The sequence below is a fragment of the Peromyscus maniculatus genome, chromosome 22 (assembly GCF_049852395.1).
Source record: "Peromyscus maniculatus bairdii isolate BWxNUB_F1_BW_parent chromosome 22, HU_Pman_BW_mat_3.1, whole genome shotgun sequence".
Lineage (NCBI taxonomy): Eukaryota > Metazoa > Chordata > Mammalia > Rodentia > Cricetidae > Peromyscus > Peromyscus maniculatus.
Window position 1 is genome coordinate 5,801,036 of NC_134873.1, and position 119,515 is coordinate 5,920,550.

Sequence of the window (119,515 nt, forward strand, 5' to 3'; positions counted from 1 at the left end):
TTGCATCCTGCATGACCTCTAGGTTTTGGGGTGCATACATTGCTTGTGGCTGTTGGGTGGGTTTTTAGGAATATTAGCTGGTATGGGTGGTGTCTTACCTGGGATCCCTAGTGCCTGGATGGCATCTGGTAAAGCAGAAGTCTTCTGCCCAAGTTGTGACCCAGAATATGGAACCTAGGGGAATGGGGTTGTTGAGGGATGTTAGATGGGCTTTATGGAGTTTTGGTGGATGATGAGCTTACTTGGATTTCCTTTAATGGATGTGGCCTGTGGTAAAACAGAACCTTTCTTCCAGAGTTGTCAGCTGGAATATGGAGTCCAGTGGAAGGGGTGCAATTTTTTTATTAGTATACACTATTCCACTTTAAATTGTATAGAAGTAGGAACTCCCATAACAAAATTTTGTATAAAAGATGAGCATACTTCAGAAGCATTCTGTGAGGATTGACGTACAGGACCAAAAAATTAGAATATGTGTAAATGAACACATACAGATATGGTATCCAAGCTAAAAGAGCAAAGTGACTGACATCCATTGCCATAATTCATTATTTTTACCTCCGGGATTAACTCAAGCCAAATGACTGACAATGTAAAAGAATGTAAGTAGGACATATTTCACTTGCCTAAATCGGATGGGGCACTGTACATGAAGCATATTAGAAGTAGTATGTAGGGGTTGATGCTCTGTTCTAGAGAAGTAAAAAGCGGGGGGGCAGGTTCATGCATCAGCTTGTTTCCATCTGCAATAAAAACAGACAGGCCAAAGTATGCACAAGTATGAGTAATAGACAAAGGATATCTGAGGGTTTTAACCAGATGTTTTAGTTCCTGTAGAAATGGAAGAATAACAGGTAGTATAGATTAAAATAAAGCAGTTTCTACTGCTGGAAATATTCTACAGCATAAGCAGAATCTGAAACAATATTTAAAATGTTTATAAATTAACTGTAATCCATGAGTCTAAAAAGCCAGTTCTACTTATTGACCTCAGCAAAAAGAAGTATTAATAGATTGATGAATATCTGGACTATGAATCCTTCCTAATTGATTATATGAGCCATGAATAAAATAAGTTTCTGCCTGTAGGAGGTTGGACAATTTTTGTGATCACAAATTTAGGCCATATCTTGCCAGCAGGATAATGATGTCCTCTATTTCCATAGAAATCTGTAAATGATTTGAAAGTCCATATAGTTGTTTAACACATCAAAGCATTGATTGTTACTTATGGGTAATAAACACAGCAACAATCAAATCTATATAATTGTTGATATTAAGTCATGCCCTGATTTACTAATTGAGCAAAAAGAGGAAGGAAAGCTTGTTAGTGTTTTCTTCCCCTTATCATATAAATAAGTCCATTCCAAAGGTTTATTCTTTTGTGCTATAGTAAGTGTATGAGACAATTTAGTGGGGAAAATAAGTTTAAAGGGAGTGAAGGATCCACATGACACATGAATGCCATGCTACCTCTACTTCCATAGTTTTAAATAGAATGGTTAATGCATCATTAGGCACTCCTAACAGAGGACATAGCCAATTAATATCTCCTACAAATTTCTGAAAGTCATTAAATGTTTTTAAGTTGTCTTGTGTAATGAATATTTTTGGTTTTGTGTGGTTCAATAGTTGTTCTAGTAACTAATTTTCCTAAATATTGCAGTGTCTGCTATTTGCACCATTTCAGTACAATGTCCATTGTGGCATATCCTAAGTCATGTCATATATGAACTGCAGCTCTTCCTTTTGGGGGTAGGCAAAGAGGATATCATCTATAAATTGAATGATATAAGGCTAAGGGAATGTATGTCTCACAGGCTCTAACACCTTCCCTAAATAGTATTGACACATAGTAGGGCAGTTTGTCATGCATTGAGGCAATAAAGTCTATTGATATTGGAGCAGAGGTTCTTTATGACTGACAAAGGAAACAAAAAAGGAAAACACGTTATCAGGATGAATAAGTATACTTTAAAAGCAATCTTTTAAATCCAAAACTATTGAAGGCTAACCTTTAGGAATATCTGTGGGAGTAAACCTGGCTGCAAACCTGCTACTGGCTAGTATTTTCTGGCCTTTATAATGTAAATAAATCCATTCCAAAAGTTTATCTTCTTGTGCTATAATATCTGTAGGTGACAATTTAGTGGGGTAAATAAGTATGATTGAGGGCAACAAAGGATACACAAATGCATCTAGATTCTGATTCAAATATCTGTAGTTATTTTTTGCCTCTCAAGATGGTGAGGACAGTCAATGCCATCTCTCCTTCTAGAATTTAAATGGATTGGTTAGTGGAGCTAGAGTTTTCCTGCTTGGCCCACAGTCAGGACAAATCTCTGTCACCCACCAGTCCCACAGCCACTCAGTAAACACAGAGACTTATATTGCTTACAAACTGTATGGCTGTGGCAGGCTTCTTGATAACTGTTCTTATATCTTAAATTAATCCATTTCTATAAATCTATACCTTGCCACGGGCTCATGGCTTACTAGCGTCTTCACATGCTGCTTGTCATGGCAGCAGCTGGCAGTGTCTCCTCCCACCTTCCTGTTCTCTCAATTCTCCTGTTAGTCCCACCTATACTTCCTGCCTGGCCACTGGCCAATCAGTGTTTTATTTATTGACCAATCAGAGCATTTGCCATACAGACCATCCCACAGCACTTCCCCTTTTCTTTTCTTTTTTTTTAAAAAAGGAAGGTTTTAACTTTTACACATCTCCAAAACCAGCTTGGTATATTTGGGAATTTGAGCGTAGCTTCTCTTACTACTTCCTGCGGGAGGGGATGCTGTATCTTACGGGGACACAAAGAAAATTTTAGGACTATGGAGTAGTCCGTGAGGGTGTATCATCTGAGCCAGTTGCCTTGAATCTGATCTGGATGTTGAATTATCTGAGCCATGGTGTCACTGGAGACCTTTTAGGGGGTCTTGGCTGATCAAACTTGATGTATCTTAATCTGGTACAAATCCATAGCCTCTGGCTTTCTGTGGAAACAAAAGCAGAGCCTCCTTTCCAAAGCAACATATCCTTACATCCAAATTTTGAAGTCAAGGTACCTTTAAAATATACATTTTGGCATAACTCAACAGCTTTTGTAATCAAATGGTTTTTTTTCAGTTATGAATATCAAAGAGAACATAATCCAGATTCTCTGTGTGATAGCCATCTTTACGTGGCTTATTTTTTATATTACCTTGAGCCTATTGCTTTAAACTGTAGCATTCTAAGACTGAAACGGTGCTTTGGCTGCTGGCTCCGCCCACTTCAGCTTCCCAACATGGCAGTGGTACATTTTCTGCCAGCTCTAGGAGCCATCAACTCTCAGAAATAGTGGGTCTATGCTTCTATCAAAGCAGCATGTAGCCCAAAAACCTCTTTTTTTGTTTTGTACTAACAAAGGCTAAATCCACCACGCAGCTTAATGTGCCACTTGCAGAGGCCTCACTCCTGCCATATTGCAGATCAAGCACGCATGCCAGGAACCCATCATAGTAGATAGTAGCTCAAACACAAAGGCTGCCGCTAACTTAAAAGAGACAACTAGGAACTGTTTTTAGCTCCATTTTAGAATCTTTTTACTCAGGTTTTAGGTGGAAACTCTTGCCAACATGTTGGGCACCATTTGTAGCTAGAATTTTCCTGCTTGGCCCACAGTCAGGACAAATCTCTGTCTACCACCAGTCCCACAGCCACTCAGACCCAACCAAGCAAACACAGAGACTTATATTGCTTACAAAATGTATGGCCATGGCAGGCTTCCTGACTGTTCTTATATCTTAAATTAATTCATTTCTATAAATCTATACCTTGCCACGTGGCTCGTGGCTTACTAGCGTCTTCACATGCTGCTTGTCATGGCAGCAGCTGGCAGTGTCTCCTCCCACCTTCCTGTTCTCTCAATTCTCCTCTCTGTTAGTTCCACCTATACTTCCTGCCTGGCCACTGGCCAGTGTTTTATTTATTGACCCATCAGAGCATTTGCTATACAGACCATCCCACAGCAGGTTAGTGCATAATTAGGTGTTAAAGGCTTTGATTTTGCTGAAGTTGCACTGGAAATACCAATCAAACATCATGAGTACAGGAATGAATATATAAATGGAGTCAAATTTTTAAAAGGCTCTTCTAAGTCAAAATGCAGAGAATTCAAGATTAGATAGATCAGTAAATTACTCACATCATACTTCATATAATTTTCAGAAAATGGAGGATATGTATTTAAAGGAGGCTCTAGAGAGGGAGCTGAGGGAGCTGTCTGTCCTCAGCACACATACAGGTGACACTATTTTTACTCGTGATTTTATCTTAACAAGGAAAATCACCTTTTTGCCTTTTATCAATTTTAAAATTTGATCATAAAGTCTATATTCATTCATGATAGTGAAAGAATCACTTGAGAGACAGAGGCAGGCAATCTCTGTGAATTTGAGGCCAGCCTGGTCTACAAAGTGAGTTCCAGGACAGTTAGCACTGTTACACAGATAAACCCTCTAAAAAAAAGTCACAACCTTTCCTTTCTTATTCATTCACAAGCTCGCACATTAAAAACATAAATAACTTTAATAAATGTCCCACAATTTTTACAAATTCAAACATATTAAAAATTCTTTCAACTTGTAAAATGTCAAAATTAAATATCTTCTCCCTTCAAGAAAGAAGCATGGTAGTCACAACCTGAAAAAAACAAAACCAACCTCTGACAGTATAAATAACTCAACATCCAAGGACTGGGACACACTCACAATCCTCAGGGCTTCTCCAAAGGGCTTGGGTCACTTCTCTGGCTACACCCTCTACAGTACACAAAATTTCTCTTCTAGGCTCTGACTGGTTCCACTTTACCACTGCTGATGGTCGTGGTGGACACCCCATAGTACTGGCATCTCCAAAATGATGGAGTTTTTGCCTGGTGTGCAAAAGTTCACCTCTTTTATTAGGCTCCTGAAATTTCTCTCTAGTATGTATTCTTTCATGATTTTGAAGATGACTGCTATGTACAAAAGTTTTACCACACTGATTACATCTGTAGGGTCTCTCTCCAGTATGATTTTTTTCATGTTTCTGAAGATAACCTTTCTGTGCAAAGGCTTTCCCGCATTGATTACATTTATAGGGTTTCTCTCCAGTATGATTTCTTTCATGCATTTGAAGATAACTGCGAGTTGAAAAGGCTTTACCACATTGACAACATTTATATGGTTTCTCTCCAGTATGACTTCTTTCATGTCTTTGAAGATTGCCATTACTTGCAAAGGCTTTACCACATTGATTACATTCATAGGGTTTCTCTCCAGTATGACATCTTTCATGTTGTTTAAGACTACTAGGATCTATAAAGGCTTTACCACATTGATGACATTCATAGGGTTTCTCTCCAGTATGACTTCTTTCATGTTGTTTAAGACTACTTGAACATGTAAAGGCTTTATCACATTGATTACATCCATAGGGTTTCTCTCCAGTATGATTTCTTTCATGACTGTGAAGATGACTTTTTTGAGCAAAGGCTTTACCACACTGATTACATCCATAGGGTTTCTCTCCAGAATGACTTCTTTCATGCCTGTGAAGATGACTGTTATGTGCAAAGGCTTTACCACATTGACTACATTCATAAGGTTTTTCTCCAGCATGACTTCTTTCATGCCGGTGAAGATGACTTTTTCGTGCAAAGGCTTTACCACACTGATTACACCCATAGGGTTTCTCTCCAGAATGACTTCTTTCGTGCCTCTGAAGAAGACTGTTCTGTGAAAAGGCTTTGCCACATTGATTACATTCATAGGGTTTGTCTCCAGTATGAGTTCTTTCATGTATTTGACAATGACTAGGACGTGCAAAGGCTTTTCCACATTGATGACATTTATACTGTTTCTTTTTAGTATGAGTTCTGGGTACTTGAAGATGACTATAATATGCAAAGTCTTTATTGCCTTGATTATATTCATAAGGTTTTATTTTCAAAAGAGGTCTTTGGTGTAATTGTAAAGAGAAATCAGATCTAAATGATTTATCAAGTTGTTTACATTCATAGGTTTCTTCTTCATTATGTGATTTTTTGAGTGTTTGAAGATACTTATAATCATTAAAGACTTTAGTACATTGCTCACATTTATGGCATCCTTTTCCCGTATGAGTTTTTTCATCACTTTGAAGAGAGCTAGAAGAACTCAGAGCTTTAAGACATTGATTGCATTCATAAAATTTTCCTGTAGTATGAGTCACATTACATGTGCAACATGAACCAGGACGAACAGAAGAATTGCTGTATTCCTTGTACTCATGAGGCTTTTCTCCAGTGTAAGTATGTAGATGTATTCCCACTGCAGTTGGAAATCCAATTAATTGTACACTTGTATCACATTTACGAACTCTTCTCATAGTGGGAACTACTATATATCTTCTAATTTTTCTGGGAGAAAGAGAGGTACATTGCTTCTTTCCATATCCCTTAGGATCACATGGCTTGTATCCTGAGTGACAGATGATATACCTATTAAAGGAACAATAACAAACCAAAGGCTTTCAGATTGCATTTGCATAGTTTAACTTTCTGTTTCTCATAAAGATATGGTGTAGAGGTTAAGTTCTCTCCACCACAACAACTTTCTTGACTCTCATAAACTGCCCCTCTCAATAAACTATGGTAAGTCACTAGAAGTATATGAGCAACACTAGCTTTACTATGGGCTATTTGCATATAAAATATCTTGGACATACCCTAATCCCCTAATCAATGTGAATGCCTTTACAATTAGTGCATTGAATAAAAGTAAATGGATGGATCTACATGTATCTCAGGGAGCTTTGATTAATATGGTATAATAGTAATATGGCATAATATTAATATGAAATCTGTTAAGGCATTGTTTCCTTGTCTTATTTTTCCTTGTCCTGTTTCTTAAAAGAATGTCTTGCCAACACAGATCAGTTACCTGAATTTGAGGTACATAATGCTTTAAGAATTTTATAATCATCACAAAGCTGTAATTATTTACACTGTTGCTTTTCATTAAATATCAGAGCACATTAAAATTTCAGAGACAGAAATGTATACATGAAAATTACCTTCTTTGAATGTGACCGCTGGAGAACTGACAGTCTGGGGGGGGCACCCTCTGTGTCCAGGACCCACTGGCCCAACCCGGGCCTGAATTGGCAGTAGACACAGACTCTCAGGTCTGTGGGGGCCATATTCAATCAGGAGCCACTGACCCAACCCAGTGCTGAATCAGCAATGGACACAACACAGCTGAAGAAGGGCAGGGGATTCTAACCCTGGCCTGAAGTGGAAATCCAGCTAAGCACCCATCCCACACCATGTGGCCAGGATAGATAGAATACAACCACAGGCACTACCAGGAGCCTGCCCAATGCTGGTACCAGGCGGTTGGGCACTATAATGATCTCCTTGTGATGAAAAAGCATGGCCCAGCCCTGTGCCATGGTGACCTGAGTGAGACAGGGAGACCCACATGCAGGCCTAGTGCTGCCCACCCTGAGCTCTTAAGAGAAAACACTGGCCCACCTGGTACCTCACAGCACCAGCCAGAAGGCCACTATTAGAGTGAGCAGAGGTACAGTATGTTGTCTTATGGGAGAGAGATGGAGAAAGATGAAATGGTTCAAGTCCTGTAAATAGAAGCAAATCTGAAGATGAGAGAGGAGGAAAGCTGATCCCTTTATCAGCAGAAACACACAGGAAAGTGAGCCTTGTACTTTGGGCAGCACAGCAGAGATGACCCTGTTGATGAGACCACAGGTGAGCCAACCCTGAGGACAGGAGCATGGAAGATCTAGTTCCATCCCTCATCTACCACATACCAACATGGGCTGGGAATAGATGCACTTCCACACCCCCTCCCTATACTTCAATGCCTGGGGCAGATGGGCGAGCCGGCCCTATGGTCATAAGAGCAGGACAGCTGTCCCTGACCCCCACCAGCTGCAACACTCAGGAGTGCAGACTCTGTACATCACCAGGGCAGCAAAATTGAGCCAACACTGTTAGTGCATGTGTGGGAGAGCCAGCCCCCAAACTATTACCATGGGAGGGCTGTCGCCATTACTCATCTGTTTTGTGGTGACATTGGCAGTGGAGACATGCCCTCCGCCAAGCCCAGCAATGCCAGAGGCAAGTGGGAGAGATGACCCTGTGATCATAAGAGTGGGAGAACCATCCCTGACCCCCACCATCTGCAACATTATAGAGAGCAGGCCCTGTACCTTGCTGGGGCAGCACAATAGAGCCAAGCCTGTAAGCACAGTTTTGAGTGAGCAAGTCCCAAAATTGTGAGCAGGGGAGAGCTGTCCCCATTACCCATCTGTTCTATAGTAGCATGGATTGGGGAGAGCTACCCTTTCCTCCCTCCCCCCGCCCATCAACACCTGGGGCAGGTGGGAAAGCTGGCATTGTGGTCATAATAGCAGGAGAGCTGTCACGGACCCCCCACCAGCTTCAACATTTGAGAGAGCAGGCCCTAAACTTTCCCAGGGCAGCAAAATAGAGCCAATATGGTTAGGACAGGTGTAGGTGAGCCAGCCCCGAAACTGTAACCATGGGAGAGATGTTCCCATTTCCCATCTGGCAGACCAACCCCACAGCTGCCTGTTCCCAGACCCAGCATTATGACTTCATCTGCCCAAAACATCGACCCATTTATGATCTGCTGGAGTACATGAAGGGACTTGAACCACAAACCCAAAGCTGCAGGATATAATACAGGGTGTCAGTGGGATGTCCAGGAGGAGTCCTAGAGAGGGCTCAGCATGGGATGTGTAGTGGAGACCAAGGGCCTTGAACTAGACCAATGACTCTTTGCAATGAACACTTGCAAGCAGAGATGTATGGACAAAGGGGTATACAACGTGACTTACTGGGTCTCACTGCAGCGTCTATGATGAGATTTTTAATTTTTTCCCTTTTTTAAATTTTTCTCATATTTTCTTCCTTCTTTTTCTCTTCAAATTTTTTTAATTAGGGAGGCAAGCAGGGGTGAGGGTAGATTCAAAGGGATGGGGAATGAATGGGATCAAGATAAATGATGTGAAAAATACATAGAAGAAAGAAAGAAAGAAAGAAAGAAAGAAAGAAAGAAAGAAAGAAAGAAAGAAAGAAAGAAAGAAAGAAAGAAAATTACCTTCCATGTCTTCTAGAACTTTGACAATGTTCTTCAATATTCTGATCTTCCCATTTGTAGCCTAAAATATAGTACCAGAAATGTATGCTATATTATTATAAATTATGTAAAATTTAAGTTATTATCATCAATGAACCTTACAACCATGCCTGATTTATTCACCACACTGTTCCTCTTTTATAGCTGAAGTCACAATAGAACACAATAGAACTCCGAAAAAGACTTGTCTCAAGTAAAAAAGTAAAGGAAAACTCACATTCTTACCTATAGCAGTGAGGTTCTCACAGGTTTCCAGCATCACATCTTTGTAGAGACTCTTCTGGGAAGGATCCAGCAAAGCCCACTCTTCATGAGTAAAGTTCACATGCACATCCTTATAGGTAACTGCATCCTAAAATATACCATACACATAAGTAACAGAAACGGTGAGACTGAATGCATTGTAAATGTATACTTTATTGGGAATATATTTACATAATTCTTCACATTCAACAAATTTATTTCATATCATAGAATTTCAAATGCAATCACCAAGTCATTTTAAAGAAAACAGAAAAGGAGGACCATGACTCTCATTTCTAGGCCCTCTGAACAGTACATGGCATTACAAGAGAAATGTTGACTTACATATATAGAAAGATATGCAAACAGAGCAATAGTATTGAGAAAACATCAGCAAAATTGTATCCAAATTACTGACATCAAAAAAGGATGGACAAGATGGGCATGGTGGTGCACACCTTTAATCTCAAAACTCAGGAGGCAGAGACAAGTGAATCTCTGTTTTCCAGGCCAGCCTGATCTGTAGAGATTTCAATGTCATCCAAAGGTACATTTTGATACCCTATCTAAAACAAACAAAGAAAAAAAGAGAATACTCAGAGGCTCACACTAAATCCACCAATGACTCAAACATCCACTCCAGAAATGTGGAGTGTCTCATTTAAATTATAATGCTAATATGATATTCCTACAAAGAAATGCATGTTTAATAACCTACTCACTGACAGATTAAAAGGATTCTCAAAAATATTAGTGAAGTAATGGCTGATGCTAAAAAAAATGAAAGAAAACAAACAAAAAATGGTAGAGGATAAAAACGGATCAACAGTTAAGATCACCTGTTGTTTTTGCAGAGGACCTGCATCAATCTCCAGTACTCACGTGGAGGTCCCAACAATTTGTAACTCCAGTTCAAGAGAATCCAGTGTTTTCTTCTGACTTCAATGAACACCAGGCACACACATAGTACACATGCATATATATAGAGGTAAAAGACTCACGCACACATTTCAAAAATTAAAACATGCATAAAGATATGGAGAAAGTTACCAATCTGCAATGCAATGATTCATAAGATTGGTATTAATGTCATGAATGTATGGCATTCTGGTGGAAAAATGATACTTTCTACCAAAGTTTAAAAGTAAAGAAGTGGGTAAAGCTCAACACATGAGCAAATGTTTCACATGTACAAAAATCTCATTCTATCAGCCATAAATTTAAAAATAAAAATATCAGGGCAGAAAAGTAGTAAAGAAAAGCAATTGCTCCTATTTTACCTTATATTATTTAGGGATGGAGCCTGTTATGGTGGTAATGGCATAGCTGCATGAGAAAGAAAGGGGATGCGCAGTTTCAACCACAGAAAGAAGACAAGTGTGGTCAGGGTATAAACACTCAACACCCAGCCCCAGAGACTAACATACTCTAGAAAGGCCCCTCATCCTAAAGGTACCACATGCACCCTGGTAAAACCCATAAACCAGAGACAAAGTCTCAAATACATCTTCTTACCTGGGAGAATTTTCATTCACCTACCACATTTTGACACAGCTCATGATAGGTTCACACTCAACCCATAATGAAAAATGCATTTAGTCTAACCTCAAACATCCTCATATTCTGCACCAGTCCCAAAACTGTTAGAACGTACAAAGTTTATTCTGACACTCAAGGGAGTCTCTTAACTGTGATATCTTGTAAAAATTATATATATATATATATATATATATATATATATATATATATATATATATGTGTGTGTGTGTGTGTGTGTGTGTGTGTGTGTGTGTGTGTGACACACACACACACATACACAACACAAAGATACAGAATACACATTTCCTTTCCAAAGAAGGAAAGATTTGACCAATACAAGACTGAAACCCTGCAGAGCAAACACCAAACTCTGCAGGTCTGTGTCTGATACCTGAGGCTTCAGTTTCCATGGGCTTAGATGGCTCTTTCTCTTTGATACTTTTCACACATCTCTCTCTTGCTACTTTCACACCCTACATGCAGCTATTCATGGAAGGTGTCTCAAAGCTTGGGTATCTCAACATCTAGTGGACTCAAAATGTTACCCAGTCTTCATTTCCACACCTTCAAACAATAAACTATCACAGTCTCTTCATTGGGGCCTTGACTCTGCCAAACAAAAGGCTGCAACAGTGCTGAACTGAAAATTTTGCGTCTTTCTTCTTTCAAGAAAATGTGACATATAGATAATACAGTTAAATGGGGTTCTAGCTTTGGATTGACCCTGCCCCACTGAAACAGATCAACAGCAAGTTCTATATATAGTTATGGGGCTGGGGTTCTTGTTCCCTTTTCCTTCTCTATTTACTTGCTTTGCTGAGTGGTACAGTACTCTTGCAACACCTTTTCTATATTTCCAAAGTGGAGCAGGTACCTTCTCTTTAATGGTCCTGAGCTCCCTGACAATTACAGCCTGTTTCGGAACATGACTGCCATCTGAAACCATCTAGTGCTGTTTTTCTTGCCAAACTACACAGGTTTTTATTAATTTCTGCCCCTAATGTTGCTCTTTTCCTCTACGAATCTGCATGAGTCATCAGTAAAGACCAAGCTACAGACTAAATCTGTTGTCAAGACAGTCCATGACTGTTTAATTTAACCTTACTCATTTTCACAGAACACAGGAAGAATACATACACACAATATGCCAAAATATTACACAAAACATCTATCTTAGTTACTGCATTGTGACTCTGAAGAAACACTATGACCAAAGTGACTGTTATAAGGCAACACTTTTTATTTGGGGCTTGATAATACAGACAGAGGATTAGTCCATTATCATCATGAATGTCAGCATCAAAGTAGGCATGCATGGGGCTGAGAATAACTTCCTGATACAGACAGGTAAGCAGAAACACTTGGCTTTGGCTTTTGAAACCTTAAAGCCCACCCACAGTGACACCTTAACAAACCACACACCTACTCCCTCAAGGACATATCTCCTAATTTTACACAATTAGTTCCAGTAATTGGGGACCAAGCTTTTAAAGGTAGGAGCCTGAGGGTCTTGAGCAAATATAAACCATGAAAGAAATATAACCTAAGTAGAAAGAACAGTATAGGAAAAGAATGAAAGAAATTGAGGGAAAAAAGGGAGTAAGAACAAGGGAGAGGGAGAGGGAATGAGAGAGAGAGAGAGAGAGAGAGAGAGAGAGAGAGAGAGAGAGAGAGAGAGAGAGAGAGAGAGAGAAAGGGAAGAAAATATTTACCCAAACATGGGGGAGCCAATACTTCTTGCCATGTTATAGGCTTTCTCAATATAACCTTCCCAATTCCATCGAAGAAGAGGTTAAACAATTCGAGACCTCCACACTTAGGTTTAAGTCCCTATTTTTCTCTAAGTGCATAGCATTATCCTTTGTTTCCCTCCCTACCCAATTCCCTCAGAGAACCTGGCAAACCTTAGATAAGGCAGGGTAGAAGCAATGAAGGCAGTCTCTTGGTGTCTTAAGGGTTAATATTACAGATGGTGCCATCTGGAAGGCGCATTTCTAAATGGGTAGAAGTGCCTCACAAGGCTACTAAGTTTCTAAATTCAATTTCACTATTTTAGCAAGTTGATTTCTGAATGTCTTAAATTCCAGTCAACAGAGAGTCGCAGATCTGTCTGATCACATAATCAACTGGGATAAAATGGGATCAAGCAACATCTTGCATCTGGGGACCGAGGAGAAGGTAAAACATCTGGATGACAATGATTCATTTCCACAGTTACAACCCGTGTGGTAAGATAACACAGGTGAACTCAACTGTCTCAGCTTTAGGCCACAGAATTCTTTTCTCTATTCCTATTTGCTCTGCGGGGACTTCCTCCCTAGGCCATAGTTACTATCTACTGCTACATTCATGCTAACCTAATTAAAGAGTCTTTTAAAAGAAAAGAGTTTAACAGTGCACACTGAAACTTTGAGAAGTGTGGATCCAAGTGGGACTTGTGTCTGATGGAGATGGGCTAGTCTTTGCAGGGAGCTGAACCAACCTCAAGAAGGAAGCAACTCTGTGGTTTGCTGCCACCTTGGCTATAATGTTAATAGTATATTAAGAAAATTCAGAATTTGAGCAATACATTCAATGAAAGTCTAATAAAATGTCTAATAATTTATGCTATCAACAACAGAAAATTGATGGCAAAAGGTCATCATGAATGAAAAAAAAATGATCAACGTAAGATTGAATAAACAGCAAACATAGTGACATCATCTGAATTCAAACCTTCAAATACAACTACCATAAAGATTGTATTGTCTGGGAAAGAATAAAGAGATCAACTGAACATGAGAGCAAACTGACATATGAACACAACTGAAATATAGTCAGTGTTGAACAATGAGACCAGGGAACCCAACAAGTATGGCCTTACTAACACACATGACTGGAACACTGTGACATTTATATGTAAATATATTAATAACACAGATATTAAGATCTGTACAAAATTAACCCCAGAAGGATCTTACAGCTGCATGTTAAGTGGCAAGTACAGAACTTCAAGAAGATACTAGAGAAACAAGGATTCTGCAAGTTAGCAAATCTGCCTTCCATTGTGATGGTAAAAGTAGCTGACTGGTGCTCATTGCATGATGAAGCCAATAATAAGCATGTTCTCTCAGAAAGGCTGCTGATTCCTATGCTCAGGAAGGAAGGCATGATAGGAACTCAAACATGGCAGAAACCTGGAAACAGGACCTGACACACATGACATGGAAGGTGCTGCTTACTGGCTTGCTCACCATGGCTTGCTGCTCAACCTGCTTTCTTATAGAACCCAAGACCTCCAGCCCGGGGGGGGTGGGGTGGGGGGTGGGGGGTGGGGGGGGTGTCATTCACAATGGGCTGGATACCTCCCAAACCTACAGCTGGATCTTATGGAGGCATTTCCTCAATTGGACTCTCTCCTCTCACATGACTGTAACTTGTGTCAAGTTAACATAAAACTAACCAGCACACTGATGATTCACCTTAATTGGATTAAACAGAAACCTGAATGAGTGCCCTCTGAAGTGGGAGAGAACAAAAAGGAGCTTCAAGAGTCTATGTTATGCTGGATTGAACTCCTGGGGCAAGAGGAGTGTAAATGCATTCTGCTGTTAGGACTTCTGTTTGATTAGGAAGTCTTTACCCCAGCTCTTCAGGAGACTTTTAAACAATATATCAAGCCGACTAGTGACACATGCCTGTTATCTCAGCATCCAGACTAGCATGGCTGCACAGGGAGGTGCAGGAGATCAGGGACAGCAAAGCAGGATTCTGTCTCAAGCACGATGTTTTTCTGAGGTGCTAGAATGGGACCCAGAGCTTAGATATGCTAGGGCAACTATTCAACCTCTGATCCCCGCCCCCCTCCCAAAAAAAGCACACAGATATACCTTTCTTTAAGGATTGTTGAGATGGGCTCTCACTATATACCAGTAGCTGGCCTAAAACTTTCTATGTACTGTTTGGGAAAGAATAAGAAGATCAAGAAAACCTAGAGAAAACTTAAAAATAGAAATACAATTAATATAGAATCAATTTTGACACAGGAGGCCAGGAAACCCTACATGACTGGACCACCCTGTCATCCACATGCAAATGTGTTAATGACACAGACTTTACTCCCTGCACAGAATTAACTGCAGGCGGATCCTGAACCTGAATGTTCAGTGCCCAGTGCAGAACCTCTAGTAGACACCAGAGTGACCAGGGTTCTGAGTTACTGAATCTGCCTTCCAAGGCAAAGATGAAAGTGACGCATGCCCGAGCACTGCACAGTGACGTTAGCAATAAGAACAAATCCACACACAGTCCACCCATCCCCGCGTTCTCCAAAGGCCCAGCCTGCAGATGAAGTTTACTCAGATGCCGCATGACCCCGAGTTGACTGTGACCTCACGGAACGCGGCGTAAGCCGCCGGTTCCCACAGTCCCAAGAGGACCCTCACACCGGGCTCCGGGACCGCTCCCCACGTGGGGACGGCGGCCCCTCACTCACCATGGCATAGCACGAGCTCGCTGGGCTCTCCTCACAGCGGGCCCCAGCGCAGCACGGGAAACACGAAAGTCTCCCTTAGCTTAGCGCCGACGAACATACACCTTGACGGACCGGAAGCACCCGCCCCCATTCTGACTGGTAGTCCGTCTGGACGCCCTCATTGGCTCATGTGGTCTGAGTGACAGGAGGAGCTCTCTCAGGGATAGAGTCCGGTGAAGGGACACAGCTCTGTGGTTCCCAGCCCTGGCTTCCACCCCAGGCACAGAACTGTCCCAGATCTGCAGAAACTGGCATCTAAGCAGACCTTCAAAGATCTTCTTATTATGTAACGGTTCTAACACTCTTCCAATGTACAAAGTTTCTTCTGAAAATCAAGGCAGTGTCTTGAATGTGGCATCTTGTAAAATCAAAACACAAAGTATATATGCCCAACGCACAATGACCCAGAATACGCATTTCCCCTTTCAAAGAAATTTAAAAAAAAATATTGGAACAAGGCAATACTAAAACCCTGCAAGGCACACACCTGCAGCTCTGTGTCAGACATTTCAAAGGGCTTAGATGGCTCTTTCTCTCTACAACTTTTCAAACTTCTCTCTCTTTGTCTGTTTCCACTACCTTCATGCAGCTTTTCATGGTAGGTGTCTCAAAGCTTGAGTTTCTCACATGTTATGGCCACAAGATGCAACACAGGCTTCATTTTCACGGATTCATGCAATGAACACCCCAGGTCTCCTCACTAGGGATTGGACTTTGCAAAAGAGATGACTGAAACACTGCTGAGCTGAAGCACAGAGGAAGAAGCATAACCTTTAAATGCTGCATCATTCTTCTTTCAAGAAAAAGTAGCACAGACCTGGTAACACCACAGGGGTTCTAGCTTTGGATCTACCTGGCCCCAGTGGAACAGAGCAGCAGCAGCAGATTCTGTGTGACGTTGGTTTCTAGGACTAGGAATCACCTTGCCCTTTCCTTCCATAGTTAAATGCTTGGCTGGGTGGGCAGTGCCTTCTCTGTATTTCTAAGGAAGAGCAGGTGTCTTCTCTCTAAAGGCCCTATTCCCCCGATAATTACCGTCTCTGTTTCATCATCATATGACTGCCCTCTGACACTGCCTAGTGCTGTTTTTCTTTCCAAACCACATTAAATTTCATTAATTTGTGCCCCTATTGATGCCCTTTTACACTATGGGCCTGCATGAATAATCAAAAATAAATGTGCCATGACTATATGTTTTGTCAAGACAGGCCATTACTCTTTAATTCAGCCAACCATATTCAATATCACAGTACATGGCCACAATACAGAAAAATAATACACCAAAATATTACACAGACAACCTGTCTTTGTGACTGTTTTATTGCTATGAAGAACCATTATGAGCAAGGCAACTTTTATAATGATAGGGTGCTAATTTGGGCCTTGATTCCAGTTACAGGGGCCATGTAGTCAGACACCAAGTAAGAGTGAAAGTAAGATATACATAAGAAAAGGAAAAAGCCAAGAGGCAAAAGGTAGATGGGATAATTTAAAGTTAAGAAAAGCTGGCAAGAAACATACCAAGCTAAGGTTGGACATTTATAATTAATAATAAGCCTCCATGTGTGATTTATTTGAGAGCTGGGTGGCAGGGTCTCCAAAGAACAAGGAGCCAAAAGAGTGAAAAACAGCCAACAACAGGTCTTAAATTCCAGCCAGTAGGGATAATCATAAATCTGTTTGTCCCAAGCCCAGACCGTATCTGCTGGGACAAAATGGGGGCAAGAAAGATCTTGTGCCAGGATACTGAGAAGGTAAAACATGTGGATGACAACAGTCAGCTTCCACAGTTACAATCTGTGTGGCAAGATATGGATGAAATCAATTGTCTCTGGTTGAAGGCATGGAATTCTTTCTGATGTGGATTGGTCCTCAAGACGCACATGGTAGAAGAGGACTGGGTCCCACAGGCTGCCATCTGACTTTTGAATTGTGCCATGTGTGTGCACACATAATGAGGAGAATGATAAATTAAATCTTAAGAGAAATATTAAGGGCTAAAGGGATGGCTCAACAGTCCAAGCACTGGCTATACTTGCAGAGGTCTCAGGTTTGTTTTCCACCACTCACATATGGTTTATGTCTGTAACTCCAAGTTCCAGGGAACACAATGTCTTCTTCTTGCTTCTGGATCAATACTTGAGTATGAGTTCTGTCTTTCTATCATTTTGGGTAAGAACTCTGGTCAATAGGATTGGCAGCAAGCCACTGTGTCAACTTGTCCATCTCGTTGGTTCTAATTATACATTTTGAGAAATATGGGGGTGTATGTTCACAGGGTGTGTGACTGATAAATCTGCCTATGTGTGACTTCTAGATTTACATGGGAGGGACATGTGCAATGTGTGCCTCTGCGTGTTTGCCATCTTTGCATGTGGGTGTGTTTGTAGAATTCTGCATGGGTGTGTGGGGTTGTGGACTTTGGTGTGCTGTGTTGTGGGTGCACCATGATGCCTGTGTGAAGCTATTGAATGTCAATGTCCCCCTGGCACTGATGGTGACTCTGTCCCAATTAACAAGTCCCACAACCTCTCTCAGTTCCACTCACTCCCTTCCTGGTCTTTCCCATTGCTTTCTCTGGTCAAGTCATGCCTGCTTGCAGCTAGCTTTTTTTCTTTGCTGTGGCACTGCCCACAATTTCTCCCATCTTTTTGCCAACACTGGCACCACCCACTGTGAAGATGGCCCTGCCCTAACCCTGTCCCTGACCTACACTGGTTTTCCTCACACTTCTATCCCTACCCAAGTCTCAAACCCCACCAAGCCTCTGTCTCCTCCTCTGCAGCAGCACACTAACATCCTGGGCCCTTCTCCTGTGGTCCTGCCCCTGGACCTTCCCCACCATCAGGAGGCTTATAGTTGCATACGTTGCAACAGACAGCATTGTAGCAGGCATAGCAACCATAAACATCTGGGCAATTTGTTCATGTAACTTGGTTGTACCTTCAGGACTTGGTCCCGGCATGATGCTTTATTTGATAATAGATGTGTTAATAGCTGCAGTCTCATGATGGGCAGCTCAGCTTGCATGGTAATGACCAGGCCCATTTTCAAAGGTTCAGTTTCTACTAAAGCACAAGAGCAGGCTAAAAACTGACTCTCAAATGGAGAATAGTTATCTGCAGATAATGGTAGAGTCTTGCTCCAAAATCCCAAAAGTCTCTTCTGTGATTCAACTATAGGGGGCAACCATGGGCTTCAAACAGCATTCCAATCTGCTACTGACACCTCAAGTGCCATCGGGTTTTCTGGATCATATGGTTCAAGTGCTACAGCAGCTTGGACCTGTTGAAGACCTATTCCCTGTTCTAGGCCACACACAATTCCATGTCACTTGGTATATGAACCAGGGTAACAAACCCAAGTGAGGAATGTGCTGTCTCAAGAATCCAAAAAGACCCACTAAACACTGTGCTTCTTTCTTGCTTGGGGGAGGGGAAGATGCAATAACTTATCCTTCACCTTAGAAGGAATGTTTCTGCATACCACTGGACACCTATGAATTTCAGTGATGTAGAAGGCCCTTGAATTTTTGTTGAATTTATATCCCATCCTCTAATGTGAATATTTGTTACCAATAAGTTCAATGTGGTTGCTACTTCCTTCTAATTTTGTCCATTCAATATAATGTCATCCATATAGTGCAACAATGTGATATTTGTGGAAGAGACACATGATCAAAATCCATTCAAACTAAGTTATGACGCAGGGCTGGAGAGACAACATATAGTTGAAATAAACTTTAGAGCTGTCCTGCTGGCCTTACCAACTGAAAGCAAATTGCTTCTGGTGGTACTTTTGGACAGATACTGAGAAAAAAAGCATTTGTTAGATCAATAGCTGTATACTATGTGCCAGGAGATGTGTTCATGTGATCAAGTAAGGACATCACATCTGATACAACAGCTGCATTTGGAGTCACTACCTAATTGAGTTTTAATAGTCAACTATCATTCTTCATGATACATTGGTTTTCTGGGCTGGATAGGAGAGTTAAGGGGAGATGTGGTGGGAATCACCATCCTGCATCTTTCAAGTCCTTCATGGTGGCAATTATTTCTGCAATTCCTCTTTGGATGCAATATTAATTTTGATTTACTATTTTCCTTGTCAGAAGCAACTCTTAAGGCTTCCATTTAGCCTTCCCAACCATAATAGCCCTCACTCCACAGGTCAGGGAACCAATGTGAGAATGAATTCTGCCAACTTCTAAGTGTATGTATCTCATTTACACATTCTGGGAATGAGAAAATAATCACAGGATGAATTCAGGGACCCACTAGACCTACTGTAAGTTGGACTTCAGCCAAAACTTCATTAATTACCTTTGCTAAGCCCCTACTTTAACAGAAGGCCCATAACATTTCTTGAAATCTTTCAATAGCAGTGTCCAATAGACGGCAAGAAGTTTGATTGTTTCCTTTCCCCCAGTGTAGAATTATCCTGTAAAAGGCCATAGGTCCCTCCAGAAGTCCGGAGGAAGGCTAAGAGTAAAACTTTCAGACATTTTATCAAGGTCCTTCCTCAGGGGAACTTTACCATCCCTTCATTCAAGGGGTATTGGATCTTAAGTCTGTCTTAAGTCTGAAACAGTTTCCCAGGCTGAGATTCACATTTGCATGATCCAATACAGCTTTTCTTTCATTAGTGTGAGAATTTTTCTGCTTATTCAAATAAAACAAATTCAGTCAGTTTCTTATCTATTTCATACCTGGGAATACTATGATTTATTATCCAGTAACAAAAGGTCAATATGAGTCATGTCATCCTAAAATTCATTTCGCCTTGCTGACCATAATGATAACTACAATCACCTTGTCTTTGGCAATTCAGCACTGCTACCTGGCCCTGATACCTCAGGACCCAATTGCACCCATTGCATTTAATTCATTCAGTTGATCAGCAGTGTCTCCAACCCTAAGGTCTGGAACAGGAAAGGGGGCAAGTGAAGCTCTTCAAATGTTCTGATATCCCTCTCACCATTTTTGCATCATATAAGATTAGTAAAGGGGATGTCCTCTGGGGCTTCCCCTTGTGGAAGATTAGGTTTACCCACTCTAGCACTGCAGTTTCCTTGAGTCTTAAAATCAATTCACCAACACTAAGCCAATCATATCAAGCATCTCCAACTCCATTTGAGTACACCATCTTCTGACAAATGCTTCAACCAACCATTCAAACAAACTTTTGAAACCTGTTTTTAACTGTATGAGTTTCCATACTAAACCTAGACTCCCCACTCAGAGGTCCCATATCAATAAACTCAGCCTGATCTAGTTTTAGGTTCCTTCAACCATTGTCCCACATGCTTAAAATCCATTACCACACATATTTTCCAGACATCTGCCAACTTACTGAGCTCTTTCGTGGTGTAGTGCCCCTCCTTGTGGACTACAATTTGGCTACTTTTCTGGGAGCCTGGTTCCCTTATGTCCTTTTATAGGTGTAGAGGCAACTATTGTTGGACCCACAGGAGCATCAGTATTGTATTGCCTGGCAAATCCATCAGAGAAAGTCACCAATGTTTTAGCCAACAATGAAAGATTAATCTCCTCAGTCAAAAATGAAAGAGGCAGTATTTCAAGGGGCAGGGTCACTTGGTCATTTACTTGGACTGCTATCAAAATGATTAAGGAAGATAAGAAGTACATTAATCATGAAGGACTGATAGCAAATTTCTTGAATGAATATAAACTTTATGATCAAACCTTAGGAGTGGTAAAAGAAGCAACAAAACTGATTTTCCTTGCTCAGGGAAAACCAAAAGTAAAAATAGCATCACTAAAATTTATGCAAGTGACAGTCTCCTCAGCTCCCTTACTGAAGCCACCTTTAGAAACATGTCATTCATTTTCTTAAAATGATCCTGAAGCATGGGGTGAGTAATTTACTCAACCATCTAATCTTTAATTCTCCATTTTGATGAGGACTTAGGATACTCTGTCAGAAAGCTAACTTCATTTATCAATTCCTTTCTGGTCTTATGAGCTGTGGTTGGCATATCCATTGCAACTTCAGAAAAATCCAAATGTTTAACATCTAATTATGCATTCACCAGTATATTTAAAATTCTAGAAGGAGAGATGACATTGGAGAGTCCTTGAATATTATCTTGAATGCCAGAAAAGAACTATAGTCATTGAATCTAGACCAAAGAGGCATTTGCATATTATATGGATCCTTTGTTATGTTAAACATATTCATTTTTCCCATTAAATTGTTTCCTACAGTTATTATGGCATAAGATGATAAACCTTTGAAATGGATTGATTTATACCATAAGGCCAGAAAATACTAACTGGCCAATGGGAGGTTTATAACCATGTTTACTCATGCTCACAGATATTCCTAAATAATGGCCTTCAATAGTTTTAGATTTAAAAGATTGCTTTTATCCTATGTATATATTCATCCTGGTGATAAGGTGTATTTCACCTTTTCTGTTCTATAACTTATTCATAAAGAACCCCTGGACCAATTTCAGTGGATTACCTCAAAGCATGACAAACTCCCCTACTATATATCAATACTACTTAGGAAAGGTTTTAGAGCCTGTGAGAAAGGCCTTTCTTCAGGCTTATATTATCCTCATATACTTGATATCCTGTTAGCCACCTCCAATGAGGGAGAGCTACAATTCATATATGACATGACTTAGAACATGGTTTAAAATGTAGGTAGGTTATTACTGTACTGAAATGGTACAAAGATCAGATACTGTACAACGTTTGGGACAATTAGTTATTAGAAAAACTATTAAATCACAGAAAGGTCAATCAGACAAGACAATTTAAAAACACTTAATGATGCTCAGAAATTATTACAGTATATTATTTGGCTGTGTCATCCTTTAGAAATATCTAATTGCCAGTGGTCATGTCAGAGGAGCAGCTGGTGGCAATGGACTTCAGAGGATTGTCCTACCAGGAATCAAAGCTCTGATGGATGAATCTTGGATAAATAAGGCACCAAAAGCCTCATCCCCAGAATGTCTCTTGCTACTGTTGTGTCTTTACATGTTTGCTACAGCCATTGTTCTCTGGTATCTGGCATGGTGTGAATGGGTGTGGGAGGATCCTTACTGCCTTTAATATAGTATGATTATCTCATGGAAATATCTCATTCTGGGCATTTTTATGAAGATGATTTCCTCCTAAGCTGTAATGTTTAATTGAAAAAATATATAGTTGATTTTATACAATATAATTTTACTCTAGAGTCTTTTTTTAAAGTGGGAAAATTATCAAGTGTTTATTTAAATTTATATTGTTGTTCCTGTGATCCTGACATTATACACCAGTGAGTTTTGAGAAACTACAAGAGAAAACATTGCGTAACTATTAACTCCAAATTAAAATATTCCCTCTTCAGCCTGGTCTACAGAGCAAGATCCATGACAGGCACTGAAACTATACAGAGAAACCCTTTCTCAAAATAAAATAAAATAAAATAAAATAAAATAAAATAAAATAAAATAAAATAAAATAAAATAAAATAAAATAAAATAAAATAAAATAAAATAAAATAAAATAAAATATTCCCTCCTAGAAAGAGGCTCATTGGACTCAGGAAATACTCAAAAGTCTGGAGTTAAGAATCTTCAGAATTCTGCAAAATTCTAAACTGATTTGATAAATGTAACTTGGGAACATGTTTAAGAATCTGGGGAGCTGAAAGTAACATCATTCCTTTCCTTTGTGCTTAGCCATTTTCTACTTTCTCCCCATATAGATGGATCTCAAAATCATCTCGTGAAGATAAAATTAGATACAGGCACTTCTTTTTGTTCTTCTATGATATGGTATAACTACATTTCTGATTTTATTTTGCTTATGAATAAAATAACTTTTTGTTTGGCAAAAAATAAAGACTCTCCAGAAGTTTAAAAAGATTCACAAGGTGCCTATCCAAGGTACATAAGGGGTAACAATTTCTGGGGATGGGAAACTCCACAGACAGCAGAGTTACATGTAAATTGTATGACAAGTTCGAGAGATACAGCTGTCAGAGGTCATCATTATTCATGTTGAAGCAGGATTTCCAGTGATTAGTTGCCTCTGTGTCAATCCTATTTCTATAAGTATATCCCACCAAAACTGCTGTAAGAAATTCCTATAACCTCACTGGCTCTCTAGACTGGACATGGGTGAAATATTTCTCTTTCATTGTTGTGGGTACCTTCTTTGGGATGCATAGATGTTTGTTCATGTATCTCAATATTGTCCAACTGATATGGGCATAATGAAACTCTACAACTTCAACTCTCAACAGATATTGAATTGCTTTAAAATCTTTGCTCTAGCTTTCAGGAAACCTTTCATCGAATTAATTGCCAGAGCTGCTGCACATTATTGTGTTCTTTATTAGGCATTCTTCTCCCTAAAGATTAATTCAGGGCTTTATGAAGCTGTATGTTCCAGAGTAATAGATGATTGCAAGTAAGTTAAGAGGTATTACATTTGCATCACTATAGACACAGAGAATCATGGTCAAATATCTGGTGACATTCTTGACATAGTCCACTGGCTTTAGTTTACCATGACAACTCTGCCTTTGTGACATTAAATAGAGTCTTGATGATTGAAAATAAGAACAAGGAAGTGTCATACAGTTAGAGTCTATGAGTTTTACTTAAGGAGCTGAATAGACTGTGGTTTAGGTTAATGATTAAGAAAAATAATTGAGCCCCAAAAGCCAGGCTGGCTTGAGATCTTTTGTTGAGAGATATATTCACAGATTTTGGTGTGCATAGCTGAAACAAAGCTTTAAAAATGATTTCAGGTTATGTTAAGATGTTTTTGTTAATAACTTTGAGATGACTGAGGGGCAGGTCTGCTTGCCACCTGGTACAATAATGATGATGTCCAGGCTGAGCTGCTGCTAAGGGCCATATCAGGGACCCTGGTTCTAGAGTAACCAGGGTCTATTAATGTCCATGACTTCTGTTGCCATTGAATGTTATGCTAATTTCAGTGGCCTGGGTCACCTCCTGGGTCCACCATGTTTGGATCCACAATCCATGCTGCTACTGGGACCATATCAATCAGTGTGAACTTTGCTGCCACCTGGGACCATGGTGACAACCAGGCCTAGGCTGCTGCCGAGGACCTTGTCTGGGTCTGTGGTCCTACCACAGCTGAGGACTATGCTGATGCCTATGTCCCATGGTGCCACCAAAGGCCACGTGAATCCTGGGATCTGGGCCATAGCCTGTGGCCTTTTTGGTGTCCAGGGGCCATATTGCTACCAGAGCCATCCTGATCCACTTGGAGGTAGGACATCAACCAGGCCAAGCTGCTGCCTGAGGCCATGTCTTGGCATGTGGCTCAGCTACAGCTAGGGTCTGTGTTGAAGTCTGTGGCCCAGGCTGACACTAGGGCCAATACAGAGGCCAGGGCTGAGCCGGATGCTCTGACTTGGTTGGAGTCTGAGGGCCACAACTCAGCAGGGCCATACAGATATGGGTGGACTGTGCTGCCACCCAGTGCCATGATGTCATCTGGGCCCAGGCTGCTACCAAGGGCCATGCCTGGGTCTGTGACCCTATAACACCAGGGTCTGGATTGATGCATGTGGCTCCTGTTGCCACCAAGTACCATGAGGATGCCTAGGGTCAGATCAGCCACCTGAGTCCAGTTTGATGTCTGAGGGCCAGGGTGTATCCAGATCTGAATGGCCTGCACTGCTACTCAGTGTCATAGTGATGTCCAGACCAAAGGTACAGCTGAGGGCCATGTCAGAATCCATGGCCCTACTTTAGCCAGGGTCTGTGCTGATGTCCGATGCACCTGTTACCATCAAAGGATGTGTAGACACCTGAGATTGAGGGCCATGTTGGTGTCTCAGGGCCATACTGCCACTGGGGCAGTGCTGACATCCAGACCCAACCACTATTGAAGACCATGTTGGGGTCCATGGTTCTACCGTGGCTGGGGTCTGTGCAGAAGTCAAGGTTCTGCAGTGCCACCAAAGGTCACATAGATGTCCAAGGTTAGGGCTACAACCATTCCCACCTGAGTGGCCAGGCCCTCTACCCAGAGCCAGGATGTTCACCGGCCCCAAGCTGCTGCTGAGGGCCATGTCTGGGTCCATGATCCAGCCACAGCTGGGGCCTGTGTGGATGTCTGTTACCTGTGTCACCTTAGGAGGATTTAGGAACCATGGGAGATGAAATCAGAGGGCAATACTGAGCCGCCTACACTCTTCACTGGCCCTGGGAAAGCTGGCCTTTCCTCTTGCTAGACACTACAGCAAGAGACCTGGCCCCTGCTCACTGGAGAGATGGCACCCATCCCCTACCATAGGCCAAGGTGAACCAACCCTGAAGACATGCATGTAGGGGAGCTGCCTCCACCCCCTCACCTGAACTCATGAGAACTTGACTCATGTGACCTTTCTTAATCCTCAGATTAAATTGTCTGGGGCTACGAATAAAGTTGGCTATTGAATGAGACATTAGTCTACTTCATTCACCTGCTCCTTCCCCCCCTCATTCCATTGCCCCTAGTGGGGTCACAGGACTGTGCCAACACAACCTCCAGACTTGTTTTTAAAGATAGGGTCTCACATAATCCAGTGCTTTTGAACAGTGGTGGTGGCTATATAAAGTAGTGGCAATGGTGAACAAAACAGTTTAAAATGGGGACTTTCACTTGTGTGAATTATATTTCAATAAGGTAAAAATTGATGAATCTCTGGCTTTACTATTTTTTCACAGAAATTCATTGCTCATGAATAACAAGAAAAGAAGAAATTTTGAGTCTTAACATTTGTGCCAGTAAGGTTGCTTAAAGGCACTTGAAGCCAAGCCTAATGACCTGAATTCATCTCTTAGAATCTATATGGTACCAACTTATGCACACTTTCCTCTGAATTCCACATGTGCACTGTGGTATACAGAGCCATTTCCTAACCTGCCGCACGTGTGCATATAAGTGCCCACCCAGAATAAAAACACATATACATACATGAATGTCAAAATGTCAAGTTCCTAGCCCTTGCGTGTTCAGTCATGACAATGCTCTTATTCCAGTTATTACCAATAGTCTTGACACACCTACCCCAATGCACCAGAATGATACAAATTCTGAGCTCATCATTCAGAAAGGCTGGACTCTACATTTTATCTACTTGTTCATTTGTTTGTACACAGGTTATCACACTTTAGGTAAAAAAAAAAAAAAAATGGCCTGAATTTGCGATGTACTACTGACTCAGCTATACTTCATGGAATGATCTTGCCTCTGTGTTCTACATGGTGAGATTACAGACAGGAGTCATGATTCCAAGTTTCAATATCCTGGAAAATAATGGACTAATAGCCTGAGGTAGGACTACTTCTAGATATTTTCAAATATGTATTTCCTAAAAAGAACTCAGGGTGTCAATGACAATTTTTCATAAACCACTTATTGGCCAAGTGTGGTACACTAACACTGTGTGAATAACAGAAGGATATGCAGAGAGAGGCATCAAGATTAACATATGAAAGAATCTAGGGCCTGGAGCTGAGCTCAGTTGGTAGACTGCTTGGCTAGAATGTGCAAAGCCATGGGTTCCATTCTCAGTATGGCATAAACCAAGTATGATGGCTGAAGCCTTTCATCCCAGCACTCAGAAGGCAGCAGTGGGAGACTGTGGAATTTGGAGTCATTCTCAGCTACAGAGAAGAGTTGAATACAGTTACATCAGAACCCATCCATCTTAGAAGAAAAACAAAACAAAACAAATACAAAAACAACAAAAACAAAACAAAACAAGAAATGCTAGTTGGCAGAGAATGACTGGAGGAAGACCTTTTCTACCTGGACACCATGTAACAAATGATATGTATAAGAAAAGCCCAGGAGAAAACAGAAATGGTAGGTATTATGTAAATAAGCTGTAAAAGATTAGGAGCTGGGAGATGGCTCACAAGAATAAGCATCTTCAAAGCAGGACGCCAAGTTCAACATTGTATCCACTGAGTGAATCCTGGCCCAGTTTCTGTCTTACTTTCCTGTGGGGGCTATTATTGTTTGTCCACTTCAATACATTTAGAAAAAACTAAATACAAAAATGAGGGGCACACCTGTGAGGGTTTTTTGCTTAATTTGAAGTATGTAAATCCACTCCTAATCTGAATTTTTGAGGTAGGAAAACACAAGCTGTAATCTGCCTCCTGAACTCAGAAGACACACCTTATTATGGGCCACACCTTCTGTGGGAAGCCTATATAAGGACAAGGAGGAAGGAAGCTTTCGCTCTTTACCTGCTTTCCCTCACCTTGGTAGCAATTCAATTCCTTCACTGCCATGTATACTTGTATACTGGCATTAGATTACTTCTTCCAGATTGAAGAGTTTACTGAAGACCATAAGAGACATAGACAATCATGGACTGAGCAACTTCTGGATTCTTCTTGGACTTTCCACTCACAGCCAGCTATTGTTGGATGACTTGTACTTTTGCCTGGTCATTCAAATACTGCCCCTCCTCCTCACCTGTGTGTATATGTATTCATATAAGATTTGTTACTCTAGAGAACATAAACTAATGCAGATTTTGATACTTGAAGTAGTTCTAGAACATCAGAACTATAAGGATGAATCTTTCAAGTGTCTTGAATAGGCTTATTCAACCTGCCAGAACCTATAATTATCAAAGCCTCTCCAGTTACTGAAGCCTCTCCTGGGACCTAAGAATATTGAAAGCCCATTGTGTGAATAATATTACAAACTTAAGGAAAGAAATTAATTTGATTATCTTGATTCTCCATGGTGATTTGCAACTCCTTATTTTTTAAGAGATTATCAACTTAATAATGATGAGAAGGAAATTTTTAAAGAACTTACTGATAAAGAGCCTGTAAAAATTCTTGTGCCATGAAATAAAATGCAGGTTGATTATTTGTTTCATACAGATAATAATTGGCAGGCTGTATTAGCATGTTATTTGGGGTCTATAGCTAATCATTATCCAAAAGATCCTTTTTCAAATTTTTTTAGAGATAATCCATGGGTATTGCCTAAAGTTACATCTAAAAATCTTAGAGAAAGGGCTGTTAATGCTTTTACAGATGGCTCTTCAAGAGTACATGGAGCATATGTGTTACACTGAAATTCCACATGCCTCACAAAAAAAGATTATACCCACCTCTTGTTGTACAGCTCAACTGTCTGAACTTGCTGTAATCAACCAGCTTTTATTAGAGATCCCCCAAACATTGAATATTTTAATGGACTCTGCATATTGCACTTAATCAGTTCCTCTACTAGAACCTGCAAGATGTAAATCTACTAGTGTGACTTCACAATTATTTGTCCCTTTCAATATCTATATGAAAATGAACTCATCATTTTTTTTTTTTTTTTTTTTTTTTTTTGGTTTTTCGAGACAGGTTTTCTCTGTGTAGCTTTGCGCCTTTCCTGGGACTCACTTGGTAGTCCAGGCTGGCCTCCAACTCACAGAGATCCACCTGCCTCTGCCTCCCGAGTGCTGGGATTAAAGGCGTGCGCCGCTGCTGCTGCTGCTGCTGCTGCTGCTGCTGCTGCTGCTGCTGCTGCTGCTGCTGCCGCCGCCGCCGCCGCCGCCGCCGCCGCCGCCGCCGCCGCCGCCACCACCACCACCCGGCGAACTCATCATTTTTGCATAACTCATATTCATGCTGATTCTAATTTGCCAGGTCCATTAGCCTCCACCAATGCTCAAGTCAATGGACTGCCCTTTTCATTGACCCTAGCTTTTTCTTTCAAGGCCACTCAATAATCTAATGAACTTCCTCATTCATGTACAATTCTCCTTGGCTTGTGAGCAAGCTCAGCAAATTATCATGCCCCATCCTTCTTGTTCTTTTACTCTGCTGACATCTGCTGGGAGAATTAATCCTCAGGGGTGAAAAACCAACACCATTTGGCAAACAGATATTACCCATATCTTAGAATTTGGTTGTTTATGTTCACATAACAATCAATACCTTTTCAAATATGATCATCACTTCTGCTCACAAAGTGGAAATGACCTCAGATGCCATTAGTCATTTATTATACACCTTCCCCTTTTTAGGACTACCACAACAAATAAAAACATACAACAGCTCTACTTACAGTAGCTAATGCTTTAGAGAATTTTGCAGCTTATAAAATATTAATCATGTTACTGAAATCACTTACAATTCAGAAAATCAAACTATTGAGGAACTATACCATCAAATACTTAAATGATAAAAACTTAAAATGAGGGCTGGAGAGATGGCTCAGAGGTTAAGAGCACCGACTACTCTTCCAGAGGTCCTGAGTTCAATTCCCAGCATCCACATGGTAGCTCACAACCATCTGTAATGAGATCTGGCACCCTCTTCTGTGTACATAATAAATAAATAAAAAGAAGAAGAAAATACATGTTATTTAAAAAAACTTAAAATGAAAAGAGTGTGTATACACTCATCAAAATACCCCACACTGTGCTGCATCTAGCTATCTAAAGTTTAATTTTTTCATTTTAAAGGATAATGCTTCTGCTGTTGCCCAAAAGCATTTTGCCCTAAAGGAGACAGAGTCTAAAGAATATGTTAGATGGAAAGACCTAGAGAAAAAACAAAGGAATTAACATCAGAGCAAGGTAATGCTTGTGTCTTCCCAGAAAATGAAAAAAGTCCCAAATGGCTCCAGTTAGGATGCACCTGACAAGAACTTGTAAAAAGAAATTTATTTGGCATAAGAGTCACCCATAAGTACTGTGCACAAATAACAGGGGACAATATACAATCCTCCCCTATGTATATGCATAGGGCTTCCCTGATACTCCTGTTAATAGTGTTTTTCTATCACATTGCTATCTACGAATGCAAATATATCTTTCCTTATTGCAATTCCACTACTGTTTACAACCTTCTCTATGGTAAGCAACAGATTTTAAATCAACCTTTTTTTGGGGGGCACTACTTATATGTCCCTTCCTGTGGGAATAATTCCCTTATGTGCAATAAGTCATATTATACTCATTTTTTTAAAGCAAATCTCTTCCCCTATTATGGCCACTATATTTTCTCTAAATGGGGAGATGTAGAGTTCACTTGGTGAAAGGATGATAATCGGCACTGGTGGCGTCGCTGGTTGTGGCATGCAGAAGGTCACGCTCACAACAGAACTCACTTAAGTTTTCAGAGCTTTATTAGGAAGGAAAAGGGGGAAGGGGACCAGGCCTGATGAGAGAAAGATGGGGGAAGAAGGGAGCAGAGCAGGGCAGAGAGAGAGCAGAGAGAGAGGGTGGGGTCTGCATCGGGCTTTTAGGCACAGATTGTGTGACCATGCTGCACGCACATAGTCACCAGTGCCCCCGATGATGTAAGAGACAAGACCCCAAGCAGCCAATGTGCAGGAGTAAGGGCAGGATCCTAACATTCCAGACTTTCTGCTTATTATAAAAAAGTGAGTGAATAGGAACAGGGCCATCGTTTCTCCTAGAAAAACTGCTTCCAGCTAACTTGGTGGGCTTCGGTTGGCTCTTGGGGGCAGGGATAGGGAAGGGTGCGTTCCAAGGTAGACAGGCATCCTAGGATAGTGGGCTGTCCTGCTGCCTTGGAGCTATCCATTGCTCTTGGCTTGGCACTCTGGCCGCTTTTGTGTCTGACAGGATGCTGGTGAGACCAGAAAAAGCCTGAAGTATATCCGACTTGTCCAGATGGATTTAAGCTGGTTTCTGGAGCTTGAGAAAAATTTTGAACATGTTAAGAAGCACCCATGAGAAAATTAGTGACCATTGTAGTGTTTAGTACTCTGCTTATATTGGTTAGTGTTAATGAGAAAGAGAGATTGGAACTTGTTTTTAAGCTTTATCAGAGACAGATTTTTTTTAAGATTTATTTATTTATTTATTATGTATACAGTGTTCTGTTAGCATGTATCCCTGCAGGCCAGGAGAGGGCGCCAGATCTCATCACAGACAGTTGTGAGCCACCATACGGGGGCTGGGAATTGAACTCAGGACCTCTGGAAGAACAGCCAGTGTTCTTAACCTCTGAGCCATCTCTCCAGCCCCCAGAGACATATTATTTTAAGGCACCTGTTTCCTTTACTAGTTTAGCATCCAGGAGACACAGGTGATCAATTGTTGAGAGCATTTAACAGTGATAGATGGTTATATTAAAGTCTTTTTTTGTAGAACCCAGACACTTTTGGGTCTGGGAGTGCAATACCTTCTAGCTGTTACAGTTTCTTACTTCATGATCCCTGGACTCCAGTTCTGTGGTGGACCAAAGCAGCCACTAACTGAGCAGTTAATTAGAAGAGGTAACTGGGGAGAGAAAAGCTTGTGGTGCATGAAAACTTATTTCTTTGGAATTAGGGACAAGGCAGAGAACAGGGCCCTGTCTGTGTGCATGAGGAGGAGAAGCACTTCTGACAGGCGCGGAGTGAGGCACATGGAGGAGCAATGAAATGAAATCTCCTGTTTTAGCTGGGAAATCTTTTCCCATTAAGTAACCCTGAAAGTGCAATTAAGTCTAGGGAGAGGGTAAGGCTGTCCTTCCTACCCTAACAATAGGGAAATGAGGAGAGGTGAGACCCCAAAACTCCCAGGACTGGGTTAGTGGCTCTGGTGTCCAGAAGGAAAGAAATGGATCACTTCCATGCTGCTGCTGCCTTCTGGGTTCCCTGTGAGCCTGTGGCCAAGCCTAGGTCTGCTGGAGGTTTTAGCTTGATGTTCCCTTGCCCCTTGGTGCCTGGGTGCAGTCAGCTGACCAGTTGTCTTTCTAAGCAGCACTTGGAACAGGGCTCAGTTGATGAGCTGGCAGGGCACTCATTAGCCTACGTGGCCTTTTTCTCCCCCTCACACTTAAAACTGGGACCCAGTGGCTTTTGGGAGCCAGCATGTGTCAGCACTTGGCAATTCTGTTCTTGGGCTTTTTTCATCTCTCCCCTGGTACACCTTAAATGCCACAGCTGAAACTTCTGCCTGTGGGGTCAGGAGCCTTGCTCTCCAGATGCTTAAGTTTTAGCCCTATGTGGGGGAGGTCTGAGGAACAAGAGACAGATTTTACTCTGTGTCTTAATTTTTTTTCTTTCCTTGAGGATAGCTTTAGGAAGACCTGCCAGGAGGCAGGATGTGAACTGATCTCTGGCTAAAGAGCCATCCTGACTACTGTGATCCCCGTGTGGGTCCTGACCGTAAACTTATTTTGCATGTATTCTAGCCTTCTTTCAGACCCATTTGTGTCTCTAAGGGCAGCTTGAGAATGAGTGGGAGGAGTTAAGGTGAGTTAAAGCCTGCCCAATACTGGAGAGTGGAGAGCAGAAGTCAGATAGACAGAAGTGTTTGCACACGGCAGAGAAAGAAATGGAGAAGGAGAAGGGTTCAGAGCTTCGGCAGAAAGCTTAGGGATAAGGTAACTCTTTTCATTTGCCTGTTCACTGGCAGAAGTTAGATAATTCCCATGAAATATCAGGGTTGAAACAGCCAAATTTACTGGTATCCACCCCTATGTCCTATGGCTGCAGCGCCAAGAGAGAAAAATAAAAAATTGAAATAATGAAATGGGATCAGACTCCAGTCCCAGGCATCCCTGAGGTAGGAGAAGGATCAGCACAAGTTACTCCTCTGCTTCATTAAGAGAGGAATAAGGGCTGGGAGTGTACTCAGCTGGAGACCCCCCTGGGGGTCCAACAGCATTGACCCCTTCATCAAGAGAATGAGTGGGTCCCAGCACAGCCCAAGGACACCCGGGATCTGGCACGAGGAATATAGCTCAGGCTGAGGTTGGGGGAAATGGTGGGGAAACTCACCAATCTTGGCAGTACATGTGGTGGGGAAGATGTGGAGGCAGTTGCAGCAGCATGAACACAGTCCCAATGCGGTACCGTGGTGGCGGCAGCAGTGGTGGCTGGGCAAGTGAATGAAAAAAGCATAGGGAGCAGTTGCAGGTCCTTGGTATAGGTTTCCGACAATGCTCAGCCCTGGATGCCAAGTGAGCAGAATTTCCTATCCAAGTTCATGGCACCAATGAAAGGATGATAACCAGCGCTGGTGGCGGTGCTGGTTGCCATACTTCATTAGTACTTTTACCTCTCGGATTAAGTCCAGCTATATGACTATGACAGTGTAAGGGGGCACAAATAGGACATTCCTGCACTATTTGTCTCACTTCTCTGAATGGGATGTAGCACCATGCATCAAGTCTATTAGCATTAAGATGTAGGTGTTGATGTTCCTGTTCTGGAGAAGTAAAAATAGGGCAGGTTAATGCATCACCTTGCTTGTTTCTTTCTGCAATGAAATCAGGGAGGTTAGAGTGTGCATGAGAATGTGTAATGAACAAAGGATGTGTTCAGGCTTTAACCAGAGGTAGTAGGAGGAGCATGACAGAAAGGGAAGATGAAACTGAAGCAGTCTGTATTACGGAAATGATCTTACAACATAAGGAAATGATAAAATGACATTAAAGAGTTTATGAATTAACCATAATAGATTAATCAAAACAGACAGTTTCACCTTTTGGAGTAAGGAAAAAGAATATGAGATTGAAGAATGTATCATGAATCTCCCATACTCCTTTAGATGAACCATTAATAAAATAAGTGTCTGCCTATGGAATGGGAGATTTGACAACTTTTATTATCACAAATTCAGCTTGTATGAGAAAATTTCATAGCTTGCCAACCAGCTAATGATTTCCTGTCGTTCTTTGGTAACCAACACTTAAATCTGAAAATCCAAAGAGTTATGTAATATTTCTTTTTCTTTTCTTTCTTTCTTTTTTTCTTTTTTTTCTGAGACAGAGTTTCTCTGTGTAACCTTGGCTGTCCTGGAAATCTTTCTGTAGATAAGGCTGGCCTCAACCTCAAAGTCCCATATGCCTCCACCTCCAAAGCACTAGGATTAAGGGCATATGCCATCACTGCCTCGGTGAGGTGTGTAACACTATTTGAAACTGAGTCAGTTGTAATATAATACAGCAAGTATCATATCCATATAATGGTTGTCATGAATTCCTCTACTGATCTAATAATTGAGCAAGAAGAGTAATGTAAGCATTTGGTAATTTATGGCCCTTATCTTGTGAATAAATTGATTCCAGGGGTCTATCCTCTTGTGCTATAAGAGATAATTTAGTGGGACATTAACTAAGTTGAAAGGCAGTGAAGGACCCCCAGGATACACAAATGTCTCTTTTAGTCTGGATTCAAATAGCTGCAGTTCTCCCCTTGCCTCTCGAGATAAGATGTGAGAACCGTTTGATGCTGTCTCTCCTTCTAGAGTTTTAAACTCTTTGGTTAGTGCATAATTAAGTGTTGAATATTTTGATTTTGCAGCAATTGACTTGAAATACCAAGTACATTTCAAAAGACAGGAAAGGAATTGGTGAACAAATTCCTTTTCTCTGCATACCCAAGCTTGCCTGTGTTATACCACTGTTTTTTTCATAGGCTCTCCTAAGTTCTCCTCAGAAACTGGAGGGAATTTAAGTTAAATTATTTATCAAATCCCTCACCCTGTGCTTCAGGGCCATTTTCAGGTAATGGAGGATATCTATCTAAAAGAGGCTACAGTAAGGGACCTGGGACAGTTATCATCATCATCTTCGCCTTTGTGGTGAAATTTTTACTTTAGATTTTGCATAAACAGGGAAGATATTCTATTTTGCCTCATTTACAAATTTTAAGGTTTGATAATCCAGTTTACTCATCCAAGGAATTGGTTATCTCTTCTACATGATTAATATCCTCCTTATCTTCCTTAAGTATTTTGATAACAGTCTGAACTAATGGTCAAGAGACCCAAAACTGAAAGGGGATCTTTTTCCTTGTTTATAAGCCCTTTCAATATTCTTTAAGACTCTGTCCCATACTTCTTCATCTAAAGTTCCTTCTTCAGGAAAATAGGGATTATAATCAAAATCAACTTACAAGTAGTTGAATAGATATGATTTTAATAGTTATGTTTTTTCTTTCCTTAAAAAATGATGCATAAATCTGACATAATGTAAATCCTTCCTTGGTTTCTGCCTTATTATTCTCACTCACTTCCTTCTGTGAGGATTCCCAATCTCTTATCTCTTGGCTGATTCAGGTCCCTGTTCCAGCAATCACTTACCATGACTCTTGAGGTAGGGGAGCTGGTGCAATGGAACCAATACAAGCAGTAAACTAAAGCATTGTATAAGAAACAAATTTATGCAGAGTTGCAATTTGTACTCTGATGGATAAGAAAGATCACATGAGTAAATTTCTCATAAGTTCAATCTGTAGAAAATCACAAGGACTACCCAAGCATGGCACTAATATGTTTTTCTGTAGAAACATATAAAGATAATTTAACATTTAATGGAATAAGGAAAGCAAGCAATAATGAGTAATCTTAGGTCTATTCACTCCTATCTGCTACACCTAGGAGGAACAAGAAAACACATTCCAAGAACAAACCCCTGTTTTGAAAAGAATAAGGTCACAAGACTCTTGTCTTGTTTTCTTAGTGTTCCCACAATACTCAGAATTCTCCTCACATGGCTCCATTCCTGGACTGTGTTCTCATAAAACACTGAATTAAATTAATTTCATTTAGTTTTGTAAAATACTGATGAATATACGAAGAAAGTCCTTTTTACAAAACTGAATCATATATGTAATATATAAATGTATTTGCTTTATATATACTATATAAAATATAAAGATATGCATATATATCTTTATACCATTTGGATACCTGGTACCCAAGAAGCCAGAAGACAGCATCAGATCTCCTATATGTGGAATTACACTTAATGCTGTGGTAGCTGATGGGCAGGCTATGAACAAAATTTGGATACACACCCAAGCAGTACTACTGAGTCATCTCTCCAGCCCCAAGTATGTCATTATTATGCTGAAGATGAAGTTGCCCCATTACTCCTTCTATCTTCTATCACTTGTAGGTGATAAAAGTCTGTAATACATGGTCATGGAAGGATTAAATTGATTTCTGTCCCACTGTGAATCAACTCTGCAATGCTTCTTATTGTCATTGTTAACACAGATGTCTTACTGATGTGAATAAAGACAACAAAAGGATTAGTTGAGTACAGTCTAGATTACATTAGGAAAAGTTCCATAATATGATAAAAGCTTTTTTTTCTTTTGATTTTTTTTTAGGACAGGAACTCTCTAAATTGCCATGCATGTAGGGAAGAGGAGAGAGGCAGACCAAGAGGTCAGAAAGCTAAAGGATAGATGGGAAATAACCAGATTTCCAAAATGTTGGATTATATAGGGAAGGGCATCTGGGGGAAGGGCAGCCCAGCTCCTGAGATGGAGAAGTTCAGGGTAGTGGTCAGGGTATGCCAGCCATACCTAGCAACAGGTAGGGACTGAGGGATGCATGGAGAATCTGGTGGACAATGTCTGCTTTTATATGTTAATTAGGTGACTCAGCTGTTTGTCCTTGGTTTGAGACCTAACACCTTGGGGGACCTGCCATTTGGGGACCTACCCAGTGTCCTGATGTTATCTTATGTAAAGTCCCATTTAAGAAAAAACTCCTCCCCCTTTCTCTCTTTCTCTCTCTCCCTTCTAGGCAGAAGTAGCATGCACCTCCCTATGGTGATATTTTAATTGTACTGAAATGTGATTTTATTTGTGTGTTAATAAAGTTGCCTGGGGGTCAGACCTAATAGCAAGCCATAGCAGAAACTGGGTGGTGGAGGTGCACGCCTTTAATCCCAGCTCTTGGGAGGCAGAGCTAGGTAGATCTCTGTGTGTAAAGGATACAGCCACCATGGAGACACACGCCTTTAATCTCAATACCAACCATAGAAGACCTGGAGGTCTGTACAGACAGGCAGTGACGCGGAGGTCATGTGGTTGGGTTTACAACCAATGAGAAGGCAGAATAGAAAGTCTATAAAAGGGAGCTGGAGAGATGGCTCAGAGGTTAAGAGCACTGGCTGTTCATGAGTTCAATTCCCAGCAACCACATGGTGGCTCACAACCATCTATAATGAGCTCTAGTGCCCTCTTCTGGTGTGCAGACAGAACACCAGAATGAATAAATAATAAATAAATAAATATATTTAAAAAAAAAAAGAAAGTCTATTAAAAAGACAAACAGACAGGAAGTAGCTCTCTTGCTAGAAGAGGATAACAACAGCAGTGAAGGGTAAGGTTCTTAGCTCTGACCTCTTGGCTTTCATCTTTGCATTGGCTCTGTGTTTCTTATTTAACAAGACCATTCATCTACATCTCTGTCAGTTTCCTGGGCTGCCTTTGAACTCACACTGACCTCTGAACTCACGATCCTCCTGCATTGGCCTCTAAGTACCTGAAACACATGCCTGCATCAACAAGTAAGGAATGTGAGGCACACAGAGGCTTAACTTCCTGTCAAGGACACACAGCCAGAGGTGTATGAAAAGACTAGAATATTCCTTGGATTGAGTGGGAATCCAGAACCTTCCTTGAGATAGAAAGCCATCTCCTCCCCATGAAGGGTGGGAAAAGCACCATCATCCAAGCTTCTTTGGATTCTAAATATCCAGAGAATTGTGTGCCATCCAGAGCAACAGGTGCAGCATGAGGCATTGTTTAAGAAGACCCAGAGGCATGTGACCCTGGCCTAGCTGTAGAATTTGTACCAAGTTCAAGAGGGCTTCCCAGTCCCAGAATCATGCCCAGGAGGCCCTGGAAAAGGACAAGGACAGGAAGGTGGGTTCCCTCCTGGCTCACTGTTGTGGCCCATGAAGCTGAGGTTATACAGAAATGAGGCTCTTACGAGCTGGCAAGGTCTTATGAAATCAGACCATTTCTAACACGGGAGCGTGGGGCACAGAGAAAAGAGAGATTCAGATGAAATCAGACCATTTCTAACATGGGAGCATGGGGCACAGAGAAAAGAGAGATTCAGAGATAATCTACTCTTGGTGTGATGCCAAGACTGGTAATTATAACCGTAGTAACCAAGTTCATCCCTTACTCTCTAATTATCCCATTTGAAGTAACAGGCACAGACTGAGGAAGCCACTCACACAAGGTCACACAGTCACAAAATGGATCATTAGCCAGGATTTGAAGCCATTTTCCAGCCACCATCGACCATTTTAACATTCTTTAAATTACAGGTATTTATTAATGTGGGGGACAGGGCAAGCATGTATGGAGGTCAGAGGACAAATTCGCTGAATCATTTTTCTCCTTCAACCATATGGGTCCCAGGATTAAAAACCCAGGTAGAGACAGGCTTTGCAGCAAGTGCCTTGACCCCCTGAGCCATTTCACAGGGTCACAAATGGATCCTTTGTGTGTGCTCTTTGTGTGCATGTGCAGGTGTGGAGGTCAAAGGTTAACCTTAGACATCCCATAAAATGAGATTAAAATCCAAATGATGTTTATGGCTTCCTGGGCATAGCCAGGTAGCCCCAGACCCTAGTCTTTACCAGATTGGCCAACAGATACCAGGGAGTGAATGGCTAATATGACGAAGTATTTCTGGGCCTGCAGGAAATATTAGGTCTTGTTCCTATTTGCTGTGAGCAGACAGGGATGGGTGTCAAGAAAACTTTATTAATAGATGTCAAAATGTGATTTGGAATCCATTCAGGGCTATAAATAAATATACTTCCTTAGATTCCCCCCCCCCAAAAAAAATATTAGGGACAGTTTTAGCCACTGAGTTATACCAATAAAAGTCCCTAGTCAGCTTGGCTACTGGAGTGAATCAGTGACCCATTACCAAGCTGCCCAGTAGGGGTGCAGATGTCCGTAGTGCCTGCCTGGATGGGTGTGGCCACTCACCGAGGGCTCCCCCACAATATCACAGCACTGTCCGAAGATATCTTCATGCTGCAGAGTGCTCTGAAGGTGCAGCAGGCCTGCTCAGAAATCTTTGAGGAGGAAGCTTCTTGTGGCCAGGTGGTAGCCTTGTAGCAGATGACTGAGGTACTGGCTCTAGGGAGCAGGGGGCATGTGACGGAAGCCACGGGCAGAGCAGTCAAAGAGCACACAGGGACAGCTGGCAGGATCTATGTTTATCCGTGCACTTCAGGGTCATTTTCCTGAGTCAGTCATCAGTGGACACTGAACATGGGATTTTGACTCAGGTACAGAGGTAAGTAAGTGTGTCTGGCTATGGAAGGGCCTGCCCTTCCAAACTGTCTCCTCTCCTTTCTTCTACTCCACTCTATATCTTTGCTTTGAGGCAGGGTCTTAGCTGATACTAGCTGACCTCAAATTCATTATGCAGCCAAGGATGACCTCGAACCTCTGATCCCTCTGTTTCCCCTTCTCCTGTCCCCACAGATGGAGGCCCAAGAGCACGGTGCTTTTGTGGATTTATATAACAGCCATCTCCTGTACGTGGTTCGGATGAGTCCACTGACTCCTGATTCCATCTTGGAGTTCCCACTTTCCTTCAGCATTCTTGTCACTGCCTGAGCCTCAGTTTCCCCTTCTGTACTAAGACAGGCTTGTGGCATCTGGGAACCTCCCTGACCACAGGCCTAACTCATGGAGCATTAACAAACTTAGGCTTGAAGGGGGGAAATGCAGGGGTCAGTGGGGCACTCAACAGGTGCACCATCCTGTGCCTCTGCTTGTGTCCCCTACCATCTCACTGCAGGGACACATGGATGAGGACATGCAGTGCATTATCAGTCAGATCCTGCAGATGCAGCAGTTGCAGGCTTAGGGTTGCTAAAGACACAGCTGAGGTCTTCAATCTCCATACTTCACGTCTGCAATCCAAAGCCTCAGGGACAACTTCCCCAGGCTGTAGGATAATGAACGGGACTAATACTGCACTGGAAGGCCAGCTTGGCACTTTATCAATGCCGAGCTGACTTCATCACCCTACACTCTCAGCTCACTACCATTTGGACTTCTGATTCCTATCATTCCTTATCTGATATGAATCTCTATATGCCACCTACATTAGAACTGTCCACTCAAGGGTATAAGGTCACTGCAAGGGAGAAATAACCAGTGTAAGACAAGGGCAGGGATGAGACAAGGGGATTCAGAAGAAAGCCTGCTCTTCTAGACCCAAAAGAGTTATGGCAATAAACACAAGTGTAGTGCAATATGTACAGAAACCAAGGTATGGAGTTGTGGCTCGGGGTGGAGACCCTGCCTATGATACCTCACTGAGTGCCTTGAGGCATGCCTTAGGGGTAGAGCCTCTGCCTAGAATTCTTGTGGGGTTAGGGACATGGACAGGTGGGAGCCTCTCCCTAAAATCCCCTAGGGAGGGGCTGGGGGTGTGGTCTGGTGGGAGCCTCTCCCAAGAATCCTGCTTGAGGGGCTGGGGGCGTGGTTAGGTGTGGAGCCTTATCACATCCTTAGAGTCAGTGGTACCTGGGACAATGGGATTCAGAGTTGAGGCAGACTAAAGTCACATGCAATAATAGGCAACTTTATCGACTTCCTCAGACAATATATATTCTGAGACCTAAGAAAGGTCACAAGAGTAAATTTCTCCTGAGCTCAAGTAGTATACAGTCAAGCCACAAACAATGTGTGGCAAAAGGATGTTTTTCCATAGAGCCATAAGCATTTAATATAATAACTGCATCGAGCAAGAATGGGTAATTAGAAGTAAATGCACTCCTATCCACTATACCTTGGAGAAGCAAAACAAAACAAAACAAAACAAAAACAAAACAAAACAAAACAAAACAAAAAAAACCACCTTCCAAGAACAATTCTGTTTCTAAACTGAGGTCACAAGACTTTGGTTTTCCTTGAGTGTTCTTACAAGCTCTCAGAATTACTACCTCACTATGTTCCTGGACTGTGTTCTGTCAAATATGAAGCAACTCATATGTGACCTACTAATCCTAATCTTTCATATTTATTTTCTCAACCCAGGTCCTCACACTGGACATCTTTACTTTTTGGCTCCTAATTTCTGTTGATTTTGACCATAGAACATTTTGGTGTTCTAATACACAGGAAAAGACTAAAGACTTAGACTTAATTCCAACTCAGATTACATGAATTTATTCCTATTGCTAGCAGAAGGAAGCCAGTGGTAGAGCCAATGCAATATGCCATGTGGCAGGGGGGTAAGGTTGAGTTTTAAGGCAGATATCAGAAAGGTGAGTGTTACAGCTATCCATGGAATCCACAGCTGGGCAAGAAAATTGTTTTACTTTTTGTTCCACTTTTCCTACTATATAGTAAAAAAAAAAAAAAACAATTCAACCTTTCAAATAGCGATAAGCAAGTTTTACATAAGCAAAGGCAGCTATTAGTATCTCATAGCCATTATCCTATTATTACCTCATGTGCAGGGTACTAGGTTCTCCCAGAGCATTGGCTCTGGCATTCCAGAGCAAAAGGTCAATGGCCCTTAAGACATGCCTGTCTTCACATTAAGTCTCTTTACCTATCACAGGGGACCTGTGTAAATTATTAATCTGGTCTGAGTACTCTAATGATAGGCTTAAGTCAGTTCATTTCTGGGCAGGCAAAAATAGTGTCATCATGTTACGGCTGGCTGACATGGCCTCACAAGACCAAACTGGGTTAAATTTTGGTGTTCGGCTTCCACCTCCAAATTGCTGGCATGATGGGCCAGTGTCACCACAGAAGGCTGAAAAAGCCTTAAAAGTTTTGGCAAAAATGGTGCAACTGAGACACATGTGAGCAAATATAGGTGTTCCTTATTGAAACTGCTGATGCCTAGTGATGTATATCCTGTGACATTATATGTTGGAAGTCTGTGATCTGCTTTTTGATTTTATAGATTACAGTTAAGAGATTGCCAAAATCTCTGAAGAGACTTTGAACTTTGGACTTCATAACATTGTTAAGACTATAATAGACTACAGGGACTTTTGAAGTTGGACTAAATGCATTTTGAGTTATGATATTGGTACAAGCCTATTGAGACCTGGGGGTAGAATGTGTGGTTGAAATGTAATTAGCCCCCATAAACACATAGGAAGTGGCTATTAAGTAGCTTTCTTGAAGTAGGCATGGCATTCTTGGAGGAACTGTGTCCCTGTGGAGAAGAGTTTGAGGTCTCATATATGTTCAAGACATGCCCATTGTCTCAGTTCACTTCCTGTTGCCTTCAGATCAATAGCTACCCAGAACCATAGGGACATGGGACAATGGAGCCTAAAAATGAGGCAGACTAAAGAATCGTGAAATGTCCAATTTTATTCAGAGCACCAGACAATTTTTACTCTTAAGGTTAAGAAAAGTCATACGAGTAATGTTCTCATGAGTCACAAGGACAAATTGTCTCTGGCAAAACAAGTTGTTCCATAGAGGCATATGAAATAAAGTTTCAGTGTTTAATTGAATAACAAGACCAAGCAATAATGTGTAATCTAAAGTAAACTCACTACTATCTGCTGTACATTAAAGAAGAATGAAAATACATTCGAGAAACAATCCTGTGGTTTGAAGAAAATGATGTGACAAGACACTTGTGCTCTTTAGTTGGAGTGTTACCATATGTACTCAGAATTCTACTAACACTCCTTCATTCCTTGACATATTTCCAATTACACAATCTAATTAAATTTAAAAAATAACATATATATGAAGAAAGCCCTTTTCACAATATGGAGGTGAACGTACACACACACACACACACACACAAAATCATGCCATTACACCATGTGTATATGTGGTACCCAAGGAAGCCAGAAGAGGGCATCATATCTTCTCAACCAGGAATTATAGGTAGTTTTGAGCCATCTAATGTGCATACTAGGAAACAAACTTTGGTTTCCAACAGCAGCAGTACTGAGTCAATTCTCCATCACATGAATGTGTCATTATAATGCAAAAGATGAAGTGAAAATGCCCACATTATTGATTCTGTCTCCTATCACTGGGAAATGATGAAAGTCCCTGCTATATGGTTACCAAAGAAATGAATGGACTTAAATCCCTCTGTAAAGAGACTCAGCACATTGCTTCTAATTGTCATTGGTAACACACTTCTCATGATGTTAAAGAACTCAGCCAACGCTTTGGTTGAGTACAGATATTCCAGATTATATTAGGAAAAATTCTATAATGTGACATTTTTCTATATCTATCTATCTATCTATCTATCTATCTATCTATCTATCTATCTATCTATCTATCTATCTATCCATCCATCCATCCATCCATCCATCCATCCATCCATCCATCCATCCATCCCTCTATTTATTAGAGACAGGATCTCTCTACATAGCATGGCAGTCCTGGAACTCACTATGAGGAACAGGCTGCACTAAAACTTACAGAGTTCTACCTGCCTGTCTGCCAAGTACTGGGATTACAAGCATTCACCACTATGGTCAGCTGAGATATGTTCTTAAATGACCTCTCTTTGTGAACCATTTTATATGTTCTCTATATTTTGGTTATTTTGTTTGTTTACTTTCATCTTTTTCAAAATTTTAACATTGTGTATACACCCTGTGCTATGGTTTGTATTTTGCCAGTCAGAGGAACACTTATAGATGTCTACTTATAGGTCCCTCCATGTGAGTACTAGAGATCAAACTGAGATAGTCAAGTTTGTCAACAAGTGCCTTAAACTGGTGAATGAACTCACTGGCCATTATTTTGGTTTTGAAAATATTTATGCATGTGCTTGCGTGGGGGGGTGCATATGCCACAGTCCATGTGAACTATTCTGAGGCAAACTTGTATGGATATGGTAGGGCTCCCAGAAAATGAACTCAAGTCAATAGGTTTAGCAGCAACCTCATTTGTCCACTTGAACTATTCTCTGGTACTCATTAGTATTCCTGTGAAAGTAGTAAGAACAAGTGTTTAGTCCTCAAAATAAACTTAACAAAATATGGATGACACTATAAATAACATGCTCATTTTAAAATGTTTCATCATTCAAATTGTCCTCTGTTCTTCTATCCTGTGATGACAATATGGTTACAATTTCAAAGTGAGACAATATTTTATTGATGGAATGGTTCTACTAATCTTACTTGACCACCAAAGGAACAATTCAGTGTGAGTAAAGTGTTATGAAAGGTTTTCCTATATTTATTAATTCATGGATCATCTTTCCAGTATGAATTTTTCCAGCCTTTGAAGAGACAGTAACTTGCAAAAGCTTTACCACATTGACTATATTCATAGGATTTCTCTCCAGTATGACTTTCTTCATGTGTTTCAACATTTCACTGATGTGCAAAAGGTTTACTGCATCAAATACATTAATTAAGTGTCTCTCTCATATGATTTTCTCCATGATTACAAAGACTACTGCAATATACAAAGGGATCAGAGACTTGGGAAAGGAACTCCCCACCCTATCCCTAGGATGAAGAGTTTGGGGTCAATTGGAAGGGCATACCTGGTACTCTTGCCGCCATACTCCTCACAATGCTGATAATTGAATATATGAAACTATAAATTAATGATTTCTGCTGGGCAGTGGTGGCACATGCCTTTAATCCCAGCACTCAGGAGGCAGAGCCAGGTGGATCTCTGTGATTTTGAGGCCAGCCTGGTCCACAAAGCGAGATCTAGGACAAGCCCCAAAACTACAGAGAAACCCTGTCTCAAAATAAATAAATAAATAAATAAATAAATAAATAAATAAATAAATAAATAAAAATTATTATTTCTTTAAAATACTTGCTCTAGCCATGTCATCCCTTCAGAGCTATATAACACGGGACAAGAAAGAAGTTGGTATCAGGGAGCAGGGTGCTGCTATGACAGGCCAGACCATGCTGCTTGTTGGTAGAATGTGGTCTTTGATGCTTTGGATTAGGAAAGTGGTTGAATGCTTTATGTAAACCTTAGTGGGCCATAAGAGGAGTGTGGAAGACAGTGGTGCTGCAAGAAATGTAGATTATAATGGACCTGCTCAAAGGTTTTAGAGGAGAGTATTAGTAAGTGGCCTAGAGAATGTTCCTGTGATACTTTGGCAAAGAATGTGGCTTCTTTGTGCCCTGATTCTGAAGAGGGCTAAGTTTAAGAAGTTTAGATTAATTGCCTTGACAGAAGAGATGTCAAAACAGCCTAATATTGACTGTTTCCTCTGGTTTTTAGTGGGCACTCTTGTGTAGAGTTATAATGAAAGGCAGCAAGCTGATCAAGGGAAAAAAATGGTATACTTTTGAGCAGAAAAGGAGAGACAGGAAATATAATGAAGCTAAGTCTGATGCTCAAAAATATAAAAAATTTAAAGAAAAGTCTGATGATAAATGGACTAAAGGAAGTGGTGACCTCACAGCAAGAACCCACTTAACTAGTGGATTCCAAATTGTGAAAAGGGATTAAAGAGAAGCTTAAGCAGGGAAGGCAAACATCAGTAATGGAAAGCTGGTGCAAATGTAACTGAAGGCGGCCATCAAGTCCAGCCCCAGCAAGCAGCTGAACTTGGCAGATTTGGCTTTGGTTCTGGTTTTAAAGTCAAGGATATTGGAAAGGTGTTGTGGAATCTCCCTCTTAAACAGAGGACAACTCCTGAGGCCAGGCATGTGTAAGGGGTTTCTCTCCATGGAATTCCAGAGAAACCATTTCCTGAAGCTGTGAAGGTGATGCCTGTATTGCGTTGGAGACCCCAAGAAGCTGGAGAAGCCAGAGTCATTAGATACTTGCCAAGGAAACCTGCTAACAGGGTGTGGAACCAGTCCAAGGCAGAGAAGAGTGTTACTTCAACAAAGCTAAAAGGAACTGGAGATGTGAAGTGTGCTTTGACATCAGACATGGAGATACAGAATGTATAGTCTGCCAAGTTGATTTTTTGCCTTGCTTTGTTCCAGTATTTCCTCACTGTGCTTCCATTCCACACTTTTGTAATGGTAATATTTATGCTGGGAAACTACCCTTTTGTAATGGGTAATGTTGAAGTATGTGATTTGTTGCTGAGTGGCCCCTATAGGCCAGTATGTCTGAATGTTTAGTCATGATAGAATGCTTTGGCAGGATTAGGTGTAATCTTGCAGGTATTGATGTGTTCTTTTCGAAGGGGATGTGCCACTGTGGGTGGGCTTCAAGATTCAAGGTCCCAAGGTAGGCCAAAATACTTTCTCTTCCTGTAGGATGTAGAGCTTTGAGACACCATGTCTGGTTATGCACTGCCATGTTCCCTGTGATGCCAAAATGGACTAAACCTCTAAAACTATAAGCAAGCCTTGCTTAAATACTTCCCATTATAACAGTCCCCATGGTCATTGCGACTCTTTACAGGAACAGAAAATTGACTAAGACAGATGCCAACACTTGACTTTAAAAGAAGATAAAAATAACTAAAGCACACATAGCTGTCCACTGTGTGATGATATATTGCTGTGGTTGGTTTAATGAAGAGCTAAATGGCCAATAGCTAGGCAGGAGGTCCAGTTGGGACTTTCAGGCACAGAGAGGAAAGAAAGCAGAGTCACCAGGGTCGCTAACTAAATTCAGAGGGAGTCAGGAACAGAATGAAGGAAAGGTTAAAAAAAAAAAAAAAAACCAAAAAAAAAAAAAAACATGGGGTAGGACATAGATTAGAAGATATGGGTTAAGTCGGGAGGTGGTGGCACACGCCTTTTATCCCAGCACTCGGGAGGCAGAGCCAGGTGAATCTCTATGAGTTCGAGGCTAGTCTGGTCTACAGAGTGAGATCCAGGACAGGGACCAAAACTATAAGGAGAAACTCTGTCTCAAAAACACAACACAAAACAAAACAAAAAAGAAGATGTGGGTTAATTATAAGAGCTAGTTAGAGACAAGCCTAACATAAGACTGAGCATTCATAATTAATAATAAATCTCCATGTCATTATTTGGCAGCTGGCTGGTGGTATAGAGAAAGATTTGTTACAGATAGCAACATTGAATTTTAAAAGACAGTAGGATCTTTCCTGGTAATGAGAATACCATTGGTAATAAATTATATGACTCCACCCTTTGTAAACTATTAGCTGTTAAGTGCTGTATGCTCACACACAAGCCACAGTCAAATGTCCCATGTCTCAATCTTCTCACCAGACACAAGTGAGCCAAACAGGTTTGCACTTACCAATATGAGGTTTGCCAAATTGGAAATTCCACTGGCTCAAGCTAACCTCTCCAATTGTACACCCATCAGTTGGTTTTCCTTCATTCATTTGATATGAAGTAGCACTTGCTGGTAAAGTACACAGAAAGGTACTCACTGTGCCCAACAGAACCTCCTTTATAACAGACTGGTACAGCTCACTGACTTAATCTGAAACAACCTCTAATGTAGCTATTGCCTCGACTGTTTCCTCCTGCACTGTACACAATAAACTATTTCTTCTATATCTGGTCTCAAATGAGAAGTTGTGCTGCCCACACAAATCATTTTGTTACAATAATTAACAGCCCATTGTGTGACTCATGGGTTCTATTAGAATCATCTGATGTTACATTTAATACAAGAATATAGGAGGTTGAGTCATGACAAGAAGGTCAACGCCCTGTGTGACTACACATGGGGATAAGGAAACATGAGTCATCTTAAGAGACCTTGTTTCACAAGTATTTTTCTGAAAAGCTGGAGTGAAGCTGTTATGGATTTAATGTGCCTTACCAATGGTTAATCATTTCACACACACATAGCTTAGTAAAGAATAGTCTCTTTAATAATAACAATTCTCCAGATTTACAAAATGTTCAAGAGGATCTGTCCAGGAACAGATTTGCTAACTCATATACACCATAGGTTTAGGCATTGCACATATGCTATAAATCTGGAGAAATGTTACTTCCTGACCTCCTGCAATCATGGCTTGCTCAGTTTGCTTTCTTATACAACTCAGAATCACCTGCCAAGGATGGTACCAACTGCACTGGAATATGCCCCATTAAATAAAACATTAATACAAAAATACACTATAGATTTTCCTACATGTGAATTTGTTGTTGAATTAAGCAGAGTCCCAGTATCTAGGGTAAACTTTAGAGTGAATAGTTGTTTTCAAGAAGTACTTTGACCATGAAGAAATAATTGTGGAAAACAATGATTGTTTTCCATGATTTGTAGAATTATTTTTCTGAGAGGGCATTACAGCCTGTACATGATTTTGGTCAAGACTCTTCTAAGTAATGACACTCAAGGATGGAAAGATAATGTATTATTGATGTACAACTGTGAAGGAAGACAGTCCAGTGCCATCTATCCTATAGTTTTAAATAGATTGGTTAGTGCATAATTAGAGGTTAAACATTTTGATTTTGCTGAAATTGCACTGAGAATTGCACAGTTCATGAGGTGAGGGAGGAAAATTGGTAAATGAAATTAACCACCTGACAGACTCTCCTAAGTTCTCATCGAAATGGAAAGAATTCAAGATTAGATTGATTAGTAAATTATTCACTCCATGCTCCAGGATCTTTTTCAGAAAATGGAAGATATGCTGTCCCTAAAGGAGGCTCTAGTAAGGGAGCTGAGGGAGCTGGCACCTGCATCCATGTCAGTAGTGCTTTGCTCTCAATTTTGTCTGAACAAAGAAATTTACCTTTCTTGCCTCTTTTACCGATTTTAAACTTTGGTCATGAAGTTTATATTCATTCCAAGAATTTGATATCACTTCTTCATGATTAACATCCTCCTTAATTACTGTGACTGCAGAACATGTTAATGAACAAGTGACCAAAGTCAAAAGGGATCTTTTCTCCTTCTTTATGTCTTTTCATTTTGCTTTTGAACTCTGTCCCATACTTCTTCACCTAAATTGCCTTCTGGAAACCATTAAAAATAATGTGCATGCAACATAATGGTTGTGCTTTTAATACTTGTGCTCCTTCTTACATTTAAAATGAAGTACTTGTTCTCTGGTTTCTGCACCACTATTCTCAGTCACCTCCTTCTCTGAGGGTCCTAACTCACTCGTCTTGTATCCAATTTCTGGTGCCTGTTCAAGAGCTACTTGTCACCATTATAGAGAGGGAGGGCCCAGGGAGAACTGTGCTGATAAATCAGGCACACTAAAAACTCACACAAGAGCCTACTTTATTCAGAGCCCCAGATAATTTATACTCGGAAGGTTAAGAAAGATTAAGTGAATAAAGTTCTAGTGTGTTCCAACTGTATACAACGACAAAAAACAATCCACATAATACAAAAATGTTTTCCCACTAAGGCATATAAAGCATAGTTTAAGTGAAGAAAAACAACAATAATGGGTAATGTGAAGTAAATTCACTCCTGTTACATTGCAAAGAACACAAAAACACGTTCCAAGAACAATTCTGAGTTTTGAAGAAACTTATGTCACAATTGTCTTGTCCTGTTTTCTTGAAGTGTACACACAAGCACTCAAAATACTTCTCACATGACTTCATTCCAGGTCAATATCCCGACAATAGACATGAACAAAATTAATTTTAAGAAAAGAAACATAGCATATACATGAAGAAAGCTTTTTTAAAAATGTGGAGTCTATCATACACACACACATATACATACATAAAGATACATGTATATGTATATAGCCACCTTTATCATTAATATATCTGGTACCCAAGGAAGGCATAAAAGTGCATCAGACCTCCTGGACCAGGATTTGCAGGTACTGCTGAGCCACCTGATGCGGGCGCTAGGAACTAAACTTAGATGCCCAACAGCAGCAGTGCCGCTGAGTCAACTCTCCAGCTCACAAAGATGTCATTATACTACAGAAAATGAAGATGCTCCTGACCCTTTACCCCTTCTGCCTTCCATCATTTGCAGGTGATGAAAGTCCCTGCTACTTGTTCAGTGAAGGATTGAGTGGATTTCAATCCTTTTGTGAATGGACTCTGCACATTGCTTATTTTAACTGTTAACATAATTCTCTTGATGTGTTTGACTGCAAAAAAATAATTTGGCTGAGTAGAAATGAGTCCACAGTGTGCTAGGGAAAGTTCCACAATATGACATATACTTAAAAAAAATGTTTAATATTCTTTTAGATGAAAATGTGTTTTGATAGAATGCATGTCTGTATGAGGGTGTTGGATCCCCTAGAACTAGACCAAAGTGAACAAAATCAAACAGATCTTTTCTCCTTCTTTATGTCTTTTCATTTTCCTTTTGAACTCTATCCCATAGTTCTTCATCTAAATTGCCTTCTTCTGGAAACCATTAAAAATAATGTGCATGCAACATAATGGTTGAGCTTTTAATACTTCTGCTCCTCCTTACATTTAAAATGAAGTACTTGTTCTCTGGTTTCTGCATTAAAGGTCATTATGATCTTCTACATAGGTGCTGAGAATTGAACATGCATCCTGTGGAAATGCAAGCATCTTTCCAGATCTCTTTTTTGGATTTTTTTTGAGAAAAGATATCTATATATACCTAAGGTCAAACTCAATATCAGGTGATCAGGCTTAGCAGCAATCACATTTACTGATAAAATTCTCTACCTAGTATTTAATCCTCAGAATGAAGTACTATAAGCCCCCAAAAATAGATGACAAGATAAATGTTTCATTTGCAAATATATTTATTATTCAAATTACCACGTTTCTGTATTCTTGGAATACAATATGTTAACAACTTGAAAGACACAATATTTTAACTAAGGAGAGGCTCTACTAACCTTACTCAAGCACCAATGAGATAGCTCGGTGGGAAAAACATGTGGACTGCAAGGCTTGACTCACTCATTAGGTTCATAGGGATTTTCACCAGTGTGATATTTTTCATGATTTTGAAGGACAATGCAACATGGCAAGACTTTACCACACTGATTACACTCATTGGGTTTTTGTTGAATATGATTTTTTTCAGGATTGTAAAGATGACTGTTCTGTGCAAAGTCTTTACCACATTGATTACATTCATGGAATTTGTCTCCACTGTGAGTTCTTTCTTTTATTTGCAGGGGGCTGTTACATGCAAAGTCTCTACCACATTGATTATACCCATAGGGTTTCTCTCCAGTATGACACCTTTCATGACTCTGAAGATGACTTTTGCGTGCAAATGCTTTATCACATTGATTACATTCATAGGGTTTCTCTCCAGTATGAATTCTTTCATGAGTACGAAGATTACTGTTACATGAAAAAGCTTTACCACATTGATTACATTCATAGGGTTTCTCCCCAGTATGAATTCTTTCATGACTTAAAAGATGACTCTTCTTTGCAAAACCTTTACCACACTGATTACATTCATAGGCTTTCTCTCCTGTATGATTTTTTTGAATGAGAAAATTCTTCTCCAATGCAAAGGATTTAGCACTTTGATTACATAGATAGGGTTTCACTGCATTATGTCTTTTTTCATGACTGAGAAGATTACTCTTCTGTGCAAAGGCTTTACCACACAGCTTACATTCATAGGGTTTCTCTCCAGTATGAATTCTTTCATGAGTGCGAAGTCCACTCTTCTGTGCAAATGCTTTACCACACTGATTACATTCATAGGGTTTCTCTCCAGTATGGATTCTTTCATGAGTACGAAGGTCACTCTTCTGCGCAAAGGCTTTACTACACTGATTACATTCATAGGGTTTCTCTCCAGTATGGATTCTTTCATGACTCAGAAGAGTGCCCTTCTCTGCAAAGGCTTTACCACAATGACTACATTCATAGGGTTTCACTCCAGTATGAATTCTTTCATGAATGAGAAGCTTATACTTGTGTGCAAAGGCTTTACCACATTGATTACATTCATAGGGTTTTTCTCCAGTATGAATTCTTTCATGCCTGTAAAGATGACTCTTCTGTATAAAGGCTTTACCACATTGACTACATTCATAGGGTTTCTCTCCGGTATGAGTTCTTTTATGTATCTGAAAATAACTGGGGCTTGCAAAGGCTTTATCACATTCAGTACATTCATAGGGTTTCTCTCCAGAATGAAGTCTTGTATATATTTGAAAATAACTGGGGCTTGCAAAGGCTTCATCACATTGCTGATATTCATACCTTTTCCCTCTATTATGAGTTCTATGTACTTGATGAAGATTGTGACATGCAGAGACATTATCATTTTGATTATATTCATAGGGTTCTCCTTCCAAATGAGTTCTTTGGTGTACTTTTATGGAGTAATCACATCTAAAGGCTGTATCATGTTCCTTATGTTCATAGAGATCCTCTTCATTATTGGTTGTTTTGTATGTTTGAAGATACCTGTGATGGTTAAAGTCCTCCGTACAAAACTCGAGTTTATCACTTCCTCTTCCCATATGAGTTTTTTCACATCTTTGAAAAGAACTGGAAGAGCTCTGATTGCATGCATAATGTTGTCTTATATCGTGAGTCACACTAAATGCGTAAAGTGAACCAGATGAATTTCCATGTGAACCAGATGAATTTCCATATTCCTTGTACTCATAAAGGTTTTCTCCACTGTGAGAGTTTAAACTTGTATCACAGTCATCATGTCTTCTCATAGTAGGGACTACAACATATCTTCTAATTATTCTGGGAGAAACAGAGGTATATTGCTTCGTTCCAAATCTCTTATGCTCACATGGCTTGTATCCAGGACAGTTGATATGCCTTTTAAAGGAAGAATAACAAATAAAAAGTTTTCACATTACATTCACATAGTCTAACATTTTGTACCTCAGAGATGTGGTATTTGGATTCAGGTTTCTACACCATGATAAATTCCTTGTCTCTCATAAAGTGCTCCTCTCACTAAACTATGCTAAGTCACTCACTACAAGTATATAAGGAACACTAGCTTTAATATGGAAGCGTTGCTTATAAAAGATCTTGGACATACTCTAATCCCCTAATCAACATGTATACCTTATATGATGATGGAATCATATGACAATAATTAGACAGAAAATTCTACAACATGCCTCTCACATGGCTGTGATTAAAATTGTGAAATCTATTATGGCATTGTTTCCTTATCTTATCCTTAAAAAAATGCTTTCCAAACAGTGATCAGTTCTCTGACAGTGGAGTACATGGTGTTGCAAGAATTTAAGAATATAGCTATGCTAATTTACACTGTTGCTTTTTTTTTTTTGGTTTTTCGGGAACTCACTCTAGAACAGGCTGGCCTCGAACTCACAGAGATCCACCTGGCTCTGCCTCCCGAGTGCTGGGATTAAAGGCGTGCACGCCCACCGCCCGGCACTGTTGCTTTTCTTTAAAAGTTCAGGGTACATTAACATTTCTTCCAAGGTACATATGTATAAGTTTGCACATGAAAATTACCTTCCATGTCTTCTAGAACTTTGACAATGTTCTTCAATATTGTGGTCTTCCCATTTGTAACCTAAAATACAGTACCAGAAAATGTATGTGATAGATTACTGGAAATTAAGCACAATTGAAATTACTTTCTTTTGTGAATCTTTGAACAATGCCCAATTTACTCGCTAGATTCTTCCTCTTTCACAATCAAAATCACAGAAGAGCAACAATCTGCAAGAAAGGCTTATCTCGTTAAGTTAAAAAGTGACAAAGCTCACACTCCTACCTATAGAAGTGAGGTTCCAGTAGGTTTCCAGCATCACATCTTTGTAGAGACTCTTCTGGGAAGGATCCAGCAAAGCCCACTCTTCATGACTGAAGTTAACATGGACATCCTCATAGGTCAATGAATCCTAAAGGATCCCATATATGTATATAATAGAAATGTTGAAACTGACTACATGTCAAATGTACACTTCATTGATAATATATTTGCATAATCTATTGTGCTTGATATAGACTATGATGAGATTATAAAATATCAAATGCAGTGACCAACACATTTTAAAAGGAAACAGAAAAGGACAATCAGGCCTTCGATTTCTGTGCCCACAAAATAGAATAGGGCATTGCAGGAGAAATTCCTAGTAACATATACAGAGAGACATGGAAACAGATTAACATTATTTAGTATACATCAGTAAAGTTTTATCAAAATTATTAACTTCAAGAAAGGATAAACAATATGGGTGTGGTAGTGCCAATCTTTAATACCAAACCTCGGGAGGCAAAGACAGGTGATACTCTTTGATTTCTAAGCAGGCCTGGTCTATTTATAGATTTCCAGGACAGCCAGAGGTACATTGTGACACCCTATCTCAAACAAACACAGAAAGCACTCAGAGGCTCACTTGAAATTCCTCCATAGAGTTAAAACATTCACTCCAATTCTGTACTTGTCAATCATAAACTGAAGTGACCCCTTGTAAACTCTAAGGCTGATAATTCCTAGGAAGGAATGCATTTTTAGTAAGTTACTGCCTGAGAGATAAAAGCATTCTCAAAAACATTAGTAAAGTAAATGCTGGTCCTAAAGAGAAAAATGACAAAAATGATGGAGTATATAGATGCGTCAACAGTAAGAACACCTGTTGCTTTTGAAGATCACTTCTCCACATTCACTTGTGGTTACCAACTATTCCTATCATCAGGTCAAGGGAATCAAATGCTCTCTTCTGAGTTCAGTAAATACCAGAAAGACAACTGATAGTCACTCACAACCACCTGTAACTACAGCCCTAGGGGAACTGACTCTTTCTGGTCTCCATGGGCTCCAGGCAAAGGAAGCATACACAGGTATGTGAGCAGACAAAAGCCGTACATAGCAAAATTATAATTAATATCCCAATTAATCAAAAGAATAAAAGGGATGAAGATGTATTTCAGTTAGTAGCATTCTTGCTTGCTGAGCATGCATGAATCAATTCCTGTTACATAAAGGGGACAAAGATTGAGATGCTTCTAATTCCAGCACTTGGGAGGTGGAGGAAGAAGGATCAGAAATGAAAGGTCATTCTTGGGGACATAGGAAGTTTGAGGGTAGCCTGTGCTACATGACACACTGCCTTAAGAAACAAAAACACAGAAATAATCACAGAAGAATGTCCTAGGAGCAAGAGGGAAAAAGCCCATGGGACACAAGTTACTAGAGTTATAAAAGGCTAAAAGCTGGAATAGGCAACAATTTCATTCATAGTCGACAGAAAAGGTAGCCTGGGTGTGGGAACTGAACTCTGTCTTCTGCAAATTTCATATATATACATTCCATTGAGCCATCTTTCCAACCCTACAAACTGTTTATGCACAACATGGCTTCAGTTTCCAACTGTTATTACGAGGAGAAGACCTATTTATCTTGGAAGAAGATTTCAGAATGTCCCATTAATGCTTATATCTAAAAGAAACAGGAATTTACTATCCACAGCAAGAACCCATAGGATGAAATGAAGAATCCTTGTTTCCAATTAATAATCATCACATCCCTATAGAATTATGTATGGCTCTGAAAATAAAATGTTGAGGTTTAGGCTAAGACTGCAGCTTGCAGAAACAGAGGTCTCCCTAAAGTTAGGCCTTTAGTGAAAGGTCTTTTTCAAATAGGATGGAAACCCCTGATCTCACCAATGGGGAGGTAGAAGCAAGAGATCAGGACTTCAAAGCCAGTCTTAATCCCATGAAGTTCTAACTCAAAATAAGAAAAACAAGTAAACAAACAAAAACAAAGTATCTCTAAGTTGAGACATAAATGACCCAAATGATTAAAAGGAATTGTAGGAAAAATAGAGAAACAGTGCTACAAAAAAACACTTCATTTTCATCCCCAAATCTATTCAATATAGTACTTGAAGTTCTAGCTAGAGCAATAAGACAACAAAAGTAGATCAAAGGGATACAATTTGTAAAGGAAGATGATATATTTTTGTAGATGATATGATAGTCTACAAAAGTGACCCCAAAAATTCTACCAGGGAACTGCTACAACTGATAAACACCTTTAGTATAAACTCAAAATAATCAGTAGCCCTCCTATACACAAATAATAAACAGGTCAAGAAAGAAATCAGAGAAACATCACCCTTTACAATAGCCACAAATAATATAAAATACCTTGAGGTAATTCTAACCACACAAGTGAAAGACCTGTGTGACAAAAACTTTAAGTCCCTGAAGAAAGAAATTGAAGAAGATATCAGAAAATGAAAATATCTCCAATGCTCATAGGTAGAACCAGTATAATAAAAATGGCAATCGTACCAAAATCAGCCTACAGATTCAATGCAATTCCCATCAAAATCCCAACACAATTCTTCACAGACCTCGAAAGAACAATACTCAACTTCATATGGAAAAACATAAAACCCAGGATATCTAAAACAATTCTTTACAATAAATAAACTTTTGGAGGCATCACCATCTCTGACCTCAAGCTCTACTATAGAGCTATAGTAATAAAAATAGATTGGTATTGGCATAAAAACTGACAAGTAAACCAATAAAATCAAACTGAAGTTCCTGACATTAATCCACACACCTATGAACAGCTGATTTTTGACAAAGAGGCCAAAACTGTTCAATGGAAAAAAGAAAGCATCTTCAACAAATGGTGCTGGCATAACTGGATGTCAACATGTAGCAGATTGAAAATAGATCCATATCTGTCACCATGCACAAAACTCAAATACAAGTGGATCAAAGACCTGAACATAAATCCAGCTACACTGAACCTCATACAGGAGAAAGTAAGAAATAGCCTAGAAAGCATTGGCACAAAAGACTACTTCCTAAATATAACACCAGTAGCGCAGACACTGAGAACAACAATTAATAAATGGGACCTCCTGAAAATGAGAAGCTTCTGTAAGGCAAAGGACATGGTAAGTAAGACAAAACGACAGCCTAGAGAATGGGAAAAGATCTTCACCAACCCCACATCTGACAGAGGGCTGATCTACAAAATATATAAAGAACTCAAGAAACTAGATAGCAAAATACCAAACAATCCAATTAAAAATTAAAATGGGCTACAGATGTAAACAGGAAATTCTCAACAGAAGAATCCCAAATGGCCGAAAGACATTTAAAGAATTGCTCAATATCCTTAGTCATCAGGGAAATGCAAATCAAAACGACTCTGAGATACCATCTTACACCTGTCAGAATGGCTAAGATTTAAAAAAAAAAAAAAAAAAAAAAAAGGACAGCTTATGCTGAAGAGGATGTGTAACAAGGAGAAGAATCCTTCACTGTTGGTGGGAGTGAAAACTTGTATAGAAACTTTCAAAATCAGTATGGCGGATTCTCAGAAAATTGAGAATCAATCTACCTCAAGACCCAATGATACCACTCTTCGGCATAAACCCAAAGGATGCTCAAGCATACCACAAGGACACTTGTTCAACTATGTTCCTAGCAGCAATATTCATAAATAGCCAGAATCTGGAAACAACCTAGATGCCCTTCAATCGAAGAATGGATTAAAAAAATGTGGTACATATACACAATGGATTATTACTCAGCAGTAAAAAATAATGACATCATGAAATTTGCAGGCAAATGGGTGGAACTAGAAAATATCATCCTGAGTGAGGTAACCTAGATGCAGAAAGATAAACATGATATGTACTCACTTGTAAGTGGATACTAGATGTAAAGCAAAGGATAATCAGACTACAACCCACGGCTCCAGAGAAGCTAGGAAACAAGGAGGATCCAAAGAGGGATGTACAGATCAATTTGGGAAGAGGAAATAAATACGCCTCTACTGCTGTTCGGGGTCCAGTCCAACAGACAGGCTGAACCTGCCTGCTACCACACAGGCCTTAAAATTCCATCTTGAAGTGACCTCTTTCCACCAACCTGCACAACACAACACAGACTCCAGGATAGGGTAGGACCATGAGAAATTTCTCATCTCTGAAGCAGCAATACCTGCAGTTATTGAAGTGTTTGTAAAGAGGAAATGGAGTGAAAGTGAAAAAGGAACAACTTACCGAGCTTTTATTGGTTTCAGGCAACTCCTTATGTTCAATTAAAACTGATGGTATAGAAGCAAATGTTGAGAGCCTGGAGAGAAGCTCAACAGACAGAGAAGCCTATACTGTTAAAAATTTGGTCTTTATGTAATTTAATTTCTAATGCTCTTTTGCCATTGCAGAGTGAGAAGTCACTGAGAGCTGGATCAGATGTAGAACAGGGATATGAAAAGGAGTAAATTCTGGCTAGAAACTGTCCGTCAGCAGAGGACAATGTCCCTTCACAGAATGATAAGAGTTCTGCTTTAAAAGGAGGGCAAATGAAAGTGAGGAAATCAAAGGGATACAATTTGCAAAGGAAGATGATATATTTTTGCAGATGATATGATAGTTTACAAAAGTGACCCCCAAAACTGGAAATGACTCTTCCTCCTTTTAAGAATGAAACAGATTTAGAAATGAGAAAAGTTGAAAAGCTAGCTGCACATCTGCAAATACATGAACACCTGAGACAAAAAATAAAAGTAAAAAAGGAATCTTCCCAACAGAGAAAGGGGAAAGAAAGCAAGTTTAAAAAGGCATCTTCACAATAGAGAAAGGTAAAGGAAAAGAAATTTAAAAAGGAATTTTCCCAGTAAGAAAAGGAGAAAGAAAAGGAATTTTCCCAATAGAAAGAAAATGTTTAATCGTCGACCTACGGCACCACCTTGCAAGGGAATAGAAGAATGGTTGCCAAAGGTCATAGGGACACCTCCACAGGTGTTTCCAGTTACTTTGCAGCAAAAGCCTGCAAATGATCAATTTCCACAGGGCTTTGTTGAGACTGATTGGAAACCTAGAGATATGATTTAAAGAAGCAGTGGTGGCATATGAAATGCATTCACCTCATGTTTAAGTAACTGGGCCACACAGAATAGAATTATTCCACAAGATTGAAAGGACAACATGAATGCTATACTAGAAGCTGGTCATTAATTACAATGACTCACCTGATGGAAAGCAGCAGCAGCAGCAGCCATGGAACAGCATAATCAGACAAGAGGAGGAAATAAACTGTAGGAACAATTGCTGGGTGAGGGTCAGGACGCTGACTAACAAAAACAAGTGCCGTTGATGATGCAACTATTGTACAATGTCATCTAGCAGCTTTAAGGGTTTGGGCCAGGGGGAAGAACTAACTCATTTACAAAAGTTACACAAAGTTCAGGAGAAGCTTACACTAATGTTTTACCAAGATTAACTTCAGCAGTTCACAAACAGTGGCTGATTTTGATGTTAGAAAGGTTTTGGTGGAGTCTGGCTTTTGAGAATGCAAATACAGAATGTCAGAAACCCATAAGGCCTTTGAAAGGTCAGGGAGCTTCTCTAGAGGAGTGTATTAGAGCCGTTGCTGACAATGGATCTGCTGCTTACAATGCCAATATTATTGGGCAGGCCTTGGCTAAAGGTCTTCAATCTCACAATACTGGATGTTTTAACTATGGGAAACTGGGGCATTTAAAAAAAGAACTGTCCGTGAATAATGTCAAAAAGAAATGTTTCTCTTGAAAGTAATCAAGGAAAAGTGTCTCAGTATCTGGGGGTTTGTAAGAGGTATGGAAAAGGTAGACATTGGACTAATGAATGTAGATCCGTCAGAGATGTAGAAGGCAATCTTTTATCAGGAAATCAGATAAAGAGCTTAGCTCAGGGCCCAGGAATAAACAACACAACCCAACAATATCCTGTCAGTAATGGCATGCCTCATCAACAGAGTAACCAGGGGAACTTAGGCTCAGTTTGGGAGATTTAATGCATGCGACTCAGGAAGTGCTGTTTTGGATTTAGCAGTGGGTAAACATTTAACATTATCTACACAAATTCCTTGTTATAAAATAGCCACTCGAGTATATGGTCCTCTTCCCACAGGGAAAATAGGAATAATTATGGGAAGAAGTACTTTAACATGTCAAGGATTTATTGTACACCCAGAAATTATAGATGAAGATTACCATGGAGAAATCAAAATTATGGTTTATGTAAAAAAAGACTATGCAAATAGAAGCTGGTGATAGTATTGTTCAATTACTATTGCTTCTGTATCTTTCAAGTAAACAGCTCCAGTGTGTAGAAAGGAGGATTTGAAAGTACTGGGGAAAAAGTATGCTGTTAAACACTCATTAATATGAACGGCCAAACTTAAAAAGAAAACTAGGTGGGATTGAGATTGAAGGAATATTAGATTCTGGAGCTGATGTATCTATAATTTCTCAAGAATCATGGAATCCCAACTGGCCTTCACAAGAAGTTTCTATTCAAGTTTTAAGAATTGGAACATTAACTCATATAAAATAAAGTGAGGAATGGATTAAATATATAGGACCTGAAGGACAGGAAGGGCTATTAAAGCCTTATGTGGCTGATACAGCCATAAATTTATGGTGGAGAGATTTGCTTCAACAATGAGGAGCTAAAATTGATACTCCTATGATTTCAGAAATAGCTTGGAAAATATTTAAAATGTCACATATTCCTAGAAAAGGCATTGGAAAGAATTATAAGGAAAAGTCACAGGCTATGCAAGTTGTCCAAAGGCAACAAGGACAGGAATTGGGTATCCAGATTTGGAGTAAGGGCCACTGCCAGAAACCCGAATGCTCTGCCTTTAAAGTGGTTAACTAATAAGAATGTATGGGTAGAGCAGTGGCCCTTGACTAAAGAAAAATTGTAGGTGCTTGAGCAACTAGGACAAGAAGAGTTAGATGATAAACACACTGAGGAAACTACAAGTCCCTGGAATTCTCCTACATATGTAATAAAAAAGAAATCTAGAAAATGCAAATGTTAACTGATTTAAGAACTGTAAACAAATTAATTCAACCCATGGGTCCTTTACAGCCTGGATTTCCTTTATATTCTTTATTGTCTAAAGCTTGAACTATAATAGTTATTGATTTAAAACACTGCTTCTTTATATTCCATTGCAAGAACAGGATAGAGAAAAATTTGCTTCTACAGTTCCTACTTATAATAATGCTCATCTATAAAACAATATCATTGGCAATTCTTCCCAAGGGAATGTTAAATAGTTCAACTTTATGTCCATATTTTATAAATCAACCACTAGAAATGTTCATAAACAAGTTCCTCAGTGTATTATTTATCATTATATGGATGATATCTTAATAGTTGCCACTGATATTAATATCATTGAAAGGTATTTGCTGATGTACAACAGATCTTACCTCAATGGGGATTGCAATTTTCTCCTGAAAAATTCAAAAAGGACATTCTCTTAATTGTTTAGGATTTAAATTGAGTAAAAAGAGAATTCACCCACAAAAGGTACAGATTAGAAGAGATCAATTGCACACACTTAATGATGTTCAAAATTATTGGGAGATATTAAATGGTTACAGCCTACCATTGAATTGTCTACTCAAGAATTAGGTAATTTGCATCAAATTTGGCAAGGTGATTCAGATTTAAGCAATCCAAGGCATTTAACAGCTGAGACAGAAAAGGAGCTGGCCCAAGAAGAACAAAAAAGCAAAATGCCTATAGAGATTGATTAGATCTCACAACTGAATGTATTTCGATAATTTTGCCATCTACCCACTCCCCTACTGGACTTATTATGCAAAGGGAAGATAATATTTTAGAATGGATATTTTTAGCCCATAAAAAAAAGTAAAAAGTTAAAAACCTGTACAGAAAAGGTTTCTGAATTAATTATAAAAGAAAGAATAAGCCTTTATCATTTGTCAAAAATAGCTCTGGCTGAGATTGTGGTACCTTATACTAATGTTGAAATTACGCAATTGTGGATAATTAATGATGACTGGCAAAGAGCATGTAGCAATTATTTAGGAGAAATCAACAATAAATACCCCAAAAGTAAAAGACTTCAGTTTATAAAATAAAACAGAATGGATACTTCCAAGCATAGTGAAAAGAGCACTATTTCTGGGGCTCTTAAATTCTATATTGAAGCAAATAAATTAGGAATAGCTGATTATAAAGTAGGAAACATAGGTAAAGTAATTTAAAGTCCATATGCTTCAGTCTAAAAATCAGAGCTATATGTCATTTTAAGGGTTTTATTAGACTTTAATGAATCTCTTCATATAATTACTGATTTTCAATATGCAGAAGGGGTTTTATTGCATATCAAAACTGCTGAAATTACTCCTGATAATTCAGAATTAACTTTATTGTTTATACAACCACAACAGGCAATCCAAGAAAGAAATTGCCCACTTTCTATTACCCATATTTGGTCTCATAGTGGACTGCCTGGGCTATTAGCAAAAAGAAATGAAAAAAATTGATCAACTGTTAGTAAGCAAACGTATTAGAAGTTTCAGAATTTCATTTAAAAAAAAACAACAAAGAAAACCCATCATATTCATAGTAAAGCCCTAAAGAAAAAATTTTCTGTAACCAGGCAAGAAGCTAAAGAATTTTAAAAATAAATAAATAAATAAATAAATAAATAAATAAATAAATAAATAAATAAATAAACTGTCCTAATTGTTCTTTGTATAATCACATTCCTTTACCTGCAGGAAGTAATCCTAAAGGCATTCAAAGAAAGGAAATCTGACAAATGGAGGTATTTCATTCAGCAGAATTTGAAAAATTAAAATACATTCATTATATCACTGATACACTGTATTTCAGTGGGCATCTGAAAAGGCTGTAATTTTATAATTATACATTATTAGAGACAATGGCTCTAAGGGGTATACTAATACAAATTAAAACTGATAATGCTCTTATGTTTCTAGTAAAATGAAACAATTTTTTTCGTGTTATAACATAAAACACAGTAGAGGAAGACCATATAATCACACAGGATAAGCAATTGTTGAAATATCTGACTGAACTCTAAAAGAGATGCTTATACAACAAAAGGGGGATGGATATGAGGACTCCCAGAGGTAGATTATATAATGCTTTACTAACTTCAAAAATTTTTAATGCTAATGAAACAGGGACAACAGCTGCTGAAAGGCATTGGACCACAGAAAAAACCTGCTGAATTGAGTCAGCCTGTGTACTACCAGGATGCTTTGATAGCAGAATGGAAAATAAGGAAGGTGTACAATGGGGCCAAAGTTATGCTTATGTTTCTGCAGAAGTTGTAGAAACCATCGAAATTAATAAAACTTAATAAAGACATGAGCAAGATGCCTTGGATGCTGATATAGATAATACAGCTCTTGGGAGAAAAAAATACAGAAAGACCTTGAAGCTGATCCTCCTTCATGGGGTCAGCTTAAGAAACTGATTGAAGAAGCAATAGTTTGGCTGCCCAAGGAACCTTTGAATGCTAAAATATTCTTCCTTGCTATGCTGTCTGTGGTAACTATAAAGGTAATGGGGACTAATCATTCTTACTGGGCTTATAGTCCCAATCCTACAATTAACAAAAGGGTAAATTGGGGAGATACGGATATTCCTGTTGTCAATGAATCCTCTCGGCTATGTGGTCTTCATGATCACAGAGGACATAATAGGCCTGAGGAAGAGGGTAATGAGATTTTAAATTACACTGTGGGACTACAAGAAATTCCTATTTGTAGGGTAATGAAATCAACTTTCTAAATATAATTTTTCCAATTTGGCTATCTATACTTAATCATAGTACTACCCAGGATTTTCATGATAAATTTTCTTTTTTGGTTTTTCAAGACAGAGTTTCTCTGTGTAGCTTTGGTGCCTGTCCTGGATCTCACTCTGTAGACCAGGCTGGCCTTGAACTCACAGAGACCCGCCTGGCTCTGCCTCCCAAGTGCTGGGATTAAAGGTGTGTGCCACCACCAACCAGCCCACGATAAATTGTATATGCTTCGTTCATCTGCTGTTAGAGGACAGGAGATTAATGCTACTCGTTCCATTAATCTACCATCTTGAGAGAGGAAGCTGGGTGGATACACCAGCAACAATGTAAAAAAAGTGAGAAACCTCAAGCTTATTGATATCACCCAAGGAGACATCAACTGGAACTCTTACAGCTTCCATCAAGGAAAATATTCTCACTCAGAGTTAAGATAGCTGTGGTATAACTTGAATGGAATTGTGGAATTAGCTCCACTGTTGATAAGCCTATTGAATGGCATGGAGTTGGGATGTCAGGTCCAATGTTACTATTTGGCAAATCAGTCCAGATTAATTTGTGGAAATTGACAAGTGCCTTATGCCCTCCTAAAGTATGAAAAGGAAAGTTAAATGTATATGATGGTAGCTGTACTTTGTCCTTTAAATTGAATCAAAGACACAATTTTGTAGCATGTGTACCATTACCTTACATTTTAATTGAATGGGTCTGTACAAAGGACCCTAAAAACTATAGTATTACTTGTGAAGACTGTACTCTTCATACCTGCATTAATGCTAACATGTTACAGGATGTCACTTCTGAAAGTTTATATAGAGCGAGGACAGCAGTCTAGATACCAGTGAAGTTGTCAAGGCAATGGCAAAACTCACCTGTGCTGATTCTAGTCCAGAACCTCATTGAAAGAATATTAAGAACATGTTGGATGATTGGACTGGTTATTACTGTTGTTATGGGAATTATTGCATTGACTACTGCTGGAGTGGCCCTTCATAAAGAAACTGCAGAAATTGTAAGGGAACGGTATCAGCATTCTGCAGAACTTTGGGCTCAACAAAATAAAGCAGATCCTGAGATAGTTAATGAAATAGCTGGCCTAAGACAAGCTGTGTTACTTTTGGGTGGTCGATCAATTAGACTTTAAAGGAACAAATTAAACTAAAATGTGACATGGAATGTTACAACATATTGTATTACACCTTAAAGTTTAATGAAAGCAAGTATAATTGGGAAAAGGTTAAATTGCATTTGCTGAGTCACCTTAATTTTTCTCTAATGATTTATGATTTATAACAAGAAATTAAGGAAACCTTTTAAAATAAGTTACCTGGTGTGTCTGGAATGGATGTTATGGAAATCCTTGCAGAGACCATAGCTTCAATTTAATCTTATGAATCATTTGAATATATTTCTTATCCTAGCAAATGTTATACTTTCATTCACTGTTTCATTATTATTCACAATAATTTTACTGGCTTTCAAATGTATTCTGAATTATGGATGTGGCTTCATAATCTTCAATGCAATTAATATAGTTTAAAAAGGGGGAGATTAGTTGTAGGAATTTAGCAGTCACTGTATTTGGGGTAGACAAAAGAATGAATAGTATTCACTGTATCTAGGATAACCTTTAGAGTGAGTAGTTGTTTTCTAGAAGTACTTTGACCTTGAAGAATCATTGTGGAAAACAGTAAAGAATCTTTGTGGAAAACAGTGGTTGCTTTCCTTCATTTGTAAAATTGTTTTTCTAAAGGGGCGTTGCAGCCTTTCCATGACTTTGGTCACCAGATGCCTCTGGCACATCTGAGGCTCTTGCATTACTGTCTATTGCAAACAATATACAATAAAGGACTAAAGTCATGAGGACCGGCAGGATCTTGGTATGAGGAAATGCTTTACCCAAAAAAACAATTTCGTGTAACAATAAATATGCCTCTAAAGCTGTTCCGGGTTCAGTCCATCAGAGAGGCTGGAATTTCCAGCTCTCACTCAGGCCTTAAAATTTCATTTTGGAGTGACCTCATTCTTCAACTGAGCCAGGCAACACAGAACACCCTGACAGAGGCTAATAGCTTGTCTGTGGGCACACAACCCATAGAATGCCAAAAGTCTAATTCAAAAAGTCAAATTCAACAAATGGGTATCCATCTATTTACTCTTTAGAATATCATTTGTCATATAGCCAAAGTGTGTTCAAGCTCATGATCCTCCTGGTTCAACCTGCTCAGTTTTGATATTTTGGGCCTGTGTAACCATTCCAGGTCAAAATGTAGAAGTAGTCCCCACCAGAAGTCAGGCCTTAAACTGATTGCTCACGAATCTGACTGTGAGATGGGAGATGATGCTACTGTCTGAATAGTTAGTGAACAAACAGATCTGAACAGCAAAGAGGGTTATTTTTGTTGTTGTTGTTTTTCAAAAGGGGGCTTTCTGATTATCTTAGGATTTCTATAGCTGTGATAGACACCATGACAAAGAGCAACTTGAGTAAGAAAGGGTTTATTTGGCTTACCCTTCAATTTCATAGTCCATTATTGAAGGAAGAAAGAAGAGGAACTCAAGGAACTCAGGAACCTGGAGGCAGGAGCTGATTTAGAGACTATGGAAAGGTGCTGCTTATGGGCTTGAACCCCAAGGATTGCTCAGCCTACTTTTTTTTATAGAACCACAGGCACATCCATAATAGGTTAGGTTCCCTCTATCAATCATTAATTAAGAAACTACCCTAAACGCTTGCCTACAACCTGATCTTATGGAAGCATTTTCTGAATCGAGTCATACTCTCAGATGTCTCTAACTTGTGTCAAGGTGACACAAAACTATATGTAAGTGACCCTACAAATTACACAGAGGAGCTCCTATGGCTGAAAAATCACTTTCAACAAAGTAGCTAGATACACAATTAACTCACAAAAATCAGTAGCTCTCCTATGAACAAATGACAAAAGGACTGAGAAAGAAAGGGGAATGACAACTTACAAAATGGTATCAAATTATATAAACTATCTTGGAGTAACTCTAACCAAGGTAGCAAAAGACTTGAATGATAAAATGTCAAGTCTTTGAAGACAGAAGTTGAAAAAGATAGAAGTAAAAAGATCTCCATGCTCATGGATTAGTAGGATTAACATAATAAAAATGGCCATCCTACCAAAAGCCAACTATACATTCAACGCAACCCCCATCAAAATCTGAATACAGTTCTCTACAGACCTTGAAAGGACAATTCTCACTTCAAACAGAAAAACAAAAAAATCCAGGATAGCAATACAATCCTGAACAATAAAAGAACTACTGAAAGTCTCATCATTCCAGATTGCATGTTGTACTATAGAGGAATAGAAATAGAAATCACGTGGTATTAGAATAAAAACATTATTTTTTAAATAATTTAAAAAGAAAATAAAATTAAACACACATGTGTCTATCCAGAATAAATGAAGAAAAATTCATACATACATACACAAATGTAAAAATATCAAGTTCTTATCCTGGAGCAGCCCATGGAATGACATCATTCAGAGACTGCTGGTTCCAGCATGGATACAGGAGTGGGAAGAACAACACTGGACCTCAAGAGACCTCACAGGGACCTCAAGAGACAAGAGGGGACCACTGGACATCATGTGATCTCAAAGAACCACAGGACAACTCAAGGGACTTTAAGAGGTGCAAAATTCCACTGCCAACTCCTACAGCCCTGGGAGCATCACACACTGACTCCCATGGCTTCTCCCCATGTGGGGACAACAGTCCCTCCCACACCATGGCATGGATTCAGAGCTCCACCTGGTCTCCTGAAAGCTCCTGGCAGGGCGTCAAAAGACAGCAAAGGAACTAAGAGTGCCTCGCACAGTCCCAGAACCAGGCTTTTAGCATGGCAGACCAGAAGTGCCCTCCCCATTCTGACTGGCAGTCTGCCTGGAGGCCCTCATTGGCTAGTGTGGTCTGAGTGACAGGAGCAGCTCCCTTAGAGACAGAGTGCCATGAAGGGACATAGCATAGTGGTTCCCAGCCCTGGCTTCCACCCAAGGCACAGAACTGCCCCAAACCTGCAGAGATTGACAATGCAACAGAACCTGGACTGCAAAGTCTTCCATGCGCTATTCCTGCACTCAGTAGGCACTTCCCCTTCTTCCTCTTGGAAACAAAAGGGACTTTAGCAGACACAGATCATTACTCATTTTGCAGTGGTGTATTCCCCTGCCTCACAGATGAAAAGGCCCCCAGCCCACTTAGGTCAAGTTTGAACAACCTAATGGATATTCACTAGACAGCAGCAATTTCAGTAAGGCATGCCTAGGACTGCTCACACCTCTCAGCAGCACCTTGGTACCCCAAACATTAATACTTCCCAGCCTTCTGTGTTAGGATTAGAGTGCTTTTACTTCAGATTACTCATTACTACTTGCTGCTATTACTTAAGTAACCGTATATGTCTCTATGGAAACACATGTTTTCCATGTCTGGATTGTCCTGGTGATCATATACAGCTTTACTTTACTCATGTGACCTTTCTTATCCCTCAGTTTAAAGTGTCTGGGGCTATGGCTAAAGTTGGCTATTGAATGAGATTTTAGTCCACATCATTCATCCGCTCCTTTCTCCCAGATTCCATTGCCTCTAGTGGGGTCACAGGGGTGTGCCAACAAAGCCTCCAAACATGCTTTTAAAGATAGGGTCTCACCCAGAAACCTCATCCAAGGACTGAGGAATCTGGATGCAGAGATCCACCGCTAGGCCCCAGGTGGAGCGCCAGGAGTCTAATTTAGCGAGCAAGAGGAGGGTTTATATGAGCGAGAATTGTTGAAACCAAGGTTGGATAAAGCACAGGGACAAATAGCCAAACGAATGGAAACACATGAACTATGAACCAAAGGCTGAGGGACCCCCAACTGGATCAGGCCCTCTGAATAGGTGAGACAGTTGATTGGCTTGATCTGTTTGGGAGGCATCTAAGAAGTTGTACCAGGTCCTGTGCTCACTGCATGAGTTAGCTGTTTAAAACCTGGGACTTGGCCGGGCGGTGGTGGCACACGCCTTTAATCCCAGCACTCGGGAGGCAGAGCCAGGCGGATCTCTGTGAGTTCGAGGCCAGCCTGGGCTACCAAGTGAGCTCCAGGAAAGGCGCAAAGCTACACAGAGAAACCCTGTCTCGAAAAACCAAAAAAAAAAAAAAAAAAAAAAAAAACCTGGGACTTATGCAGGGACGCTTGGCTCAACCTGAGAGGAGGGGACTGGACCTGCCTGGACTGAGTCTACCAGGTCGATCTCAGTCCTCCAGGGAGGCTTTGCCCTGGAGGAGGTGGGAATGGGGGGTGGGCTGGGGGGAAGGGGAGGGGGGCAGGAGGGGGGAGAACAAGGGAATCCATGGCTGATATGTAGAACTGAATGGTATTGTAAAATAAAATAAAAGGAAAAAAAAATAGGGTCTTACATGATCCAATGCTTTTGGAATCAGAGCAGTCATGGCTATGTAAAGTAGTGTCAAAGGTTAACTAAACAGTTAAAATGCCAAATTTCACTTGTGTGAGTTATATTTCAAGTTAGAAACACTATAATTAGTGTCTGACTTTACTATTTTTTCACTGAAACTCACTGCTTATGAACGCCAAGAAAAGAAGAAATGTGAGTCTTAACTCCTGTGCCAGCAAGATTGCTTAAAGGTAACTACAGCCAAGTCTAATGACCTGGGTTCATCTCTTAGAATCCACATGGTACCAACTCATGGATATTCTCCTCTAAACTTCACATGTGCACTGTTACATACAGAGCCACTTCCCAACCTGATGTATATGTGCACACATGTGCTCACCCAGAAAAAGAAAAAGCCATACATATGTGTGTGTGTGTATATATATATATATATATATATATATACACATACATACATACATAAAAGTAAAAATATCAAGTTCTTAGCCGTGTGTTCACTTACGACAATGCTTGTACTCCAGACAATACCAATAGTCTTGACACCAACTCCAATTCACCAAGAGAAAACAAATTCTGAGCTAACTGTTCAGAAAGACTAGACTCTTTCCATTTTATCCATTTGTCCATTTATTATTAGTGCACAGGATATTATACCACAGTCTAAACCAGCCTGGATGCACAATGTACTACTGACTGGGCTGTACTTCAGGAAACCATCTGCCTCAGCATTGTAAGTGAAATCACAGGCATGAGCCAAGATGTCCAGTTTCCACATCTTAAAAACAATGAACTAATAGCTGAGGTAAGACTACTTCCACATATTTTCCATTATGTATTTCCTGAAAAGAACTCAGAATGTCAATGACAAATTTGTCGTGACAAATGGCCAAGTGTGGTAAATTAACATTGGATGAGGAACAGGGGTGTATGAAGAGAAAGGCATCAGGATTAACATATGAAAGAAGCCTGGGGCTGGGGCTGAGACTGTTGGTAGACTGTTAGTCTAGGATATTCCCAGTGAAGGACTCTAACAGGCCCAACCATGCCAAACACAGGTCAGAGCATGGCAAACATGGTGCCAACAGGATTTATCTCCCCCGCTCCCTCACAAAATTGATATCATACATTCCTAAAGCAAGCCACCAAGGTCTATTCCCTTTTTGGGCGGCTGATTCATTCCTGAAACTGATCACCAAGGTCCAACTACTAAAACATCAACATTTAGTGGTCAAAATTCATTATTTTGATTAACCTAACTAAAATACCCATATAGAACTTACCAACATATCCTAGTTCATTCTAACACATACCTCTTTTCTCTCTTTGAAAAAACACTTGCAAAACTACCTGCTGTTGTTTCTGCCCAATTCAGATTCAGTCACCTGTCACTTTGCCTTGCTAAATGAATCTCTTTGCACTTGTTTTGTGCTTGGAAATTGGTGTTGAGTGTGGTCTGTGCCTAGTCCAGGATCCAGAGGTGAGTACCCTGCACTAAGAAGGACCTAGGTTCCATACTCAGTATGGCATAAAACAGGTATAGCAACTCATGACTGTAATCTCAACACTCAAAGAGTGGGGGACTGTTGAATTTGGAGTTATCCTCTACTACAAAGAACTTAATTTCACACAACAGTAGCAGAGGGATGACCTCGAAATCTGGCTTCTTCTTCTTCTAGGGGTTGGAACTAAAGCCTCAAGAACCACACCTGGGTTAAATCTCCATCACTATTCTCCATCATTTTTATGGTCTCTTTGATTTGCATATGATGGAACCTTAGTAGAGCCTAGCCTGCTGGGCCTACCTAGGTCAGACTTTTCTTTGGAAAATCTTGGTAACAGCTGAACATTTCTCTCTAGCTAGGTTATTTCCTAGCAGTCAGACTGTTTGCAGACAGAAGGGGGGGGGGAGTGTTGCTTGACTTTTCCTGCCTTGCCCACAGTCAGGACAAATCTTTGTCACCCGCCAGTCCCACAGCCGCTCAGACCCAACCAAGTAAACACAGACACTTATATTGCTTGCAAACTGTATGGCCGTGGCAGGCCTCTTGCCAACTGTCCTTATCTTGCTAACTGTGCTTTTATCTTAAATTGATCCATTTCCATACATCTATACCTTGCCATGTGGCTGGTGGCTTACTGGCGTCTTCACATGCTGCTGGTCATGGCAGCGGCTGCAGCCTCTCTGGTCATTGCGGCGGCTGCAGCGTCTCCTTCTGCCTTTCTGTCCTTTTATATCTCCTCTCTGTTAGTCCCACCTATCTTTCCTGCCTAGCCACGGCCGATCAGGTTTTATTTATTAACCAATCAGAGCAACTTGACATACAGACCATCCCCCAGCACAGCCAAGTGCAGACCATCTCAAACACCTGCACTCAGGCCCATGGTCCTAATCATCCTCTATACGGACCTGCTGGGTAACGCCACAAAGAACCTGAGAATAGGCTCCCACAGGACCTACAGAACATCCCACAGCAGGGGAGCCAGTTGTCAGAGAAAGACTGGGAACACTTTCCCACCTGCACTTCATGTAACAAATGATATGCATAAGAAAAGCCTAGGATGGAGTGGAAATGCTGGGTATTATGTAAATAACCTAAAAAGATAAGGAGCTGGGAGAATGGCTCACAGGGAAAAGCACACTTCCTGTGCAAAGCATGACTGAGTTCAGCATTGTATCCACTGAGTGGATCCTGACCCAGTCAGTCCCTATGATGATTATTCTTGGTTGTCTACTTGATCACATTTGGAATGAACTAAAACAAAAATGGAGGGCACATCTGTGAGGTGATTATTCCAGACTCTCACTTCCCTATACCCTTTCATTTTAGGGGAGGTATCACATGCACTCTATGGTCTGCTGACATCTATGCTATATTGGTAAGGTACTATATTAGATTCTAGGCCTTTTTGCAATAGAGCCCAACCTCATAGTGACATGTACTTTCTAAAAGAGTTTCTATGTAGTCACATCTTAACCATTATTGTTCACTGGAATTGAAATGATTATGGGAATTATTATTGCCTGGAGACCCTTTTCCAAATTCTATTCTGTATACATATGCCTACAATAAACTGTCTGATATTAGACTCAAGAGCATCTGATCCAGACTGACTGACAAAATCAATCTGCACTGAGTTTAATTCTCATCTCTTCTGTAGGCAGAAATGATGCCCCAACATTGCATAGAAACCTTGGGTGACTGTCCAGGCAGCTAGCTGTTTCTGTCATAACTCACTTTTTTTGGAAGTCACTTGTTTGTACTTCCTGTTTTACTAGGTAGCATTATTTTCTTCTCAAGTCTCAAACAGAGTTGAAGATTAGATAATTATAGTTTTCCTTGTTAAGAAATTCAGAAAAGAAACTCACTAAAGAGGTATAAAGTATATAAGTTTGAAAGATATCAAGATGGTTTGGGTAATATAAATTAGGATAGAAGGTGAACTAGATACAATCCTTTGGATTCACAAGATAGGATAGATAATGGGAATATTTTCTCTGAATTTGTCAAATGCAAATAGACTAGACATTGTTGATGTATTTATTGCTTGTTTATATTGTATATAGTTATTGTACTTATTGTATGTTTTTCTATTAGTTATAACTTTTTTATTTTAGCCAAAAAAGGGGAAATGTGTTGATATATTATGTCCCCCAAAATATTGTGTACCCTAATAAAGCTAATCTGAGGATAAGAGGAAAAGGGCAGTTGCTATACTAAACATATAAGTCAGGCAATGGTAGAACAAGCCTTTAATCCTAACATCTGAGAGGCAGAGATCTGGATGTGAGTTCAAGGCCACACTGGGAACAGAGGCAGGTGTGGTGGCACATGCCTTGAATTCCAACACTAGTTAACCATAAAGGTCTGGAAGTCTGTACAGACAGACAGACAGGAAGTGACAGCTAGGCAGAAAGAGGAAGTGATATAGCTTGGCAGAAAGAGGAAGTGATATAGCAGGGATAGAGATGCATATAGGCATGGGTATACAGGAAGTAGGTCTCTTCAGCTGAGGATTTCCAAGTGGTAAGGAACATGGTTGGCTTCTTTCTGCTTTTCTGATCTCTCAGCATTCACCCCAATACATGGCTCTAGGTTTTTTATTAATAAAACCATTTAGCAATACATCTTACATGCTTCATGTGGTTCGCTTCCCTGTCTGACACCTGCATGCTGTGATATACGACTACACCAGCAGTAGAAACTATCGCAGTAACAGCAGTAATTCCCAGCATAATGGTAATAAGTACCCAAACCACTCTTCTAGTTCTTTCCTTCATTTGATCCAATATATGATGGACAGACATTGAGAAAGATTCTTCCCAGGCTTGATCCATCCCAGGCATACAAACACCAATGTGGGCTCAAAGTACATAAATGCTCTGGCAGCTCAAAAAGGAGTACTAGTATTTAAACATGTATATAAAGAAAAATTGGAACAAGACATACATCCTTTAGAATGATTCAAAGTAGTTTTCCCAATCATAAACAAATAAGGAAGATGAACACATGTGATATTATTATGAGCTCCATTTTTTGTACAAGGGGTCATAGTCTTATTGTTAGAGTATTTTCCATATATTCCCCTTCCAAGACTAAATGTTATCAAAGCTGATAACAGATTCCATAGATGTTCTTGAGTACCTTCTCCCTCTATATAAGGAGAGACAGGGGACTTCCCAGCCCCAGGCCATACTAACCCCACAGAACCATTATTATGAGTGGTAATGGCATTATTACTGAACCCCATCTTAATTCTTTGCTTTCCCATTTGGTGTGAGCATAGTAGCCTTCTGAGACACTTCTCTCCAGTTAGAAATGCAGCTTCCAGTTGGTATCATCTACAACAGTCACACTAAACCACACCAAGAGACGTCCTCTATTGTTTCCACCAGACCTGATCCTAGGTTTCCCAGGTTCTATGAAAGAACTGGGTAGGGAGAGAAACAAGGGATAATGCCATGCAATAAGAAAAATGATAGAGATGTAAACTTGAGTTTAGAGTCTCAAATTGTTCAATCTCTTTGTAGATGGGGTCGGAAATGTTTTATCAAGGCATCCTATAACCAGCCAAAGGAGTTGGCTCTCTTCCCCATTTGGAAGAAGTATGGTGTTACTGTATCATTCCTTCTCTCTCTCTTTCTCTCTCCTCTGTTCCATCCCTTTCTCTCTCTGTTTCCCTCAATAACTTTCACACTTTTACTTTAGAGCCCTTTCTTCTTAGGTTGTGTTCCTGACAGGCTTCATATTTGCTCAACACCCTCAGGCTCCTATCTCCAAATTCTTGGTCCCCAATGAGTGGAACTAAATGTGTAAAATTAGGACGTGTGCCCTTTTGGAGTAGGTGTGTCTTGTTTGTATGGGTGTGTCAGTGTAGGTGGGCTTTGAGATTTCACAATACCAGTTCAAGGCAAGTGTTTCTTTCATCCTGCCTGCCTGCCTGTGTATCAGGATGTAACACTCAGCCCCATGCCTGCCCTCTGAAGCTCCCTTTCAAGGTGATAATGGGCTAATCCTCTGTCACTGTAATCAATCCCCAAATTAAAAGCCTTCCATTATAAGAGTTGTCTTGGTCATAGTGCTTCTTCACAGCAATGGAACAGTCATTGATACATGTTATTTGTGTAATATTTTGGTGTATTATCTCTATGTATCCTGTCAATTTCCTGTGAAGTTGAATAAGGTTCAATGGAAGTGTAATGGATGGATTTCCTGATTAAACATTTCACCTGCAGTATGGTAATTTCTAGAAAGTCTTTAATTTCTTAACTTTATTTCCCCTCCTACATTCATGCTAACCTCACAAAGGTGTCTTTTTAAAGAAATGGGATAGTGTACATTTAACTTTTTAGAAGTATGAATCCCACTTGGACTTGTACATGATGAAAGATGGGATCATCTCATCATGGAGCTGGGCTACCCTTGAGTAGAAAGCAATCTGTGGTTTGCTACCATCTTGGCTATTATGTCAACAGTATATTACCACAATACAGAATTTGACTATCCTTTCAGCAACAGTCCAATAAAATGTCTAACAACTAATTTGACCAACAACAGAAAACTGATGACAAAAGGTCATGATGAATGACAAAATGATGAGCACAAGACTGAATAAACAGCACACACAGTGACACCATCTGACTTCAAAACTCAGTACACAACTGCATAAAGACTGTATTATCTGGGAAAGAACAAAGAGATCATCAGAACACGAGAGGAAACAGAAAAAAAAATAAACCTGCAATTAAAATAGGTAATTTTTATAAATGAAACCAGGAAACCGAGTAAGCGTGGCATAATAGGACCTTTGTGGCCTCTGCATGCAAATGTGCTCATGTCACAGACTTTACGCCCTGCACAGAATTAACTGTAGATGGACCCTACACCTGAATGTTCAGTGTCAAGTGCAGAACTTCAAGAAGACACAAGAGAAACTAGAGTTCGGCAAGTCAGCAAATCTGCTTTCCCTGGTGACAGTAAAAGCAGTTGAGGCTCATGGCATGATTATGTCAGCAACAAGGATGTTCCCACCCAAGGGCTCCTTCTCCCCATGCTCTGCAAATTGCAACAAGTAGAACTAAGTCATTCAGAGACCCAACTTCCTACTAGGAGCTGAAGACCTCAGGGAACCAAACAGTATGGCACCAGACACAAAGTCTGGCCACAGGTTCCCATTAGCACCTCCCACCCTGGACAAGCTCTACATGGGCTCTGGTGGCTCCTCCCCTTGTGGGAACTGTGGCCTTTAACTCACCCTGGTGTGGATTCCAAGATGGAGCCACTCTCCTCACAGTTCTCAGCAGCAGAACACAGGTAAACACATGGCGACACCAGAGCCTCCCACAGCCCCTGGACCTCTTATCCTGAAGCATGATAGACTAGTAGTGCCCTCACCATTCTGAAAGTGGGTTGGTTGTTGGGTCAGCCAGGAGGCTGTGGCTAGTAAGGTCTGAGTGACAGGAGCACCTCCCTTACCTTCACAGGGTGCTGTGAAGAGACACAGCACAGTGGATCCCAGCCCTGGCTTCCACCTCAGGAACAGAATTGTCCCAGCTATGTAGAGATTTGTACTGCAGCAGAACTTGTACCTGGCCTCCAAAACTTGACCCTACAGTCTTCCTACACTCAGTGAGCACCTCCCCTTAGTCCTCCTGGGCACCAGGTCTCTAGCACACACAAACCATTGCTCACTGTACAGTGGAGTAATCCCTCAGCCCCACAACTAAAAGGGAACCCAGTCAATCCAGGTCAAATTTAAAATACCTAATTGATATTCACCAGGAATCAGCAATTCTAAAAAGGCTCACCTATATTTTCTCACACGTCCCTCAGGTGCACATTGGTAATCAAAACAATTACACTTTCCCAGCCTTGTGTGGTGGCACTGGCCTATGATGCTAGCATTTGTGAGGTCGAGCCAAGACAGCAAAATGGTTAAACCACCTTGGTCTCAAGGCAGCAAAAGGTTAAAATACTTTGGCCTATGACACCAAAGACCAACAATTAGGGTCACAAAAGGGAAGGTGACCAGAGTGAAGATGTGGGATGAAATATAAAACAGAAAGTTGGGAACAGCATGTCTTGCATAAGCTAATGACTCATGCTTAAGTTCTTTAAGATATAGAGCTTTCACACACTACTGTTGGTAGAGAATGAGACACTCAGTGGAAATATGATTTAGCATTGTTGGAAAAAGCAACACAGGATACCTCAGACTGAGCTCACAGTGGCCATGAAGAGCCTGGTTCCCTTGACTCCTTCATGATGCTCACTCAAGCATTGGACCAGACCTTCCCAAGTCTGCCCATGGGCAGGATACAAAAGTAGTGTTCCTTGGTGCTTTCATCATGGCATCTGAGAAAACCTTGAACAGGCCAGGCTCCCAAAAGGCCCAACTCCAACCTACACAAACAAAAACACATATGAAAATGGAAAGACAGGGATTAACACAGGGAAAAATAGGGCTTAGGAAAAAAAAAAAAGACTAGTAGAGATAGTAGAGATTGGAGGTGGAATCCACATAATAGAGAATAAAAAAAATATTAATGACACCAATAGGTTATTTTTAATTGATATACCCTTAACTAAAATACTTTTAAAAGAAGACAGATTCAAATAGTTAATTCCCCATCTGAATTTAGAGCTGGGAATGCTGGTGTTATCCTGGAATGCCACCACATGGAAGGATGAGGCAGGAGCATCACAAGTTTAAGGCCTGCTATGGCTACAGACTTAAGTTGACAAAATACTTGGCCAACTTTATCAGACCCTGCCTCAAAATAACATTTGGTTTATAACTCAGTGAGAAAGGACAGCAGTGAGCCCCAAGCATGGGAGGGGCCCTAGACTAAGTACCCAGTCTTCTCTACCCCAAAATGACAACAGAGCAACTGCAACCGATACACTGAAATGGGGGGGGGGGGGTTAGAAGGGAGTGCTCTGGCAGGAACCAGCTGGTCAGCTGAGCGAGTAAAGACACTTGCAACCAAGTCTGAGGGTCTGAGGTCAACCCAAGAGAGAACACACTTCTCCAACTTGTCCTCTGACCTTCATACATGTGCTGTGGCATGTGTGTTCACACATATCTCAAGGCCCCAAATTCAAAATTTTTAAAAAGAAAACTACAAACAAGAAAGAAAAAAAAATGCACCAAAACTAAAACATCCAGCAAAATAGCTAGTTATGTGGTAGTTCAACATTGACCAAAACAGAACTTCAGAATAGGGCCAGCATGGCAAAAGGGAGCAAAGCATTCACAGTTCACTTCCTACCAAGTCATCAAGTTATCAATACAGAGCTCCCTTAGGGTGAAATGGGAACAAATACGTTTCACAGGATTACCTTTCTTCTAGGTACTTTCCTTTGTATTAAACAACTAACTCTACTCCAAGTTGGCAGAGAACAGAAAAACAAAGAAAGCCAGATGGAAAGCAAGGAAATTCATAATAGGAATGATGAATGCAGGGCTGTCAAATCACACCCTTAGCAGGATGCACCCAGGTCTGTCTCTGTGGTATGGACTTTGCCTCACCCCTGCTCAGACGGTGCTTACATAGCATCCAGACTGAAGACTGAGTCTGTTCTATGACCATCAGCTCATTACTGAGCCCCTTTCTGCTGGGAACAGTGTACTGTAGGCACTTTTCACCTCTGAGAATATGTGATTTTTTTTAAGGTTTATTTATTTATTATGTATACAGCATGTATGACTGCAGGCCAGAAGAGGGCACCAGATCTCATTACAGATGGTTGTAAGTCACCATGAGGTTGCTGGAAATTGAACTCAGGACCTCTAGAAGAATAATCAGTGCTGTTAACCTCTGAGCCATCTCTCCAGCCCGAGAATATGTGATCTTAAGAGTAGGCAGTTCAACAACACACCTGTGCAGTGACTCCCCTGGGGCTAAAGTGCTGGATCATGTATGAATCCTCCTCACTGCTGTCCTGGGCCTATGACACTTACAGATGGCACTGGGATCTCCACAGAGATAGAGAAAGGTGACAACCACACAGGGTCACCCTCCTACTGTAGTGTTGTATAATGTGGGACAGGCACAAGAGGTTGCTTACATGCCTTCCATCCAAGAGACCCCACTCTGCAGTCCTGAGAGTCACTGACAAGCATCATCATCATGCTGTGCTATCTAACAGCCTCCATATCCTGCACTGTTAACACCAAGGACAGGCTACCCTTTCTGAGGGCAATGCAGGTAAGCCACACTGGGACATCTCTTACCTGGCAGGGGAAGTGATACTTTGCTCCCTTCCCCAGCCCTGCTGTGCTGCTAGATGGTTTCTTTGACATCTGGGAAGGAAGGTAGTGAGTGGTAGAAGGAACTGTGTTTTTAAACTTTATTATACATGTATGGGTGCTTTGCTTACATGTATGTCTGTCCTGTACATCTGTGAAGGGTCCTGAGAGATTAGAAGAGATGTGGTGGATCCCCTGGAAGGAATTACAGACAGTTGTTGTGGGTGCTGGGATTTGAAACCACGTCCTCTAGAAGAGCAACCAATGCTTTTAACTGTGGAGACATCTCTCCAGCCCAGGTAAAATTAAGTTTTCAAAACAGCCTACAATGAAAGGTTTCAACCTAATGTTGACTCCTAAGTTGCTTCTGGAAATAGAAATACAGTAGTGCATATCTGAATACAGAGCTGGAAAGACGGTTCCTAGTTTTCAGACCACTGGCTCCTTTTGAGGAGGAAGAAATTTCAATTAATTACATTCACATACCAGCTCAAACCCATTTGTATCTGCAGTCCCAGAGGAACTGACACAATCTTCTAGGTTCTTCAAGGCACTGAATGCATGTAGGAATAATACCCATCCACATGAATAAAATTTAAGATCTTAAGAACAGAAACACAGGATCTTCTGGACATGTGGTACAGAGACAAACATCCCAACTCATCACAAGGCCTATCTGAGCTACAGAAAAGATGCTAGGTCAGCTTGTCACACTTTTAAAATATTTTGTCACCATGTTTCTATGGGGTGGGGGGGATTTGTATACCAAGATGCTTATGGGGCTCAGAAGCAACTTTGTGGAGTCTCTCCTTAGAGCTTTTACATGAGCTCTGGGCACTGAATTCAGGTAATCATGTGCTTCATATGCACACAAACACCTTTGCTCACTAAGCCATCTCCTTGGTCCAGCCTATCAAATTACATGCAACCTTTTTTCTTTGTTCTTTGGTTGTGTTGTTGAGACAGTATCACACTGTGTATTCTTGCTGGCATGAAATTCACCATTAGACAAGGGTGGCCTGGAACTCAGAGGAATCTGTCTCTGCCTCCATAGCACTGGATTAAAGGGATGCTGTTAACAACACTGGGCTGTAAAGAAAAGAATTTACAGGATGAACTTGACACTTTGGTATCCTAAACCAAAAGAGGCCACAAGTAAAATATGAACTGGGAGGGTGGTGTCAACATGCTTGTACTCATTGTCTTGTTACCTTAGTGTCATGAGAAGCAATTTCAAGGTTAAAATCAGGAAGAAGTGAGGATTGTATCTGTGTTTATAAAACTACAATGCTACAGAATAGATTGGGAGTTGGAGAGTGTCACAATAAAGATAACAGACCTTTTCCCCTTATAAATATACATGTAAAACTTGTCAACAAAATACTCAAAAACCAAATCCAAGAACACTCAAAAAGAATATCCACCATATTCAAGTAGGCTTCATCCAAGACATGTAGAGATGAGTCAAGATACAAAAATCAAGATATGTAATCCACCATATAAACAATCAGAAAGAAAGAAAAAAAAAACTATGTCATCACCTCTTTAGATGAAGAAAAGGCCTTTGACAAAAATCCAACACCCCTTTATAATAGAAGTTCTGCAGAGAAAAGGGATATAAGGAAAACATACCTAATCAGAAGAAAGCAAGTCCAACATCAAATTAAATGGAGAAACTCAAAGTTATTTACCTAAAATCAGAAACAAAACAAGACCTCTACACTTACCATATCTATTCAATATAGAACTGGAAGTCTTAGCCAGAGCAATAAGACAACTGAAGGAGATCACAGGGATAAAATTGGAAAGGAAGAAATCAAAGCATTTTTCTTTGCAGATGATGTGATAGGATACATAAGTGACTCTAAACATTCCACAGAAGAACTGCTGTGGCTGAAAAACATTTTGATCCAAGTTATTTGGATACACAATTAACTCACAAAAATCAGTAGCTCTCCTATGTACAAATGATGAAGGGAATGAGAAAGAAAGCAGGGAAATAATACCTTCCAAAATAGACTCAAATTATATGAAATGTCTTGGGGTAATTCTAACCAATCAAATGAATGACTTATATGATAAAACCTTCAAGTCTTTAAAGAAAGAAACTGAAGAAGATAAGAGAAGATTGAAAGAACTCCCACACTCATGGATCAATAGGATTAACAAAGTAAAAATGGCAACTACCCAAAGCAATCTACAGATTCAATGCAATCCCCATCAATATCCCAATAAAATTATTTATAGATCTTGAAAGGACAATTTTCAACTTCAAATGAGAAAGCAAAAAACCCAGGATAGCTAATGCCATTCTGAATAATAAAAGAACTGCTGGGGTTCACACCGTTCCAGATTGCATGTTGTACTACAGAGGTATCATAATAAAAAGTAAATGGTACTGGCATAAAAACAAACAGATCAATCAATGGAATAAAATTGAAGACCAGATATAAACCCCCACTCCTATGGACATCTGGTTTTTATAAAGAGGCCAGAAATACACATTGGAAAACAGACAGCATCTTCAACAAGTGGTGCTAGACAAACTGGATGTCTACATGTAGAAGAATACAAACAGGTCTATACTCATTATCCTGCACAGAACTCATCTCCACATTTACAGGAGAATTTATGACCCTGACCTGTATGAAATATTAACTGCTGAGTACTGTATGTTCACAAACAAGCCACAGCCAAATGCTCAATGTCTCAATCTTCTCATCTTACTAACATGAGACATTGAGGTTTGCACTTACCAACATAAGAGAGTCGTCCATCGGAACTTTTAGTGGTTCATGCTAACCTCCCAAACTGTACACCCAACAATTTGGTTTTCCTTCATTCACATGGTATGAATTAATGTATACTGGAAAGTACAGAGAAAGGCACTCTCCCTGCCCAATGAGATCCTTGTTTAAAACACAGACACCTACAGGTCAATGACTTAAAACAACCTCTAATCTAGCTATGGCCTGGTCTATGTTTCCCTGCAGTGTACACAATACACTATTCATTCTATTCTGGTCTCAATGCAGAAAACTATGGTCCACACACAAATCCTTTTCCTATTAATGCAATGGACAGCCCACTCTGTGACTCAAATAGGTAAGAACTATGTGATGCTACAAACCTTTAATCAAGAATTGAGGCAGTTGAGTCAGGAGGACAGCAAGGTCAATGCCCTATGGGCCAAAACACTGGGATCAACCTAGCAAACCCTGTCACAAAATATTTTTCTGAAAGCTGGAAGATGCAACTATTCCAGAATTAATGTGCCTTCACAATGAGAAATCATGCCACAAACTTAGAGATTATTTCAGAAAAATCTCTTGAGTATCTACAAGTCTCCAGCTCTACCAAATACACAAAGGTGCAGTCACTTATAATTACTCAGAGGCTTATATATTAATTACTGTTTGGTATGACTCAGGCTTCTTACTAGCTAGCTCTTACATCTTAAATTAGCCCATTTCTATTAATCAATGTATTCCCATTTGTCTCATGGCTTTACCTGTGTTGCACTACATCTTACTTCCCCAGGAAGCTCTCAGAGTCTCCTCCAACCCGGCCTTTCTCCTCCCTGTATCTCTGCTTCAATTTCCCACTCGCCTCTAAGTTAACCTGCCATAGGCCAAAGCAGCTTGTTTATTAACCGATGGTAACAATACATATTCATAGCATACAGAAAGACCATCCCACAGCACTTGGGCCAACATTATCTCTGTGGGATCCTGTAAGAAAACTAAAACAATGGGATAAGTCTCATAAGGACTAGCTATAATGTTTATAGCCAGTCTCTGAGTAATGGATAAAGCTTATCTGAAGTTCTGGCTAGAGATGTAAGATGATCTTATTTAACCACCTTGGAACTGTTCTCAACAATTTGTAGTCCAGAGCCAATCGATCTTTGAGTGGTGTTTATAGCCTCAATGGCATCGTTATGAACCAGGTAGAATCATTGTTGTGAGGCACCATCTTCCTTCTGGAGACTTCACAGATCACTGTTAGGAAAATTAATTGTTCACTCTGGAAAACGTAAACATTATTAATACCAAAATGAAAAGTTTAAATTTTAGGATATCACTCTATCTAAAGAAGGTTCAAAAAGGAGTAAGTATGAGGAGAAATAGATTTTTTTTTTTTTTTTTTTTTTTTTTTTTTTGAGACAGGGTTTCTCTGCGTAGCTTTGCGCCTTTCCTGGAGCTCACTTGGTAGCCCAGGCTGGCCTCGAACTCACAGAGATCCGCCTGGCTCTGCCTCCTGAGTGCTGGGATTAAAGGCGTGCGCCACCACGCCCGGCGAGGAGAAATAGATTTTTGTCAACAACAGTCCCTAGATTTTGGGTTTTCCTCCATTCCACACCAGGTGGCTCTTCTGATATGAAACAGAAACTTAATTTTTTAACAACGTGCTTGGATTTAAAGGACAGCCTCACTTTAACCCCAAAGCCAGCTCTGATTATAATTGAGTTGAGAGTACAACTCTTCTTAGAAGTAAAAAGATATAGATCCTTTTCTTGCATTTTTTCAAGAGTTGCTTGCTTGCACTTCCTATTTACTCGGGTAATATTATTTTCTTTCTCAAGTTTTTGATGTAGTTGAAGACCAGATAGTTATAGTTATACTCATTTCATATCTTAGCTAAGAGCATATTAAGTCCTAGACTTAGATTGTTCAGGATAGGATAGCTTTTGGAGTAATGTCTGTAATTTGCCATTTACCTATGATCTGAACATTTAGCATGTTTCTTACTTGACTTTGTTTTGTTGGCGGTAGTTCCATTTTTGTTTATGATATTACCCTTTCTTCTCCTGGACAATAGATGATAATTGTTCTTATTGTATATAGTTTTGTATTAGGTTTTAGAATCTTCTTATTTAGACAAAAGGGAAGGTGTAGTGGGTCTTTGCTCCACCTATGAGGCAGTGCTTCTAGTCTGCCTACATGACCTCTTAAAAGGGAAGAGGGAGGGGGTCTTAAGCTTTCTTGGATGTGGAAGGCTTCCTGGCACATGGTTCAGTGACCTAGTCTGGAGCTTTCCTGATCTTTCCCTGGGAGATGAAGCATCAACGTCGTTGTTGCTTCATTTTGTATAAGTGAGTGTGTGATCTCCATTCTATCCCTTAATAAATAAGTTTTCTTCCCAGAAATCCATGGATTTCTCCCATTATCACGGGCTTATACACTCTACATGTGCTGTCAACCTGGAGAAATGCTGCTTACTGCCCTCCTGTTAGCATGGCTTGCTCAGTTTGATTCCTTACAGAACTCAGGACCACCTGCCCAGGGTGGTACCAACCACAGTGGGATGGGCCCTACTACATCAATCACTAATCAAGTAAATACCCTATATATATTTGCCTACAGACCAATGTGACTCTACCTTGTGTCAAGCTGACCAAATCTAACCAGCATATCTACTGAGTCATCTCCCAAACCCCAAGGACAGATTTATAAGCAAACCTCAACTCTCTTAACACTTGCTTTTCAGCATATACTTGTGCATGCACACACATAAAGCTTTAAAAATCTGTCAAGTTTAGGGCTGGAGAGATAGCTTAGCAGGTACCACCACTTTTTGCTCTCGTAGAAGTCCTAGGTTTGGTCCCAACACTAATAAAGTAGCACACAATCATCCCCAGATGCTGCTTCAGGGGATCTGATGCCTCCTCCTGTCGTCTGTGGGCACAAAACACACATGTGGTGATCATACACATATGAAAGCAGATCACTCATGCACATGAAATAAATAACATAGAAAAATTAAAAACACATACCCTATCTCTTATATGTCATCATAGAAAAATAAGCTAGAAATACACAGAAATATGACAAATATCTGTAGCCAAAACTATACCTTTGTAATTAAAGAGATCAAGAAACTTGAACAAAGGAGAAAAATTACATGATTGTAGACAGGAAGCCTAAATATAATTTCAGTACAGACTTTGAGCTACAAATTCAGCAACACTCCAATAAAAAGTCTAACAATTTTTCCTGTCAACAACAGAAAAATGATGACAAAAGTTCCTCATGAATGAAAAATGATCAACACAAGATTGAGTAAACAGCACACACAGTGATAATACCATCTGACTTTAAAACTTCCCATACAACTGCAATAAAGACTGTACTGTCCGGGAAAGAATTAAGAGATTAACAGAACATAAGAAAAAGCTTAGAGGCAAAATTACAATTAAAACAGTGTAGATTTGAACACATGAGGTCAGGAAACCCAGTAAGTAAAGGCCACTTCCTAACAAATATGAACGGACCACCATGGCACCTAAATGCAAATGTGTTAAAGACACAGATGTTACACCCTGCACATAATCAACTGCAGACGGATCCTACACCTGAATGTTCAGCAAAAAGTGCAGAACTTCTAGAAGACACTAGAGGAAGTCGAGCTCTTTCACTTAGCAAATCTGCCTTTCAAGGCGAGGATGACAGCGGCGCATGCGCGCACGCTGTATGGTGCCGTAACAATAGGGAACTATCCACGCACAGTTCCTACATCCCCTAACCATAGCCGCAATAGTTATTTGGAGGCCGCATGACTCGGGAGTTGCACCGTCAGCATGGATCACAAGGACCTCGCCGGGTGCTAGTCCAGCCTCCTGTTCCCACAGCCCGGGACCCCACACCAGCTCCCGTGGCTCCCCCCGCCCCGTGGGAACGGCGGCCCCTCGCTCACCATGGCGGATTCCCACTCGCCCCGCTCTCCTCACAGCTCCCGGTAGCGGGTCAGAGGGCAGGACATGGAACACGAGGGTTTTCCCGAATTCGGAGACACCGAGCCTGCAGCATGGCGGACCGGAAGTGCCCTCCCTTATTCTGACTGACAGTCGGCTTGAGAGCCCTGATTGGCTAGTGCGTCCTGAGTGATAGAAGCAACTCTCTTAGGGACAGAATGTTGTGAAGGAACACAGCACTGTTTCCCTGCTCTGGCTTCCACTACAGGCACAGAACCGTCCATGACCTGCAGAGATTGGCACTGCAGCAGAACTTGATCCTGCACTGCAATGCCGTTCCTGCACTTTCCTACACTAAGGAACTTCTTTCTCCTGAGCACAGGATGTTAGATTTCAAACCTGGGATAAAAGGTTGAAGTACATATTTAATCTATAAAAGCAGACACAGTCTATAGGTTGTCTTCCTCAGTCTCTGCATGTTACAGGGTATGGCTGCCATGCCCTAGCCCCTACCCTGAACTTCTCCAGCCCAGGGGCTGAGCGCCCCCCCCCAAGCTATCCTTCTATCCTTTTCTTTGCTGACCTCTTTGTCTGCCTCTTCCCCCTCCCCTGCCTCCTCTTGTCACATGGCTCAGGCTTCTGTCCACTCTGGACTCTTCCAGATGTCCCTCTCTCTCCCTATACCCTCCCTTTTATCAACAACAAACTTTCTCCTCTACCATACCTTGAAGCACTCATGTCCTTTCCTTTTTTTAGTTCTTTTTTTATTTTTCATTCAATCTGGTGTCTAAACCCAGGACCAATCATGTCTTTACACACACACACACACACACACACACACACACACACACACACACGTGTGTGTGTGTGTGTGTGTTTCCATTCACAGCATCCCTAGCATACATAGATCATTACTTAATGTTCAGTGCAGTGATTCCCTGGCTCACAACTGAAATGACACCCAGCCCATCCAGGTCAAATTTAAAACAGTTGATTGACATTCATCAGGCATCATGAATTTCAATAAGGCTCATCTAGGATTACTCACACTTCTCTCAGTGCCACATTGTTAACCAAACATGAACCCTTTCCCAGCCTTACGTAGCACTTGTGTTTCATGCCAGCATTTTAGAAGTGGAGGTAGGACATCAAAAGTTTAAACCAGCTCAATCTATGACACAAAACACCAAAAATTTTGGTCCCAAGGGGAGGTGACCAAGGAGGTATCAGGTCTTGCAAGAGCTGATGGCTCATACTAAGAAAGTTTATTAATAACTACAGCTCTGATACATTATTTGTAGGGACAGAATGAGACAGAGAGCAAAAAGCTAATTAAGCCACATTGGCAAAAGGAACACAGGATACCTCAGACTGAGCTCACAGTAGGCATGACGGCCTGGTTTTCTTGACTCCTTCAACATGTTCACTCAAGAACTGGACCAGACCTTGTCAAGTTAGCTCTTGGACAAAGACACAGAACTACTGTTCCCTTGGAACTTTCAGGGCATCTGAGAAAGCCTTGGATTGACCAGGTTCCCAAAAGGCCCATCTTCAACTTAAATAAAAACACATATGAAAATGGAAACAAAGGGATCAATGCATGGAAAGATAGGGCTTATAAAGAAAGACTAGTAAAGATTAGAGATAAAATTGACAGAAAATAAGAAAATATTACTAACACTAAAAGTTAATTTTAAGAACCATAATTGATATACCTTAACTACATTACATTTAAAAAAGGATTCAAATTGCTAATTTCCCACATGAATTTGGAGCTGAGAGTGGTGGCGGTGCCCTGGAATCCCACCACATAGAAGGATGAGGCAAGAGCATCACAAGTTTAAGGGCTGGTATGGCTACAGACTAAGTTGACAAAATATTTGGGCAACTTAACCAGACCCTGCCTCAAAATAACTTTGGTTTAAAACTCAGTAAACAGATGCTTGCCAAGCATGGGAGAGCTCTAGAATGAGTACCCAGTCTTCTCTACCCCAAAATGAAAATAGAGCAACTACAACAAATACACTGAAATGGGTGGGTTAGAAGGGAGTGCTCTGGCAGGGACCAGCTGGTTGGCTCAGTGAATAAAGATACATGCAACAAAGTCTGAGGGCCTGAGGTCAATACCCAGGAGATTAACCAAACCACCAACTTGTCCTCTGACCTTCACATATGTGCTGTGGCATGTGTGTCCACATATGTCTAAATGGCCCAAATACAGAATTTTTAAAAAGAAAAGTGAAAACAAAAAAAAAACAAAAATGCACCAAAACTAAAAAATCCAGAAAAATGCCTAGCTATGTAGTACTTCAACCTTTGACCAAAACAAAGTCTTGCAGAACACTGCCAGAGTGAGTGGCAGGTCTGCGACGCAAGCCACCGTGATCCCAAGCCCTTTGTAGCACTATGGCAGACTGCAGAGTGAAGTAAGGGGCTCCCACCATCCCAGAGAAAAAGAGAATTGTGGTACGTTAAACCTTTGCAGGGACCAGCCAGCTACTGGGTCAGACGTCAACTCTGGGAGTTGAGGACTCATATCTGGGGCACTAGTCTGCCATGAAACTAAGAAAGGAAAAAGAAAACTTACCAGTTTCACAGACAGCCATACACTAGCCAGCTGTGGAAAACATGTCATGATTTTCCTTTTGGTAAAAGGAAAGTTTCATTAAAACTATGCACCAAAAATCTGCAATCTCTTAAACAATTATTCTGTAGAAAAGGCCCATCAATGTAAATACAGATTTATAGTCAACTAAACCCTACAGGATCAAAGTATTTTTACTTAATTACTCCACATTTACTATAGAGTCTCTGAATATTCTGATGACTAAACTATGCATATTATACTGTCCACTTGGCATATGAGTCCACAGATTTATTTTTCTCTCAATTTGTGGGAGTTCACAAAGATTCCAACTTGTGGTTTGAATCAAGGTCAGAGAGTCAGAGTTTATGCTGCTCTCCAGGCTGCATAATAGGGTGCAAAAGCATGGTTACCAGATATCTTATATTTCAAGGCCTAATCACAAGATGTGTTGCCCTGGGTCATAATTGCCAGGTGTTTTGAAGGGTCTACACTTGGTAGTATGTTGTGCTTTGATCTTGAAAGGGGGAGGTCTTTTGCCTCTCCCCTTGTTATTGGTTTAAAATCCCATTAGAAATAAGCTTGAGGCTGCTGGGTATTGACCCAGGGCCCTCCTGTAGCTATTCTGTGTCTCTCTATCCATCTATGTCTATATTTCTTCTTATTAATTTGCAATTCCTCACTCCCCTCTTCAAGGGACCCTTCAACAGGTTGAGGCTGATCCCCAACACTGAACCCAGACATCAATTCTGCATCATTTGATAAAATTAAGTAAGCCACATTAAGAATGAGCATCTTTACATCATGATCCTACTGTTTCACTGTCTTTGTCAGGGTCTCACTCTGTAGCCCTGGTTTGTTAGGAGTTCATTATGCTGACCTAGCTAACCGGAAAAATCATAAGCATCAGTTTTCCTTTGCTGCAGAGTGCTAAGATTAAAGGCCTGTACCACCATGCCTAACATGTATTAATTCTGCACATTTACTCATTAAATACACTGAAAGTTGATGTGACATACAATTGTACTCTGTACTGAGCACACTGTGGCAGAAGGATCACTCTGAAATTTTGGCAATCTTGGGTTATAAGCAAGACCTTATCTCAAAAAAGCAAATGGCAAAGCTCATGCAGGTTCTGCCACCCCAGCTTTTAGGACCATTAGTGTCAGTCTTTGTCTGGAGTCCACATGGGACTATGGTACCCTGGCCTTTGCCCCCAAGTCCACAGTCCACTTTTTGACATCCTGCCTTGAATCTGTGACAATACTGAAGCAGCATCCAGCAGCAGTGGAAATGATATAAAGAATCCCTGTCCAGCTGCTTTACTGTTATGGTCCAGTGCTTTGTGGGAGAGTTTTATCCTGTATCCCACTTTCAGACCTTCCACTGAGGATTGTTGCAAGTCACAGGAATATTTGAATGGCAAGTTCAGGCTGACATACTATGTGATTTCTGGCTCAGGGCTACTCATTTGTACCTGAGCTTGGAAAATAGCAGGTGGAGTCCCATAGTAATGGTGATTACAAAAGGGTTGAACAATCACTGATAGTTCCTGCATAGGCCCGAGGTACATGTGGTACTACTGTCACAATTTATAAACAATTGCTACAAAGACCTGAAAACAGAAGGTGATGGGAGGCTGAAGATGGCTTTTCCTTGCAAGATGACATGACTGAGGTCAAATATCTTCAAATTCCAGCACACCAAACATCTGGAAATTTCAAAGCATAAGCTTATGCTTATTTACACCATCTTATTTATGAACATGAAGACAGTCATAATGACCATGATCAGTAATTTTACAGTGACTCTTGCTCTTTTTGAGAGTGTGTTGAGTGAATGTGCTTTGGTTTTTTATTGCTAGAAAAGTAAAGTAAAACCATTTTCCAAGGGTACTGGCTCACCAGCTTCAGAAACCTGCAGTGTCTCAGCTGCCAAGACTCTGTGATGCTCTTGCTGAGGAACTGAGCCTGGTTGTAAAACCCACAATGGTGGGCTCACAGGCCTATAACTCCAACTTTAAGGGATCTGACCATGCTTCTGTCCTCTGACAGACTAGGTATGCAAGTACATACATTCAGGCATGCACAAAACAAACATAAAATAAAGAAATAAACCTCAACAAAGAAATTGAAACACAACCTGTGAGGGGAGTTCCAAACAATGTTAAAAAGAAGTATGCTATAAACATGGTATATTTACTTGAGTTCTAGAAGGCATTTTTTCTTATTTACCTCTAAGCTTGTGTAGATGTTATATAAAGATTATAAATATGGCAGTTATGATGGCTTATGACTTTAATCATAACCCCTTTTGGACAGAGGCAGATGGATCTGCAACTTCCAGGCCAGAGAGGACTACACAGTGAGACCTGGTCTCAAAAAGAAAAATAAGTATGTATGGAATGGAGGTAACTGTCATGAATTGTCACTGCACGGGTGTGTGGGTTCACATGGATCCGTGGTAAGAAGACTCAGAGGCACCGTAAGAATGAATCTAGCCTTTCTTGGCTGCAGGAGGGTCCAGCCTCTATGGACTGAAGCACTTTCCCTTCACTCAGAGCATTTTCATTTTTCTCATTTTACTTCATTTTCACTTCAAATTTTTCTCAGTATTTACACTTTTGCAAGTTGATTTCCTTATGTTCAAAACAACCTGAAAGGAGCTCCTAAAAATACAATGCCAAGTACAAATTCCTTGATTTATCAGATACCATGGTGTTACAGTTTCCTGAAACAAGTTTTGCATAGGCCTTTGATCCTTGGGAGACTCTCAGAAAAGACTCACATAGTGACAAGGGAAACAAAAGGTATCAGTTACACAAAGGATGAATTAGGGTTAGGTGCTAGTCCCTGGAGCCAGGCCAGGAGTAGCTCAGCAGGAATGCAGCCACAGGTAACAAACAGATTCTTTATTCTTGGAAGACTACTTTCTTGAATATAATTCCTGAGCATCACTAGTGTATCGTGTGAATTTATTTTTCTCACATAAATGTTCCTAATAATTATTTTAATCATTTTATGTTGATAAAAGAATCAACTTTTAAATGCCTGAAAAAGTAAACCTGTTTATTTCAAATTACAAAGATTTAATACACACACTCACACACACACATATACATATATATACATATATATGTATATATATGTTGGTTTTTTGACACAGGATTTCTCTGTGTCATCCTGGCAGTACTGGAACTCACTCTGTAGACCAGGCTGGCCTCGAACTCACTGAGATGCACCTGCCTCTGCCTCCCAAGTGCTGGGTTAATACTTATATTTTAGCTGGAGAGCAGTCTCGGCTGTTAGGAGCACACATTGCTGTTATAGGGAACTCAAGTTGCACTCTAGCACCTTTATCAGGCAGTTACATGGAGAGACCTTGAGTCGAACTTTAATTAAAAATAAACATATCAATTAATTTAAAGTTTTCAGACAGGTTCTCTTCTCTCTGTGTAGCTTTGGCCATCAAACTTACTTTGTAGACCAGGCTGGCCTTAAACTATAGAGATAATCTCCCTGCCTATCAAGTGCTGGGATTAAAGACTTTTATTGATCCTTTAGAGAAGCAACAAGTGATCTTCCTAGTAACACCATCTTTATATACTCTACCTTTTTGTTGTTGCTCTTTTTGTTTTATTATCTTAAGACAAACATTTTATTTGTTAAAGTTTGGAGAACTGTTTGATCTGTCAGTCAGTATCATATTAAAAATGCATTGCTTCCTAGGAATATCATATTTGCCTTATATTTTAAATAGAGTCACTCCAGTTTTCTGTTAGACTATTACAAAACTAGATTGAATGTTTAACGCTTTTGGGAATTTTGAATGAGCCCCTGAGTGCTTTCTATCTTTTCTCATTAGTTAGTTCTCATATGTACCTTTGGCTGTTCTATAAATGAAATCCATGCTGGCATGGAAATGAGAGGGATTCACCTGCCTCTGCTCCTTAAGGTCTAGGGTACAAGTTGTGAGCTACCATACCCATCTTGCCCATCCTTCTTTGAAGCTAGTGATATATATATAAAATTATATATATATTTTTTTTGTTGTATACTCAGTAGTGTTGCTCTGTTTGCACATCTTTCTGTATATGTTAGTAGGCATTTCTTCTGAAATGCCATATCCTATTCAGTAGGCACAGAAATGAGAGGCATGATCCCCCTTCTCTGTTTCTTTCTGAAATGAGTTAGGGATTGCATTTGAAATTGTGTGACATGGAAGTAGTATATCCAGTACACAGAATTATGTAAATATATTCTCACTGAAACATACATTTACAATGCTGTCTCACCATTTCTATTATATACATAGATGAGATTATTTTATCATGTAGTGACCTATAAGGGTGGTAAAGCTCTGTCTGAGTCTTTCCAGTTCTCTTCAATGATGTGAAAAAAATATGGAAGCAATAAAGTTGAGCCATGAATTAAAATCTTTAACCATCACAGGTATCTTCATAGACAAAATCCAATCAATAATGAAGTGGATCTCTATGAGTACAATGATTATAATAAAGGCTTTAGATCTTACTCCTCTTCACAGTTACACAAAAGAACTTATTTGGAAGTAAAACCCTATGAATATGATCAAGATGATATAGTCCTGGCATGTGACAGTCATCATCAAGTACATAGAACTCATGCTAGAGAGACAAGTTATGAATATCATCAATGTGGTAAAGCCTTTGCATATAAAAGTTATCTACAAATACATGAAAGAAGTCATACTGGAAATAAACCTTATGAATTTATCAGTGTTATAAAGCTTTTGCACATCTCAATCATCTTCAAAGACATGAAAGAAGTCATACTAGAGAGAAACTCACTGAATGTAATCTATGTGGTAAAACCTTTGCATCTAATAGTGATCTAAAAAGAAATGAAAGAAATAATGTAGAGAAACCATATGAATGTAAACATAGTGGTAAATTCTTTCCATTTCACAATAATCTTCAAATTCGTAAAAAAATCATACCAGAGAAAAACCCTATGAATGTAAACATTGTGGCAAATTCTTTCCATTTCACAATAATCTTCAAATTCATGAATGAATTCATTACTGGAGAGAAATCAATGTGGTAAAGCCTATGTACAAAAAAGTAGCCTTCAAAAGCATGGAAGAATTCATACTGGTGAAAAATTCCATGGACGTAATAAATGAGTTAGTGCCTTGGACACCACACACATTTTTCCCACTGAGCTTTCTCCCTAGGCTCAAGTAAGGTTAGTAAAACCATTCTATCATAAAATACTGTGTCCTCAAATTGCAAACACATTACCATCCAATAATATGGAAGCACAGAACAATTTGAATAATAAACCTATTTGTAAATGAAAATGATATTGCTACTGCCAACCATTTTATTTCGATTGCCAGTTCATTCTGAAGACTAAATACTTGTTCTTAACACTTTCTCAGAAATACCAATGAATGGTAGAGAATTGTCTCAGTGGGTAAAAGTGATTGCTGTTAACCTTGATGGTTTGAATTTAGTCTCTGTGAGACCCACACTAATCATACAAATTTTTCTTGATTATTATTACACTTAGGCTGCTACATATGTACACCCACACACCTGCACATATGTGAATACTTTTGAAACTGAAATAAGTGCCGATTTGTTCACTTATCAGATTAAGGCATTTGCAGCCAAACTTGTCTGCCTCAGTTTGATCTCTGATACTAAAACGGAGGAAGTAGAGAATAGACAATTGTAAGCTGTTCTCTGACTAGCACATGCAAATCATGTTACAGGTGTCTAACACATTTAAAACTTTTTATAGAGTTGAAATTAACAAACCAAAGAAATTAACCAAAATATTTAGAACACAGGACATGTTTTAGCACAAGAAATTAATATACTGTAGGATACAAGAAGTATCATTGTTCATCTTATCAGTGATGGTTCTGGCATGAATCTCACATTATCCTTTCATCTCTGATTCAAAGATGGTTCATTTTAAAAACATCTCAGCTGGGTGTAGTAGGGCTTGTAATCCCAACACTTTGGAGACAGAGGCAGGTGGATCTTTATTAGTTTTAGGCCAGCCATGTCTGTACAGATTTTAGAGTTTGTGAGGAAGTCCTTCCCTCAGGATTATATTATTTATTACATGGATGATATCCTGTTAGCCACTTTCAAAGACCTACAATCCATAATATGACTCAGGATATGCTGCATAAAAATGGGCTCAGCATAGCACTGAAAAGTTACAAAGATTAGACACTGTGCAATATTTGGGACAGCTAGTTACTAGAACAACTGTTAAATCACAAAAAAAGTCCATTAGATAAGACAATATAAAATCACATAATGACATTCAGAAATTCTTAGGGCATAATAATTGGCTACATCATACTTTAGGAATACCTACCTATACACTAACCATTTTATTAAAAACTGTGGAAAGAGAGACCACATTGGCTCATCCTCAAATAAGTGCCTGTAGAGACAAAGTAACAACTACAACTATTTTAATCCACACTAAAAGAAGCATTTCTGTAGCATGTTGATTCTACCTTTACTTATTTCCCTTACTAACTTGTCTCCTACACGTATTATAATACAAAAGGATAAACCTTTAGGATAGATTTGTTTATACCATAACAGTCAAAAATACGAACTGCTTTCCTTACTCTTCTTGTTCAATTAGTAAATCAGGACAGGACCCCATATCAACAATTATAAGGATTCAAATGTTGCTGTATTGCATTTCCCTTAATTAACTGTGCTTAAGCACATTAAAGAACTCTATGGACTATCAATAATTTACAGATTACAATGGATGGATAGAAAATAAATATGCTGGCAAACTATGGAAGTTTCTTATGTGAACTGAATTTAAAATTACAAAAATTATGCAACCTTCTCTTATTCCACAGACAGATACTTCTCTTATTGTTAGCTCATCTAATGGATTAGGAGGGATTTATGGTGCAGGGACTCATCCATCTGTTATTACTTGTTTGGTTTTTTGTTTTTTTTTTTTCTGAGCTCGACAGATGAAACTGGCTGTTTTGATTCATGTATTACAGTCAATTTATCAACCTTTAAATATTGTTTCAGATTCTGCTCAAGTTGTACGAATGTTTTTCAGCAATAGAAACTGCTCTAATTATATTCGTATCCTATTATACTACCAATACCACAGGAACTACAATGTCTGGTAGAAAACCACAAATATACTTTGTTTGTTACTGATACTTGTCCACCTCTAACCTCCCTGTAAAGAGTGGACTGTTACTCATATTATAGGCATCCCTTATTGCTGCAAGCCGCAGGAAAAAGAAATGCAATCCAGCTACTATCACAAAAGCTACTACTTGGAAAGGTCAAAGACTTTTCCAAAGGCCAAGCCATGGCTTAAGAAGTCTTAGTGATGATATTTTAGCTTTTGTATATATATTAGCTGATTCTTACAACGATTTTCTGGTATGCTATGTGCTTCCAAAAACCCCTAACAGTGTATTCATCTAAAATACCTTTCAAGCATCCAAGGCCAAATGATCTCCTGAACTAAGGTAACAACACCCTTATGGAAACAACGCCTGTCTCCTAGGTCAGGTGGATAGCTTTATTTATTGTGTAATTTAAGGTGAGGCCCTTCTTTCTTATACTGTCTTACTAACATTATAAACTCCTAACTTCTTACCTAACCACTTCTAGGAATGTAGATTCAGCACATAAATTCCCTTTTTGATATACTAACCGATATTAGCTCTCAGTTGACCTCCTCCTTTAACCACTCCCTTTCGGGTTGTAAAAGAAAGCCTGACAGTCACTGCCTGAGGAAAATTCTCACCTGCCTTTAAGAATTCAGGAATTCAGGCCCTGTGATCTGGCTGGAGGGGGAGGATTGCTATTGCTTGGATTTATAACTGTAAACCAGAGAGACTGGAAAAAGAATAGATTGATGGACTAACGCCTGGGTGTGATGAGACTCTTTTCCAGAAAATAATTCTTGCGATTCATAGCTTCTCTTCTGGGTCCCTGGGAAGAATATTATTAAGGCTGGTCCTTAGCAATATTCAAGACCTTATATTCCTCACAGCTGGGGCATAAATTGAAAGGGAAAAATCAATAGTCATTTTGAGAAATGCTCCTGTTAGAATTCTGCCGTGCTCCAGCTGCATGACCACTGCATGAGGAGCTAGACAAGGGGTCTTGTGTCCTAAGTCATCAGTGTGTGCTGGCAACGACAGGCACACGGTGTGGTCACACAATCACCTCCGCCTGTGCATGTTCATCAGGAACCCTTAAAAATCTGGACGCAGACCCCACCCTCTCTCTTTGTTCTGCTGTCTCTTCTCCACCATCTTTCCCTCTCACAGCATGTACTTATTTCCCAGGCCTGGTTCTTCTCCACCTCCCTCCCCCCTAATAAAGATCTACTACCAGGTACCTTTTCACATGGTAACTAGCGCCATAACCAGCACTGCTTATCATTCATTTCAGCTCCCTCCCCCACCCCCAAAGGTATTTGCTGACCAGCAGTTTTAGAACTGACCAGAAGTTGAACTCATGGGAAGATAAGGCTGGAACAATAAATCTATATACCCTGGACTTGGCAAAACAGGATATGGGAGTAATGGACTCAACTGACTAGAAATTGAACTTATGGGAAAATAGGACTGGAACAATAAATCTGAATGTATATATCCTGGGTTCAGCAAAAGCAGGACATAGGGAGTAAAAAATTGTCTCTGTAGATACCCTGCATCCCGTTAGCCACTAGTAATTTCACTCTTATAGTTCAGCCAGTAACTTCAAAGAACTACCTTATCCTACCCACCTCATCCAATCCCAAGATATGTAATCCTCTGCAATATAAACCTTTCCTATATATACATCCCTTGAAGTGAGTGCTTGGGGACCATCATCCTCTACCCACTGTGTAGAGTGTTGGACATGGACCAAGCCTGGGCTTGCTTTGTTATTAATAAACCCCTGTGTGCTTGCATCAGATATCAGCTCTGTGGCAGACTTGTTCAGGGGTCTTGCGACACAGGCACAACAATATGAAAGTGCACATGAAACATTAAAACAATAATAAAAAATTTAAAAGGGGGAGCACCAAGAGGTATTCTTGTATTTTCCTCATTCAGTCTTAAGTTTAAAAAATTTGCCTCAAGGTGATCTATGTTCAAGAGCACACAAATATCCCTCTATAGAGCATTCTGTATAGTCTTTAGATAGGTCTGTGTGGCTTAAACAAGTTGATAGTTTGAATTCCAATTGGATAAAGATTTGGGAAGGGATACATTTCCCTCATTGCAGGGAGATCCCCTGAATTATTATGGATTTCTCTTCAGCTCTTCAAGCCTGGGACAATCAAGAACAATTGTACACAGCAAGGATACAGTGTAAGTGACAAGAAAGAGAAGAACCCTCTATCTAAAGGGTAAAGGGAGATATCGAGCGCATCATCAAGTTCCGATTGGCCCACTGGTGGTCAAGGTAAAAACCTATACATCAAGGGAAAAAATATTCTATAAAACACAGAGTCCTAGGTCACCTGAGGGTTTTTTTTTCCACCAAGTGTTAGCTGCTTTAACCCATACATCTGCAGTGAGTGTCACTGAGTATCTATAATGGGCTAAGATTAATCAATATTCCTATTAAAGTCAAAATGGAGTAAGTTCCAAGAGATACCAGAACTACTCATCATATGGGTCTCTTTTCAATCTATTCCCTAGATTTTTGTGACCATCATAATAACGTAACCAATAACACTGTTCATAATTTTATTCTTATTCTTGGTTACAGAAAATGTTTCTAATTTGCTTGTTTATAACATACTCATACATTAAATGACAATAAATTTTATCTACACCTGAATCTAGACCACTCAGGATATCCTGCATTTTAAAAAATTTTAAAAGGGGGGTGAATGGTGGAACATAGATGAGGACTGCAGTCATGCAAGGTGAATTCTGGGTGCTTATAAGAACACTTCAAGAAAACAAGACAGGATTCTTGTGACCTCAGATTCTTCAAAATATGGCATTATTATTGGAATATGTTTTTGTGCTACTCTCAGGTTTACCAAACAAGAATGAGTTATATCACATTAATATTTATTGTTGTTATTCAATCAAATGTTTAAACTATAATTTTAATGCCCCTATAGAAAATCATGATTTCCAAGTCTGGCATTTCTTGTTATGGTATACAGCTTAAACTCAGGAGAACTTTACCATTTACCCTTTCTTAATTTATAGAGTATGAATTGTCTGGGGCTCTGAATAACTTTGGCTATTGCATGAGACTCTCTTCACCACATTTACAGGCTCCATTCTCCCAGGTCTCACTGCCTATAGAGGAGAGGCAGGGTATGTCCCCACAACCTGCAAACTTTTTGTTTTTTAAAGATAGGGTCTTAAATACTCCACGGTTTTTGAATTGGAACAGCGATGGCTATAAAATATCATGTCAGGGATGAAGGAAGCACTCTATAATGGTGAGTTTCACTTGTTGGAACTGGACCACAATAAAGTAAAAACACTCTAACGCTGACTCTATTACTTTATTTCAACGAAACCCTTTGCTTATAAATGCCAGGAAAAGAAGAAATTTAAAAGTTCAATATCTGTGCCAACAAATTGTTGAATGGTACTTGCAGCCAAGCCTAATGACTAGAATTCAAATCTTATAATATAAAGGGTACCAACTCCTGAACACTGTCTGTCTCTCCTCTACACATGCACTCCTACCCCCCCCCCCACAGGGTTTTTCTATGTAGCTTTGCGCCTTTCCTGGAACTCACTTTGTAGACCAAGCTGGCCTCAAACTCACAGAGATCTGCCTGCCTCTGCCTCCCGAGTGCTGGGATTAAAGGTGTGCGCCACCACCACCCAGCCTATACATGCACTCTTACATATACAGATAACCTTGAACTCATCACCCTCCTGCCTCTACTTACCAATTCCAGGGATAACAAGTTCCATGAACAATCTTGGTTTACACAGGGGCCTGATGAATCCTGAACCATCATTCTATGCACTGAGATTCATCTGAGCTTGAAAACATTCATATAGCAGACTTGGTAATGCATGGCTGCACATTGAGACTCTCTCAAAAATGAAACAAAACAACATGCAAATAACCCAAAAACTTCATTACAATGGTGTGTGTGTGTTTGTGTGTGTGTGTGTGTGTGTGTGTGTGTGTGTGTGTGTGTGTGTGTGTGTGGTGTGTTTTGAAAAAAGTTCTCTCTCAGTTGCCTGGGCTGCCTTTAAACTCACACTGTAGCCCATGAATTTCTGAGCCTCCTGCATTAGCCTCTAATTTCCTGGATCACCAGCCTTCACCACCAAGTGAGGAAGGTAGGACACAGAGAGGCTTAACTACCTATTATAGGACACACACCTAGTAACCGGAAGTACATGGTAGGACTATCATATTCCTCAGGTCATGTGGGAATCTAGAACCTTCCTTGAAGTAGAAAGCCAACTGCTCTGCATGGAAGGGTAGGAAGAGCATCAACCTCCAAGCCTCTTTGGATTCTAAATGTCCAACGAATCATGGGTGGCCTAGGGCCACAGGTGCAGTATAAGGCATTGTTTAAGAATATATGCCTGTGGCCCAGGCCCATCTGGCCATAGCCCAAGAGTAGCACTGTGGGCTTTTTACAGAGTTCAAGAGGGCATCCTAACCCAGAGCCATGCCCAGGAGGCCCTGGACAAGGCCACTGATAAGGAAAATAAGATGGGCTCCCTTTTTGCTCACTATCATGGCCAAAAAAGTTGAGGTTACACAGAACCGAGGATCCTCCCAGTTGGCAAGGCCAACTTATGAAATCTGACCCTGTAGATGTAACCAACTGTCTTATCAAATAAGAAACACAGAAACAATGTAAAAGAGAAAGCCGAGAGGTCAGAGCTCAGAGCTAAAATCTCACCCTTCCGCCTGCGGTGTCCCAGCTTCCTGAAAGAGACTATATCCTGTCTGTTCGTTTTTTTTTTTTTTATAGTATTTTGTTCTGCCTTCTCATTGGTTGTAAACCCAAACACGTGACTGCCTCATCACTGTCTGAATGTACAGCCCCCTAGGTCTTAAAGGCATATGTCTCCAATGCTGGCTGTATCCCTGAACACACAGAGATCTATGGGATTAAAGGCATGTGCCACCACCGCCACCCTCTGTCTATGGCTCTAATAGCTCTGACCCCCGGGCAACTTTATTTATTAATATATAATTAAAATCACATTTCAGTACAATTAGAATACCACCACATGACCCTCTCTATCATGGGCATCTGGGGCACAGAGAACAAAGTGATTCATAGATAGAGCGACTCTCAGTGTGCATGGCCCAACTGGTAATTGTAACCATGGTAACAGAGGTTAGCCCTTACTGCTCTCCCTAACTATCCCCACTTGAAGTAACAGGCACAGAGTGCTGAGGCGCTCACACAAGGTCACACAGTCACAAAATAGATCATTAGCCAGGATTTGAAACCGTCTCCCATCTGCCTTTTTAACATTCTTTAAATTACATGCGTTTGTTATGTGGTGGACAGGGCAGGCATGGACGGAGGATAGAGGACAACTTGCCTGAATGTTTTTTCTCCTTCAACCATGTTGGTCCCGGGGATCAGACTCAGGTAGAGAAAGGTGTGGAAGCATGTGTCTTTGTCACCTGAGCCATCCCACTGGGTAACAGTTGGATCTTTCTGTGTGTGCCCTTTGTGTGCATGTGCATGTGTGGGGGTCAAAGGTTAATGCAGGAAATCCCCTAAAATGAGATTAAAATCCAAATGCTGCTATGGGTTACTGGGCATGGCCAGGCCGCTCCAGACTCTAGTCTTTCAACAGATTTGGTAAGAGGGGCTCAAAGAGCAGGGAAGGCAGTTCCATTTGCTTTGAAGGGCTAATGGGACAAAGTATTCCCTGGCCAGTAGGCAATACTAGGTCTTCTTCTTTTTTGTGGGAGCACATAGGGCTGTGTGTCAATAAAATTTCATTGATAGATATCAAATTGATTTGGAAACCCTTTAGGGTTACAAATAACAACACTTCCTTGGATTCGCCCCCCCCCCAACATATTAGGAATATTTTTTAGCCCCTAGGCTATACCAATAAAAGTTCCTAATCAGCTTGACTACTGGCCTGAATCAATGACCCTATACCAAGCTGCCCAGGAGAGAAACAGATGTCCCTCTTGCCTGCCTGGATGGGTGTGGCCACTCACAAGAATGCTTTTCTCCACCATCTCACAGAACTGTCCAAAGATATCTTCATCCTGAAGGGGGCACTGAAGGTGTATCAGGCCTCCCAAGAAAGCTTCAAGGATGAGGAAGCTCTTTGTGGCTAGGTGATAGATAACCTTGCAGCATCTGAATGAGGTACTGGTTCTGTGGACCAGGGGGCAGGTTATGAGAGCCACAGGCAGAGCAGTCAGGATGCAGACAGGATTGCTGGAATGATCTAGGCTGGTCAAATGTTACTCAGGGTCACTTTCCTGAGTCAGTCATCAGGGGACACTGAACATGGGGGTGTTCTTGACTCAGGTAGAGAGGTATGTGAGTGGGTCTGGCTATGGATGAATCTCCCCTTCCACATCCCCTCCTCTCTTCCTCTTTGTTTTGAGGCAGGGTCTTATGTGACACTGGCTGACCTCAAATTCACTATTTAACCAAGGATAACCTTGACACTCTGATCCTTCTGCCTCCCCCTCCCCTTAGGCTACAGATGGAGCCCTGAAGCACAGTGCTTTGGTGGCTTTTTACAACAGCCATCTCCTGTATGTTCCTGACTCCTGACTCTATCTAGAAGTTCCCACTCTCATTCAGCATTCCTCTGTCACTGCCTGGGCCTCAGTTTCTCCTTCTGTTTGGGCACAGGCATGTGGCTTCTGGGAACATCCATGTCCACAGACCTAATTCATGGAGCATTAACAAACTTGGGTTTGAGTGAGGGAAATGCAGGGGTCAGTGGAGTACCCAAGAGGTGCACCAGGCTGTGTATCTGCCTTTCTACCCTACCATCTCACTGCAGGGACAGATGGATGAGAACATGGCTTAGGGTCACTGAGAACACAGCTCAGGTTTTCAATGTACATTCTTTACTTCTGTAAGCCAAAGCCTCATGCACAAACTTCCTCAGGCCCCAGGGTGAAGAACTGGGCTCATAATACATCAAAAGGCAAGCTCGGTGTTTTACTAATGATGCCCGCTGACCCTATCATGCTACACTATTGGCTCCCTACCCTCAGGCCCTCTGATTCCCATCATCCCTTGTATGATATGAATCCCTATATGCCACCTACATTAGAACAGTCTACCCAGGAGTACAAGCTCACTGAAAGATAGAGAGATAATCAGTGTTAGGTGAGGGCATGGATTGGTCGGGGGCGGGGGGGGGGGGGTCTAGAAAAAAGTCTAATCTTCTGGACCCAAAACACAGTTATGGCAATAAACATGAATGCAGTGCAATATGTACAGAAATCAGGATATGGAGTTGTGTTTCAGGAGTGGAGACCCTGCCTATGATACTCCACTGAGTGACTGGATTTATTAGGAGTGGAGCTTCTGCCTAATTTCCACCTTGAGGAGCTGGGGGCATGGTTATGTGAGAGCCTCTCCCTAGAATCCCAGTGATGGGCTGGGGTCATGATCAGGTGTGAAGCTTTATCATATTCATGGAATCAGTGGGACCTGGGACAATGGAGCCATAGTTAAGGTAGACTAAAGTCATATGCAATAGCCAACTTTATCCACCTCCTCAGACAATATATTCTGAGGTAAAAGAAAGCTCACATATGTAAAGTAAATTTCTCCTGAGTTCAAGCTGTATATAATCACTGAGACAAGCAATATGTGGCAAAAGCATGTTTTTCCATGGAGGCATAAACACTTAATTGATTAACTGCATCAAGCAAGAATTAGTAATTTGAAGTAAATGCAGTACTATCCACTCTACCCTGGAGAAGCAAAAATCACATTCCAAAGACAATTCTGTGTTTCTATGAAACTAAGGTCACAAGACTTTTGCCTCATTTTCTTGGAATGTTCTCACAAGCTCTCGGAGTTCCCACATGACTACGTTCAAGGATGAGGAAGCTCTGTGTGGACTATGTTCTGTCAGGCATGAACTAATAGCCTATACAAGGCCTACAAATCCCAATCTATCTTTGTCTTCTCAACCCAGATCTTCACACTGGACACCTCCACTTTTGGAACCCTAATTTCTGTTGTTTTAGATCATAGAATGTTCTGGTGTTCCAATCCACAGGGAAAGACCAAAGACTTAGACTGTATCCTAATTTAGATTAAATTAATTTATTCTCACTGCTAGTGGAAGGAAGGCAACCTTGGTGCCAATACAACATGCTATGTGGAGGGGGTGGTAAATGGGGGTTTTAGAGTGAACATCAGAAAGGTGACTATCCATGAAATCCACAACTGGCCAGGAAAATTGTTTTACTTCACTCAGTTGTTTCTTCCTTTCCTGCTATAGAGTAATAAAAAGACGAATTCAGCCTTTCCCATAGTGATAAGCAAGTTTTACATAAGCAAAAGTAGTTAATAATACCACACAGCCATTATCCAATTATTATCTCCCTGGGACCTCTCAGGCATTCTAGAGCAAAATGTCAATGACACATAAGTCATACCTGCTCCAAATTAAGTTTCTTTAGCTTTCACAGGGGACCTGTGAAAATTATTACTCTGGCTTGAGTACTCTAATGACTGACTTATATCAGTTCAATTCTGGCAGGCAAAACAGTGCCATCAGGTTAAGACTGGCTGACATGGCCTCACAAGACCAAACTGGATTAAATTTTGGTGTTCTGCTTCCACCTCCAAATTGCTGGCATGATGGGCCACTGCCACCACAGAAGTCTGGAAAACTAAGTTGTGGCTAAAATTGTGCAGCTGAGAAAGGTGTGAGCAAGTCTAGGTGTGCCTTATTGAAATTGTTGATACCTGGTGATTATTTCCTGCACCATTGTATGTTGGAAGTATATGATCTGCTTTTTGATTTTGATTTTATAGGGAATTACAGTTAAGAGATTGCATGACTTTTAGAAGAGACTTTGAACCTTGGACTTTATAACATTATTGAGGCTGTGATAAACTGTGGGGACTTTTCAAATCGTATTAAACACACTTTGCATTATGATATTGTTACAAGCTTATGGGGACAAGGGAGCTGAATGTGGTGGTTGGAATGTAATTGGCTTCCATAATCACATTAGGTGGTGTGGCTTTGTTGGAGGAAGTGTGTCCCTGTGGAGGAGAGCTTTGATGACTCATATATATTCAAGTTATGCCCAGTTCACTTCCTGTTGCCTTTAGATCAAGTAAGCACCACTAGGGCATGGAGAAATGGGACCTAAAAATGAGGTGGACTAAAGTCTCATGCAATAGCCAATTTTATTTAGAGCACCAGACAATTTATACTCTTAAGGTTAAGAAAAGTCATATGAGTAAAGTTCTCATGAGTTAAGGATATATACAATCACAAGAACAAACTGTCTATGAAAAAACATGTTTTTCTATAGAGGCATATGAAATGTAGTTTGAATGTTTAGTTGAATAACAACAACAAGCAATAATGAGTAATCAGAAGTAAACTCACTACTATCTGCTATACCTGAAAGCACAAAAACACATTCCAATATTACAATATGGAAACACACACACACACACACACACACACTCATACCATTACACCATGTGTATACCTAGTACCAAAAGAAGCAAGAAGAGTGCATCATATCTTCTTGATCAAGAATTATAGTTAATTCTGAGCCATCTGATGTGTGTGCTAAGAACCAAACTCTGGTCTCAACAGCAGCAGTACTACTGAGTTGACTATCTCATGCATGTGTTATTATAATTCAGAAGATGAAGTGAAAATGCCCCATTAATCCTTCTGTCTTCTATCACTGGGAAATTATGAAAGTCCTTGCTATATGGTCATCAAAGGAATGAATGGAATTCTATACTATATAAATAGACTCTGCCCATTGCCTCTGACTGTCATTGTTAACACACATTTCTTGATGTAAATGATGACATCAAAAGGTTTAGTTAAATAGAGATGATTCCAGATTATTTATAATCGGAAAAGTTCTATAATGTGTTATTTATTTATTTATTTATTTATAGACAGGATCTCTCTACAGAGCATGGTGGTCTTGGAACTATGTGGACAAAGCTGCCCTTAAACTCACAGAGTTCTGCTTGCCTCTGTTTCCCAAGTACTGGGATTATAAGCATTCACCATTGTGTTCAGCTGAGATATGTTTTTAAATGACCTATCTTTGAGTCAGAGAATTAAAGTATAATGTAAGCTTACATTTTTAAAATTTAAACAGGAATCACTATTGTTTTGATGAAAAGAAATACTTCTTGCACTTCTACAATTTATGAATTTCAGCTGGTAAACCATTTCCTATGTTCTTCACATTTGGGTTAGTTTGTTCGTTGATTTCACCTTTTTCAAAATTTTAACACTTGTATACACCTGTGCCATGGTTTGCATGTGCCGGTAAAAAGACCAATTACAATGTCATTCTCTACTTCCTCTGTGTGACGACTAAAGATCAAACTGAGGTAGTCAAGTTTGTCAACAAGTGCCTTATACTGGTGAATGACCTCATTCACCATTGTTTTTGTTTTAAAAATATTTATGTATGTGCATGTGCATATGCCACAGTCCATGTGAACTATTCTGAGGAAAACTTGTATGAGTAATGTGGGGCTCCCAGAAAATGAACTCAGGTATGCAGGCTTAACAGCAACCACCTTTGGCTGCTTTGACAATTCTCTGGTATTCATTTGTGTTCCTGGGAAAGTGGTAAGAACAAGTGTTTAATCCTTAGAATAAACTAACTTAACAAAAATGGATGGCACTATAAATACCACTTTCATTTTAAAATGTTTTATTATTCAAATTGCCCTGTGGTTTTTTTCTTTTTTAAGAGAATTTTTTCATTCATTTTACACACCAATCAAAGATCCCCCTCTTCCCTCCTCCTACCTCCCCAGCATCCCCCTCTCAACTCATCCCCCCACTCCCTCCCCACATGAAGACAAGGCCTCCCATGGGGAGGCACATCCAGTAAACGCAAGTCCAAGCCCTTCCCCTTGCCTCAAGGCTGCACAAGGTGTCCCATCATAGGTAGTGGGCTCCAAAAAGCCCCCTCCTGCACCAGGGATGGATTCTGATTCTACTGCCAGGGAGCCCCCCAAACAGATCAAGCTATACAATTGTCTCACCATGCAGAGGACCTAGTCCAGTCCCATGAAGGCTCCACAGTCATTGATCCAACTTTCATGAGTTCCCACTAGTTTGGTTTGGTCATCTCTGCAGGTTTCTATTGTATGATGACAAAATAGTTATAATTTCAAAATGAGACAATGTTTTACTGATGGAATGGTTCTACTAATCTTACTTGAGTACCAGTGAGATGATTCAGTGTGAAAAATGAGTGTTATGAAAGGTTTTACTGCATTTATTACATTCATGGAGTGTCTTACAAGTATGAGATTTTCCTGCCTTTAAAGACACAGTGACCTGCAAAAGCTTTACCACATTGAGTATATTCACAAGATTTCTCTCCAGTATGACTTCTTTTATGTGCTTTAAGATTTCACTGATGTGCAAAGGCTTTATTGCATCAAATACATTAATTTGGTGTCTCTCCCATACGATTATTTCCATGATTATGAAGACTACTGTAATGTACAAAGAGACCAGAGAATGAAGGAAAGGAATTCCAGCCCAGTCCCTGGGTTGAAGAGCTCAGGATAGATTTGAAGGGTATGCCTGGTACTCCTGATAGACGGAGATACTGGCAGCCACTTGCTGCTTTGAAATGTTAATGGGAAACATCATTAGCAATTTGTGAAAATTTGTGATCTAAGAATTATAATCTCAAAAAATATTTTAAAGCATTAATGAAAGCAAGCTTTATGATCCCATGTGCCCAAGGGCCTACAATTTTTATTGGAGCGTACCAAGGATAAATCACACCTTTCTTCTCTAGCTGTACATTTTTAGTCAGAAAATTAACAAGCCAGTTAGTCAGAGATACAAGAATTTGTTCAGCATTATTGTCCTGTTTCAAATAGTACAACAACACTAATTGAGTTTCTAGAAGGAAATTCACTTTTTTCCAAATTCTTCACAGTCCTGGTCTGTAAAAACCCTAAATTTTTTTTTTAATCAGGACATTTTTGATCACTTAAAATTGATTATCTGACTAATCACTGAACATCCCAAATGCAGAGAAATTTAGACCTTTCAACCTCCTTCCTGCTACCACCCTTTCTCCACTGTGGGTACACCAGCTTGCCAAGTAGACAATAGACTGGTTCTTACAGAGGTCCCTATGCATTTGAAATTCCTCACCAAAACACTGGGCTCTATCAGGGCACCCATTCACATGTCTTATTCTCCTTCTCACTGACCTGCATAACTGTGTTCCCAGCACTGAATAGCACAGGCAGTTCTTGGTATTCAAAGCAATTCTCAATGACATAGTACAAGGCACATCTGGCATAATGTGCTCGATTGTTTGTTGTCAACTTGATACAGGCTGAAATCATCTGATAAAAAGAAACCTCAATTGAGAAAATGCCTCTTATGAGTTCAGGTTGTAAGCCAGAGTGCAAGGAATTTTCTTAATTAGTGATGGGGGAGGGCCCATCTTATTGTAAGTAGGTCCAATTCCAGGGCTAGTGGTCCTGGATTCTATATGAAACAGGTTAGGCAGGCCATGGAGAGCAACAGAGTAAGCACCACTCATCCATGGCCTGTGCATCAACTTCTTCCTCCAGGTTCCTGCCCTGTTTGAGTTCCTGTCCTGACTTCCTTAGATGATGAAGAATGATATGGAAGTGTAAGTCAAATAAACTGTTTCCTCCCCAACTCGTGTGTGGTCATGGTGTTTCACTGCAGCAATAAAAACCAAAACCAAGACACCTACCAGACATCTTGCTCCAAAAAGAAATAACCATTTGTGAAAAATCAAATAAATTTCTTAATGAATGGGAGACTTTGGGGAATAGAAGGAAATACAGATTAGAGCAGTGGTCTATGTAAAAAGTGAAATAGAAAAGGTGATACTGTAGTGTTTAAAAGAGAATGGTCCCAATAGGCCCAATGTTTTAATACTTACTCATCAGGGAGTGCTGCTACTAATGAGGGATTGGGTGGTATGGCATTGTTGAAGTAGGTGTGGGCTTATTGGAGCAAGTGTGTTACTGCGGGTAGGTTTTGAGGTTTCAAGGGCCCGAGCCAGGCACAGTGATTTTCTTTCCTCCTACTGCCTGCAGATCTGAATGTAGAAATATCAGACATCATGTCTGTCTGTGTGCTGCCATGATCCTCACAATGATGATAATAGAATAAATATCTGAAACTATAATTAAATGTTATCCTTTAAATACTTGCTTTAGTCATGTTATCTTTTATTATTATTATTTTTTAATTTTATAATTTAATTTTACATATCAGCCACAGATTCCCCTGTCCTCTCTCCTCCCCGCCTCCCCCACACCCTTCCTCCAATCCACCCCACATTCCCATCTCCTCCAGGGCAAGGACTCCCCTGGGGATTCAGCTCAACCTGGTAGATTCAGTCCAGGCAGGTCCAGTCCTCTCCTCCCTTCACCCAGGCTGAGCAAAGTGTCCCAGCATAGGCCCCAGGCTCCAAAAAGCCAGCTCATGCACTAAGGTCCTGGTCCCACTGCCTGGGGGCCTCCCAAACAGTTCAAGCTAGTTGACTGTCTCACTTATCCAGAGGGCCTGATCCAGTTGGGGGCTCCTCGGCTATTGGTTCATAGTTCATGTGTTTCCACTAGTTTGGCTATTTGTCCCTGTGTTTTTTCCAATCATGGTCTCAACATCTCTTGCTCATACAATCCCCCCTCTCTCGCGCGGATTGGACTCCTGGAGCTCCACCTGGGGCCTGGCTGTGTATCTCTGCATCTGCTTTCATCAGTCATTGGATGGGAGTTCTATCAAGACGGTTAGGGTGTTTGGCCATCCAATCACCACAGTATGTCACTTCAGGCTTTCTCTGGACCGTTGCCAGTAGTCTATTGTGGAGGTATCTTCCTGGGGACCTCTCTAGCACTTTGCTTCTTCCTATTCCCATGGGGTCTTCATTTATCATGGTCTCTCTTTCCTTGTTCACCCTCTCTGTTCTTGATCCAGCTGGGATCTCCCACTTCCCTTAGCTCTCTTTCCCCTGATCCTTGCCCTTCATTACCCCCCCAAACCCGCTGCCGCCACCGCCGCCACCGCCAACGTCCAGTTTGCTCATGTAGATCTCATCCATTTCTCTGTCGTTGGGTGATCTCTATGTCTTTCTTAGGGTCCTCTTTACTAGGTAGCCTCCCTGGAGTTGTGAGTAGCAGTCTATTCATGCTTTGTTTTACATCTAGTATCCACCTATGAGTGAGTACATACCATGTTTGTCTTTCTGAGTCTGAGTTAGTCAACATGTTATCTTTTTATAACAATAGAATACTGGCTAAGACAGAAGTTGGTATCAGGGAGCAGGGTACTGCTGTCATGGGCCAGACTATGCTGCTTGTTAGTGGAATGTGGTTTTAGAGGCCTTGGATTAGGAAAGTGGTTATACAGTTTAAGTGGACCTTAATGAGCCATACTAGAAGGAACATGAAAGGCAGTGGTGCTGAGAGGAATGTAGATTATGATGGTCCTGCTCAAGATGTTTTTGAGGAAAGTATTAGTAAATCACTAGAGACCATTCCTGTGATATTTTGGCAAAGAATGTGACTGCTTTCTGCCATGGTTTCTAAAGGAGGATAAATTTAAGAGGTGTAGATTAATTGCATTGGCAGAAGAGATGTCAATAGAGCCTAATATTGACTCTGTCCTGGGTGTTTAGTGGTCACTCTGGTGAAGAGATATTATGAAAGGCAGTAATCTGAGCAAGGAAAAAATTTGCAAGTTTGAGCAGAAAAGGAGAGACAGGAAGTGTAATGGAACTAAGTCTGGTGCACAAAGAGAAAAAAAGTTTAAAGAAAAGCCTGATGATAAATGGATAAAAAGGGAGTGGTGACCTCAGCGCTAGAACCAACTTAGCTAGGCTTCCAAATTGACCCAAGCTGGCCCATGGTAGAGAAGAATGTTGCTGTCAACAAAGGAATTGGAGATCTGAAGAGTGTTTGACATCAGATATGGAGTTACAGAATTTGTAGTCTGCCAGGTTGCTTTTTGGTCTTGCTTTTTTCCAGTATTTCCCTACTGTGTTTCCATTCTGCCCTTCTATAATGGTAAAGCTCATCCTTGGAAAATACATTTGAAGTATGTGATCTGTTGCAGAGTGGCCCCCATAGGCCAATATGTTTGAATATTTAGTCATCATTGAATGCTTTGCAGGGCTTAGGAGGTGTGGCCTTTTGGCAAAGATGTGGTCTTTTTGGAGGAACTGGGCCACTGTGGGTGAGCTTCAAGGTTTCAAGGTCCCAAGCCTGGAGTCTTTCTCTTTTCCTTCTGCTGGTGGATAAGGATGTAGAACTCTAAGACACCATGTTGGTTATGTGCTACAATGCTCCCTGTGATGACAAAACTTCTGAAACTGTAAGCAAGGCCTGGTAAAATACTTCCCATTATAAGGGTACCTGTGGTCGTGGTGACTCTTCACAGTGATACCACACTGACTAAGGTGACACCACTTAGTTTTAAAAAGTGATGAAAATAAAAAACACTTAGCTGTATTTGTACACTGTGTAAAGATATATTGCTGTGATTGGTTTAATAAAGAGCTAATTGACCAATAGCTAGGCACAAGGAACTTCCAGGCACAGAGAGGACACTAGGAAGGAGAAGGCAGAGTCAATAGAGGTCACCAGCTAGATTTAGAGGGAATTATAGGTACAGAATGAAGGAACAGTAAAATACCATGTGGTAGAATATAGATTAAAAGTTAAACATTAATTTAAGTAATAAGAGCTAACTAGGGACAAGCCTATCCTAAGGCTGAGCATTCATATAATAAGAAGTCTCCATGTCATTATTTGGGAGCTGGATGGCAGAATAGAGAAAGATTTGTTACAGTTAGCAATATTGAATTTTAAATGACAGTAGGATCTTTTCTGGTAGTGAGAATACCATTAATAGTAAGTTGTATGACCCCACCATGTAAAAAGTGCTAGCTGGTGAGTGCTATATGCTGACACACAAGCCATAGCCAAACATCCTGTGTCTCAGTCCTCTCACAAGATTAATTTGAGCAAATCAGGTTTTCACTTACCAATATTAGAGAGTTACCCATTTGGAAACTTCACTGCCTCAAGTAACCTCTCCAAATTGTACACCCACAAATTTGGTTTTTCTTCATTCATGTGGTATGAATTAATGCATACTGGGAAACTACACAGAAAAGCACTCAGACTGTTCCATCAGACCTTTCTTTATAACATAGACTGGTGCAGCTCACTGACTTAATATGAAACTACTTCTAATTGTCTAAACTGTTTCCTCCTGTAATATACACAATAAACCATTCCATCTATTCTGGTCTCAAATGAGAAGTTGTACTGTACACACAAATCCTTTTCCTATTACTGCAATGAACAGCTCACTGTGTAACTCAAATGGATTCTATTAGAATTGGCTGATGTTACCAACATTTAGTGCAATAATTTAGGAAGTTAAGTCAGGAGGACGAAAAGGTCAATGCTCTGTTTGACTACAATTGGGGGTAAGGAAACATGAGTCATCATTAGAAACTTTGTCTTAAAAGTATTTTTCTGAAAGGTTAGAGGTAAAGCTGTTAAGGTTTTAAGGTGACTTCCCAATAGTAAATCTTTCCAGGCACATGCAGCTTAATGAAGTCTCCTTAATAATAACAAGTCTCTAGATCTGTCCAGGAAAAGATTCGCTAATGTGTATACACCATAGGCTTAGGCATTGCACATATGCTGTCAACCTGGAGAAATGCTTCTTATTGCCCTGCTGCTGTCATGGCTTGCTCAGTTTGCTTTCTTAACAATTCAGGATCACATGCCCATGGTGGTACCAACTACAGTGGGATAGGCCCTATTACATTAATTGTTAATCAAGAAAATACTCTATAGATTTGCCTAAATGTCAATCTGTTATAGGAATTAATCAGAGTCCCTATATCTAGGATAAACATTAGAGTGAATAGTTGTTTTCCAGAAGTACTTAGACCTTGAGGAAATTATTGTGGAAAACAGAAAAATAATTGTTTTTCTGTGATTTGTAGAATTGTTTTTTGAGGGGATATTATAGTCTGTGCATGAATTTGGTCACAAGACACTTCTGGCACACCTGAGGGTTTTAATTATTTGATACTGAAAATGGTACACAATAAGGACTAAAGTAGCACAGGCATGACACTTTCCTTTAGAGAAACATATAGATTAGATTAAGGACCTTGGTATAAGGAACTAGTTTACCCAGAAAACAACTTTGTAACAATTAATAAATATGCCTGTCAATGGCAGTTTCGGTTGAGTGCATCAGAGGATTGATCTTCCTGCTGCCACATAGGCCTAAAAAATTCATCTTGGACAGACCTCTTCTTTTGCCAGTTCATGCAACCAAGAACACCCTAAATCAATCTCCCTCTAGCTTTTATCAAGCTGCCCAAATCTAACAAGCATACCTTCTTGAGAGTCATCTCCAGCTCCCAAACACAGATTTTTAAGTAAACCTCAACTCTCTTTTTTTGTTTTTTTATTTTTTAAACTTACTAACCACAGATTCCCCTCTCATCCCTCTTCCCGCTACTCCCCCACTTCCCCCCTTGACCCCTCATCCCCTTCTCCAACAGGGTAAGTTCTCCCATGGGGAGACAGATAACCCTGGTACATTCAGTTGAGGCAGGACCAAGCCCATCCCTGCTTTATCAGGGGTGATCAAGGTGTCCGACCATAGGTAATGGATACAGAAAGCTGGCTCATACACCAGGAATAGATCCTGATTACACTGCCAGGGGCCCCTCAAACAGACCCAGCTACACAACTGTCTCCTGTATGCAGGTTCCACAGCTGTTGGTTTAAAGTTCATGAGTTCCTTTGAGCTTGAGCAAACCTCAACTCTCTTAATACTCAGTTTTCAGTGTGTGGATCTGAATGCATACACACAAAATGTTGATAATCTGTTAAGTTTAGAACTGTAGAGATGGCTCAGTAGTTAAATCTCCTTACTTTTCTTGTAGAAGACATAAATTTCATTCCCAGCACTAACACTGTGGTACACAATCATGCCTATGTTCTGTTGCAGGGGATCTGATGCCCCCTGTTCTCTTCAATGGGCACAAAATGTACATTGATGCAAAACACACATATAGGTGAAATAAACTAAATAAATACAGTAAATTAAAAATACCTGCCCTATGTTTCTTTTATGTCACAGTGAACAAAACAGCCAGAAATACCTAGAAATGTGACAAATATCTGTAGAACTAAGCCATGCCCCTAGCTCCTCATTGGGGATTCTAGGCAGAGGCTTCACCCCTTAGAAATGCCCCCAAGGTCTTCATTGTTGTTTTCTAGGCAGGATCTTTACTCTGAGCCATAACAACATTCTCTGGTTTCTTTAAATATTGCATAGCACCGTATTTACTGCCATAAGTGAGTTTGGGCCAAGAAGCTCCATCTTCTGAGCCTACCTGCCCATTCCCTACCCTCATCCAGTGTTCCACACTGGTTATGTTTCCCTTTTAGAGTGAGCTTATTTTCCTAGGTAGTTGGTTGTGATGTAGGTAGCATATGGGATGTTGTAGCATGCCAGGTGTTACAGAGTAATGGGAAACAGAGGGCAAGCGTGTGGGGGCTCCTGGTGCTGTGGGATGGTCTGTATGTCTAATTGCTCTGACTGCTCAATAAATAAAACACTGATTGGCCAGTGGCGAGGCAGGAAGTATAGGCGGGACTAACAGAGAGGAGAAAGGAGAGAACAGGAAGGCAGAGGGAGTCACTGCCAGCTGCCACCATGACCAGCATCATATGAAGATTTCGGTAAGCCATGAGCCATGTGGCAAGTTATAGATTTATGGAAATGGATTAATTTAAGCTATAAGAGCAGTTAGCAAGAAGCCTGCCATGGCCATACAGTTTGTAAGCAATATAAGTCTTTGTGTTTACTTGGTTGGGTCTGAGCGGCTGTGGGACTGGTGGGTGACAGAGATTTGTCCTGACTGTGGGCCAAGCTAGGACTGTGGTCCTAGCTACACCCTGGTGTGATGGGGTCAGCTAGGCACCATTGGTAAAGTTCCAGCTGGTCTCCCAGTGCATGATGAGTTCCATCCATCATCTTTTAGGCTAGAGAAGATGGTCACAAAGGCTTCAGGTTGCAGAGCTGAAGGATGAAGACTGAAAGGCTGAGCTATGTCCTCAACAGTCCTTGGGCCTGCATCAGCTGCATCTATAGCACCATCCTCCACCTATAGAGCACTACCCTGCTCTACCTGAATCAAGACCCCAACTTCAGTAGCCATAGATGACTGAAGGAGGGACATGTCCCAGAGGCACCTTGCCCAGACTACTTCTAACGAGCTATCCCTGTCTGTGCAGTGACTGCTCTGTCTGTAGGTCCCATCATTGACTGTGTCCTATACAGCCAGTTGTACCTCCATTCTCTGCATCCAGACTGTCATTTGGCACCCAGTGACTCTTCCTTCTCAGAGCTGGACAACTTCAAAAACTTCTTTGGAAAGATCTGTAATCTGGAGGGGGCAAAGTCTTCATGAGTGGCCACCATGAGCTAGGGAGGAACCAGAGATCACTTCACTTGGCAGCGTAGTACAGGGTCACAGAATCAGGACAGGAGCGGAGCCTATTCAGACTTTGTATTTGTATACCCCATATGCTGAACATGTTCTTTATATTTTTAAATGTTTGGTAAGGGAAATCCAAAGAAAGAATTATTTTCTGATCCTTGAAGGGATTCTAGTTCACATTTTGATGGTCATCAATAAAGTTTTAATGACTCACAGCCCTGCCTACTCACAGCATGCAGAATCCAGACACTGAGTGGGCTACAGGTCAGCAAATATTTTGGCTATTTAGCTCTTTGTAGAACGCCAACATACCTCCCCTGTTCTTATTCTTGGCATAATTGTTGACTTTGCAACCCATAAAATCAACTTGGATTTTACTATCAATCTATGAGATGCCCAGTGTTGACCTGTGACCTCCACACATGCATGTAAACACAAAGAGCACACAGAAATGATACAAGTGGGGGCCAGTGAGATGATTCTGGGGGTAAAGATACTTGCTGCCAAAATTATTTTTTTTTACCTGAGTTCTATTCCTATGACCTACACGGTTAAAGGAGGAAATGGAATTAAGTAAGTTATCCTCAGATTTTCACACATGCATGGCACAACACCTACATTAATAAATACATGCAACCTTAAAACTTTTATAAGGGTACTGATGGGAAACTTGGGTTCAAATCCTGGCTTATAATCCTTGAAGTGGCTCTGTAACTTTGTGAGAGTGGCCACATATTCCTGTGCCTGTTATTAAGAATGATGTAAAGAGATCACACTTGTTGCCATAGTTATAATAACCAGTTGGAGTGTCAATAACTAGAATTGCTCTAGCTGAGACTCTTACTTCTTTGCACCTCAGTTTCCTATAGTTTCCTATGTGAGAAGTGGGAGAGTTTTGCAATACCTTAGCATCTGGGTGGTTCCTCAGTTTCGTGTAATCTCAGTTTAGTGGGCCCTGACAGTGAGAAGGGAACCCTCCTTTTTGTCATTCTCCTCATCCTTTCCGAGGGACTCCTGGGCACAACTTAGCTCTGGCATGCTACTTGGGCTCTATATAAAGCCACTGAAGCTACAGATCAGCCTAGGCCAGGTAGGCCTCAGTTGTGTCTATCTCTTTCTTCATAAACAATGTCTCACATTGCATTTGTGGCCTTAGCCCATGTAAGATTCTCAGGACATTTAGACCCCAAAGCGGATGGGATCTTGGGCCTCTTCCCATCCTTCCACGCTGAAATGATGGCATTCCACCTCAAGGAAGGTTCTGGATTGCGACCTGAACTTACGAAAATTCTGGTCTTGCCATGAACCTCTCACTACTAGCTGTATGTTGCCAGACACAGTTCAACCTCTCTTTGCCCTGGCTTCCTCCCTTGGTAGTCCAGGCCTGTTATCCAGGTACTTGGGAGGCTATACCAAGGGGCAGGAGTTCAAGGGCTATAAGGTAGGTTCTAGACCAGCCTAGGCAACTGAGAGAGACTCTGTCTTAAAACTCACACACAATATCTTTTAACAAAAAAATTTAGTTTGTTTTGGGGACAGGGTCTCAGTGTGGATCTGTGTACCACAAAGTCAGCTACATCAATGTTTTCAGCTCAGATGAGTCTCATTGGGTAGAGTAATAGCCCAGCATTCAATAGGCCTCTGCATAAGCAGGGCATGGTATTGAAATCTATTATCTCAGTAATTGGAGATGGAGGCAGAAAGGTCATGAGTTCAAGGTCAGCCTGAACTTCATGAACATGTTTTAAAAACAAAACCTCAAAAGCAATGATTAACAAAAAAGATCAGGGCTCAGCAGGTAAAGGTGCTTGCAGTCAAGACTGAAGGACATGGTTTGGTCCTTAGGACCCACATGGTAGAAAGACAGGACTATGCCACACAGGCTGTCATCTGATTTCAAATTATACTATTCATGTGCATGCACAAAGACAAGAATAATAAATTAAATCTTAAAAGAGATCAAAAAGAGATATGAGATGGTTTTGTAGTTTAGTATCTGACATGGACCACACAGCAACCAATGCTGCTTGATGACATTGCAGCATTTCAACATTGCAGATCACAACTCTCCAAAATCTTTTTATTTCCATTTTCAATGATTTTCGGTATATGTTATGAGAGTTTCCTTATGTCTTTTACTTTGAAAAATTTTAGGTAGGCTTTGATGGAGGATGAGGATATGTACAATGGCAGTCTCTTTAAACAAAATAATTCTTTGGAAAAAATCCCCACCACAGAATCATATAGCATGATAACTCTGCCTACTCCCGCACAAAAATATGCATTGTGCCCCCCCCCCCAACATGACACCAAGAATAGAGAACTGGATATACCTGGTCCCACAGATGAAAGCACACTATGGAGGAAAACAATGGGCTCACATCCAGATAGGCATTTAGATACTGCTGAACTTACCACTTTTTGCCTCAGTAAAAATGCTGTGATAAGGTTGATGGCTGAATTCATGCCAGAATCATTAAGTCAGTATTCAATTTTGCTTGTGGCCAAACTATTGTGCAATTATAGAGTATAAAAGGTATAGCCCTTTTAAAATAAACCAGCAGCTATTCTAATTTACCCTCAGATCTTGTCAGTTTCCTTCCTTTGTTGACTCTATACCTCCTCTTTGGGACCTGGACCCCGTTGGAGCTAGATTCTGGCAAGTAGCTTTTTCAGAAAACACAGTTCAGTTTCCAGTACCCACATGGAAACTCACATCTGTAACTTAAAAGTTTCAGGGAATCTAGCCATCTCTTCTTGCTGAATACAGTCCCCTTGTGTGTGGACAGGGAGGCAGACTGATAACTAGACTCATGGGGAAATATACCTTAAGGAGAGCCTAGTGGCAGGAGCCATTCATATGGAATAACTCTCTTATCTTCTCATGCCTGGGATCCCAGGTCCATCTGTAGTCGGGTTATGATATCTGGCAGGAAGCCCAGACCATGTGCTCTAGCCCTTACTGGCTGCATCCCAGGTGGAACAAGTTATGATCAAGGCTCTCACCACCTCCTAAATAGATGAGCATGTTTGTGTAATTATATACTTGTAAACATGTTTTATCACATACTTTTGTGTGTATCTGCAGGTGTGTGCACAGATGCCACTTTGCATATGTGGCAAGCAGAGAACAACTTGAGAATTTGTTCTATCCTTCCATCATGTGGGAGCAAACTTAAGTAAGTAGGGCTGGCAGCAAGCCACATTATTGACTGCTCCATCCTGCTGACTCTACATTTTGAGAAACATGGAAGTAGATGGTTGTGGTAGGTACCTGAGTGTTACTGGTGTATTTGTATCTGTAGGGCATGTGGTGTGTGTGTGTGTGTGTGTGTGTGTGTGTGTGTGTGTGTGTGTGTGTGAGAGAGAGAGAGAGAGAGAGAGAGAGAGAGAGAGAGAGAGAGAGAGAGAGAGAGAGAGAGCATGGTTACCATTTTTGCATGTGTGTTTGAAGAAGTATTCATGGGTGTTTGTGAAGCTCTGGCATGTCAGGGTCACCTGGCACTGACAGACCTGGCCAAATTTATCAATTCCAGCCTAACAGTCTCCTTCCACCCACCCCTGCACTTGTAGTTCCCATTCCTTTCCCTGGTCTAGCCTCTGCCCTGCCCACTACTGGACCTTTTTCAGATGTGACCCTGCCTAACTTGCCACTTCCAAAACTGGGTCTACCCACTATGATGAATGACTCAATCAAACCTGTCCAAATGCATGCCCAAATTTCCTTAAACTTCAACCTCCATCCAAGTCTCTGGCCACACCTAGCTTTTATTCCCACCACCAGCTTCTGATCCAACGTGCCCAACCTGCCTGTACTCACAGCAACACCCCAACCTTCTGCCCCCCCTCTTGCATCAACCTTCCTGAGACCCACCCAAGTCTATAGGTAAATACTTGGTAGCAGGGGGATTTTATTGGTTGTAGAAATTTTAATGTAACTTTTTTGTGCCTTCAGGACATTTTCCGGAAAAATTACAAATAAATCACTCCCATTTGATAATAGCTTGCTGCTGTGTTTGTCCTAATTTATGACATGATGGGTCAGATAACACCCAGGTCATGATGGAAATGCAGGTCAGGTTGCATGTAACTTAGTGACCCATTGTCAAATGTTCAGTTTCCACTAAGGCCCAATAGTATGCCACAAGCTATCTCTAAAAGAGAGAATACTTGTCTGCAAATTGCTGTAGAGCCTTGGTCCAAGAGTCCAAAGATTTCTTCTTTGATATAACTACAGGGACTAACACAGGCTCCCAAAAGCATTCCCATCTGCCACTGACACTCTGTATACCTTCGATATGGCAGTCCAAGTAGTATAGAAGCCTGCACAGCTGCTACCTGCACCTGTTGAAGAGCCTTCTTCTGCTCCAGGCCCCACACAAAGCTAGCAGCTTTTCAAGTCACAGGCCAAAATAACACACCCACAATTAGAAGGAGTATCTCTGCATGGCAACCACCACTGGACTCCCAAGTATTTCCATTGGGAAAAAGACCCTTGAATTTTGTTTGGATTTATGACCCATCCTTGATGGACATAAGTGTTACCAATGAGTTCAAAGTGGTTGCTACCTCCTGCTCACATGGTCCAACAACATAATCCATCAAAATAGTTCACACATGTGATATTTTGTTGAAGAGACAGATGATCGAGATCCCTTCTAAGT

General features: G+C 40.4%; 2 protein-coding genes across 7 annotated transcripts; both read right to left on the reverse strand.

Annotated features, from left to right (window-relative positions):
• Nucleotides 1-4,551: 4,551 nt before the first annotated feature.
• Nucleotides 4,552-85,619, reverse strand: LOC102902880 (uncharacterized). 4 transcript variants are annotated; one of them, XM_042267025.2, is made up of 4 exons: nt 85,527-85,619; nt 9,415-9,541; nt 9,151-9,211; nt 4,552-6,503 (listed from the first exon to the last, which is right to left on the reverse strand). In XM_042267025.2, the coding sequence occupies exons 1-4, from the start codon at nt 85,527-85,529 to the stop codon at nt 4,724-4,726; spliced, it is 1,971 nt and encodes a 656-aa protein (XP_042122959.2). In that variant the 5' UTR covers nt 85,530-85,619; the 3' UTR covers nt 4,552-4,723. The 4 variants fall into 4 exon arrangements, with proteins under 4 accessions (XP_042122959.2, XP_015845516.3, XP_076414833.1 ...); XM_015990030.3 differs by lacking the exon at nt 85,527-85,619 and adding an exon at nt 15,446-15,568; XM_076558718.1 differs by lacking the exon at nt 85,527-85,619 and adding an exon at nt 15,446-15,568 and having other exon boundaries at nt 4,552-6,483; nt 9,407-9,541.
• On the reverse strand, nt 50,828-85,651 carry LOC102929004 (uncharacterized). Of its 3 annotated transcripts, XM_042267024.2 has the most exons (5): nt 85,527-85,651; nt 76,789-76,981; nt 53,797-53,923; nt 53,532-53,592; nt 50,828-52,856 (listed from the first exon to the last, which is right to left on the reverse strand). In XM_042267024.2, exons 3-5 carry the CDS (start codon nt 53,828-53,830, stop codon nt 51,002-51,004), a joined length of 1,950 nt encoding a protein of 649 aa, XP_042122958.2. In that variant the 5' UTR covers nt 53,831-53,923; nt 76,789-76,981; nt 85,527-85,651; the 3' UTR covers nt 50,828-51,001. The 3 variants fall into 3 exon arrangements, with proteins under 3 accessions (XP_042122958.2, XP_042122956.2, XP_076414832.1); XM_042267022.2 differs by lacking the exons at nt 76,789-76,981; nt 85,527-85,651 and adding an exon at nt 59,032-59,189; XM_076558717.1 differs by lacking the exons at nt 53,797-53,923; nt 76,789-76,981 and having other exon boundaries at nt 85,527-85,628.
• Between the last annotated feature and the right edge of the window lie 33,864 nt (nt 85,652-119,515).

Excerpts from the sequence above, each read along its gene's own strand:
- LOC102929004 (XM_042267022.2), bottom strand. The coding sequence starts at position 59,061 with ATGGCTGCTGCTGCTGCTGCTTTCCATCAG. Across the intron at positions 53,593-53,796 it reads CTGGAACCTCACTTCTATAG|GTTACAAATGGGAAGACCAC; the intron begins GTAGGAGTGTGA and ends ACTGTATTTTAG. Across the intron at positions 52,857-53,531 it reads AGTTCTAGAAGACATGGAAG|GCATATCAACTGTCCTGGAT; the intron begins GTAATTTTCATG and ends TTCCTTTAAAAG.
- LOC102902880 (XM_042267025.2), bottom strand. Across the intron at positions 9,212-9,414 it reads TGAGAACCTCACTGCTATAG|GCTACAAATGGGAAGATCAG; the intron begins GTAAGAATGTGA and ends ACTATATTTTAG. Across the intron at positions 6,504-9,150 it reads AGTTCTAGAAGACATGGAAG|GTATATCATCTGTCACTCAG; the intron begins GTAATTTTCTTT and ends TTCCTTTAATAG.